We start from the raw sequence: 144,179 nt of genomic DNA, 5'->3' as shown, positions 1-144,179 counted from the left end.
GCTCTCGAGATTCGGGGAGCAGTGTCTCTTCGATTTTTGAGAAAGTAATCATGTTGGGAGTCTGGCTCTCGAGATTCGGAGGGCGGTGCCTCTTCGATTTTGGAGCAAGCAATCTTGTTGGGAGTGTTGTCTCGAATGTGAGTAAAGGTTGGGCATGTTTGCTAGTCTACCATGCCACGAAGCACAGAGGTTGACACACAGGGACTTTCCAATTATCCAGCAATGGTACTGTTCCTTTACCCTCTCTTCGATTTTTAAGAAAATAGTCATGTTGGGAGTCTGGCTCTCGAGATTCGGAGGACGGTGCCTCTTCGATTTTGGAGCAAGCAATCTTATTGGGAGTGTTTTCTCGAATGTGAGTAAAGGTTGGGCATGTTTGCTAGTCTACCTTGCCACGAAGCACAGAGGTTGACACACAGGGACTTTCCAATTATCCAGCAGTGGTACTGTTCCTTTACCCTTGTGGGTAATAATATGGTAGCTAGACCTTCAAAATTTATGGGTCTAAACTTTGTTAGTGCTGTTTCTTTGCTATTCTTTTACCCTTCTTGGTCAGAGCGATGTAGTGGGAGCTGCAAGCTTCACGTGCTCAACTTTGGCAGAGAACTTTGGCAAAGTTATCTGTGGTACCCATGAGCTATTGTTGCGTGTGGGAAGTGGGTGATTGAACAGTAAGATTCATGTGTTTTCTACTTCCCCAGAAGTCTTTGACAGAATGCCCATAATTTCCGCAAAACTGAGTGTGCGTGTGACAGGTGCTGACAAGGCTGGAAAAGGCTGGAAAAGTAGGTGCCTCTTCGATTTCTGAGATCGGCCCTCGTGGTCTCTGGGGAGCCCAGCTTTTGAGAAAGCGAGCGCCTCTTCGATTTTTGAGATCGGCCTTCGTGGTCTTTGAGCAGCCCAACTTTTGAGAAAGCAAACGCCTCTTCGATTTCTGAGATCAACCCTCGTGATCTCTAAGCAGCCCAGCTTTTGAGAAAGCAAACGCCTCTTCGATTTCTGAGCAGGCGCCTCTTCGATTTCTGAAGCTTCGTCGAGTGCAGATTTTTATAGGGGCTGGCATTAAGTTCCAAAGCACACTTGAATCTCCACCAGTAGAAGCTTCATTCTTGCACTTCTAAGATCTTGATTTGTCCGACCTCTTCTCTCTTCAACACCTTTGAAAATGTCTGGCCCCTCCGACCGTCGTTTTGACTTGAACCTTGTTGAAGAGGCAGCCCCGCCTTCTCCAGACAACATATGGCGCCCATCCTTCGTCTCCCCTACTGGTCCTCTTACCGTTGGGGATTCCGTGATGAAGAATGATATGACCGCTGCGGTGGTGGCCAGGAACCTTCTCACTCCCAAAGATAACAGACTACTTTCCAAACGGTCTGATGAGTTAGCTGTTAAGGATTCGCTGGCTCTCAGTGTTCAGTGTGCAGGTTCTGTGTCTAATATGGCCCAACGCCTATTTGCTCGAACCCGCCAAGTTGAATCATTGGCGACTGAAGTGATGAGTCTCAAACAGGAGATTAGAGGGCTCAAGCATGAGAATAAACAGTTGCACCGGCTCGCACATGACTATGCTACAAACATGAAGAGGAAGCTTGACCAGATGAAGGAAACTGATGGTCAGGTTTTACTTGATCATCAGAGATTTGTGGGTTTGTTCCAAAGGCATTTATTGCCTTCGTCTTCTGGGGCTGTACCGCGTAATGAAGCTCCAAATGATCAACCTCTGATGCCTCCTCCTTCTGGGGTTCTGTCTAGTACTGAGGCTCCAAATGATCCCCCTCCGGTGCCTTCTCTTTCTGGGGCTCTACCGACTGCTGAGACTTCTCCTAAGCAACCTTTGTGAAGGCTCCCTCTTGTGTGCTTATTTTGACTCATGTATATGTACATATTTGTAGCTTATCGGGGATATCAATAAATAAGCTTTCCTTCATTTCAACGTATTGTGTTAAATACACCAAAGCCTTCTTCGCTAAGTTCTTTGAATTTTCTTTTGTTAAAGCTTGTATGTTGAAGCTTTCTGAGTGGAGCATGTAGGTTGGGGTAGTGTTCCCTTAATTTCCCGAGTGAGGAAAACTTCTCGGTTGGAGACTTGGAAAATCCAAGTCACTGAGTGGGATCGGCTATATAAATCTTAGAACGCCATTGTGCTCGATCCTGTGTCATGTCCTTCGTTAGATCTAAGTACTCTAAGTCTTTTCTTAGAGTCTCTTCCAAAGTTTTCCTAGGTCTTCCTCTACCCCTTCGGCCCTGAACCTCTGTCCCATAGTCGCATCTTCTAATCGGAACGTCAGTAGGCCTTCTTTGCACATGTCCAAACCACCGTAACCGATTTTCTCTCATCTTTCCTTCAATTTCGGCTACTCCTACTTTACCCCGGATATCCTCATTCCTAATCTTATCCTTTCTCGTGTGCCCACACATCCAACGAAGCATTCTCATCTCCGCTACACCCATTTTGTGTACGTGTTGATGTTTCACCGCCCAACATTCTGTGCCATACAGCATCGCCGGCCTTATTGCCGTCCTATAAAATTTTCCCTTGAGCTTCAGTGGCATACGGCGGTCACACAACACGCCGGATGCACTCTTCCACTTCATCCATCCAGCTTGTATTCTATGGTTGAGATCTCCATCTAATTCTCCGTTCTTTTGCAAGATAGATCCTAGGTAACGAAAACGGTCGCTCTTTGGTATTTCTTGATCTCCGATCCTCACCCCTAACTCGTTTTGGCCTCCATTTGCACTGAACTTGCACTCCATATATTCTGTCTTTGATCGGCTTAGGCGAAGACCTTTAGATTCCAAAACTTCTCTCCAAAGGTTAAGCTTTGCATTTACCCCTTCCTGAGTTTCATCTATCAACACTATATCGTCTGCGAAAAGCATACACCAAGGAATATCATCTTGAATATATCGTGTTAACTCATCCATTACCAACGCAAAAAGGTAAGGACTTAAGGATGAGCCTTGATGTAATCCTACAGTTATGGGAAAGCTTTCGGTTTGTCCTTCATGAGTTCTTACGGCAGTCTTTGCTCCTTCATACATATCCTTTATAGCTTGGATATATGCTACTCGTACTCCTTTCTTCTCTAAAATCCTCCAAAGAATGTCTCTTGGGACCCTATCATACGCTTTTTCCAAATCTATAAAGATCATGTGTAAATCCTTTTTCCCATCTCTATATCTTTCCATCAATCTTCGTAAGAGATAGATTGCCTCCATGGTTGAGCGCCCTGGCATGAACCCGAATTGGTTGTCCGAAACCCGTGTCTCTTGCCTCAATATATGCTCAATGACTCTCTCCCAGAGCTTCATTGTATGACTCATTAGCTTAATACCCCTATAGTTCATGCAATTTTGTACGTCGCCCTTATTCTTGTAGATAGGCACCAAAGTGCTCATTCGCCACTCATTTGGCATCTTCTTCGTTTTCAAAATCCTATTGAAAATGTCAGTGAGCCATGTTATACCTGTCTCTCCCAAAAGTTTCCACACTTCGATTGGTATATCGTCTGGGCCTATTGCTTTTTTATGCTTCATCTTCTTCAAAGCTACAACCACTTCTTCCTTCCGGATTCGACGATAAAAAGAGTAGTTTCTACACTCTTCTGAGTTACTCAACTCCCCTAAAGAAGCACTCATTTCATGTCCTTCATTGAAAAGATTATGAAAATAACCTCTCAATCTGTCTTTAACCGCGTTCTCTGTAGCAAGAACCTTTCCATCCTCATCCTTGATGCACCTCACTTGGTTTAGGTCCCTTGTCTTCTTTTCCCTTGCTCTAGATAGTTTATAGATATCCAACTCTCCTTCTTTGGTATCTAGTCGTTTATACATATCGTCGTAAGCCGCTAACTTAGCTTCTCTGACAGCTTTCTTCGCCTCTTGCTTCGCTTTTCTATACCTTTCACCATTTTCATCAGTCCTCTCCTTGTATAAGGCTTTACAACATTCCTTCTTAGCCTTCACCTTTGTTTGTACCTCCTCATTCCACCACCAAGATTCCTTTTGGTGTGGGGCAAAGCCCTTGGACTCTCCTAATACCTCTTTTGCTACTTTTCGGATACAACTAGCCATGGAATCCCACATTTGGCTAGCTTCCCCCTCTCTATCCCACACACATTGGGTGATTACCTTCTCTTTGAAAATGGCTTGTTTTTCTTCTTTTAGATTCCACCATCTAGTCCTTGGGCACTTCCAAGTCTTGTTCTTTTGTCTTACTCTTTTGATATGTACATCCATCACCAACAAGCGATGTTGATTAGCCACGCTCTCTCCTGGTATAACTTTGCAATCCTTACAAGTTATACGATCCCCTTTCCTCATTAGAAGAAAATCTATTTGTGTTTTTGACGACCCACTCTTGTAGGTGATCACATGTTCTTCTCTCTTCTTAAAGAAGGTGTTGGCTAAGAAGAGATCATATGCCATTGCAAAATCCAAGATAGCTTCCCCATCCTCGTTTCTCTCCCCAAAACCATGGCCACCATGAAAACCTCCATAGTTGCCTGTCTCCCTGCCCACGTGTCCATTTAAATCTCCTCCTATAAATAACTTCTCCGTCTGAGCAATTCCTTGCACCAAGTCTCCAAGATCTTCCCAAAATTTCTCCTTCGAACTCGTATCCAACCCTACTTGAGGTGCGTACGCACTAATCACATTGATAAGTTCTTGTCCTATTACAATCTTGATTGCCATGATTCTATCTCCTACCCTCTTGACATCTACAACATCTTATACCAAGGTCTTGTCCACGATGATGCCAACACCGTTTCTCGTTCTATTTGTGCCCGAATACCAAAGTTTAAACCCTGAGTTTTCTAGATCCTTTGCCTTACTACCAACCCACTTAGTTTCTTGTAGGCACATAATATTTATCCTTCTCCTCACCATAACTTCCACTACTTCCATAGATTTTCCCGTTAAGGTTCCTATATTCCACGTTCCTAAACGCATTTTGCTCTCTTGAACTCTACCCTTCTGTCCTAGCTTCTTCACCCTCCCCCGTCTAATAGGATCAAAGTACTTCTTTTGTGTGTCCCGGGTAAAGTTGATAGGAGCATATGCTCCCAAACAACTTTGAGTGGAGTCGTTCGAAAAGAAGTTTCTATGGCCCCCTTGCTCATTTAACACTGCATCCGGGTGCCGATGGAGATACAGCGACCCTTGCTCACTTATCACTGTGCTCAGGCCACACAGCGCGCCACTTACGGGTAACGCCCTAGCTTTAGCGCGATTTTGTTCTGGATTCATTTTCATAAGGATTCGACGTGATCATGGAGTGCCGGCTGTCGACTACCTGACGCCCTCCCCCTCCTCCTTTATCCGGGCTTGGGACCGGCCATGTAAGACATAGGCGGAGTTTTACTGAGACATACAAGAGTCATTAATCAAGAGTCATTATTGAAAAACCCTAAAGAAAATGCAATCACTTAAACTCTAATCACACAGATTATGCAACACATAAAAGCTTCAAAATCCCAACGCAAACACAAAATTAAGAATTTCAAACATCAAATTATCGAAAAATAAAACCTTTCACAGGCTGAGCGCCTTCGACCAAATCCAATTGACGCGCAAGCATCTTGGCTTCGTCTTGCTGGTGTTAACAAAAGAAACAAAATGAGAGATGTAATTGAGAAAAACCTAAATTCACTCCACTTTGAGCTAACATCCCATTCCTTAAGCACCTTAGACAGGACCCTCCACAAGTCCTATAACTCATATAGCTTGGCAGCTCTTCGTTTAACTACAGTCCAATCATACAGTCAGAAGGAAATCCATATACCCCAAATCAAAATATGAAGCAACATAAGCAAGTATCATGCACTCAATCAAATACTAAATTACTAATCCCAGATCCAAGCACAAAAATCAAATACCCATAATCAAAATCTATCACATACACAAATTTGATGATACAGGTTGAGATATCAGCTTATTCTACAAATCCACCAGCTCCTAAGCCCCTAAAAACCAAAATCTCCATATCAGATTCACCTAAATATGCACACAATCATTAAAATCCCAGCATAATACACACAAATATCATTAATCCCATATCAGATTCACTTATTTATGCACAAATTCCAAAACCCATGATCAAGTTCGCCTAAATACGCACAAAATCGAAAACCCAATTATCAGATTCACTTAAAACACCCACAAAATCAGAAACCCACAGCCAAAATCGCCCACAAATAACTCTACAGTAACTAAAAAACTGAGTTAATTAGGCAGGAAACTAAGATCAGATACGAACTTACACGCTGAAAGTCCCAGAAACAGTGTCGTTAGCAGAGCGCACCGTAGATTGGAGATCGAATCCAAGTCCCAAAGAGGAGCTATTGTCAATGGATTGTGAAACAGCGTAGGAGTTCCAATTGGCTAGCAAAGAAGATGACGATGGCTTCTGCGAGTCGTCGACGCTGCTGCCGGTCTGCGAAAACCATTCATGCGCCATCTTCTGCATTATGAAGAAGCTTCGCCGTGGAATCGGGAAAGAGTAGGATTGCCAGAAACTTTCATTAAAGGGTTACTGTTCACCCTCGTTTTAGAGGTTTGCGCAGAAGCTGAAAAGCCAGTTTTTCAAAGCTGCCTTTTCTGCTTCTATTTTTTTTCTTTTTTTCATCTAAAACTGTAAAAAAAAAAAAGCTTAAGTTGGAAGTTACCAAACAACAAAAACTCTTCCAGTTTTTTTTCAGACCAGTTTTTTTTAAAATTACCTCAATCCCAAACCATACCGTAGTTTGAAAAATCATACTATCCATCACTAACAAACACAAATAAACAACCAAACACCTTTTTTTGAATCAAAACAACAAACCTTTTGGTTCTTGTATGAACAACAAGAACAAAGCAAGAACATTGAAGAACATCCATGAAAACCCATAAGAGCTCCATAAATGTTTTCACTCAATAAACAAATTTTCACTACTCAAAAGAGGGTTAACATCCTAGGGTACTTAGGGGTTCCAAAAGTCATTTTAAAACACTTTTAACAAGACAAACATGAACCCAAAAATCAACCCTTTGGATTTGGCGTAATTTCCCCATAAACATGGCACCAAATTTTTAGCTCCAAAATTCATGCTCATATGAACTACATCTACAAGATTTGAGATGGCAAATTTTCAAGAAAAATTTACATTCAAAGAAGTAAGAATAAAGCTTGTAACAATTACAACATTCAAATCAAAGACTATGAACTACAAAACCCAAAAGGATTCACCAATTCCTAGACCTAGGCTCTGATACCACTTGAAGGAAAAATTTATGAAAACTAGTTCATTTGAGCAACATCTACATATGAAATTAACAATTAAAGGCGGAATCATGCTTGTAGGCACTCAAAAATAAAACTTTACCCATGAAATTCAAGGCCTAGTAGTTGTGGTGAACCAATACTCAACTCAAATCTTAAAGAAAAGAGATTAGAAACTTTTATACCCTTGAAGCACTTCTTTGCTTAGCAAAGGATATTCACCCATGTGAAGGGTCTTCTTTCCTTAGTCTCCTTGCTCCTTGTCTCCATGGATGTGGATGGAAGAACTTTGCTTCTTAGCTCTATGACTTCTTGGATATGGATGAAGGAATTGATTCTCCAGGTTCCCAAGAAAGGGAACCTCTAAGTTTCCACACCAAGGAGAACATTGAGGAAGAGATGAGTGACCTAGGAAGAAATGGATGCTAGTGCATTTTTCCTAGGGTGGCCGGCCTCCTAAGAGAAGAGAGAGCTTTTGTATTTTTCTCTTTCTCTCTCTAGAAAACCCTTAATGAGGGAATATGTTATAATTTCCTTTCTATAGACACTTACATTGAGTGGCATAATTGAAATTAAAACCAACTCTCCCTCACACTCTCTATGGCTGGCCATGTGGGTTCATTGGGCTTTCATGCCCTTTGTGTTTTTCAAGTTGTCATACAACTTGAGTTATTGGACTTGACATTCGAAACTCATTGGGCCTTGAGGCCCAAAACTAACCCGAGGTCTAAAACGAACTTATTCGTTTAATTAATTAACATATTAATTAATCCTAGCCATAAATAATTAAACAATTTAATTATCCTTACTCATCTCCGTTGTTTCTTCAATCTCTACCTTACACGGTTTATGATCCATTAGGTTCCCTTTAGCGAGGCAGTGGGCAACTCTTCAAATCAATTGTGAATTGAAACTTATTTTCAATTCTCCCTTTAGTGATTATACACCTTTAGGGCTTCCACAAACAATGAGTGACACCTAGTAGTATGTCATGGCTACCCAAGCTAATCAGAAGTGGTGGAGAACCTATTCAGTTTGGGATTACAATGCAATACGGTCTTTCTCTACTACAATACTCTTGACCATATTGTTTTGGTTTGATAGTTTATTCATGTCTACTATACAATGTGATTCTCTTACTTATATGATTACCTTGAACGTGATTTGGAACGACTTTCTAAATCTCATTCATACTCTGGCCAAAGATTCTTAATCATATCATAGAGAATTCTCCCTCAAATGGTTTGAAGGTTAGAGATCCCTTGTTATGCATTCACTTGCCTCCATGACTAAGTGGCTTAACCCCAACTATGTCGTGGACACCCTTTGACGGAATGACTTTGACATAGTCAAAGATCAAGGACCTAACCATAAGACAACTATGATGCTCAAATGACTACTTTGCATTATCCCAACCATGAGTTCTCATGTGACATGAGTATGAGAACTCATTTTTGATCGTGTTCAATGAACCCATACTCTATTGAGCACCTACATGCTTGTCTTGGTGTCAGTCACACCAATGACTCGAGACCAATCACTCTCTCTAAAAGAAGACATATCATGTACTGATCTTAACGGACTATCAATGTCCAATTGGCAATCCTATGATCAAGAACGTTTAGGATATGTATACTAAAGAGAATAGTCTCATGAATCTAACTTCTTTAGATCACATTCTCCCAATTACATATTCCTTGGACTTATCGTTTAAGCATATAACGTTTATATGAGACGGCTTTAAACAATAATCTTTTCCCTTTATATTAAACTAGATCATCATATGATTGGCTTTAGGGCACATTTCTAACACGTATTACATTGAAAAATATTAAATGTTTATGGGGGTGCCCCCCCCCAAAAAAACTTATGCCAATTGATTTTGTACGATTCTATGAACTGATGCTACATAAACTAATATATATGATAACTATACTGCAAAAAACAAAAGGAATTTCAATGAAAACCAAAAGCAGCACAACGAAAAATCGCCTTCACCAAACACTCGATCAAATAAGCTCAAAACCAAATCAAAATCTTCAAAACTAAAAAACCGTGACTGAAAAAACAAGAACAATCCAAAAAAACTAAATGCACGAATCAAAAATTGAAAAATCAGAGACTCTTTCAAAATCAAAACCAAAACAAATTCAAAAACACACAAACACTTTGAAAATCTAAATTGGAACACATAAAATTCAGAGAGATAAACATGAGATAAACACTTACCTTCGAAGAAAGCTTGAATGATTCGAATAGAAATTATGGCGAGAGATAATTGAGGGAGATGACGAAATATAAATCAGAAGAGATAAACTTCAGAAAGAAAGAAAAACATACGAGAAAACAAAAAATATTATTCGAATGATTCGAATCACCACCAATCGCTATTTAACAAAATACGGGACTCCGTTTCTAACGGAAAAATCTGACATGACGTCATCTTACGCAGAATTTAAAAATGTCCTTTCTTGAAATGTTTAAAAAGTGTTGTCTCAATATATAATTAAGTATTGAAAGTATACTCTAAGTGTAATTTTTCCAAAAAAATATTTCTGTCTTCTATCATAAAAAAATGTTAAAGACAATAACGTAATTTTACAAAACAAAATTTTGCTGTTTTTTGTTTAAGCCTCACTTACAGGTGATTTTATCACCTCTAATTATAAAAAATTAAAAATTAAAAAACTGAACTACATATTAATGAACTGTCTTTGTTGATAAGTTATGTCCATTATTTAATAGAACCGAAGAAGATCAATGTCATCTCTTTTGTAATTGTGTTTTTCCTACTAAAGTTTGGAGCTTAACTTTTGGTAGTTTTAACAATGGTAACATAAGTTCTAATGACAAAGACGGCCTTTCTGATCTTAGTGAAGTAATTCTGAACTGCTAGCAAATCTGGATGGAAAGAAATAACTTGGTGTTTAGAAGTGTGCCCCCGGTCCTGGCGCGTTGTGTTTCTATCGCCTATAGTGTTGGTTCGACTTTTTTCAAGGCTAAGGGGAAGTGGGGGAAGTGTGACCCCAAGGAGGCTTTACTATCTCTTCCTTTATTAAATGGCATCCTCTTGATCGGCATGATGTGATTAAACTCAATTTTGATGGTTCAATTTCGAACAATCGTGCTACTGCTGCCTTTGTGCTCCGTAATAGTAATTCACAGGTGATTGGGGGGGCTCTTAACCTTGATGGCGCTACTATTTCGGTAGCAGAAGCAATGGGTTTACGAGAAGGACTCCAGTGTGCTAGGCGCAAGGGTTTCACCAAAGTGATGGTGGAGAGGGACCTAAACTCATAATTGAAGCTGTGCAGGGTCACTTGGGGATTCATTGGAGAGTTAGCTTTATAATCAATGATATTCGTATCCTGGCTCGGCCTTTTAGTCATGTTGACTGGAAGCACATTTTCAGGGAGGCAAACTTTGTTGCAGATGCTTTAGCTCACCTTGGTATCTCCCTCTCGAATCTCATTATTGGGATTTCTGTTTACCTGATGTTGCTCTTCCTGCCTTTAATTTTGATTGGATTAGAAACGGTTGTACTAAATGTTTCGTGCTTTAATGAATTTCTTTGCATAAAAAATTAAAAAAAACGTCTTTGTCAACCAAAAGAGAGTAAAAAGATGTTTTTGTCTTCTATCATAACAAAAAAGTTAATGATAGAAATGTAATTTCACAAAACAAATTTTTTATTTTATTTTAGTTTAAGTCTCACTTTTAGGTGATTTTATCACATCTAGTTGGAAAAAAAAAAAACAAACAAACAAACAAACAAACTTCTCTCACTCTATCCCCACTCTTACGTTATCTCTCTCTCTCTCTCTCTCTATTTCTTTCTCTTTCAATTTTAAAAACAAAAGTGAAAAATTTCACACACTTTGTGTGTGGGCATATAGTATACTAGTACAATATTAAGCGAAGAAACACGCTATAGTAATGTATTATTGTTATCGGGATACTGCGCTATTGGTGTAGTTGTGATATGGAAGTTGCTCTTGATGTTCTTGTGGGTAGTGAATGCTAGTATAGTTCTCTATAACTGTCTTTTAGACAATGATATTCTCCTATAATGACATATTTATTCGGTACGGCAATGAGAAAAAATGAGTATGAGATAAAAAGTTCTTTTTCATTATCATATACTTTCATTTTCCATATATTCTATACCCAGAATCCATGAGACCCACCTACTTTTAATAAAGAGCATGCTTACTTAGGGCTCATTTGGAAGTGTTTTTGAAATGACTAAAAGCGTTTTTATAGAAAATGTTTTTGGGTTCCAAAAATACTTGAAGAGCATCCTAAAAGAAACACATAACTGGTGCTTCTTGCAGGAAGCACTTCAAGTGCTTTCCAAGATTCACTTGCATTTTTATTCAGGATTGATTCCAAAGGCATTTTCACGAAAAGCGCTTTTAGTCATTTAAAAACACGTCCAAACGAACCCTTACTTGGTAGCAAGATGAGAATAAATGGGCAAGAGATTGTTGGAATAGAATTAATCACTCCAAAATCTTCTCCACAATTGTTGGTTTCCTTATATTCTTATCTATCACAATTGGGTAATGCTAGAGAGACTAAATTTATAGACAAAATTTTGTGAACTAAATGACATGAAAGTTGATGGTTGAATTATTACTTAAGTGTTGATTAACGTGCTTATTTTTTTGTTGGTAACACATCATTTAATTTACAAATTTAGTCTACCTAGCATTACTCAATCACAATTAAATTATTGTAAAAAACACTTCTTTTTACTAGGAAAATTGATGTTCAATTATGATGAATCTGAATACAGGTCTTTTCTTTATATTAGGCCTGGTAGACGGGTCGTGTCTGTCGTGTTCATGTCGTTTTCGTGTAACACTTGTTATCTTAACGAGTTGTATCGTGTCACACCCATTATTTTAACGGATCCTTAACAAGTCGAGTCACGTTACCCAACGAGTAAAGTAACCCGACCCGTTATGACCCGTTAAGAAAAAAAAAAAATTCTTAAATTTGCACATACCACACATTGCCACATAAATATTACTTCAAAACATTAAAACACATTTGTCGTTTAAGTACTACATCTACACTCGAAAATAAGAACCTAATAAACAAACATCCATACACTACTAGTCTATTACAAAATATTAAATGTGCAAGGATATGCAAAATGAAAGAGTTTTTGTTTTCAAGGTTGTGAAGCCTTTCTCAAAAGTTTAAACCTTGCCAATGGAACTCAAAGCTTGCATGTTATTCCTTTTACAAAATCCTCAATTTTCATCGATCATCATAACATAAGATTTTGTGGTATCCACTAGTGTAAATAATTTAAATTGAAGATCAAATTCATTCGTTGTATTCATATACTATCAAGTAGTGTAGCTGTAAAAAAATCATCAAAATCGGAGTTAAATTAACCATTAAATCGTGATTTTTCATTGATAACCGTCAAAACGTTTTATCCCGTTACTTGATCTCTGAATGTTTGTTTTTTTCAATTTTTGGCGTATGCGATCTCGAAGTATATACAAACATGTTTGACGGTTGGATCGTTAAAACTAGTTTCGTAGAATGCGTATCCCTTCAAAACAATAGATTCACTAACACTTAAGAGTTTATTCATACTTTCATTAAGTATAACATAAGATTTTGTGGTATCCACTAGTGTAAATATTTTAAATTGAAGATTGAGTTCATTCATTGTATTCGTATAGGGTCAAGGAGTGTAGCTGTAAAAAATCATCAAAACCGGAGTTAAATTAACCGTTAAATTGTGATTTTTCGTTAATAACTGTCGAAAAGTTTTGTCCCGTTACTTGATATATGAATGTTTTTTTTTTCAATTTTTGGCGTATGAGATCTTGAAGCATATACAAACAAGTTTGACGGTTAGATCGTTGAAATTAGTTTCGTACAACGCGTATCCCATCAAAATGATAGATTCACCGATTCACTAACACTTCGAGTTTATTTTTACTTTTATTAAGTATAACCAAGGTATTAAATATCGATGATATCGGAAATATCGGTAGTCTAAAAACACGGAAATTTCAATGGAAATATCGGGATATTATCGATATCGATAAAAATTGAATAAAAACCATGGAAATTGTAAGAAAAACTTGGAAATTTTTATTGAAACTTTGCAGGATGTTTATTTAGTCAATTATCTATTAGTTTATCACAAAAAAATTGGAAGGAAATGCATTGCATGATAGATATAACTGATTTAAGTTGATTATATAGCGAGCTGGCAAACATTGTGAGTGTAGAAAATATGTAGTAATTAATGAAAGAAGTTTAAACACACCATAATCATTTATATATAATGAATTAGTACAATATTTTACACTTTATACATTGCATGGTAAGATACATGAGTGACTTAGCAAGGTCTAAAATATCGATGATATCGGAAATATCGGAAGTCCAAAAACACGGAAATTTCGATGGAAATATCGGGATATTATGGATATTTTAGACCATGAGTATAACATAAGATTTTGTGGTATCCACTAGTGTAAATATTTTAAATTGAAGATCGAATTCATTCATTGTATTCATATAGGGTCAAGGAGTGTGTAGCTGTAAAAAAATCATCAAAATCGGAGTTAAAATAACTGTTAAATCGTGATTTTTCGTTGATAACCGTCGAAAAGTTTTGTCCCGTTACTTGATCTCTGAATGTCTGTTTTTTTCAATTTTTGGCATATACGATCTCGAAGTACATACAAACATGTTTAACGGTTGAATCGTTGAAACTAGTTTCGTAGAATGTGTATCCCATCAAAACAATATATTCATTAACACTTAAGAGTTTATTCATACTTTCATTAAGTATAACATAAGACCACTAGTGTAAATATTTTAAATTGAAGATCAAGTTCATTCATTGTATTCATATAGGGTCAAGGAGTGTAGTTCTAAAAAATCATCTAAATCAGAGTTAAAATAACTGTAAAATCGTGATTTTTCATTGACAACCGTCGAAAAGTTTTGTCCCATTGCTTGATCTCTGAATGATTATTTTTTGTGATTTTTAGCTTATGCAATCTCGAAGCATATACAAACAAGTTTGACGGTTGGATCATTGAAATTAGTTTCATAGAAAGTGTATCTCTCATCAAAATGATAGATTCGCTAACACTTAAGAGTTTATTCATACTTTCATTAAGTATAACATAAGATTTTGTGGTATCCACTAGTGTAAATATTTTAACTTGAAGATCAAGTTCATTCATTGTATTCATATAGGGTCAAGGAGTGTAGTTGTAAAAAATCATCAAAATCGGAGTTAAAATAACTGTTAAATCGTGATTTTTCGTTGATAATCGTCAAAAAGTTTTGTCCCGTTACTTGATCTCTAAATGTTTGTATTTTGCAATTTTTGGCATATGCGATACAAACATGTTTGACGGTTTGATCGCTGAAACTAGTTTCGTAGAATGCGTATCCCATCAAAACAATAGATTCACTAACACGTAAGAGTTTATTCATACTTTCATTAAGTATAACACAAGATTTTGTGGTATCCACTAGTGTAAATATTTTAAATTGAAGATCGAATTCATTCATTGTATTCATATAGGGTCAAAGAGTGTAGCTGTAAAAAAAATCATCAAAATCGGAGTTAAAATAACTATGAAATCGTGATTTTTCATTGAGAACCGTAGAAAAGTTTTGTCCCGTTGCTTTGTCACAACCCATTCCGAAATATTTTTAACGAAGGTGTGAAAAGACTAGAATGCCCATGGGCGTTGAGATGAGTCCTATGTGACATGGTTTTAGAAGTGGACCTATATAATTATTTTCCTAAATTTTTTGGGCCAATGAGAACTAAACCTTGGTTAGTTGTGATTGGTGTGTAGATTGGACCACACACACACATCCTTGAGCTCATAAAGCTGCACCTAGGGTGATTGTGAATTACCCAAAGATATGAAGTACATGCCTGTTTATTTACGTCACCTCCCGCACTATATGCTCATATTGGATCCAACTTAAGTGCACAGTCTTGTTGTACAGACCTTATTTATGGTTCTGACTCATAGGTGACTGGCGAATTATCACCCGGCTATTATGAGAGAATAGAATTGAGCATAATTATATTTCACCCAATCTTGTCGTACAGACCATTTTCAGTGGTTCCGACTTATGTGCAGTATATTGCCGTATAGGTCATAGTAGTGACTCCGGCTAGATTGAGTTTGAGCTATGAATTCAGTCGTACAGACTACTTCAGGGGTTCCGGCTAACATATCATATTTCTATGAATTTATTCTTACCTGAATTGTTTACTCTGTCATATCTTAACATGGCATATATATACTTATGATTATGTGAAATATGATTTGAATTGATATATTTTCATATTCAATAATGTATATGCTTATATCTTGATTCTGGGAAAATTATACATGTTTTACAGCGAGGGATTAGTATATTGATAAATGAAATGGTTTGTAAAACATTTGTTTTTGCCCACTCACGTTTTCTGTTTTGCGCCCCTCCAGGTTCTAAGTAAGCTTGTTGTTGGTGGCTCGGGATCGTCGGCAGTTCTGACCTATTTGATTAATAGTAGGACATTCCTAATACTGTGTAACTAGTACTTGTCCTACTGGACTGCACCTAGACTTATTATGCTCTGATTAGGAGTGTTTAATGTTGTAACTAACTCCTATCACTTCCTGTTAGTAGTGCACTCCATAAATGTGGTTTTTAATTATTCGTATGTTTGCTATCTTTATCGCTTCCGCACTGTGCACATGGCTACGTCACTCTCACGTGACAGCCAGCATGCCTTGGCCTCGGTCAGGGTGTGTCAGCTTGATCTCTGAATGTTTTTTTTTTACGATTTTTAGCTTATGCAATCTTGAAGCATATACAAACAAGTTTGACTGTTGGATCGTTGAAATTAGTTTCATAGAATGCGTATCCCATCAAAACGATAGATTCACTAACATAAAATTTTGTGGTATCCACTAGTGTAAATATTTTAACTTGAAGATCAAGTTCATTCATTGTATTCAAATAGGGTCAAGGAGTGTAGTTGTAAAAAATCATCAAAATCGGAGTTAAAATAACTGTTAAATTGTAATTTTTCGTTGATAATCGTCAAAAAGTTTTGTCCCATTACTTGATCTCTGAATGTTTGTATTTTATAATTTTTAGCGTATGCGATACAAACATATTTGACTGTTGGATTGCTAAAACTAGTTTCGTAGAATGCGTATCCCATCAAAACAATAGATTCACTAACACTTAAGAGTTTATTCATACTTTCATTAAGTATAACATAAGATATCCACTAGTGTAAATATTTTAAATTGAAGATCGAGTTCATTCATTGTATTCGTATAGGGTTAAGGAGTGTAGCTGTAAAAAATCATCAAAATCAGAGTTAAAATAACCATTAAATCGTGATTTTTCGTTGATAACCGTCAAAAAGTTTTGTCCCGTTGCTTGATCTTTAAATGTTTGTTTTTTGCGATTTTTAGCTTATGCAATCTCGAAGCATATACAAACAAGTTTGACGGTTGGATCGTTGAAATTAGTTTCGTAGAATGTGTATCCCATCAAAACAATAGATTCACTAACACTTAAGAGTTTATTCATACTTTCATTAAGTATAACATAAGAGTGTAAATATTTTAAATTGAAGATCGAATTCATTCATTGTATTCATATAGGGTCAAGAAGTGTAGCTGTAAAAAATCATCAAAATCAGAGTTAAAATAACCATTAAATCGTGATATTTCATTGATAACCGTCGAAAAATTTTGTCCTGTTACTTGATCCCTGAATGTTTTTTTTTGCGATTTTTGGCGTATGCGATCTTGAAGCATATACAAACAAGTTTGATGGTTGGATCGTTGAAATTAGTTTCGTAGAATGTGTATCCCATCAAAACGATAGATTCACTAACACTTAGAGTTTATTTATACCTTCATTAAGTATAACATAAGATTTTCTGGTATCCACTAGTGTAAATATTTTAAATTGAAGATCAAATTCATTCATTGTATTTATATAGGGTCAAGGAGTGTAGCTATAAAAAAATCATCAAAATCGAAGTTAAAATAACTGTTAAATCGTGATTTTTTGTTTATAACTGTTTTGAAAAGTTTTGTCCCGTTACTTGATCACTGAATGTTTGTTTTTTGCAATTTTTGGCGTATGCGATCTCGAAGTATATACAAACATGTTTGACGGTTAGACCGTTAAAACTAGTTTCGTAGAATGCGTATCCCATCAAAACAATAGATTCACTAACACTTAAGAGTTTATTCACACTTTCATTAAGTATAACATAAGTTTTGAGGTATCCACTAGTGTAAATATTTTAAATTGAAGATCGAGTTCATTCATTGTATTCATATAGGGTCAAGGAGTATAGCTGTAAAAAATCATCAAAATTGGAGTTAAAATAACCGTTGAAAAGTTTTGTCTCGTTACTTGATCTGTGAATGTTTGTTTTTTGCAATTTTTTGCTGATGCGATCTCGAAGCATATACAAACAAGTTTGACGGTTGGATCGTTGAAATTACTTTCGTAGAATTCGTATCCCGTCAAGTTCAATGGTGTGTATATATATATATATTTATTTTGTACGTATAACACTTAAGAAATTGAATAGTATGTATATTTAAGCCGATCCAATGGTGACACACCCCGACCTGGAAAGGTCGAACCATGATGGCCATCATCGTAAGGTGACATAACCATAAGGGTAAGTGATGCAAAAAGTGAATAAAATTAAAACTAATTAGAACTAAATAGTGAAAAAGTGCACGATCGTGAGTTGAACCGACTACAATTATTCAGAGCGTAATAGACAATGAGACTACAGAAGAGTAGTCAAAACAACCAAAGTACACTTATTACATAATAGTGATAAGTTCGTACGTCTAAACAGAAGGAAATGTCAGAACTGTCGAGATTCCTCGAGTGCCACAAAGAGTACAGCTATCTAGGTCCTGGAGGGGCGAAAAACAAAGTTGAGTGGGTCAGCAAAACAATGCTTATAAGAAAACCTTTAACTTTGAAAATACTAACCCATCGCCGTAAAACAAGTATAGTTTCCTTAAAACATGCTAGTCAGGTATATAAACAATAATTCGATAATATTATGGCAGTAATATAACCAGGAATATGCCAAGTAATGATGTATCAAATGCCATAGTAATAATCATGTGATAATCAAGTATAACTAAATGCTCATCCATCTAAGCTGACACACAAGTTCGAATAGATAGTTTCTAACACGAGCAGGACTGGGTGTAATCAATATGCTCTAGTACTACGATCACGTGAAAACTGGTGCAGAAACACATCACATACAAGTCGGATTCCCTAATGCAATCTACCCGACAGGACTGGCACCTAACTTGGATCCAAGGCGAGCGAATGGTGCGGATGTGAACATACATGTGAAGGACTGGCCCTGGCCCTGGGGCGAGTACTAACACCGAGGTGCAGCAAGATGATCATGTATATAAGTATGTATGAATGTCATGATAGTAATATCTCAGCCATATATCAGCATTTATCACAATATATATCATAATAACAATACTGGCAATATAAGCGTAAAAGTGATGGAAACTATAAATATGTATAGGTATAAAACAATTGCCCACTCACAAGTATGTTGCTGGGTCGTAGCCCCCGAGCCTAGCTTGGCCTCGTAAATCCTCGGGATAAGTTTTCCTATATGTGAAATAACTAAAATAACATTAATTAAAGCACATAACGGAAACCTAAATAAAACCCCCATAGTTTGCTCAAACCTAGGGTTTAAATATATGAAATCGATCTACTCGACGACACGAACACACACGTGTCAACCACACGCCGGCCGGAGGCCGGACGTGCTGTCACGTGCCGCCCAAAGTGGCTGCACAAAATGGTCATGCGTGCCCACGCGCCCACGAGTACAGGCGTACTCGCCTTCCTCACGATTTTCTGCAGTTTTAGTATATTTTTGGCCAACTTCCAGAGCTCCTAACGAGCTCGATTCTCAACCAAATTCACTTTTACAAAAGCCAAATTAAAGATAGGAATGTGATGTACCGATCCCAATTCACAGAAAGATCGAATACGGTCCGTGTTGTTCAGAAATTTGGCCTGAAAGTGGCCAAATGACCACGGTTGTAAATTTTCCAGAAACTGAAATTTTCTTCCCAACTTCCAGAGTTGATTTCTCACTCGTTACTTAACCAAACTCATTGATTCAAAAGCCATTTTGAAGTTAGGAATGTAGAGAACAAGTTTGCACCTAGTAGAAGCCCAGATGTGGTCAAGGTTGACCGGAAAAATGGGTTGAAAGGGACTAAATGGTCACGATCCTTGACTAAAAAACGTGCAGGTACTTCTTCTTCTTGAGTTTTATGGGTAAAACCATACGTTCAAAACACAAACAAGAGATCAATATCAACCCATAGAAGTAAAATGAAGGTTCTAAGGGTTTCTCGAGGCTTACCTAAGCCATGAATGGCCTGAAAATCGTTATGTCGAACTCGTCGAGTCGACCTTCCGAGTTAGTGAGTCAAAACTCGTCTACACCAGATTTCAAGGATATGGTTGTGATCGTGGGACTGAGATGAACACAATGGTGTAGTTGGTTTGTCACGTTTGTGAGTTTTGGTGTGTTTTTGTGAATGTTGCAGAGAGGAAGAGGGAGCTCGGCGAGGGAGAGAGAGAGAAGAGAGAGAGAGAAAGTGTGTGATGTGAGGTTGCTTTTCTGATTGGGGGACAGAAGTGAGGGAGAGATGGGATAGGTGAGGGAGTAAATAATGGAGGAGGGTGCACGGGATGGACTAGGTAGAAGCTAGGGATAGGCTTTAGACTTTTGTATAGAAAAGAATATCGAAAATCTATCCGGAATAGTATTTCGTACTGATAATATTTACGTACACCCGCAACAACGTGTACAATTAAATGCGATAGCGAGAAATAAAAAGGAAAGAGATAAGAATAAGTCCACGTCACTTGCCAATAAGGGCATAATCGTCAAATTACATATGAAAATTAGGGACGCGTCGTCACATATGGTCATCAATTTTTAATATTTAATTTAATATATATATAATTATTATAGTTTTTAGGGGTATACAATTGTTAAATTAATATATATAATTATTGTAGTATTTTTTTAGGGTTGTAAAATTATAAAATTAATAAACTGCTTATCGTGTATCGTGTTACTTACGTGTATACCCGAACCAACCAGTTATCTTAATAGGTGCTTATCAAGTTACCCGATAACGACCCGATTCATTATCGTGTCGATCCAAACACCTGTTAATTTCGTGTCGTGTCGTGTCAGGTTATCGGGTCGTGTCAAGAATTGCCAGACCTACTTTATATCTATGTTGAGACCACATGGCTTTTCTTTCTACGTAGAGGACTTGGTGTTCGATTGCCATTTTTTTGTTTTGCTTCATTGCAACAGTATCAGTGTCACTTATCTTGCTGCTACTCTTGTTTATTATGTTGTCATACGTCATATTAAACTTAATTACCACTTTGTTCAGGAGAAAATGAATCTTGGTAGTCGTCAAGCATGTTATATTGCCTATGATGATCAACTTCTTGTTGACTTGTTTACCAAAGCTCTCTACCAGCCGCTTCATGGTGTTCTTTACTCCAAACTTGTCCTGAAAAGTTAAAAAAATTATCATATAATAATCTAGAAATTGCGATAGAAAAAAAAAGGGAGGTTTGTGATGATTTTAAAATCTTTTACTAGGTAATCTAGTGTCTTTATGCATGAAGATAATCAAGCTTGCATATTCGTCCATAGGTCAAATTGGACATGTAGTTATTGGAATCATTGTTAGGGACTCAAATGGTGGATATGCAAGCATGATAACTTATATGTTGTTCTAGATCTCCATGAATCTAGGAACTTGTGCTTGCGTTGTACCATTTGTCTATGTACCAGAACTAATAACATTCGAGATTATACGGGATTATACACAAATGATTCTTTTTTGGCTCTCTCTTTAGCGCTATTTCTCTTATCCTTAGGAGGTCTTCCTCCACTAGCAGGTATTTTCAGAAAACTTCATTTATTCTGGTGTGGACTCTCGGGAAAGGGTAGAAGAATAGGAACTATATGGGACTTACAAGCATTACAGATGTATGATCATTACGCTTCAATCGAGTTATTCTATTCCACCTCTTAGAAAGAAAAAAACTTAAATCAAAATACTTAATATCATGGCGATGCAATTTATACAAAACTTCTACCCCAAGCAAACTAAATGGAGGACATTATGCACTTGTTACACAACAACCCCTTAGAGGAAGGGCCAAGCAAGGGTGACAACGGGTAGGAGAAATGAAAGTTTGGGCTCTAGAAGGATTTGGTGTTGCTCAGATTTTACAAGAGATGCTTACTTATAAAATCTGATCATAATAAAGCTAGCCAAGAAGTACTTGGTACTACAATCATTGGGAGGAACATTACCTAAACCCGAGGATGCTAATCATAATTAACCATTTTGCGTGAAGGGGGGAGGGCAATGTTAGACTGGAATTAATCACTTAGGAATCTGCTCTGTTAGTTTCCTTCTTGTAAATCAAAATTGTAATTATTGTGGACTGGAGAGGAGAAGGGGGATATTAGATCAATAAAGGGTAAATTATATTTTACCCCTTATATTTGGGTGTAATTGCAATCTCATATAATATCTTTAAAACATTTCAATTTAATACATTACTTGTACACATGAATATAAATGATATTCATTCCTTGCAATTAAACATGCCTAGAGTAAGAAGATTGAGCTAAGACATACAATCAGTCAACCATAACTATGTATTGAATTCAATACAAATATTATATGTTCTTGCCGTTCATATGAGCCAAATCTCAAACTACTCACTTGCAAATAAACAAAAATACAATAAACTCGTAGTACTAATTATTAAACAAAAATACCACTAACTAGCTAAGAATATGTTCACTTTTTTTTTCCTTCATGTTTACACATTTTAACGACCTCTAATAAAATATTTAAATTCCAGGTGTCCGACACTACACAATATCTTAATCCTCAAACTAAACTGGATAGCCTTATTAAGCCATTTAAAACATGGGCCTTAAACAAGGCTGTCTATCCAAACTAATCCTTACAATTAGTCCATGCCAATTCTATTCAACAAGCGCCAAGTACCATAAAACTTTCAAATGATGGGAATGAAGGATGGCCATAAAAATGTGGTGACTTTCGTGGTTGTGGTTAGAGCACCTCCAGCGGGGGAGGTTGCTCGGGGGCCAATCCTCCAAACAGTAGCAAATTGCTGGGGGGATGACCTCTAGTGTTGGGAAGCCCAAGAGACAGGCGAGGCCCGAGGAGCAAGCCCGTCAAGGATTACCAGCCCGAGAGCCTGAGGGCTGCGTCAGGCGCGTGCATTTCACGCATGCGTGGGCGCGAGTCTTCCGACAAAAAAACAGGGCTGGGGCCCGCGACATCAGTTGTGAAAAGTTACCGTTGGGGAAGCCACGTGGCTTCCCCATGTCCGTTCGATTGAAACGGTCCTATTTTATGGACCGTTGGATTTCCAACGGTAAAAAACATTTAAAAATCTCATTTAATTTCATCCGTTTGATCTAAGATCAACGGTCCACGTTATTAGGCTTTGTAAATTAAAAAAAACAGTTTAAAAATCTAAAATGTTACCGTTGTGACATGTGGCACAATCTAGAGGGTTGGAATTTAAATTTTTTTAAATCCAACGGCAGAGATTAATTAGGTGAATAAAAATTAAAAAAAATGTAAAAAATTCTTAAAAATCCAAAAAAAAGATTATGAAAAATTATAAAAAATTTTGATTTTACTTTTCTATAAATACCTTCTCATTATCTTCTACCCTACACCACAATTTCATATTTTCTCAACTACTTTCAACCACATTCCTATCTTTCTCTCAAAGTTTCAATCCAATTTTTTTCCAACAAAATGACTACTTAAGCAGGTACGAATTGGACGCTTCTTGAAGATGTTGCGTTGTGTACTAGTTGGGTTCAAGTTACTCATGATTCGATTACGGGTAATGAGATGCAGTTGCGAGAAATGTGGAGTCTTATTCATACCAATTATCTTGAGAAAATGGGTGGGCAAAGAACTAAAGAATCGATGTCTAGTCGTTGGAAATTACTTAGTCAATCGTTTACTACGTGGAGAGACGTCTTGGCACAAGCTAGTGGTAATCTTCGAAGTGGGGAAAATTTAGTGGATCAGGTAACAATATATTATTTATTTGTTTGTATTATTTGTTAACTACTTTCATTATATTTATTTGTTTGTATTATTTGTTAACTACTTTCATTATATTTATTTGTTTGTGTTATTTATTTGTTACCTACTTTCATTATAATTATTTGTTAGCTACTTTCATTATATTTATTTGTTTGCATTATTTGTTACCTACTTTCATTATAATTATTTGTTAGCTACTTTCATTATAATGATTTGTTTGTATTATTTATTTGTTACCTACTTTCATTATAATTATTTGTTCGTATTATTTATTTGTTACCTACTTTCGTTAAAAATCTGGTGGAAATCTATCCTCAAAGATTGTAATCGGATTGTGACATGTGGCACGGCGTGATTGGTTAAAAACCATATCAGAAATCCATCACCAATAATTGTGTTTTCAGATAATGACACGTGCCTTGACACAACAATTAAAAATCTTATCGGAAATCCATCACCAATAATTGTCTTTGCGGATAATGACACGTGGCGCAACGAAAACGATTAAAAATCTTATCTGAAATAACAAATAAAATTCTTTTGAATTATTTTATAAATACAAAAATACAAAAATTTTATTGCTATTGGCTTTTTAGATAATGACACGTGGTGCAACGAGAACGATTAAAAATCTTATCCGAAATTACAAATAAAATTATTGTATTATTTTATAAATAAAAAATAATAATATTTTATTGCCAATTACCAGGACTATTCAATGCAGAGGTGGAGATGCAAAAGACAATTGTCAGGGGAATGCACTATTCATTAAGGGCAGTTACTGTTCAATGGGTGGATTAAATAGTGAATAGCCCTAGGGGGCCTTAGGAACGGTGGAGTTGCTCTAAGAGCAACTCCACCGTTCTCCTACACTTGAGTTGCTCTTAGAGCAACTCCACCGTTCCTAAGCCCCCCCCCCCCCCCCAGGGCTATTCACTATTTAATTCACTCAGTGAACAGTAATTGCCCTTAATGAATAGTAACTGCCTTTTGCATTTTCATCCCTACATTGAATAGCCATGTCAATAGGCAATAAAATAATAGTATTTTATTTATTTATAAAATAATACAAAATAATTATTTTAAGAAAAGTAAAAATTAAAGATTAAATATTAAGGAAAACTAATGAAAAGGACTTGAAAACTTTGAGTTTTAATGATAAGGACAAAATAAAGGGTAAAGTGAATAGTACCAGGATTGACTTTTTAGTGTAAAAATGTGGTTTTTCATTAAAGTGAACAGTACCAGGTGCTTTTCGTTAAAGTTCCCTAAATATTAAAGATGCAAATTCCATTGCAAAGTTAATGCAACTTCTCACATTTTAACTAGTCAAATTTTTACTAAATCTTTCATCTTTAAAACAGTTTGCTCAAGCAATTAACTAATCAAATTATGCAATTCTAATTTCTAATTTGGAACTAAAGAATTCAGCTTTAAAGAATTTGATTTAGTTAATTAGTTAAATTACGAAATATTAGGAACTGTTAATCAATTCAAAAACTTTGAGCTGACCTCATCCTTTGCAAAGCAGTGGTACTCATACGCGAGCTTGAGGAACTCAAAGCGCCGCAGAAGCAGGAGAACGAAGTCGCAGTCTTGGCGGTCACGTGATCCATTCTCCAAGGCGAGCAATGGTCACAAGGCGGAGATCGAGGAGCTCGGCCTGCAGCGCCTTGTGGAAGCAGATGAGCAGGATGATCGGCGTGTTGGCGAGCGAGACAAGTGTCGCGGATGCGGAGGACTTCGGCTGGGCATCGTTTTGCAAAGGGAGGAGGAGGCATTGGGGTTGGGGAGAGTCATCGTCGTCGCCTTTCGCGTCGACAAGAAGCTCACCCTCCGTCTCCGGGATATCGGCGTCACCAGCGTCGAGATCGACCTCTGCGAAGAGTTGTCCAGGCCCGTCCACCACCGCATGAAGGTGTTGCCGCTCTTCGACTCTGTCCAGGCCCGTTCACCATGTGGCTGACGTCGCCCAGACGTCAGCCTTGTGTCACATGCCCTTCGGTCTCTCAAGCTAGCAACTCCTGCCGGGCCTCCCCCTCGCGCCCGCTCGGGCTTCATTGCCAGCACACGCTGGACCAAGTTGCTCGGGCTTTCTGGCCCTGTTTAAGAGCCAGTCCACCAGGCTATTGCCCATGGTGGAACTACTCTTATAGCAATGGGAAGGTTGTGGGTGGTAGTGGTGAATGTGATGATAGTGAGATGGTGGCAGCGACGGGATTGTTCTGGAGTTGAGGAGGTGGCGGTGACGATCATGGCAGCAACGGTGGCTGTGCACAGTGAGGGTGACATACATGGTGTTTTCTTCTAAAAATAAATAATAAAAATCTGCCGTGAAATTTTAGAAAATAACAACTATTTTAATGAAATTTAAAGTTAAAACTGTTGTAAACATTCCTAGAATAAGTATGATTGTGTAAATCCTAGATTAGATTTGATTCTAGTTATCCTTTCCTATTACAACTTGTATTACTTGGAGGAGAAGGAATATCTTCTCTCGCTTTACTACTATAAATAAAGGCACAATGTAGGAGGGATAACAACACACACATTCCCCTACAATTCTACAAACACACATCTCTCTTCTCTCTCCCACTGCCGCCGGCCCTCTCTATTTTGTTAGATAAAAATAGACCACAACACGTTATCAGCACGCTCCTACCGCTGCGCTTAGGAATCTGACGTTGGAGATTTTTTTTTTGCATCAAACCAGTTCATCCATATCATCACGCAATCAGGTTCTTTCCAAACAACGGCTTTTAACTCGATATTTTGCAAGCCCTAATAGCATGAACATTCACCATGATGCATGACCCAACTTTACGTTTAACGTATTTTAGATTCTACATAAATTGTGTATGCTTCATAACCAAAATTGCTACAATTATGTGAATTTGATATTTGCCATGAATTGAATCTTACATATGTACATGCATTGAAACTATTATTTGCATATGCATCAACGTAAATATGTGATTCATTAGAATTATACATGCATATAATATAATTGAATTAAAAATAAAATAAAATAAAATAAAATAAATTTTGCGATTGGGGAATTAGGGTTCTGTTCGAACCCGTGCACTTGCACCATGCAAGCCACAAGCCACCAGGCCCGCAGCCTGCGATGGCCCAACTCATCCCCCATGCTTTCTCAAGCTGAGAACCAATCCTGGAGCCACGGCTCCAGGCCCAACACCCATACCCAACGCCCAGAAGGCGTCACCACCCATGAAATCGTCAACCAACATGGCCTGCAGCCATGCCCAGTTACCCCCGAAGACCTGCAGTCGTCCCCGACGAATTTTTGTCTGAAAATTCGATTTTTTTTTTAAATTACAATCGAATTTCTAGGGTTTTACAATGAATATCAAGATTTTTTCAAATCTCCATTCACCCCCATGGTCACCATGACTCAAATCGAGTCTTAAACAACACCCCGACCGACGCCAGAAGAGCCAGGTCCGGTGTTCTTCTCCGGCGACACACACCCAGCACTCGCTGGGGTGTTTGATCCCAAAAATCCGAGCCCTAGTGAGCTCCTGTCCCTCGGCCTGCATCAGTGCCCTTTGGGCTTGCTGCTGCTCTGAGATGTCACGGCCCAGCCCGTGCGGGAAAAGCAAAAAAAAAACAAAAAAACAAAAAAAAAATTTGGCTCGCCTAAAGCGACCCGTGAGAAAAAAAAAAAGAAATTTTTTTTTGGGGCTGCACACAGCAGCCCATTCCCCTTGCCCATGTCTCCCCGTGAGCTCCATGTGCCACCTGTGGGCTTTGCCTATATTTTTAGGCCCTGAGATTTTATTATTTAATATTTTTAAATAATATGGGTTTTTATATTTTCACCCACACTTTAATTTGGCCCCGAAGACCAAATAAATTAATTCAATTATCATTATACAATATTTTTGCATATATTTGTTGCATATTTGTTTGCATATATATTTGTGTTTGCCTGCAGGAATATATGAACCTGAAGTTCATAATTACTTTGAAACCCGAAGTTTCTTATAAACATGCCTTGTTTGAAAACCTGAAGTTTTCTCTTACACATATCACCCATGAAAACCCAAAGTTTTTCATGCAAAATTAAACCAATACATGTCTATTAGAACCTGTATGTTCTACTCCTATGTGAATGGATTGATTTTTCTCCATTACACTAACCACATCTTGTCCATCTATTTGTGATAGGAACATGTCGAATTTGAACAAACTTGACTTCACCGCTTTGGAGGTCTCTGGAAGGAACTACCTCAAGTGGGTTCAAGATGTGAAGCTCCACCTCACTGCCAAGAACTTGCGTCCTGCTATTGAAGAAGCAACAACCGAACCTGTTGGCGAAGCTGAAAAAGCTACTGTTATGATCTTCATCCGAAGACATATTCATGACGCTCTGCAAACTGAGTACCTTGATGAGGAGGATCCACGTGCATTATGGGTCGCTTTGGCTGATCGTTTCGATCACCAAAAGGACATATTCTTGCCTGAAGCAAGACACGACTGGCAGCACTTGCGCTTCCAAGACTTTAAGTCTGTGAATGAATATAATTATGAAGTTTGTCGAATCCGATCACTTCTCAAGTTTTGCAATGAAACTTTGACTGAAGAGGATCTCCTGGAGAAAACCTACCCGACCTTCTCTGCTTCTAATATTGTCCTGCAGCAACAATATAGAGCTCAGAAGTTCACTAAGTTCTCGGATTTGATCTCTGTTTTACTTCTTGCTGAAAAGCAGAACCAGCTGTTGATGAAGAATCATCAAGCTCGACCTACTGGGGCTACTGTTGTGCCTGAATCACATTATAGCACTAATCAGCACCCAAAACGCCAAAAGAGGCGTGGTAAGGGCGGCCAGAAGCCATCCCACCAAGGTCAACAGAGTCAAGGCTCATCCAAGGGAGGAAACAAAGCCCAGAAGCGCCCAAACCTTGCTCCTAAGGCCCCGAACTTCAAGAATAAGGGCAAAGCACTTGCCACAATGAATGACGATATGTGCTATCGTTGTGGTTCAAAGGACCATTGGTCCCGTATTTTCCGTGCTCCCAAGAAGGTTGTAGATGAATATCATTCTCGTCGTAAGAAGTTTAAATCAAACTTCATGCAAGTGGACGAACCGGAGACTACAAAGATGGAGGTTTCTGACTTTCAGGAGGATATCACTCCTATGGAAGATTAGAATCTTAGACATAGACTTTTTTTTAGTTGAAATAAGACAATTGGGGCCGAATTCCACATAGTCGCCGCACCCCACCTTGTTTTTTGGTTGATTTTGAACAATTTTCCTTCATGTTTTGGATTATTAGTTGGCGATTTATTTTGGATATTCAGTTTTAATCCTTGAATAAATGAAATTATTTTGAATTGATACTTGTTTTAATAAACTTTTATGCATGTGACCAATTCAAATTAATTTTTCATTCTAGGTATGACTATTGGGAAAGTTAGTTGTCTGGCAGATAGTTCAATCACGCATACTGTTTTGCGTGAACGCATCTATTTCACTAACTTCGTACCTAAGAATGCACTTCTGACAACCCTCTCAGGCCCATCCAACCTGATAGAAGGATACGGTAAGGCACGTATAATGTTGTCCAATGGTACAATCTTGACCATTGCTGAGGCACTATATTCTCCACGTTCCGGAAGAACGTTACTAAGTTTCAAGGACATTAGAGATAACAATTACCACGCTGAAACCCACGTAGAAAACGGAGTTGAATTTCTGTGCGTAACTTCCTACGAATATGGCCAGAAGCGTATTCTAGAAAAGATGGAGCGTAACCCGAGTGGTCTGTATACTACGACCATACGCCCTATCGAATGCCACTATGTGGCCGGCCCTACCACAGGGACCGCGCATGAAATTACACTTTGGCATGATCGTTTGGGACATCCTGGACGAATAGCGATGCGCCGTATCCTCAAAACTTCACACGAGCATCCATTAACCCGAAGCTTAGGTTCGATCCATGAAATCGCATGTCAAACATGTTCTATGGGAAAGCTTATTACTAAGCCTTCTTATGACAAGATTCGTTCGAATCCTCCCATTTTTCTACAACGGATTCAGGGGGACATTTGTGGACCGATTCAACCTCCATGTGGACCATTTAGATATTTTATGGTTTTGGTTGACGCTTCTACACGTTGGTCACACGTGTGCTTGTTGTCCATAAGGAACGCTGCATTCTCCAAACTGTTGGCTCAGGCTATCAAGCTTAGGGCTCACCACTCTGATTATCCGATCAAATCTATTCGATTGGATAATGCTGGAGAATTCACATCTAAAACTTTTGATGACTATTGCATGTCGGTTGGGGTTGAAGTTGAACATCCTATACCCCATGTTCACACCCAGAATGGCCTGGTAGAGGCTTTCATTAAGCGTTTACAAATGATTGCTCGATCATTGGTCATACGTACCAAGCTCCCGATCGCTGCTTGGGGCCATTTAATATTGCACGCAGCAAAGTTGGTCCGCCTAAGGCCTGTTGCGACACAACCATTTAGTGCCCTTCAGTTGGTCACCGGATGCGAACCCAACATATCCATCTGCGCGTTTTTGGTTGTGCGATCTATGTGCCGATTCCGCCGCCCTTACGTACAAAAATGGGGCCTCAGCGAAGGATGGGAATCTATGTCGGATATGATTCTCCTTCGATTATTCGTTAATTAGAACCTTTGACAGGCGATCTGTTTACCGCTCGTTTCGCGGATTGTCACTTCTATGAGACAGTCTTCCCGCCGTTAGGGGGAGATAAGAACATCAACGTTCCGAATGAACGATGCGAATTATCGTGGACGACTCCCACTTTGTCTCATTTAGATCCCCGCACCGCTCAGTCTGAAGCTGAAGTGCAGCGCATATTAGATCTCCAGAGCATAGCTCAGAGCATGCCAGATGCTTTCACCGATCTAGTGCGCGTGACAAGATCACATATTCCAGCTGCGAATACGCCTACAAAGATAGATGTACCAAATGTACGACGGACTACCCCTCCTGGAAGCCCAGGACGCCAATTCTGGTGATCCACGTACATTAACGGCTAGCCAATCATCTGCCCCTACACAAAAGCGTGGCAGACCTCTTGGTTCAAAGGATTCACACCCCCGGAAGAAGAAAACCACGGCACAAGGTCCTGAAGAGCCTACCGTGAATCCGACTATCGCTTACTCATTTTACCCAACTCATGAGGAAATTTTAGATTATGGAAGCGTCATTGAAGAGACGAATCCTCCTCCCGAGAATCGTGAGATTTCGGTCTATTATGCTAGCTTAGATGATGTGTGGCGTAGAAATGAGATGATTGTCGACGATGCATTAGCATTTGCAGTAGCTACTGAGATCATGTTGAGCGATGACATTGAACCGCGTTCCGTTGATGAATGTCGACGTAGAGCTGATTAGTCAAACTGGAAACAAGCAATCCAAGTCGAACTTGATTCACTTGCGAAACGTAAGGTGTTTGGACATGTAGTTCCTAGTCTTCCACATGTGAAGCCCGTTGGCTACAAGTGGGTTTTCGTTCGGAAGCGTAATGAGAAGAACGAAATTGTACGTTACAAAGCTCATCTTGTAGCACAAGGTTTCTCACAACGCCCCGGGATTGATTATGACGAAACTTACTCACCCGTTATGGATGTGATTACTTTTCGATACCTTATCAGTTTGGTAGTTTCTGAAAAACTGGATATGCAGCTGATAGACGTAGTAACCGCGTATCTCTATGGGGATCTTGATACGGAAATTTATATGAAAGTTCCCGAAGGACTTACATTGACTGGTTCAAATATTTCCAAACCCCGGAACACGCTCTCAATTCGGCTGAGGCGTTCACTATACGGTTTGAAACAATCCGGAAGAATGTGGTATAACCGTCTGAGTGAGTATTTGACTAGTCAGGGATATGTGAACAACGAATTATGCCCTTGTGTGTTCATTAAGAAGTCACATTCTGGATTTACGATTGTTGCAGTATATGTCGATGACATGAATCTCATCGGAACTCCTGAAGAGCTCGCGATAACTGCTTCGCACCTGAAGTCGGAATTTGAGATGAAAGATCTAGGAAAGACTCGATACTGTCTCGGTCTCGAGATAAAGCATTGTTCGGATGGAATCTTAGTACATCAATCGAACTACACCCAGAAGGTGTTGCGTCGTTTTAATGAGGATAAAGCGAAGTCTTCGAGTACTTCTATGGTCGTTCGTACGCTAGATGCAAAGCGAGATCCCTTCCGTCCGAAGGAGGATGATGAAGAGATTTTGGAGCCTGAAGTTCCTTATCTAAGTGCGATAGGCGCTTTATTGTACTTAGCTCAATGCACTAGACCCGACATCTCCTTCGCTGTTAATCTTTTGGCAAGATATAGCAATGCACCAACACGCAGACATTGGACTGGCGTGAAAGACATCTTCCGTTACCTTAAGGGTACTACGGATTTGGGCTTATTCTATCCCTACGAATCCTCGAGTGATGCCGTACCCTATGCTCATCGGGTTGATTCTCGCCTTGTTGGTTATGCCGACGCTGGATACTTATCTGATCCGCACAAGGCGCGTTCTCAAACGGGTTATGTCTTTACCGTTGGAGGCACCGCAATATCTTGGAGGTCAACTAAACAGACCTTAGTTGCCACTTGGTCTAACCATGCTGAAATTCTCGCCTTACATGAAGCAACTCAGGAATGCTTTTGGTTAAGAGCAGTAATAGGCCATATTCGAAGCTCCTGTGATCTTCATCCCGCCGTTAATGCCCCGACGACGATTTTTGAAGACAACGCAGCTTGCATCGAACAGCTCAAGAAGGGTTACATCAAAGGAGACAACACCAAGCATATTGCGCCGAAGTTCTTCTTTACACATCAACAACAAGAGCATCAGAAGATTGAAGTCACGCAAATCCGATCACAAGATAATCTGGCCGACCTCTTCACCAAATCACTACCGAAGGCAACGTTTCAGAAGCTTGTTCATGGAATTGGTATGCGTAAACTTTCTGAGTTGTAACTTTGCTATTTCTCTTTAGAATTATGTCAAACTCAGGGGGAGTATCTTCTAGATACTTGCTTGATCTTAATGTACTCTTTTTCCCTACGATTAGGAGCATTTTTCCTACTGGGTTTTTGCTACCTAACTAGGTTTTAACGAGGCACCCACCTTGGGCTAGTCATATCCCTGATGACGTCCTGTAGACGTTTCTTTTGACTTTGCATTTCTCACGCATTTTTCCTTAGACTATGGATTTTGTCCCTACTTGGGTTTTTGCCATAGCCTTAGGGTTTTTTTTAGTGAGACTTACTACTTATACAAGTTCCTACCTTATTGAGAATAAGCGTTGTTCCTTGGAATCAGTGCCGACGAGTCGACTTCCTCAACTTCTGCATGATGCTAAATCTACCTTAAGTATTTGCACACTCAAGGGGGGGTGTTGTAAACATTCCTAGAATAAGTATGATTGTGTAAATCCTAGATTAGATTTGATTCTAGTTATCCTTTCCTATTACAACTTGTATTACTTGGAGGAGAAGGAATATCTTCTCTCCCTTTACTACTATAAATAAAGGCACAATGTAGGAGGAATAACAACACACACATTCCCCTACAATTCTACAAACACACATCTCTCTTCTCTCTCCCACTGCCGCCGGCCCTCTCTATTTTGTTAGATAAAAATAGACCACAACAAAAACAACATTCTTCTTGCTCGATTCTCCTTTTCCCCAATATTATTTCTATTAAAAACCAACTATTTAGATAAAATTTAAAGTTAAAACTTGTGATCTCTAAATTTCAAGGGTTATTTATTTATTTATTTTCTACACGAGGAATTTCTAGGGGCAGGCGTGGGTTGGTTTTGGGCCAAAACCGAAACCAAACCAACCTAGTTGGTTGGGCCAAAATTGCAAACTGAAACCAATCAAGCTGGGTCTAAAACCGATCAGATCGGTTAACCAACAGTAGCAGATTGGTTTGGATCAGTTTTCGGTTTGTGTGAAGACGAAAATACATAACAAATTTCTCTCCTAAAAGATACAGAATGTAGCACCAATGAGTAATTGCTCATAAAAGAACAAATGAAGCAGCTCAAGGAGAGCACCAAAGCAATAGATGCTGCCTTCTCCAAATGGTGCCCCATGTTCTTCTCCAAAGAGACTCTTAAACTAATCATGTTTTGTTTTCATGTGGTGAAAACAAGGTAACTCATAAACAACTAACCATTTATAGGGAAATTTTTTGAAATGTCATATGAACTAGTTCATATTTTTCAATTTGTCATATAAACTAAAATTTTAAGCAATTTGTCATACCAACTTTACAAAATCATCAATTTTGTCATCTCACTCCAACTCCGTTAAGTTTTCCATCCAATATATGTCATGTGCCTCGCACACGACTTGTGTTAAGGGTTATTTAGGTCATTTTAACATCTTTTCACAAGTTTTTTTTACCTTTCTTTAATACAAACACTTAATTTTTTTTTACTTTTATTTAGCACATATGCATTTACAACTAGTTTATATGAGAAATGGACAAAATGCATACAAGTTCATATGACATTTCAAAAAAAAATCCCCATTTATATTACTACACATTAATTAAGATTAAAAAATAAAATAAAATATATATGGGTCAGTTGGGCAACCACACCCTAAGAATTTTAAGAATACCTTATTTCTACCAGGAAAAACAGAAATATCTTATGTACTTACCTATACAATATCATTGCAAGTTGTAAGAATACAATCAAGCCGACTATAAAATCTCAAACTTGAGAAGCTGTCTGTCACGGTCTGAGTAAGAACAATCTAAAATCTAAATGCTGTTGCTCTCAGTTACTTTGACTGAAAGAATAAATAGCATCTGCTGTCTATGAAATTAATTCTCTTCGGTCTCTACTCAAATCCAATTGAAATTTCATTAATAATTGTTAGTATCACCTAATCATCCTGCCTCACAAATGACGGAAAATGCAGGACCTCCTACGATCAAATCTAAACATCGTCAGGTAGTAACTCCACCAGGAACGCAGCCTCGGGTGTTCCACCCGTCGTCCTCAATCGCTACAAGCAGATCACCTATAAAGATAATTAGAAACCTGCAACAAGAGAAACATTACACATGAGTATCCAGAGCATATGCCCTCCCCCTTTTATGATGAGATGGATAAAGCAAAACCAAAAGCTTTGAGATATAGAAAAACAGAACTTGGTTATGGGAATAGGCCCAACTGGGTAGTACTCTAAAATGGAGATGGGAATGCTAAAAAATGATATCTTGATACAAGATAAACAAAAAGTAACCACCGTAAGCAAAATCACTTTTGCTTAACTGAAGTCCTTGCACAAGCGTTAAATGCTCACCCTAGCACTCAACCAAACCAGAGATGTGATCGTGGGTTTGGGTGTGGGTGCGTCTGAAGAGAGAGAAATGTGATTGTGGGTGCTGGTGTGTCTCTGAAGAGAGCGACAGTTGAAAAATAAAAAAGTAAGCCATCATAAAGTGCACAGAACAAACATATAGAGATCTTGTAGCAAGAAAAAGACATTCTTTTCTATTTTGTACCACTTCGGCCTCTTTTGTTGGTTCATTTGCTCTTTGTGATGGTTCTTGATATATGGCACCACTGCCACAACTTCACCACACAGGAAAGTAACTCGCCTCACAATATTCCTCTTCACCTAACTGAAAAATCTCGAGTGGAGGATCCTGACACCCATCTGTTCTCACAACTCTGCCTTTAATAATATCAATGAAGTACCTCAACTAATAAGAATGCCTTCATGTAGAAAGAACAGATAACACACTGAAGTACCCATCTTCCAATAATGCCAAAAGTGTTCAATTGCATGTGATCTGCAAATCGTAGGTAGATAATTGGTAAGCATATCACAAACTTTGAACTACCAACGACAAATATTTTCACTACTCCGTTAACTCAAAAGTCAAAACTTCATCTTAACGACCTTTTTCATTTTCATACTAAACATAAACTTTACTTAAAAAATAAGTTGTAAGAAACCATAAGATAGATAAGGGGCCCATCAGTAACTAACCAACCTCAAAACCCAAACAGATTATAACCTCAAGTACAAACCCCTCCCAAAAAAAAGGAATAATAAGAAATAAAAGTTGCACTAGAAGGGACACCATTTAAAATCTTTGACACAGAAGAAGCTCAAAATTTAATACCAAAGAACTGGTCAATGCTTGGAGGTTAATGTTCATTATTATTATATTTTCTAAAAAAAGCCAATTCTTTACAAGAATCGCCAAGGGTTAAGCATACTGTTGACATATTAACTATTAGAGTGAAGGAAACTGAACCAATCACAATTTAATACCATATAAGCCCAAATTGACAAGAGACATAGATATTCGTTGTACGGATGCTATTGCATCAACACAACCGGCACAATTTATTTAGCCAAAGTTTGACAAGATACCTCACTTAAAGGTGGGACAGAGTTGGGTACTTCCTCAGAACAATCAACGGTACCATCAATTTGAACTTCAGCCAATTGGGGGACATCAGTTTTCACATCTTCCAAATGGGGGCAGACAGGAGGGTTCCCTTCACGACACATGTGGCACTTAAATCCAATAAGCTTACCAATGTTCTCTGAATTCAGTCCAAAAGCCTCACCGTGAAACCACACTGCATGGTACAAAAGGTAATGAAGGATATGTTAAAATATCTAAATTGAAGAGGAATTGGTAACAACCTGTGGAGATTAATAGCATTATGACATACTAAATCAGAGCAGAATAATTCAGCTAAAACTTGCTGAATTAACGATAATGACATAAAAAGAGTTGCATTTAAAACTACAGTTGCATTACTAGTCATTTACCTCCACAGATTTCACAAGAAATATAATTTAAAGAAGATGTATATCTTGCTTCACAACAAAGGTGGCATTTGGGTTGATCAAGAATGGTCGACGCACATTCTGAATGCACAAGGAGTTTCTTATCCCAAAAAAGCGTAACACGTTCATCACTTGGCTTTCTAGACAATAGCAGACCATTAAGCCAGTAACTGTGATAGACTTGCGTTCTCTTCTTCTGCCAAGTAACTGTATTTGGTTCCTTATAAGTGCCCTTATTGGATTTGCCTTTTTTCCCTTTCTTGCATTTGCTAAGTTTTTTATTTTGCACTGGTAAGCTTTTAGTTTTTCTAGGAGAACGACGTAGAGGTACAATTGCTGGAACTGTTTTGCTATTTTTCAATCTTACTTGTCGTCCTCCAGCCAAAGCTTTTTTTTTGTTTTTCAAACGCATTGATCTGCGACCTGTTTGAGAATTTGTACATTTTTGTGACTGTACTTTCCCTCCTTTCGGTTTACATTTCTGTGGCTTTACTATCGCTCCTTTTGTTTCAACTTTCCTTCTTTTTGTGTCAATCTTAGGATGCAATCCATTCTGGCATCGGTGGCATGTATATTTACACCGAGCAACCACTGCCCCAGCAGACTTTCTGGCATGCCTTTTGTGGTAAAATCCTGAAATTTATACAATAATAATCAGATACTAATGCTAAGACAACAAATGAAATCTGTATCAAGCATAAAGTTGTAGGGGCACCAATTATTCATTAGAAAGTAACAAAAAGAACATGCTGTGTGTCAATAGGTAATGCTACCTCCTAATGGGTCTAACTTGTATATACATTGTACACCAAAAGTCAAAATGAAAAATAACGGAAAGAAAAGATAGTACCACTTCAATATAGTTGCCAAAATGCAATGGAAAGAATGCGGAATGAACTGTCCCACAGAAAAACAGCTCTAACAATAAAATTCAGAACATTAACAGGAGCGTGATTGTCAACCAAATAAGGTTGCCCTAGGGTCATAAATAGTTCCCATCAATGGTACATAATACATAGTTACTTTCAAGCATGAAATATAACTACAGGGTTCAGTGTAGAAGCCTGAAGCAGGGCCAAGAGGAAAGCAAAAGACCACTAACGGAGACTTAAAAGACTGGGATATAAGGCATTCATTTGTGAGGTTAATGAGTTGATAAAATAAATAAAAGCTTCAAGACTTCACAAAATATTGATACTACGTGTTCCGCCAGCAATGTTTCAAAACCGCATACCAAAGGGAAAGGGAAAAAAACCAAGAGAGAGAGAGAGAGAGAGAGAGGAGAAGGAGGAAACCCACACCTTTGCAATACTGGCAGCTCACAGCTTCCCTGTTATATTAAAATAATATACAAGATAATCAGTAAAAACGTAAATAATACAACATTTAACACGTAGCATGACAATATCATCTCAAGAATTGGTCCCTTAACAGGACTAGGAATACACAAGAGATGCCCATCTTTTCATATCATAGAACTTAATCCTCAAACATCACAGCTATTGATGTTCCCAATCCCTCCTAATTTTTCCTTTACAGGAACCTCAATGTTTTGACAGATGAACATAAGTGAAAGGCTTACCAAATGCCATTCGTTTAATGTCCATTTCTATCCAATATCAGGAGTAATATTTCTGAAACTGACTTAAAAAAGCAACAATTCCAGAACAAGGATTTCCTCAGTTTACTTTTATCGAAAGAAAACAAGCTACTATGGGAAGTATAAGCAATGACAAGCACAAAAAAATACGAGATGGCAATTACATGCAGAAGAACAAATTTTTGTTACCTTTTCAGGACATCTTTGTTGCAGTGTGCACATTTATAATACTCAGATCTTTCAGCTTTCGAAAACAAATACATAAATCCCTTTTCTTCCCGGGGCCTCTTTGTTACTCTGGCAACCTCAAGAACTTTCCCAGATTTCACATCAGTAGACTTTCGGGCAATCCTTCTCTCTTCAAAATTTTTCAAAAGATGCAAGGGAAGATATGATTCATCCAGCCAATACTTTTTCTTCTCACTGGACAGTTCTTCAACCAGAGAACCCCATCTCTTCACAATGTCAGGGATAGCTCTTCTCTTACCAAAATCAAGAAGATACTTAACCACCCCCCCTTCAGAGCACTTCCTGCGGACAATAACTTTCTTGAACAACTTGATTGATTTTCTCGACTCTTTGTCCAACGTCGGCAGAGGGTGTGAATTCTCAATATCATCCCATTTAATGTTTGAATCAAGCTCTCTAACCTGAAACAATAACAAATTTTAGGGACCCAAATTTCTAGGCGGTAACTATTCAAGACCGTGAATTATAATGGTGACCAAAAAAATGTTAAAATCACAGTTTTGAGACCAATCAACAAAAGAGAAAAACAATTCATGTAGGACAGAGATCCAGAGTCACTCCGGCCTTGGCATCACACCAAAGGTGTAATGGAATCACTCCAATACAGAAATTAGAAAAATTCCGGCATCACAACGGCCTTCAGCTTCATACTTAAGGTGCATTGGAATCACTCTGATGTTGTGCTTCACACACAAGCAGGAAACCCAAAATTTCTTTCACTAATAATCTTATTTCAAAAGCTTACAAAGTAGCCCCTTTTATAGGCTAATTGGTAGGGTGCATTTTTGCTCACCACCCTCAAGTAGTGATAATGCTCACCACCATATTTATCACCGTTGGATGAGTTCAAATTTTGAGATTTGGGTCTATCTACTACACAGATCTCGAAATTTAAACTCGTTTAACGGTGATAAATAGGATGGTGAGCATAAACATCTCTTAAGGGTGGTGAGCAAAAATATTCCCCTAATTGGTACATGAATCTGGAAAGGTCCGCATTACTATCCTAAGGAATTCTAAAGACTAATTTATGACACCTAATGTAGAGAATGAATCCCACATTCATGGGAGGAGGGACCTTGCATGGACTTATAACTAAGTTGGGCTACTCCACATAATGCCAATTGGTTTTATGGTGAAACCTCAACTTTCTTCACCTCATACGTTAAAACTGTAACATAGTGAGACTCAAAACAATTAACTTGCAGATTACATGCATAAATTGCATTTATTACATAGGAAAGTACAAAGACTAATTTATTGAAGTTTGAACTTGGCTGCCGCATCAGCTATTATTTATACCACAGCAAGCAAGAAGCCAGTAAAACATCTGAACATCACCATTTAAATGAAAAAGGTATGGACAATACCTGTAAAGCAAGCTGTTCTGCACTAGTTGAGGCCTCAACAGCAGCTCGCCAGGCAATAGATTTGCTTCTCTTAGCATATTCTGAATTCTCAGGATATAAAATACCCAGTATCTTTGTACACCCAGCTGCAGAATATACAACTTCGAATGAATTCAGAATAATTATTCAGTTGATTTAACTGTAAAAGAACTCCACAATGTAAAATTACACATAATAAATAGTAAACAATTAGCAGACCTTGTCTGGCACCCTTGGAAGTCAAGGAACGAGGCAAAACCTTCCAACTGAAAACCTGACGAGAAAGCCTACCACCCCTCCACCAAAACATTCCCAATCCACTGGCAGCATTTAAAGAGGGGTTGGACTCACTATCTGAACACTTGAGCCTTCTTCTGCTACGTAATGAAGTCACAACATGAGAAGCTGAGCCCACGGTATTAACAGAATCTACATGTTTCAACCAGTCTGCTGAAAGTGCACGATGACGCAGATTTGCCTCCAACTGTATCATGTGTATCCACCAATGTTAAGAGATGAAATCAAAGAATAAAATCAAGATAGCCAAGCAAGTCATGGTAATACAAAAGACTCTTTGCAATAAATCAATGAGATACATTACAATAAATACACACACGTAAAAGAAATGATTTTATATGAACACGGTGCAGGCAAAGATTTCCAAATGATGGCTAAAGAGCATTTTGATAAAAAACCAGAAAAAGCAGAGCATAATTAAAACAAAAGGTTGACAAGAACACCAGCTTAAAGTTTTAGCATACGTAAACTAACCAACTCTATACAACAGACAGATTATAAATAAATAAAATCCTTACCATAAGAAGTAAATATTTAATGGAGGCAATGCTAGATGCCTGAATAAGGGTTTTACGCCACAGTTCTACGTGAAGTGGATTCAACCATGGGCCCAACAGAAGTCCCTGCAGACGATCATGAATAGATAGGATTTGACAGCTGACATCATTAAGATGACCTTTCCCACTCTTTTTCAATTGAAGGCCAACTCTATCACTATAAGAAGCATCCTGAATAGACCCCATACTCATGATAAACAAGCAATCCTTGTCATCAGCAGGAGCTTTGCAAGAAAAGCACCAACCACATTTCTCCTTCTGTGCACCTGTATTTAGGTTCTCAATATTTGGCCAGAAAAATTTGGACGATTTTTTTAAAATGGTCTTCATCTGTGCTGATATTATTTCCTCTTCTGTTATTATTTTATCTTCTTTAATTTTTTCTGATGACTTACGCGCCAACTCCTCGGCAACAGATGAAGCAATTTGGCCAAAACTGTAATAGTTCATATAACCAAATCTACAATACACTTCTGAAGTGCCCCCTTTTCTAGCGGTTATTGAAGACAAAGCATTGCCAAGATCCATATTATGTTTATTGATTCCCCTTCTAACATGTAAGCTAGTAGATGGTGAAGAAGAGTCTTCAGGCTGAGGTTTTTTCACAAAGTCAGGTCTATCTAAATCGCACGGCATGACTGACCTTTCCACTTGCATGGTTTCAGCTGGCACTTCAGAAGTTATATTTGGCATTGTTGTCACAGTCACTGAATTTTCTTGCAGTTTTTTATCTTCATCAGTCTCATTCTTAGCAGCACATGTTTCTGAAAATGCCAAAGGGTCCAGGGGCATCGAGTAACCAATGTTGCCATCTGCTCCTTCAAAACTAACAGGAATGTCCCAGTGCTTGCAGATTGCCACTAATATCCCACCATAGAAAAAACCTGAAGACCTTAGCACTTCAATAACTTTATTCAGATCATTTCTGTCATAATAGTTGAATGTGGACTCACGATCAAAAGAATCTGATCTGCAAGAGCAACAGCCATAACAGATGAAGCCAAACACATACCAAATATGATGAGAAGTGGAACATAACCTAGAGAAATAAATACAACATTTTAAATATACATTTAATCAACAAATTATTATCTCAATAAAAAAAAATTGAACATATCAATGCGCATAAGAAACTGAGAATAGCTCAATCACTAAAGGCCCATTTGGTTTTTATTTTATTTTCCTTTATCATTTTTTTATGCTAAAATATAGGCAAAGTATGTAGAAGAGAGGAGGAATAAAAAGGGGTGGAGGAACGGTATGCATGTGGAATGGCGCACAAAATGAAAACTAAAAACCAAGAATTGAAAACAATTTGAAGATGTTGAGATACCGGAAGGAAAGATTAAGGAATGATAAATAGACAACTTGTGCAGGGGAGGAATCAAAGGAGAACAGATTACCTATGCTAATTGACTAGGCAAAATGGAAATAGAACTGATTGGTCTAACAAATAATTATTTAAGATTTAAGACCTTGTTCGGTTAGATATCCGGGTATGATGCATCTTAAAATGATTGCTTATTACAAATTCACTTTGATATGAATATGGGACAACCAACATACTTCATGCTTCTTGATAGGTTTTTTAATATATATCAATGTAACTCAGCATAAGATTAATGTTTGTTTCTCATGAATAATGATTTTAAGCAAGATGCTTGTGTAGGCCAAAATTAAGAGCAAATTGACCTATGAATAACAAAACTAGTCATCTTTGCAATTTAAAAGAGTAACACCAGCAGTGATATAATACAAAGCCATGTAAAGATTAAAAAAGACAAACTTACACCAACAGGTACCCACAACTTTTAAAATATAGCCGGCCACAAGGATCAATCCCTAATATCTCTGCACCTCGGAGTGACTTCTGCAAATTCATCCAATGTCTATGCCGGTCAATCAAACACTCAGGGCAGTACCAGTCACCCTCCGGCAAAAGATCATTAGAAACTCCAACACATTTTGAATGATATGCAGCAGGACAACCATCACAGCATATTAAATTTCCATCCATCTTACAGAGGCAGCATTCATCACTATTCCAGTCGTTGGTGTCATCATCAACCTCATCATTCAAATTCGAGGTACCAGCGACCTCCACTGGAGCCTTCCTTTTCTTGCCAACCTCATAGTTCAAATTCCGGTCATTCACCATGTCAGGCTCAGCTGCCAAAGACCTTCTATTAATCTCTGACCTTACGGCTTCCACTTCTATCAAATCATCACAAAGACACCGCAGTATTTCAACTTTTACAGAAGCAGGTTGTGTGTAGTAGTCAATTTTGTATAGCTTGAAGCAACTGAGATCAAAACCCGGTTTTAGTCCCGAACCATGGATCAAGAAATACTCCACCATAAAAATTGGCCACGTAATCAAGTCAAGAAAATCCCAATTGAGACTCCTACATCGAAGATTAACACAAAATGTTCAAAATCAATAAAGGAAGTTTCAAGTAACCCAAGGGGTGACATCAGATTAATATAGTAAAAGGAGGGCAAAGAATATACCTCAGACAATTAGAAGCAGATTCGTCACCTTCATTTGCGAGCCACTCCAAGTGTTTTCTCAGTGTTTGTAAAATAGAAACATGAACATGATCGAATAACAAGCTAGGAGTCTTGCACGTTAGTGCGGCCACAAAATCCTCCAACTTGAAGGGACTCAGAAATAATAGAGTGCTAAATGATCTTAAACAAGCATAAATAGAAAAAAGGTCAAGTACGGGAATTCCATCTAGATTTAAATGTTGTGATGAAGGAGGTAATTCCAGAGACTGAGGAAGAACACTAGGCTTTTCAGTCTCTTCACAACCAGAAATCACTGGTTTTTCCTCTGTTATTGCACCCACTGCAGAAGAGGACAATGGATCACTGACAGAAACATGAGTTAGAGCAGAACCTCTACGAGCACTTCTCCTCAAAACTGTCTCTGTAGTCGTAGATTTCAAATTATCCAGTAGTTTTCTCCTCTTTCTACGGCTACTTTTTTTAATGCATGGACTTCCTGAATCGCCTAGGTTTCCATGAATCATTGGAGTGCGAGCCTCAGAGAGACTATCTTTTACCAGAACTTCCACCAATCCACTATCTTTAATGCAGCCAGTGTCAAAAATCCCAACCGAATTATCAGCTTTCAAATCTCCACTGGAACAACAATTTTTATCATCAAGTCGTTCACCAGCTGCACAGTCAATAGGGTCATCAACGTTCCTCATGGGAACATCTTCATTAATATCAATATACACTTCCTTACACATCCCATTAGAATTACCATCTTCGGTAATCTTTTCTTCACCATCTCCACTCCTCTCTTTTTCTAGACTTCCTTCAATCATCTCAAACTTGGGATTAACCTTGAATTTTTCTTCACAGTCACATTCTGTATCCTTAAACTCCTCATTAACTTCTAAATTGAGATCAAAATCGCAGCCCCTCTTCTGGGTTCCATGGGTAACCAAAGTTGAACCTCCCAAACTACTATCCCCATTCCGATTCTCAACAAAGTCGTCATTTGCATCCAAATTCAAATCAATACAATCTCTTTTCTCCACAACCCCCTCCATGCCAACATTTGAATCAACATTCAAGTCACATCCATCATTCAAATTCAAATTAAACCCAGCATTCAAATCAATCCCATTTTTCAAATTACCTACTCGATTCACATCCCCATTAGTAATCAACCCAGTTCCCTGTTCTAGGGTCTTATCCACTACATTACTAGAATCAACATTTTCATTCAAATTCCCACTAACCGCCACATTTTCCCTCAAATTCCCTCCAAACCTCTGTTCAAGTTCCAATTTTCCCTCAGACCCATCACTCAAATTACAATTTTCATTCAAATCCCCATCAAACCCAGAAGCATTTCCAAGAGCAGCATTACCTCGAATTTCTCGCTTCCTTTCAATACGCCGCCGTTTTTTGGGCTTCCGGCCCGGTTTGGCGGCGGCCTCCACGAGGTCAACCTCAGCACCGCAACCAAGGAGCAGAGAGACCTCATCGAAGCTCAACTCCTCAGTATTTCCATCTTCATAGATGACCTCGAACAACCCAGATGTGGCGGCGTACGATTTCACAGTTCCGGTGAAAAAACCGTGGCCTTTGAGCTCCTTCTTCACACTTCTTCCCACGAACTCCATTTCCTGTGATCCGCAGCCCGAACCCGGTCCAGAAATAGGAAGAAGACCCTTTGCTTTTCTCTCTTTCTCTCTCTAACTGCCTTTGTCCTTTGGGTCGGACAGAGAGAGAAGGGAGAGGGAAATTTGGTAATTTTCTCTCTCTAGAAATGCCTTCAACGTGCATAGAGATAGAGGGAGACAAAATGGATTTGGGTTCCTTTCTTCCCCCTCTCTCTAAAACTGCTTGACTCTGACTACAATTTCCAAAGAGCAGAGAGAGAGAGGAGAGAGAAAGTAAGCGCAACTACTCTCTATCTCTCTCTAGAAAAATAAGGTTGGTGAGAAACATCGGAAATTCGTCTTCTTATTTTCAGGGTGGCATTTCCCCTTTTTTTTTTTTTTTTTTTCTTTTTTGATTGGGAATTCTTAAGAATATAAAAGATTAAAACAAAAAAGTAGATGCCTTGCTCTAAAGTTTACTGTGCAATATAGTTTTAATCATGTTTGGAGACTGATTTGATGCTCTTGGTTTCGTAAAAGTTATTTATTCGAGGTTTCCACTTTATAATCTTTTTATCATTAAGTTAGAATTAAAGATGGAGATGAATGATTGAGATGGAAAATGAAGAATTAAGTCGAGACGCGATGGGCTGGACAGAAATGTCTTAAACATCATATTCAGAGTTTTCTACTTGCTTCATCTTCTTTAATAAGAGCCGTACCTAGTAGACTTAGCTCTTACATCTTATAGAAGGTTGTCAGTTGTGGGTGATTATCAAGTTTGAACTCCACAGCCTTCTACAGGAGCAGTGTATTAAGATTTATATGGATTTTTGTTAAGTTTTTTATCGATACACTTTTATAGATTTAAGTAGACTTTTCCGAACTATTATAAACTCCATCAAATTTCATAGACTTTATGATATACTGTTCTGGAAAGAAAAGAGTTAAATAATAGACTTTTACAGAATTTTAGTGAGTTTAATTGCTAGATTTTTTTAGAATTATACGGATTGTCAGACTTTTTAATAACCAATTTATTCATAAGCATTATTATTTTTAAGTCTTTACTATTGAAATTGTGATGATGTGGCACCGTTAGTTGGTGGCAGTATCATGCGGTCATTGTCAGCAAGATGATGGTAGTAAAATTAGTGTCTTTAGTGGCGGTGATAATAGTACGGGTAATGATTGTAGTGGTAGGGGTGTGGTTGGGGTGGTGGAGTAAGGATGGGGGCAATGGTGATGGGGTAGTGTCATGGTGATGACATGGTAGAGGTGGCAGTCATGGTGATGGTGGTGTCAATGGTGATCATAGTAAATTTGGAGATGATGCTCATGGCAGTGACGGTGGTGGCAGTGGTGGTTGTGGGTGGAGAAATGGTCATGGTAATACGATGTTGACGACACGATGGTGGAAGTGATAATAATAACAGTCATTACACTATGGTGGGTGGTAGAGTTTATCATTAGAGAATTGAGAAACAGTGAAATCCATCCAAATCCATGACTTACTAAAATCCTTTAAAATCAATGAAATTTTGAGTACACCTGGATTTTTGTAAACTCACAAAAAATTATAATTGAATACCACAACTGTAACATCCCACATCGCTCAAGGGAGTGGATCCTGTAAGCCTTATATGTATATTCTCATCTCTACCTAGCATGAGGTTTTTTGGGAGCTCACTGGCTTCAGGTTCCATCGGAACTCCAAAGTTAAGCGAGTTCGTGCGAAAGCAATTCCAGGATGGGTGACCCACTGGGAAGTTCTCGTGTGAGTTCCCAGAAACAAAACCGTGAGGGCGTGGTAGGGGCCCAAAGCGGACAATATCATGCTACGGTGGAGTCGACCCCAGGATGTGGTGGGGGTCTGGGCCAGGATGTGACAACAACTATTTTGTAGACTTTTTAGAAGTTATAAAAAGTCTTTATTCAATACAAGGTGACTTTTATTGACTCCTTAAAAATCTATATTAAATACACTTGGATTTTAGAATCAAACAAAGTTCATCAAACTCCATATACAATACATCTCCTAAATTTTCTTGAAACATGTAAATCATCGTTTTACTAAAATATATTCTTTCCAGCCCTGTTTTACCTTCACAACTTACATATACATGGTATCGTTTTATTAAAAGAAATAGTTGAATGAAATGATAAGAAATAGAGAGGCTTACTGACTATTGTTATGAAGATGACTTATGTAATTTCAAATCAATGAACATAAAAGAAACCAAAAGTCTAAATCAGGACAAAGACTGTTATAACTGAATTAAATGGGAGTAAATTTTCAACGTCCATATAGATAGAGATAGAAGGAGACAAAATGCCTTCAATGTGCATAGAGATAGAGGGAGACAAAATGGATTTGGAGATGATGTTCAAAATGGATTTGGAGATAGAGGGAGACAAAATGCCTTCAACGTGCATAGTGATGGTGGTGGCGGTCATAGTGATGGTGGTGTCAATGTTGATCATAGTAAATTTGGAGATGATGTTCATGGCAGTGACTATCACAGCCCGTCTCGAATTTATTTTTTTATTGATGGCGTGAAATGACTAAATTGCCCTTGGACGTTAGTTGGTGTTGTGGGTGATATGTTTTGGTTGTGGTCCAATTCATGTTAAGTCCTAATTGTTTGGACCCAATTAGAACTAACATTTTTCCTAGTTTGTGGTTGGTTGTTTTGTTGCCAACTAGGACCACACACACTCACACATACCCATACCTTTACCTGTTGACCTTTCTCTCTCCTCCCTCTCTCGGTTTTCATCCATTATCCGTACAATTGTACGATCAACTCATTAACCAATCAATTCAGGCACGGATCGAGGTTTTGGAAGCCATTTTCGTGTTCCTTGTAAGCTTAGGAACCCATCCATACCTTTCATTGGACGTGAAGCCTTCGTTTTCCCGAGAAACCAAGAACCCCGATTTTAAGCATTGTTCATGTGATCATAATTGTGGACTTTTCAAGGAGTTTTGAGGTCCTAAGAAGCTTTAGAACATCTTCACGAAGCTCGGGGAAGAAAGTTGGAGTGTTTTGGATGTCGGGAAGCTTAGTTTGACGAGTTTCAAATTTTGGCAAGATTATCAAGGTTTCTCTAGCAAGATCCCGTGGATTTCAAGGCTTGAAAGTGGTAAGAATGTGTTCTACTCACTATTTTGTAGACTTTTTAGAAGTTATAAAAAGTCTTTATTCAATACAAGGTGACTTTTATTGACTCCTTAAATGTTTATATTGAATACACTTGGATTTTAGAATCGAGCAAAGTTTATCAAACTCCATATACAATACATCCCCTAAATTTTCTTGAAACATGTAAATCATCGTTTTACTAAAATATATTATTTCCAGCCCTGTTTTCCCTGCACAACTTACATATACATGGTATCATTTTATTAAAAAAATAGTTGAATGAAATGAGAAGAAATAGAGAGGCTTACTGACTGTTGTTATGAAGATGACTTATGTAATTTCAAATCAATGAACATAAAAGAAACCAAAAATCTAAATCAGGACAAAGACTGTTATAACTGAATTAAATTGGATTAAACTTTTTTTTATCTTGAAATTATAAACATTTCATTACAAATCATGTTTTATAAAACTCAAATTTATCAAAGTATATATTTCTTCATCTCAAAAAATTCGTGTATTTTACTTTTACAATATAGAAAACCAATCAAAGTCTGTTATGTGTAAGTGTTCTTTGTTCATATAAAAAAGAGGAGCAGAGCCCAGCAACAAACAAATTAGATAACATAACTTACATAAAAAATAACACGAGAAACAAATAAAATAAGATTGAACAAACAAGGAAATAGAGAGGCTTATCAATTGGATAAAGCACGATGGTCGTTGTCTTTAAAATCGATTTTTCCCCCTTAGGTTCTCAAACTAATGCAGAATAACATTGTTAAGTTTCAAGGACATTAGAGATAACAATTACCATGCTGAAATCCACTTAGAAAACGGAGTTGAATTTCTGTGCATAACTTCATACGAATATGGCCAGAAGCGTATTCTAGACAAGATAGAGCGTATCTTGAGTGCTCTGTATACTACGACCATACGGCCCATAGAATGCCACTATGTGGCTGGCCCAACTACTGGGACTACGCACGAAATTACACTTTGGCATGATCATTTGGGACATCCTGGACAAATAGCTATGCGCTGAATCCTCAAATCATCACACGGGCATCCATTAACCCGAAGTTTAGGTTCAATCCAAGGAATCGCATGTCAAACATGTTATATGGGAAAGCTTATTACTAAGCCTTCTTATGACAATATTCGTTCGAATCTTCCCATTTTTCTACAACGGATTCAAGGGAACATTTATTGACCGATTCACCCTCCCTGAGAACCATTTAGATACTTTATGGTTTTGGTTAACCCTTCCACACGTTGGTCACACGTGTGCTTGTTGTCTACAAGGAACGCTGCATTCTCCAAATTGTTGGCTCAGGTTATCAAGCTCAGAGCTCACCACCCTGATTATCCAATCAAATCTATTCGATTAAATAATGCTGAAGAATTCATATCTAAAAATTTTGATGACTATTGCATGTCGGTTGGGGTTGAAGTCGAACATCACATACCCCATGTTCACACCCAGAACGACTTGGCAAAGGCTTTCATTAAACGTTTACAAATGATTGCTCAATCATTGGTCATATGTACCAAGCTCCCAATCGTTGCTTGGGGCCATGCAATATTGCATGCAGCAAAGTTGGTACGCCTAAAGCCTGTTGCGACACAACCATTTAGTGCCCTTTAGTTGGTTACCGGATGCGAACCTGACATATCGCATCTGCTCATTTTTTGTTGTGCAGTATATATGCCGATCTCGCCGCCCTTACGTACAAAAATTAGGCCTCAGCGAAGGATGGGAATTTATGTTGGATATGATTCTCCTTCGATTATTCGTTGCTTAGAACCTTTGACAGGCGATATGTTTACCGCTCGTTTCGCGGATTTTCATTTCTATGAGACAGTCTTCCCGTCGTTAGAGGGAGGTAAGAACGTCAACGTTCCTGAAGAACGATGCAAATTATCATGGACGACTCCCACTTTGTCTCATTTAGATCCCCGCACCGCTCAGTCTGAAATTGAAGTACAACACATATTAGATCTCCAGAGCATAGCTCAGAGCATGCCAGATGTTTTCATCGATCTAGCGCGAGCGAATACGCCTGCAAAGATGGATATACCAAATGTACGGCGAACTTCCCTGCTGGAAGCTCGGGGCCCCAATCTTGGTGACCCACGTACATTAGCGGCTAGCCAATCATCTGCCTCTACACAAAAGCGTGGTAGACCCCTTGGTTCAAAGGATTTACACCCCCATAAGAGGAAATCCAACGCCCCAGGATTGACTATGACTTAACTTATTCACCTATTATAGATGTGATTACTTTTCGCTACCTTATCAGTAGGTAGTTTTCGAAAAATTGAGTATGCAGCTGATGGACGTAGTAACTGTGTATCTCTATGGGGATCTTGATACGAAAATTTACATGAAAGTTCCCAAAGGACTTACATTGACTAGTTCAAATATTTCCAAACCCCGGAACACGCTCTCAATTCGGCTGAGGTGTTCACTCTAAGATTTGAAACAATCCGGAAGAATGTGGTATAACCGTCTGAGTAAGAATTTGACTAGTCAGAGATATGTGAACAACGAACTATGCCCTTGTGTGTTCATTAAGAAGTCACATTCCGGATGTGCGATTGTTGCAGTATATGTCAATGACATGAATCTCATCGGAACTTCTGAAGAGCTCGCAAGAACTACCGCGCACCTGAATTCAGAATTTGAGAAGAAAGATCTAGATAAGACTCAATACTGTCTCGGTCTCGAGATAGAGCATTGTTCGGATGGAATCTTAGTACATCAATCGAACTATACCTAGAAGGCGTTACGCCGTTTTAATGAAGATAAAGTGAAGTCTTCGAGTACTCCTATGGTCGTTCGATTGCTAAATGCAAAACGAGATCCCTTCCGTCCAAATGAGGATGATGAATAGATTTTGGAGCCTGAAGTTACTTATCTAAGAGAAATAGGCCCTTTATTGTACTTAGCTCAATGCACTAGACTCGACATCTCATTTGCTGTTAATCTTTTGGCAAGATACAATAATGCACCAACACACAGACACTGGACTAGCGTGAAAGACATTTTCCGTTACCTTAAAGGTACTATGGACTTGGGTTTGTTCTATCCCTACGGATCCTCAAGTAATGCTGCACCCTCTGCTTCTCGAGTCGATTCTTGTCTTGTTGGTTATGTCGACGCATGATATTTGTCTGATCCGCACAAGGCGCGTTCTCAAATGGGTTATGTCTTTACCGTTGGGGGCACTACAATCTCTTGGAGGTCAACTAAACATACCTTAGTTACCACTTCGTATAACCATGCTGAAATTCTCACCTTACATGAAGCAACTTGAGGATGCTTTTGGTTGAGAGTAGTAGTGGGCCATATTCGAAGCTTCTGCGATCTTTATCCCGTCGTTGATGTCCCGATGAAGATCTTTGAAGACAACGCAGCATGCATCGAACAACTCAATAAGGGTTATATCAAAGAGGACAACACCAAGCACATTGCATCAAAGTTCTTCTTTTCACATCAACGACAAAAGTATCAGAAGATTGAAGTCACACAAATCCATTCACAAGACAATCTGGAAAACCTATTCACCAAATCACTGCCGAAGACGACATTTCAGAAGCTTGTTCATGGAATTGGTATGCGTAAACTTTCTGAGTGGTAACATTGTTATTTCTCTTTGGAATTGTGTCAAACTCAAGGGGAGTATCCTGAATAATACTTTCTTCATCTTAATGTACTATTTTTCCCTACGATTAGGAGCATTTTTCCCACTGGGTTTTTGCTACCTAACTAGATTTTAACGAGGCACCCACCTTGGGCTGGTCATATCCCTGATGACTTCTCGTAGATGTTTCTTTTAACTTTGCATTTCTCACACATTTTTCCTTATACTATGGATTTTGTTCCTTCTCGGGTTTTTGCCATAGCCTTAGGGTTTTTTAGTGAGACTTACTATTTATGCAAGTTCCTACCTTATTGAGAATAAGCGTTGTTCCTTAGAATCAGTGTCCACGAGTCGACTTCCTCAACTTCTGCATGATGCTAAATCTACCTTGAGTATTTACACACTTAAGGGGGAGTGTTGTAAACTTTCTTAGTTTAAGTGTGATTGTGTAAATCCTAGATTAGATTCTAGTTATCCTTTCCTATTACAACTTGTATTCCTTGGGGATGAAGAAATTTTTTCTCTCCTTTTACTACTATAAATAAAGGCACTATGTAGGAGGGATAACACACATATTCCCCTACAATTCTACAAATACATCTCTCTCAATCTCTCTACCCTTGTCGCCGGCCTCCCTTAATCTTGTCAGATAAAGTAGGCTACAACACTTTGTACAAAACTATTATAAAAAAAAACCCTAAAAACTGCAAAAAGAAATCCAAAAGCCACAATACCTTACAACCCAATGTATCCGATTGAATCAACTAGCACAAAAATCAAAAAGGCCTTCCATATTTCGTTATTTACAAAGAAAGACTCCAGCATAAGACGATGGAAGTTGTGCCACCCATCACCTTCCCTTTTTTTCTCTCTGCAATTTGTATCTCTCCCTTTTTCTTGGCAATCTCAGATCAGGAAAAGGTTTTGCCTTTTGGGTTTGCGAAAATTGCGAGAGCTACCTTATGGGTTTGCAGCATGTAGGATCAAGTTTGGGTTGTAGCTTCTGGGTTTTGCATCAACAAGGGAGCTTCTGGGTTTGAGCGAGACGATACGGCGCAACTTGAGAGCTTTTGTGTTCCGTTGCTTGTAATCGATAATGTAGTAAAGAATAAAGGCAAAGAGATTTACTTACACAAATCCTTAGTTATCCACATGCCGCTCTATAGAATCATCCTCGTATTTGGAATCTTCATCTTCATTATTGATCATATGAAACTCCTTAAGTGTTGAGCCTCTAAGAGTATCCACGCTAGTAAACTAGCAACAAATAATGGAGTGATTGATTTAAATGTGCTGACTATATTTCTCACTTGGATTAATAGAATTTGGGAAACACAAATGTGTTTTCGGCCTAGAGTGTTTTTCTCTTTTTTCTATGATGGACAAAACTAATTGCATTAGAATTATGAGGGAAACACAAAGGGCTATAGACTCCTTTGCCACACCTTCTTAGAATTTGACGCTTAAGACCTTGTACCTTGCGCCAAGCCCACTTTCACTTGCCCTCTTGGGCTTGTGACTTAGACCTCTTTTAATCAAATAAATCTCAACACTTCTTTTAGTTAAAACCATGTCCAATAGGCATAAATAATTAATTCAATATAATTAACAATTAGTTATATCTTGTATCATCCATATAATCTTACTAGAATTATCATAGGCGTGTGATCTCTTAGGTTCTAACTAAAGCCGTCAGCGAAATTAATTAAATTCAGTTTACAAATTATGAGTGACACCTAACAGCTTTTCACGACTACCCAGAATAGTAGAAGTGTATGCGAACTAATCATATACTTTTTTGAACCTTGATTGTAGTAACAATACAATTAAGTTCTTCTATCATCTATATCCGAATCAAAATTTATGTGATATGAAAAAATGTCAAATCACATATAGATATCTACGTTCACCATGATGCATCTCATGTTGATGCAGTTCATATAAACACAGTTTGATCAACAGTTACTCTGACTAGAGATTTTCGAGATAGATTTTCAAGTGACTTTGAGGAATGTCTCCTTCTATTGAACAATTACCAAAAGGTGATAGATTCCCTATTGCACATTCACATATCTCTATACTCATACATATGAACCCAAGTATCACACAATTGGGACTTGCGAGAGCTTTGAGGTGAAATCAAAGTTCATATCTTTAAGCATAAGATATCAATGATGCCTCATGTCTAAGAGCTATTTGCATTCTAGAAACCAAAACTTTGTAACGTTTGACATGTGCTAAGCATCATATGTTTAAGTTTCTTGGGTGGGCAATGTTATGTGAACTTGACCAATAAACGAGCACCTGTATATCCACCATGTGTTCAACACGCGAAGCATGAGACCATGTTGACTTTAATGTGATATATATCGACCTTTCCAGATATGTCAATATCAGGATGACTTTCCAAACGACTATAACTTTTATTTAAGGACTAAATGACTATGGAATACAAGTCTTCCAACCCTAACCTCGTTTAGGACATTGCTTTCATACCTTAAATCCTATGAACTTATTCATAGTATATTATATCTATAATATTAAGTCAGACTCATGAATAAAATAAGCCATATTATTAATTAATTAATTAAAATGGAGTTCTTACAAAATGATAAATATTACTAAGTTAGCTTTTTGGACACAATTCCAATAGTCACCTCAATAAATCCTTGTATGATCTCAAATAGGCATTTCGTCAATTTGTTAAATTTACTGAGGCCATTTAGGCCGCCTGTTTTACCAATCCAAAGCAGACCACTCTCTCTCACATGCAAGTGAAGTACCCCTTTCTAATGCTCTCTTGATTTATGCAGGTGACATACTAATTGTTGGGAATGATGAGAAGGCAATTACCAATCTCAAGAACTTTCGAATCGAAAAGCTCGGGAACCTGAGATACTTCTTTGGGATTGAAGTTTCTCGTTCCAAAAAAGATAGAAAACAGTTTTATTGTAATTTGCAAAGCCAGAACACAGGGCAATGACATGTTGTGAACTCACTTGACTCCGTAGTTTGCTGCGCCTTCTCCAACTTCCACATCCAAACGATACAAAAACTTATTGTGACAACAAAGTCGCTTGAGACAATTGTTAATCCTTCTTTCACAAAAAAACCTGACGTATTCAAGAAATTTTTATTTTATCCGAGACAAAATACAGGGTAGTTTACTTGTCACGAAATATGTTCCTTATTTCCAGTTGGCCGACATGTTCCCTAAACCCCTTGGTAAAGATGTGTTCTTATCCATGTTCCGCAAGTTGGGAGATCTCAATCTTCATTCTCCGATTTCAGGGGGAGTGTTGAAAAGAAATTAGTTAATGATTTAGGAAATAGAATGAAAACGTTTATTATTTACCTTTATTTAAAAGGAAAACTAATGAAAATGACTTGAAAACTTTGAGTTTTAACCAAAAACCATGTAATAACTTTATTTAATGGTTAGGACAAAGACCAATATTAAATCAGTCTAATTAAAATGGCCCAAATATTGAGTTTACGAGTTTATCCCTAACGGCAAGCTTTTGTCCGTTAATCTCTCTTCATTATGGATCTCTCTCATATTATCTCCCCCATTTTTTCCTGACATTCAAAACCTTCCATTTTTCTTTCTAATCTCGCATAGCAACTCCATTTCTATTACTATGTAAAAACCACAGCTTCGACACCAAACCTAATTTTGAGCCGTCTCCATCTCTGTGAAAATTGGAAACGATCTCCTACAAGCAAAACGATATGATTTTGTCACTCTCTCTCTCTCCCTCCCTCCCAAAATTTCTCACTCACTCTCTCTCTCTCTCTTCTCTGTAAAGATGAGCAAGGGATCTGCACTTTCACCGACATCGGCAAAAAAGCCAAAGGTGAATTTCTGCCATTCCCTTCTCATTCATCTGATTATTAACCTTTCAATTTGATGAAGAAGAAAAGAAGAATTTGAGGTATTGTTTTTCAATTTTTCTTCTTCAGTGGAGTTCATCGTTTGTTTTTCCAGAAAATAAATTTGAGATTTGTTAGCTTTTTGTTCAGTTTTTTTTTCCAGATACAATGTTTTTTTTTTTCCAGATACAGTTTTGCCAACATTTTTTTTTCCAGAAACAGTGTTATTTTTTTTTGTTTTCCAGAAACAATATTATATTTTGCTTCTTTTTTTTCAAATACAGTGTTTGTTTGTACACAAACAAAACAAACACTGCATTAGATTATTTTTCCTGAAACAGTGTTATGTTTTGGTTTTTTGAGAAACAATGTTATTTTTTTTGTTTTCCAGAAACAATGTTATATTTTGCTTCTTTTTTTTTCAGATACAGTGTTTGTTTGTACACAAACAAAACAAACACTGTATCATATTATTTTTCTTGAAACAGTGTTATGTTTTGGTTTTTTCAGAAACAGTTTTATGTTTTGGTTCTTTTTTTTTCCAGAGACAGTGTTAGTTTTTTTCAAAAAACAATGTTATTTTTTCGTTTTTCCCGAAACAGTTTTATGTTTTAGTTTTTTTTTTTCAAAGACAGTGTTAGTTTTTTCTAGAAACAATGTTATTTTTTTGTTTTTCCAAAAACTGTTTTATATTTTTGGTTTTTTTTTCCAGAGACAGTGTTAGTTTTTTTTTTTCCAGAAACAGTGTTAGTTTTTTTTTTCTAGAAACAGTGTTAGTTTTTCGCCGGTTTGTTGCGACGGTTGTTCTGATTTTTTTTCATAAACAGTTTTAGTTTTTCAGAAACAGTGTTAGGTTTTACACATTGTATCTGATTTTTTCCAGAAACAGTGTTTTTTTTTTGTTTCCAGAAACAATGTTATGTTTTGGGTTTTTTTTTTTTTTTTTTTCCAGAGACTATTAGTTTTTTTCCAGAAACAGTGTTAGTTTTTCTTTGATTTGTTTCGACGATGGTTCTAGTGCGTTTTGCACTTCTTTTTCTCAAGTTTGTTCACATGAAGGTTCTAGTATGTTTTCCACATCTTTTTCGTCGATCTGTTCCGACGGAGGTTTTGGTACGTTTTGCACCACTTTTTTGCCGGATTGTTTCAACAGAGTTTCTGCCATTGAACTTCTTTGAACTTGTTTCGGTGGCTTTATTCTGATGAATGCTTCATTTTTCAACTTTGATTTGGTGGTTTTTGAAATTGGGGAATTTGATTTGATAGGAAGATAGAGAGTTATTATGGCAGTTTCGTGCTGGTTTGATGTTGGTGAAGAGTCAGGACAATATCGAATCATTTACGGGTATTTACGGAAGTGTAGATTTGTAGTGGGTTGGGCATGTAATTTTGGATCGTGGACAATAGTTTTGAATGGTTTTTTATTAAACTTTGAGCCCTTTTGGTTAAATAACATTTTTGGATGGTTTTTAGTTAAATATTTGTTGATCCAAGCCATTTTCATTAAAGCTCCCGTCATACCAAGTTCAATGATATGTATACAGCCATATTCTATTTTACCAGTCACTTCACTTATTAATACTACTCTAGCAAATAGCAATGCCCTATGTTCTTAACCAACATTTAGTATTTTATTTTATTGCAGATGAGATTCAAGCATTAAAGGAGAGAGGTGAGAATTCAATCCAAAATCGTTTGTCTGTTTAATTATCACTATGAAATTTCAATGTTTCCTAGAAAACAAAGTGTTCATTAATTTCTTTAAACTCAATTAAATACCTCAAATATTTCTGATTTGATTAATATTTTACAAGGGGAGAAGCCTTCCCATTTTTATTTTAAAAAAAAGGGGGAACTCTTCCTTTTAAGGGCCAAAAGTGGGTTTTTGGGAAAGTTTCAGTCAACTCTGAAATTTGATGTATTTTACATAAACCTTGGTGGTAGGCTTGCAACTAATACTCACAAAAGACTAAAGACTAGCGTGGGACGTTTTTGGTCAATACGACACTTTTTACACCGTCGGAACTACGATTCTAAGCACCAACACTTAACGCAGTACGATACGTCCAACAAAATGGTGCCGTTCCCATTCCTTGGCAACGAAAACAACCAACACATCGACATACCGAGCGGGAAATTATCGGAGGCAACGACAGTCCATTTCATACATGCAAAACCCCAAAACAATGCGAGAAGCAGCTGAATTGTAACAAAGTGCTCCCATCCATAAGAATTTTCACAATACTAAGCCTCTAATTAGTTGATTTGGTTACACATATGCAACCAGCCAAAGAAATCACCTAACACTCGTTATACATGCTGTAGCTAGTCTCATCTCCTTCAAATCTATAAGGTCCCTCATCGACGTTAACATGCATTGTTGCTTGCTTGGAAAAAAAAAAAAAAACAGGGGAACGGGTGCGGGGATAAGTTAGAAGTTTCATTACCCATCAGTTGCTCGACGAAGACCACAATAAACTGATTTACGAATAAGAGGATGCACGTCTTCGGTTAGAACCTCTGCATCCAACTTCTCCATGTGAGGCCAAATCTGCCAGGTACATATACAAGGTCAGAGATTCAGTAGCAAAGAATATTAAGCATGTCTATAAAACTTCACCCAAAAATCTGGAGAAAACAGTAAATTATACCAAAAAAAAGGGCGGGGGAGGGCGGAAAGGAAAACAAACAAAAAAGGGAAGTCGCAAAAAGAACGAGAAGCAACACTCTATTTACCTCAGAAGCATATTGCCTCGAGAAGGCCTTGAGGTAGCCTAAAGTCGATAGACACCACTGCTCTTTTTCACCTACATTATAAACATTACTCGTCTTCCCACCATTCAGTTCACTGCAAAAGTTGAGAAAACAAGTTAAATACACTTGGACATCTTGTCACACGATGTCAAAACAATTTATTAATTTATGATAAATAAAAAAACAAAATATCTTATGAAAATAAAGGAGACTACACAAAAATAAAGCTAGTCAACTACGAAGGATTATGATACATAATCCATATCCCAATCTCTCCCCTCCATAACATCCTCATCCGCTCTAACCTTCTAGTCAACATGTTTTTCATTTACATTACATGTAATACATAATTTTCTATTTTAGTGAGGCGAAAGAATAGCCGACCCCACTTAGTGGGAAAAGGCTTTGTTGTTGTTGTTGTAGTGAGGCGAAAGAAATACCTTTTCTTGGGTATTCTATTCTCATTGTCGACATCCATTGCGGATGATTCCTCATGGTCAACGGCCATAGAATCTGCATGAATCCCCTTTAATCCCTGCAATGTAACACATTTGGATGCTTCTGGCAGCCGTTCAGTCAACGCATTGAGGAAGTTTTTGTACAAGGAGAAGAATAATGCCTGCATGTGAGCATCATGGTTAATACAAGGAAATGATGAGGAGTGCCAACAGCCTGATTAATTAAAAGTTCAGATTATAACATGTGCCTACAAGACCGAAATATATACATAATTTTTATATATATATTGTGGGAAAACGATTCAACAGATGAAAAGGACTATTCCGTACCTCAAATTCATCAAGGGATCGGGCTAGAAGAGCCTCCTTAGCCTCTAAAGATTCACGTACAGACACGGCATCCTCCTTAGCCTTTTCAGCACGTGACTTCAAACGCTTCAGCCCCACAGGATTTTCCCCCATAACAGGTTCACCATCCATGAGTGAAAGCTTTGATTCAGAAGCTTCTAACTCTGCTTTCACCGTTGCTGCAGCTTCTTCAGCTGATACGACACTCTTTTTCATAGATGAAATCTCCTTCCTTAGATCACACACACGGTTATATGTCTTACTAACTGCATTTCTTAGTATCTGTTGGGAGGATAGGGACAAAAATGTATAAGCAATCAAGAAAAACACGTATGAAGATATAAGCATAGAAAGGATAGTCTATATGGCAACAGCTCCAGGTCAAAAAGAATAAATACATTAGCAAACAACTAATATAAAAAATTAATTTCACATTCTTATGAAAGGGGAAGATGGGAAATTGGGAATGCAGCAGAGTATATGAAGAGTGTTCAACTGACAGCAAGCCATGTTAGCAGTACAATATTGAAGTGATACATCCCCAGTTAATATATACAAAACAATTTTTACAATACAAGAGTGGACAAGAAGTCTGCAAAAGCGCAAACAAAGCCAGGATAAATAGCAATATCACCCTGACACTTAGACACTACGATAACACCAGAAAACTAACTAATAGCAGCATTCCAACTACGCCAAACTTCTGAAAAAGAAAAATATCTAGATTCTGAAGTAAAAGATGCCCATAGAGATGACAATAACCGAGTTTTATCCCAAAGATCCTCCCTTCTACTGACCGCGTAGTCCTAAAAAATCAGCCTGTTTCTTTCCATCCAAATGGCCCAGAAGATAGCTGAAACTATACAACCCCCACAAGACCTTGGCTTTCTTCCACTTTCCTGGTACTTTATGCTTCTCTACCATAAAAGGATAACAATCCATGGGTAAAACCCAGCTGATGCCAAACTTCCTAAACAACTTTAAGCATATATTTAAGGTTACCGAGCAGTGAAGAAAACAAATGATCAATACACAACAAATATGTACGTGTGTTTCAACGATCGGAACCATATATTTTATTTTGTAGACGGTTCAGTGAAATTATTGGCATCTCAACTATCAAACTTGACCGATCTGAGAAACAAACCCCATTTGAAAACCTTAGAAGAAAATTTATGTGACAAAATGTTCTCTTACCAAATATCTTGCATGTCATGTTGCCATTCTGTCAACCATTAATCATGGGGAATCGTGTTGCGTCAAGTGTCAAAGAACATTTCATAAATTTGGTAAAAGAACACTACCCTATATTAGTATTCTAAAAAAAAAAAAAAACTAAATGTTTACCAGTAATTTTGTTTTAAAAGAAAACAAATTGAATTACCATAAACAAGTAATTTACACGGACACAAGATGGCCACAACTAGTAAATCTTTAATTTGTTCAAGTTTGTTTAAATGTTAACCAGTAAATGTAGGTTGGTTTTGAGTTCTAACTGATGCCAGGAACATTCACAATTATTCTTGAAGCCAAGTTGAAGAACACGTATGTTCATTTATCTGACCCTTAGCAGGGTAAATTCCCGTTATGGAAACAAAGGCCATGTATATAATAAAAATGGTAAGAAAGGTGAAATTTGGAAATATATCAAAGATGATTTCAATCTGGTTGACTAAATCCTTTACACAAATCAAGAAGGCCACAATAAGAGAAAACAATTGCAGTGTATTAGTTATAATATCAACCATACCAACATCATGCAAGCAAGAATCTGGAAAGCTCTAAAATTTGGAAGATCTCACACAAAGTAAATTTACAACAGAAAAACATTCGAGAATATAAGAATGCAGGCCAAAACTAGAGAAAACCTGCAAAGGCGCTATTTCCTTTTCTTTCTTTTTTCATTTTGATTAGTCTCATGTTTTAACAATCATCCACATTTGCCACTAGAGTGGCATTATCTTGAATTGCCTATCTTAGCATAATGATTTTGATTTAGACCAAATTTAAAGCTTATACTAATTCAGTTTCCATTTGTTTGAGCAAGGTAGATGCCATATTAACTTTACTATCTCACGTTAGAAGCAGCTATATAGATTTGTACCACTCTGAAGTGTTCTGTTCATGTTGTTTTCAAGGTAGATGCCAATAAGGAAAAATATGACCTTACAACTACCATATACACCAAAACTCAATCATGCGTTCATAACGCAAATAGTTATAACAGCAGAAAGACAAGTTTAAGTTTAATGCAATAGAAATGCTGTAAGCATACCTCCCATGGACGATCTGATATATGAAATTGCTCAATGTTTGCAGGTAAAAAGACCCATCTGACAATGGCCAGATTAGACAAAAGTCGATATCCCATCATCCTATCTATTGCAATAGCAGTCATTTGAGAATTATTCCTCCAGTAAGAATCAACCTCATTTATCAGCATGACCTGCTTATCCTGGTCAGCACATAGTTTTGCAATGACTTGGCCATATCTCTCCAATACAGTAATCAAATGAGTGAAACTTTTAGATCCAATGTCAAGGAGAGTTTGCACAACCACATTGAGGGTAACTTCCATCCCATGAACAGGAAACACACTTTCCTCTATCCATACTATCATTTCACGGGCAGATGCCCTAGCTTTCACCATGTTTCTGAGGTCAGAAGAAAGTGCATTTAGCTCATTTCCTTCGCTGGTTTCTTCAACGCTAAATTTGAAATTCGGTGCTCCCTTGGGAGGAAGCAAATCTTCTAGACCAGGGGCATGCTCAATACTCTAAAGGGAATATAATTAAAGAACTATATTAGAAAAAGAATAACCAAGGAACAAATAGTGCTCGCATGATATCCTATAAACCAAGAGTTTATTTAGTTCAAGGTGTCAAGCCTTGTGCTGTAAAAACCTCAATTCTAGTTATCAATATCCTTAAGAATGGTTAAGTACCTGCTTCACTTTATCCCAGTAAGATAAACGGACTTCTCTCTCCAGCACCTCCTGAACAAAAACACGCTGTGGGGCCCATTTTGGAAGGTCTAAGACATGAGCCCACTCTTCCCATGGCCAGATGAACTGAAAGTTTGATCTGCATGGTCAGGAAGGCATAGTATATTAGGAATTATGCATGTTAACAAATTCAGTATATTAACTAAAATCCAGATTCTATCCATGTCTACAGAGCTAGATAGCTCGGCAGCTACGTTGCATGGATACGGTTATGGGTAATGGGACATGATACGTCAGGATACAGAGACACGGAAAATCTCCAAAAGCTAGGATATGGACAAAACATGAATAAAACAGTAATAAAATGAGTTTATAGCATTCATATCTTTCTTACAGCTCTTCTTCTCTTTCTCTATGTTGCAAAATATAGTCCTAGCCCCTTAATTTGTTCTGTCACACCAGAGCAAAAAAGATCTTCTTCTTTCATTTCCAGTTATACATCACTTATCACTTCCAAAAAATACAATAGCCCAAACTTCTTTTAAAATAAATGCAAATAATCATTATGTTGAATTTAGCATGTGTGTCCGTCATGTGGATACAGGTATCCAAAAGTCAAAGTTGCCAAAAAGTCGATGGATACAGACTTGAAGTACCATCTATGTATTCTATCTCAGAATTATCCAGCAAGCACCATATACAATAGGGAAAAAAAATATCTATAATTTTTGGAGTATCCGTGCTTCATAGCTTGGTAGTAATTCCCCTACCAAAATTTCAGTAATGTCCTTGGCAGTTATGGGACATAGGATAGAATTCCACCTTCACATGAGATAGGAGTTTACAAAAAAGATGCTATTTCTGTAGAGCAAGGTCCAAACATGAGTAAAGCAATGAGGCTAGTAACTTTTCAAGCAGTCTATCCCCTTAAAGTAATATACTTTACAAGGTAATGTAGCAAGGTTGCAAAATGGCAAGTTAGAAAGGATATTTGAAATATTCATCACTTAAAAATGGTACTGCTTATGCTGGAACTTACAAGTGGTGTGAAAACCAAAGGATGAGTCGTGTTTGACATTCCATATCTAAATCAGCTATTTTGTCAAAAAGAGCTCGTACAGCACCAGCAACTACTGCAGGAAAGGCTCCGGGAAGAGCCTAAGAATTAAACTTCATTGTCAGATTGCTTTAAATTGACGTCTACTTCAATTCAATCAGACAAAAGACCAAGACAGAGACAAAATAATCGCATTCATATTACCTTACAGAGGTCGATAATAACTAGTGTGTAATATATTGGCCTGAAAGGGGGTTGTGGTAGCATAAGCAACTGCGCAAATATAAAACACATCATTTTGCTTTACAAAAGAAAGTTTAAACTATACAATTTTATAATGATATAGTCAAGGAACAAATCTGTTAAAAAAAATAATGTCCAAGAAAGCAGGGAAAATATGGATCTAATCCTATCTTATTCCGTTAAGCTTGCTCAGTGGAGTTAAAGTTATTGAAATCTGTACTGAAAGGGAAAATTTATAAACTTTTTCTACTTTGGGAAGTTCATTTGTTACTCTACTCAATGAAAAATATACTCACTAAAATTATATTGAATTCTAATATGAATCTCATTATCAAACTCCATGTTAGACTATTATTTACTTTGTGACAAAAATCCGTAATTAACATATAATTGTAAAAGAATAATTTGCATTTTAAGCTATTTCATCATCAATAAATTCATTTACAATCTTTATAACCCTATAACATGGTATTTCCCCCTAAAATATCCTTAAAGATTTGAACAATAAATCAAGATGAATTTAAACAAAAGGCACCCATATTAATTTAGAAAACGATTCCATAACCTTAAATGAAAAAAATCTTCCAAGAGTTATTAATCAGCTAGCAAATTGGGATTGAAAATTAAATTCAGACTGCCAATGTTTTATGTCCATATGGATGTATACAGATTATTTCTCCAAATAAAAGAAAAAACTCTCCTTGAAATATTTCCATTGAAATGAAGATAAACCGATTGTTCCAAAACCTAAAACCTAGGCAAACTATATGCAGCTTTGGAGAATCACCCTACAAAAGGATTACTTGCAAATAACACTGGAAAAACTGTAGCAACCAAACTGAAGAAACAACTCCACCCATACAGCCCATTTAACTCTTGGCTCATAACTAAGCCACCAAATATTGCTACAATGTGTTAAACTCATACGATTAACAAATCATATATATTTCACGTATGGATAAAGTATGACGGGAAAGAGAATAAAATACCTCATCAAAATATGAACTAAAAGACAGCAAAAATGCAAAGGTTAACAACTTACCTGGGAGAAAATTGTCTCTGCCATAAGATACTCATATCTAAAGGGCACAGGTAGGCCAGCCATATATGAAGCACATTCTTTTCGACTAGCTTTGCATGAAAGAAGAACAAATAGAATAAATGTTAAGGGCAAAAATCAAATAAAAACAGAAATAACAAAGAATTCTAAGTACAAGGAATCAGAAAGTAAAACTGCAGTGTTTAATATCAATTCACCTGCATACACATTAATGAATACAAGATGGTAAGATAACACCAAGTAATCCAGATTTCAAAACACCAGTAAAATTTCAACTAGGTATCTGCTTGTTTTTCTCTTCCACGCATCTAGCTAGTTTAAAAAATCTTACAACTAAAACCGCTAAAAGGGAACACCCAAATTATGCTTCTCTGCCCCCAATCAATGCTTTGGTACCATTAGCAGGACATGACTTAAAAGCAACAAACTTATTTGTTCACATGAACAAACAAACACAACAAATATATCGCTGCAAGCCTCCAACAGAATATCCAAAATCACAACCTCTCCTCAACCCGCACTTATACATTATTTTGCAAAGACAGACACAAATTAAGCAATACGACATGCATCAAAATTTGACTATTAGGTTTGAATGTTTAAATGCCTCAAACAAGTTTGATTTTACATAGTATCTGACTAAATTATCTAACATTTTAAAATGAAGTTCATCCTTTCCAATAAATGCATAAACTAAGCAGTTAGCCATCACACAATTCTGCTATCATATACATTATAAAACCCTTTCGCAACAATAAAAACACAAGACACCTAACAGTATCTTTTCAAGAGAAAAATGAGTTGGTCTATTGGTTTGAACTGGTAGCATATACTCAATTCCAAAAAGAAAAAGAAAAAAGCAGAATACAAAGTGATACTACTCATCAGAAAGTCAACAAACTAATTAAAGTGAGCAAGCTACAAGAAATTTAGTTATGTCTTCTATTAGGAGGTCATTGAGAGGTACAAACCAGCCATTTAAGTAAAATAGCACATCTAGCAGATACTCTTCCACGATGAAGCGATCCATGGGTTGCACATCCTGTCATCAACAAAAACAAAAGATTTTCATGTCATCAATAACTAAAAGAACATATTTGACAACCAGTCACCAATAAAATCGATGTGCAAAATTTATTGCAGAAATACGTTCAAACAAGCAGAAAAAAGTATGCAATGAACATGATATAAGCTAGTAACTCAAAATAATAAAGTAAAAATGACAACATATGACAGAATCCATTAAGTTTATATTGAAATCAGAACTGTGGAAAACGGTACCAGTACCAGATGCAACCAAATTCTTCTGTTGCCTATAGAGGATCCATATTTATTAATTTATCCCATATTATCGTTCTCTTCTTAACTGTGCACTGTTCAAAAACTTCTTGACATAATTGGACTACATACTGAACAGAAACTATTGTAAAAACTCTTAAGAATAAAATTTACTTTTTGCCTTTGTAGTTTGTATAAGTTAACATAAAGTATACATCATGTAAATGTGTTACAAAATAGTTTTACAAAAACCAACTTGAACTGGAGCTTCATTCTATAAAAAATTCAAGAGTGATTGCACGAAGAAATTTCTTTTCACTCTTTACCAATACAATTCCATAAATAATCCCAGAAGGATTAAAATCCTAGAAATATACTGCTTTGAATTGAAAATCAAATCTAGAAGCAGATACCTGAACAAAGAGAAGCTTTTAAATCTGGGCCACTGGTTTAATCTCAAGGCCATAAACAACAATCACAACATATATGAATTCTTTTTAGGCTTAGGAGAGAAAAACAGCCTAAAAATTAGCAAATATTTGATCCAACAAACTTCAAGAATTATGATTTTATGGATGCTTCTTAATAAAAAATAACAAAATTCCCTGGTTGGACACCTAGGGACAGGACACTCTTGTCCACCCAATGCTGAATATCATTTGATAATAAAAAAAACTCATCTTCATATGGCTAAGTGCAGACCTTACAGAAAAGATCTACACTATTGTCAAAAAAATACTACGGCTTGTTTCACTGTAACAATACAACCCACTGCAAACATACACTTAACCATACGACATACACAATAGAGGAGGGAACATCTTTTATCCTTTTTGTGCCGAATTGAGAGTTACGAAACAAAAAATTTAAACTTTGGATATTTTAAGCTGGTCACAGCAGTGTGGCACTCAAGTCATACAGAAAACATTAAAAGAAAGAAGGAAAAAAAAGAGGGAAAATGTAATAAGAAATCAGTAGCGAGCTTAAAATTAACAAACATTAAGAATGAGAAAGTTGGTTTAGACATAGGAATTTAGTTCTCAGATAGCAAACTACCTCAGTTTTGCTTTCAGGAAATATATTCAGCCTTCGTATCCTTTGCGGATAGATAAACTCTGCATCATGCTTTTGTTTACCATAAGTTATATTAGACATTGTTGAAGGCATAGCAGGTTGGTCAGGACAGCTGATGGGTCCAAACTCGTGAGACTTTCCTGCAACTAGCTGTGCTTCAAATGATAGGTGAGGTCTAGGAACTGCCAAGTGAGTGCATAGAATTTGATCAAACAGTGAAATAAAAATCTTGAGAAAATATAGAATAAAGAAGACTGACAATCAAAATATAATGTTTAAGTTTAAATGAAATCTGGGAAACTTGATCATTACCACTATCAAGTTTCCATCCATTGCTAGATAAAACTTGTATTCGGCCCCACAAATCTTCCAAGAAATCCTACCAAAGTTGAAAAAAAAAAAAAAAAAAAGAGTGGTTAGGATAAAATTACAAGGCAGTGTAAAACAATGAATAGGATAACAGTCTGACTAGATAATAGAGATATGAAGCAAGTTAAATGTATAGGAAAAGATAAAAATATTGGGATGATATGCTCAATCCACAGAAGTAGGGAAGTTAATTAAAAGAGAGGAAAATATAAAGTTCTAGGACCGCATAAAATAGCTGTATTAGTGTAAAAAACTCTTGAATACTCAAGAATTTAGTGGCTAACAAAATCATTTAACAAGACTTAATTCAAGGTGCAATGGTGAATGAGACCAGTTGAGGAAATTACAAAGGAATTAAATTGATGAGTCACATTATGGAAGTATAGGATTAGGTCATAGAACTAGTAAGAATAGAAACAGTGTCAAATATCCATTCCACATTTTGCAAGGCAAACCCAATATGTAGACAATCAACTCACTAGGACAATTCAAGGCGAGCATGTTATTGACAAAGACAATTCAAGGCGAGCATGATATTCAATAACTTAGAAGATGCCTCTGATAAAAGATCAAGGGATATACTTAAGGGGGCCTACAAAGAAAATGTTTTCCAGTTCATTACAATAAAGTGATTTGAGATATATAATAACAGAGTTCATTGCATGTGGAGAACCCAGAGACTTAAAAAGGATCATTCCAAGCATCAATACTAAGTCCTAATCTGTTAAGAGTAAAGTTGTAAGATGAAATATCATGGTTAAGAAAGAAGAAATTCTTGGTGTATGCTATTTCTAGACGACAGTTTTGATGGACACTAATAAAATGTCACTTGCAGAAAAAACTGGAAACAGGGGGCAACACAGAGAAGCAACAATAACTAAACCAGCTACCACCTCTAACAATCAATATAATCTACGAAATTAAAAGGCCAATATTTATGGTAGACTACAATATATGTGAATCACCTAATGAAATTTTAATCTAAAGGGAAAAGCAAATATGATGTTCAAATAACTTATACCTTATCACTAGGTTCTCTCGCATTCTCATCATCATCCTCAAAAAAGGACAACCCAGTGTCAGAAGAATGTTTTCTTATGCTCAAATAAGCTTCAACACCGACCATAACTCTCTCGATTTCCTCAGGGACTTGCTGCAGTGAGACAATAACAAATCATGATTGAAGCATTTAAACTCATAATGAAACAGAAAACTGGAAATGTAAGCCATAGTTGAGTCAAACAGTAAACAACAACAACAAAGCCTTATCCCACTACGTGGGTTCGGCTGTTGAATCCTACACCACTGCGCTCGGTTTTGCACTAAGTCTTCCGTTAGCTCCAAGTACTCCATGTCTCTTCTTACTGTCTCTTTTCAAGTCTTCCTAGGTCTTACTCTATCCCCTTTGCCCTGGGCCTCTATCTTGTAATCACATTTTACTGGAGCATCTGTAGGTCTTTATTTTACATGTCCAAACCACCTAATGGGAAAATACAATGATCCGTGCCATCAACCATACTCCCATGAAGCTTCACAACCAAAAGGGCCACTACATCTGTGCCAGACACAGAAGCCCTCGAACATAGCTACAACATGTGATAGCGTGCATCCATTAAACTTTTCAGGTCAGACGTGGAACAGAAACATCTAGGAGACGCCACTTAAAGCCAGGCAATAAATTTTTTATTTTTAAATAGTTAGTGGCCGGAACAAAAGTGAGACACAAATTCTGGAGGTCTAAATTGCTTATAGTAAGAATGCAACAAACTCTGCCTTTTATGTAATGAGTTCTCAACAAAAAACCTAGACTCCATAGGAACAGTTAGTATCATACTTTTAGTTTAAACAGACCGAAGACTAAAAGTTTTATGAGGTTCATAACCAGACATAGAATATAGGAATATTTTGAAAACAATAAACAAACGAATTAAATATTGATACCATAAAAGAGAAACTTTTTCTTTTTATCAAGCACCATTATAAAAGTACCTCAATGAGTTCCGCTCCTCCCCAAGGGAGACAAGATAAAATGCATGTTATGTAAAAGTCAGCTCGTGATTGCCAGGATGGATTGCCTTTCTCCTCATCAACTGTTGTTGCAGCTGATGATAACAATGTTTCGAACACAACTACAAGAGAACTGGGATGGATAACTTTACTGCACATCTATAGAAGAAGAAAGTTACCATAAGGAAAAAAAAAATTATACCTTGGTAAAATGCACGCACTCATGTAATAGATATGTATATAGTAGATAAATATAGGGCGATGTTCTTTTGCCAAGACTGGGAATCTGAAACATTGATCAAGTTGGATTTTATAAAAAATGTATACTCCAGATTCACAGTCTTGAAACTGATGCATTCGTCTGGCAACATAAGTTGGACAAAAGAACATTACCCTATGCATACACACACACATACACATGTAGATGGATTAGAAAACTTGTTTCCATGAATATTGAAGTCTATTTTGCGATATTAGCCTATGGTACTAAGAGGAAGGGGAAAACCAAAAGTTAATATGGGTACAGACAACAAAAGATATGAATAGTGTTTTGGATAACATAATTTGGGTAGTAGTAATAGGACTGCTTTTTGTTGTATATTAAACCTGGGTAGAAGTCCAATGTCATCATTGGTAAATGTGAAAGTAAATACTTCTTATATTTGTTCTTTATATTAATGACATGCATTTCCTTTAAATTGTACTCTAGTCAGTAGGAGATGAAACTTTAGAACTTTGTACCTTGTACATGGTCTAAATAAAAAGCTTCTAGAAATTGCTGCAGATATACAAAATGTATTCATATGAACAGCCAAATGTGGTAAGATATTGCCTAAAGTTTAAGTTGATAGCATATGGATGACAACATTACATTCCCAGACTCCATTAACTAAAAGATTTCCTTGGTAAATTTGAGCGAACTAAGGCGTATAATGAATAACATATATCTGATTGTATTCTTGTGTTCTCAATCTGTTCCTGAATTTCATCCGTCACCAATAGCAACATGATACATACCATAACAGTCAGGAACCTCATCAAAATACGAATCTTGTTACAATTTCCGGAAGCTAAAGCATCCTGAAAATCAAACACAAACAAAGAAAAAGAAAGTGTCAATTTTAAATCCTCACTAAAAAGAATAAAGGATATATCAAAAGGAGATGAATAATCGTCCAATAGTTTTAATCTTTCAAACATAGCCTTATAAAATCTAAACTACATATTAATAGAACCCTCTTTGTCAACCAAAAGAGGGTGAAAAGACTATTTAGTCTTCTATCACAACAAAAAAGTTAAGGGCAGTAACGTACCACAAAACAAAATTTTACTGCTTTTGATTAAGCATCACCTTCAGCTTATTTTAACATCTCTAAGGTCGTACCCAATGCACAAGGCTCCCGCTTTACGCAGGGTCTGGGAGAGGTGAATGTCGGCTAGCCTTACCCCCATTTATGCAGAGGCTGCTCCCAAGTCTCGAACCCGAGACCTACCGCTCATGGACGAAGGCACTTGCCATCGCACCAAGTGCGACCTCTTATTTTAACATCTCTAATTTTAAAAAATAAAAATAAGGATAAAAATACCTCTATCCCTCTCTTCCCACTCCCATGTTCCCTCTTACTCTCTTCTTCTCTCCTTCAATTTTAAAAACAAAAATAAAAATTTTCACACACTATAATAAAAAAATCAACCTTGATCACATTACTTGCATGCACCAGATAATTAAACATCAAATACTCACTGTCGGACATCCCACGATTAACCTAAAAAGTAAATGGGCAGCTAAAATCCCACAATTCCAGTTCACTCATTCATCTCTCTCTTTCTATTTTTATTTATAAGATGTCTCTTTTTATTAATAAAAACCCGAAGTACAACTTGCGAGGACAAGATGTCCACAATATGTTCACTTGTTCTTATCCATTATTCCAGTTCACTTTTCTAATATTTTATATATATATGTGTGTGTGTGTGTGTATTTATATAACTCAAGAACACATTCATGAACTAGGAATGTCATTTCATTCACACTACCATTTAATCGAACACTGGCATGCCTGACTGTTTTTATCAGAGTCAAAATTCAAAGTAATTAAACCCTTTTGGCAATCTGTCAAGAGACAAAAGAATCAAGCCTTCTGAAATCATCAGCCATGGCAGCAGCAATAATAAAATCCAAATGAATATCAAACAGAAAATGAAAAATATGCAAGGTGTAGGGCATTCCAAGTTGTAGAGCATCAATTAGAAACTACTAGTCTCTTGGTACATGCTCCAATTTGCTTTTTTATTTTAAAAAATGGCTTTCTTCTTTTATTATAAATTATAATGCAGCAGCCCATATTTGGTAATTATGATAGGCAAACATATACAAAGCTCATCTCAACCACAGGATCACTCACCTGAAAATTAGTTTGAGTGTTCTCAACTACTTTCCTAATAAATTCTTCGTTCTCCAAATTTAACAAGCCAATCTGGAGAGAGAGAGATAGAGTGAGTAAACGATCCCAAAGAGTCTGAAGCAGTACACAGGAAAAATGGATGTTCAAGAAATTATAGCTCAAGAAGTAAGAAAATATGCATACAGTAGACTCTAGGAATATTATTAATAGAAAGAAAAAAAAACACCTTGTAACACATGTGGTACGTACTATGATACTCATAAGTAATGTATGAATCCACCATGTACGGTGCATTGCACCATCCAACAAATATACATCTGATGGAGCTAAACCCCTTCATTTAGACTTGTGCGGCTACATGTAATGGTTAAGCTTTCCTTCTCTTCTTTTTTTTTTCTCCCAAACATAACTGAATACAATGCAATTAATAAAAAATCTTCAAAATGCACCTCATAAGATTCTAAATTAATTATGAAACACAAAAGACTTTAAAATCAACTTGTTATTCAACAAGCAGCAATTTCAAATACTCCATCACCAAATTCCAAAGCATTTTTTTTATATAATTGGTTTGTTTCCCTTTATACTAACATTGTGATTGTGCAAATCTAATTCATGGTCTGAAAAATGTGTGAACCCTAAAGGTGCCCTAGATGAGCATTTCCAGTGACTAAATATGTGATCCTCACTTAATCAGAAGAGAAACATTTTAGTTTAGGTCAATATTCAGTCAGTCTGAAGAAAATGGAACCTTTTAGCTTAGGCATAGTAAGTCTGAAGGTTTATAGTTATACACTTCAAAGTTCAGCAACGCATTCATATGCATGCTATACATAGGGATGAAAGGAGAAACACTGGAAGAACTGAAGAATCGAAAAAACTAAATAAATAAAGTCAGCAATGTATTTATACACCCTACCACTGTTCCATATAAAGGACTCTTGTGAGGCAACTGTTCAGCACACTGGATAAGGAACTGTCAGAAGAAAAAGTACAAAGTTAGTCAGAAGAAAAAATACAAAGTTAATGTGTATTACAGCAGAGCAAGTATCTATGAGTATGGAATTCTTTTTCTTCCCAAATTTCTATATTAAAGAGAGAGTTTTGGTGTGTTTGAAGGGAACATCTAAAGTAATCGTCCCCATGTCTCTCTACTCTCCTTGTCTTTTCCGATCCATTATCGTAAGTGAAAATGATGAAAGCCAAGAGAATTTAAAATTCTTCCCTTATTTTATCTTCCCTGGTGGTACCAGTTATCAAGTGCTTTAGACTTTTAGTTTTTGGTCGGAGATACTTAGATTTCGTATAAAAAGACATCCAGCAACCTCGACCCAAAACATACCCTAGCTTATAATGTCAATTTTCACGAACTAAATTTAATAACTTTTTATTTCTTTGCCTTTTCATCAAGGCCACTAAACGAAATTAACCTAAAAGTGGGGGCTGGAGCTTGTACAATGTACATAATGCATATACAATTGTAAGTATAAAAAATTAGCTTTACTTGCGAAACGTCGTCGGGAGAGTGCTCCAATTCTCGGCGAAGCACGCCATAGCACGTTTCCTGCAAATCCAAGAGAATCAATCAATAAAACAGACTACACAGAAATTGAAAAGGTTGAGAAGACGAAGCAAATTAGGGTTTTGAAAATCACAACAAAGAGAGCGAGAGAGAGAGGGAGAGGGAGGTACGAACAATGTGTTCTTTGACGTCGTCGGAGGTGCCATAGTCGGAAGACTTTTCGCCAATTCGAAGAAGAAGACTCTTCCAACTGCTCATTCTCCCTCTCTCTTCTTCTCTTACTTCTTGAGAGACAAAGAACAAAATTGAACGCAGATAGAGAGACAGACTGCTTTAGCTACCAACTGAACAAGCGAAGCGAACTGGAGCTTCGCCGAGAGAGAGACCTGGCGGGCTTATATGCGTGGCTTGAACCCTACTAATTCTTAATCCCCCTCGATGACCTGACCGGCCCAGATTGCCTTGTGCCGTGTCGGGTCAAGTGTTTAAACGGATAAAAGATTGTTTTTATAGCGCGTTTACTAATCCGTAATCAAATTGAGAGGAATTGAATTGAGAAGGAATTGGATTGAGGAGGAATTGAAATGAGGTGGAATCAGAATCAGATTCCTGTTGAAGTTGTTTACTAAAACTGTCTGAAATCGGAATACAATTCTATAAATCTGTTTACTAATTTGAAGAATCGGAATATAAACCAGTATGATTACTAAAATGCGCTCGTCTCAAATCAAATATTATATATATTTTTTTAATAAAATTTGATATAGTATATAATAATAAGAAAAAATTAAATTGTAATTGTATTTCTTAGACATACTAAAATGATTTTGTTTATTTTTTTTTATAAATTTAAGTATTGACTTTAATATCTAAATTTTCTCGCTCAAATTGTAGTTTTTTCTCTTAGGCATATGTATAGTTGTGCACAGTAGCGGATCCACAGTGGGGTCAATGGGGTCGCACGACCCCTTGGAAGCCATGGAAACAATTTTAGAGACCCCTTAGAGCTGCTGGTGCGACCCCTTGGCTGCACACCAAGTGTTCGACGAAAGGTCCAAAAGAACTCTCGGCTGGGCTGGGAAGACGAAGACGAAGGCGCAGGCGCGCGCCTGTTTTTTTTTTTTTAAACCTGGGCCAAACGACGTCGTTTTGGCCCAGGATTTTTTTTAAATGATCTGAACAAAAAAAAAATGCCCAACGTGTCCTGGGCAGGTCTGAACAAAAAAAAATACCGACCGTGTCCTTTTCAGCCTTATTTCACACAGATTCGAAGCCTTTCATTCCAAAACCCCCAAATTTCTTTTGTTTCTCCTCCTCCAACCCTAAGTTCCAAACTCAATCCCCCCCCCCCCCCAAACCCTTAACTCCATCTCCTCCCTTGATGCCGCCATTAAGGTGCCTCCAACTCCATCTCCTCCCTTGCTCTACCAGCTTTGCTCTTTGTATTTGCTCATTGTTATTGTGAAATTTCACAATTCAAGTAAGTTTTTATTTTCATTATTTTGTATATGTAGAATGCAAGATGAGATATTTAATTTAATTGAAATCCAATTCATACTTATTTTGATTATGTTGATGGTTTGTTTATATTGTGAGTATTTATTTTGAATATTTTGTATATGTAGAATATATTTAATTTAATTGAAATTCAATTCATATTTATTTTGATTATATTGATGGTTTGTTTATATTGTGAGTATTTATTTTCATTATTTTGTATATGTAGAATTATTATGGAACGGTTTTTTAAGAGAAAGTCATCATCGGGTTCGGGTAGTTCGAATAATGTTGATAGTTCAAATACTGTTGGTAGTTCAAGAACTCCAAGTTCAAGGCAAAGTCAGTTAGATGATGTTTTGGGTAATCTTGAAGCGGATCCTGGATTGAGAACTCGAATAATAGATTATGATGCTAATATGAGAGATGAGGTCCGAAGATCATATCTACAAAAAGGACCTTGTCAACCTAGAGGTCATAATTTCCCAATAACTAATATGTCGGGAATTAATCGACGCTTCATTCCCCAATGGTTTGATGGTTTGATGAGTTTGATTGGTTGAAGTAATTGGGTCGACTGATAAATAAAATGGGTCGACTGATAAATAGAATGGGTCGACTGATAAAGGCAACAGTCAGCCCTTTTACACAGAATCAGTTCAATACATAAGCCGACTGAAGTAATTGGGTCGACTGAAAAATAAAATGGGTCGACTGATAAATAGAATTGGTCGACTGATAAATAGAATGGGTCGACTGATAAAGGCAACAGTCAGCCCTTTTACACAGAATCAGTTTAAGTAAAGCATTAACTTTAACATTTCCATCCTAAATTTTTTTTCTGGACTTTTACACTACGACCCCTTGTGGTAAGATTCTTGGCTCCACCACTGGTTGTGCATAATGTGAATGAGCATAGAATTATGCTTAATGAGCAAGAAGGACATGGAAAGAAATTGTTAGGAGCATTTTCAGTCTTAACTCTTCAAGAATATATTTTGCTACATAATGTCAAGGAGTAGAAGAAATTTTGTTTTACCATTTCAAATAAAAAAACTTGATTCCCCTTGAACTAAAGTGATCTTCAAGAGGTGGATTTTGTATAATAGTAAATAAATGAAGAAAAAAATATTAGTAACAAACAAAGAGTAGGAAATAACTTCATTAAAGTTAATATTTTACATTAAAGTACATCTATCTAACCACCATAACCAACCTAAGCAAACTTGTCATACGCTGTGTATGCATCATATTATCAAATATTCATAACCTGCCTACACATCAGATTGTCAACAAAATATTCTTAACTTGCCTAAACATCATAATATCAACAAAAAGTAGTTCTTCACCATTATGGTGTCATCTAATAAGTCATTAGATTTACAAAACATTCACAATTTTCCCTGATATGTCATCATGGCAGTAAGCACGTCATAGCAAAAAACTAGCATTCACATTATTTGGACCATCACTTAGATGTCGTTATGCATCCAAGTCTGCAACAAAGTAGTCACATATGCACTCTTCCTTTCATCAGACATGTTGAAAAACACCCTCAAAAGGTCATGTTCTTTGGCCAAGAAGTTAGTGACTTTAAATAAATCCATGGGAGACAAAAACTCCATTTTGGTCAACTCACTGTCAAGTTTTTGTTGCATTTCGGTCAGATTTATATCGGTTGACAGTGCATGAACTAGACCATCAAGCTTAGGTCCCACATCGGCTATAGCTTTAGCCATAATAGAGAATTGCTTGGCCATTTCATCCGCTACTCTTGCCCTTTTGCGACTAATGTTTGATGTGTTACTTTCTGCATTCCTTTGTTGTTGGGTATTTGGTACTGAGAAAGAAGTATCAAAGTCATTTCCACTTTCATCCTCACCTTCATGTTGATTGACATTGACATCTTCAAGTCTAACTTATTCTTCATCGTCATCAGCGTTACCAGCATTTGCACCCACAGCACGATTTTGCATAAATCTCTCCCAAACTGTGGTAGTGCGGAAAAGGCTTATCGTACAATCCACTTGCATCCTTTTTACCCTACAAAAAAAAAACACAAAACACAAGGCGTGTAATACAATATATTAATTCTTGGTCTATTACAGGATGAAGAGGGCAGCGTAAAGAGGAAGAAGTGAAAAATCGATCTTTGAAGAAAGGACAAGAGGCAGAACAATTAATAATGGACAGGGCAGGATGTTTTGACGTGTGCTAGCTATGGAAAACAAAAAAACAATGTTAAGTTTTTCCTTTTTTCAGAGGGATGATGGGTGAACCTTTCCGAAAAGATATACATATATATATATATATATATATACTCTTTTATGTTGCCACACAAGCTGGCAGATCAACAGATCATCTATAAGTTTGTCATAACTTTTTTTTCTTTACAGTATGAAAGAGCTGGTATTTAAAAAGCTATGTCTTTCATACAAGTCTCAATTTTTGTTTATGTGCACTGTAATCCTTCTAATATCTAGCTTTAAGTGGTTTCTGAGTGTATGGTGATGGTGTCAGTAAAGAACTTGGAATTACCTCCCATGGAGGTTTTTCTTTTTCTATGTATGTTGTTAGTGCATTATCATGATTCGTAATTAAGAAGATGATGATATTAACTCTGAGATTTTGAACTCAGTGTAATTAATCAAGGAACTGAGATTCTAAAAACAAAACACAATCAGATAAAACACAAAATACAATCAGATTTATGCAAACCTTCGTAGCCTCGTCATACGCACTTTTCTCACAAGCCAACATCATTTTCTCTTCATTCCACTCAAACCCACTGAGAGCTAGCAATTCAGTTAAGGCAAAATATTTTGCCTTCAAAGTCTTGATGCGTGATTCAATGTGGGGAGACGCCTTTAATCCGCATCTTAGGAGTTTGGCTTCCATCATAACTTATATCTTCCCCAAATAACCATTCTTAAAACCAGTGTTAGCTCGCCAAGTCGGGTCACCATGCAACTCAAGCAATGATTCAACCAATATTGTATCCTCAGTAGTTGTCCAATAGTGTTTTTGTTGTCCCCTTCGTCGTTTCACAGATGAAACAGAAGCCATTCTACATAACAATATTAGAAATCATAAGCATTTCAAATGATTTCAATTACAAATAGGATGTCTTTCTTAACTTAGAAACAAATACAACATTCCAAAGGTTATTACACAAACAGTATTAGACATAAGCATTCCAAATGATTATGATTACAAACACATCAAACACCGACTCAATGAACCGCCCTATTGTTCCACATTTCTTGGGCAAGGTTATCCCTCCATGTAGTCCACTCATCTGATGACTCAACAGTGGTAATATAGTTATTTGCATCTGAATTCCCATCTTGAAATTGGCCATCCGCATCGGCTTCTATAGGATCTACAACCATCTCCCTCCTTATAAAATTATGGAGCATACAACACACTGAAATTATGCGACGATGTGTCTTAATGTCGTAATAGGATGGGCTCCTAAGGATTCCCCAACGCATTTTCAATAGCCCAAAACACCTTTCAATGACATTCCGAGCACTTGAGTGTTTCATATTAAAAAACTCAGCCGGTGTTGTAGGACGATAACCATCTCTCCACTCATTCAAATGATAACGAGTTCGCCTATAAGGTGCAAGAAAACCTTTTTCGTTTGTGTAGCCACCATCAACCAAATAGTAACAACTTATTGTACAAAGAATTAAATTGTCAAACTTACAACTTTATATCACTTGCAATTCAAAAGCTAAGAATTTTAATTACTAAAAAAAGTTGTGAGTGTTACCATTAGGGACTTTCAATCCATTTCTCCTAGTCACAGCATCTCTAAGAACTCGACCATCATGTGCGGACCCTTCCCATCCAGGTAAAACATATATAAACTGCATGTCCGGAGTGCAGACTCCTAAAACATTCGTTGCTATTTCATTTTTCCTTGTTCTGTGATGCGTAAAATAAGTTAACACACAAATTAACCCTCTTTTTGACAATTGTAGTATAGATGTAAGTAGGGTATCGTTCTAGGCCGGGGATTATGAGGGATTGCTAATTTATTCTAAATTAATTTAAAAATATTAAACAAGACTCAAGGACACAAAACTAGGCTAAAAACTCTAATAACTCGAAACACACTTAGAATGACTCAAAATAATGAAAACAATCAAATTAGACACTAGGAACTGAAATGGACGGAAATTGAATTAAAAGACTAACAACAATGAAAACTAACTAAATAATATAATTTAATAATGGGGGGGTTTGGTTTTGACGAGAAGTAAATTAAACTTAAATAAATTATAGAATTGACAAAAGCATGAAATTAAGGTGAAAGGATAGGTGACGGACTAGCTAGAGGGTTCTTCTCCACACATGACACATATGCAACCTAAATTGATTTTCAGTTGTTCTTTCAATAAATTGTAAATCTCAACGCCCCAAATAAACCATGAATTGCACTAATTAACCCTCAGTTTTTCCACAAGTTATTGGGTTGGATGATTGCATACGACAACCCAAAACATTCCCTACAAGTTCCCTACATGAATTGCATAATAGAGATACAAGCAAGAATCATTAAGTTCTATGAAAAATATAAGCATTGACGAGGCACTCGTTACTATGATTTGCATGAAACTTATGTCAAGAATTTACTTAACGTGATTGTGACTAGCAACCTTCACTACTTGTGAATATAAGTTCATAACGATTAGGTGAAACTCCCTTATATTCTAGCGTCAAATTCATGCATGTAAATTAAGTATGCATTCTTAATCAACATACAAAAATAAGCTATCAATCAAGCAGTTAAGCAAATTAAATCACAACTCAGAAATCACAACTGAAGGTAATCAATTCATATTACAAATATATTCATGGCTTTGAATTAACCTCTAGCCAAAATAAATTTAGTTACACATTATTAAAACAGAAATGAAATATAAGTTTGGAAAGATTTAACCGAGAGAGAAGGCAGCTGTGTTGCTTCTGTGCTGGCGCTCATGTAAGGCAACTTTGCTGCTTCATTTTCTTTACCCCGCACGCTGCCAAGCTGCAGCTTTCTGATCTCTCGCTGCACAAGGCAGCAAAGCAAGCTTTTGTTTCTCCCCAGCTACCCACGGCCTGCTCTCCTCTCCCTCTGCTTCTGTCGGTACCATGTGCTTCTGTTTTCCGCACAGTTTTCTCTGCATCCTGCTTCTCTCTCCGCAAGGCAGCTCAGCTGCTTCTCTCCTCGCCCCTCGTCAGTCTCTCTCACTAAATTTTCTGCCTTTCTCCCCGCACTTCTCTCTGCATCTCTATCTTATTTCGCCCTATCTCCCTTTTTCTGCGCCTCTGTGTCCTTCCACCCCCCATGCCCCCATCTACTTGCTGTTTTTATTTATTTCTTTATTTGACTTTTCTTCCATTGCCAACCTGTGCTTTGCTGTATTTGTTGCCTTTCAGACAAAACCAAAGGGCAGCCTTAATCATTCATCATGATTATTCATCATGATTTTATGCTTTATGCTCTTCTTTGTCATCTTTGTCTGCTTTTCAATTCCAATCTGCAAGTTGTCGTCAGCTAGACCTTCCCTTACTCAAATGCCCATAACTTCTTCTAGAAAAATAATATTAACAATCCGCGAAGTGTTCTAGAAAATAGACATCTGTAGCTTTCCAAGCATATAAGGCTCATTCTCTAATTCATTCTGAACTGCTCGCAACTTACTCCCAAAGTCAGCTGATCTACACAGGCAGTTTTGACGAATTTATTACATAAAATTTCACTTGTTCTATTTTTATTTTCTTTGCATAACAAATCCTATAAACACAAAAATAACGTAAATAGCTCAAAAATATAAGGAACTAACTAAGAAAAGACGAGTGAATTCGAAGTAAAAATATATATAAATATGATCCGATCAAATACCCCCAGACTTAACTTTTGCTAGTCCTCGAGCAAAACAAAGAAAACAAGAACAAGAAGTAACAAGAAAAACATTAGCTTCCCCCTATGTGACCCTCTTAGAATTTCATTCGAGAACACAAATCAACAAGAACCATAGCTGGCACCAAACAAGCTAATCCAAGTTCATCTTTCTTATTCAAATATTAGCAGTAATCTTTAAATCATCCTTGAAGTGTAGTGTGTGAGATAGCCGTGCTAATGCAATTTCAAGTTTTTTATTTTTAAAATCATCATATGCAAACTAGCGACCTTCTCACGGGATATACACTCAATCACACATGTGTTTAGTTTTAATGTGTTTCGCTCAAAGAATCAAATGTGAAATTTCTACCATAAGCTTGCATAAAGATCACTTCTCCACAGTCATAATTGCAAAACTTAAATCAAGAGGACTTTTATTGGATGTAATGAGGTTTAGGGATAGGGTTATTGAAACGATAGAATAGGAAAACACAAGTTCCAAGCTACATTGCAAGCAATTCTTTTCTTTAGATTTATAAGAACTCAAGCTCTCCAGCAATTCTTCTAGCACCTCCAACCACACCCTTAAACTGAAACTTTAAAAACTTTTTATTTCATTTGTATACAATCTTTCTTTTTCTTTTTCTTTTCTTCTCTTTTCTCTTTTTTTTTTAAATACAAACATGAAATACCCCCACACTTATTCTTTTGCCAAACACCTTCAAAGTACTTCACAAACGTTTCTCAAAAGACAATCTCGCATTGCTCGCTTGGAAAGGGTAAGGAAAAAAGTTTCAGGTATAAGGGTAGACATATCTGGTGATAAGAAATAAAAGGCTCAACATACACGGCTCAAATTGGCAATCTAATGATATCATTTTTCTTTGGGAAACATGGTTATTTGGGCCATAGTGGTAAACCTAATGCCTCTATCATTTCCAAATTCATGCAATCAATGACAAACATTTCGAAAGATCGTTACGCAAGTTCTAGAGATGTATCTCACATAAGTTCATCACATATGAAAAAAAATAGGAGTGTATGAAAAATGCACACACTTTCAATAGGCTCAAAAACTCACATAGGATGTATATGGTCACTAAATTCACATATGAAGCTTTAAGTCATGCTTTAGTTTCACATCAACAAGGCTATGTGCATTTGGTTTTTCAAAGATGATCAAACATGTACAAAACTAACAAGAGAATTAGGAATTTCACAAAACACATGCTAACTAAGTTCTTGATGATCATGGTTCAAATTTGATCCAATTATATCATTGGGTCGGGAAACTAACAAAAATCTAATAAGGAAAACAAGACAATATTTTTGGATTTTTAAATTTTCCCAATTTTTTTTTTAAAATTTGTTTTTTAATTTTTTTTAAAGAAAACAAAACTAATAGAGAAAACAAAAAGCAACAACATGGAAACAAATGAAACTCGTTCGTAGTTGAAGGTACAAAAAAATTTCAATTTGGTCATTTTTTATACTCTTTACCCCCAAACTTAAACTGGACATTGTCCCCAATGTCAGAAAACACTATAATGCAAATAAAAATAAAATAAATAAATAATAAGAAACAAAATAAAGCAATTGGACTGAAAACTTCCCTAGTTTGTAGTAAAACCAAGCGATGACCCCCCCAAGCTAAAATTCTGCAATCAACTTCAAGGGTGGAAATAACCAAAAATTCCTGCAAAGAAAAGAAATAATTCAGTTAAGTAACGCAAGAAAATGTAAAAAAATTGCAAACGAAAAATTGAAAATCACGATAAAAGACAATGAATAGAACTAATAAGTGATCATTGGTCGTGCTTGTTGACTTTCCACAGCTTTCCTCTTGAACTGGGTGACACTTAGCTTTTTACTTGCAAGTGATGATTTGATGATATTGTACGGCGAAGCTTTGCTCTTTGGTGATGTTGCAGTTCCTTATTTGTTCTCCAAGCAGATGTGGCAGCTTCTCTAGTTCTTCAACTCAGACTCCTTATGCTGGGTTGATTGTGCAAGCTGCATTCTTCTCTGCTTGTTTCTTCTGCACGTTGTCTCCACATGCTGCTGGTATCATTTTCGCTTGCCTTATCTGTTCTTCAGGTAGATGTGGCAGCTTCTTTGGAAGTACATCAGCAGTGGAAGACGAGTACTCGAGAGCAATTTCTCCATGTCCTGCAGGTTAGAACAAAGACAAGGAAAATGACATGGAGAATGCATGATATGAGATACTCTTGCTTTCAACCTTCATGATATGAAATACTTTTGCTTTGGATAGGTTGTTTGTAGAGGTACCCCAAGGAATAAGGAACACTGAGTGACTCGAGAGGGTGTGTTGGAAATACATTCTCGGAGATGAAGAAGTGCAGAGAGGGTGTGCCTTTGCTGTGGAAGGCGAAGGTAGATACTTATAGGATTTTTCTTCACAACCGGAACTATTCCCTCACTCATTGTCGGCAGCCGGTGGATGGATGAATAGTACAAATTACGCGCTTTCTGACAAAGCTGCCCGTAATTTCCGCAAAGCTGCCAGTTGCATGTGACGAGTGACGACACGTCTGGACAAATTGATCTTTTGAAATCCGGGGTTCGGCTCGTGGTTTATGAGTAAGCCCAACTTTTAAGAAATGAAACACCTCTTTTGAGAAAAGAATCCGACTTTTGAGAAAGGAGCCCCGACTCTTCGATTTGCGAGAGGACGCTTCTTCGATTTCTGAGGAGCGCCTCTTTGATTTCTTCTTTTTATAGAGGCGTTAATTTTGTTCCACAACACACTTGAGCTCCCTCCTGTAAACACTCACTTCTTGCACTTCCAAAATCTTAATCTGTCCGATCTCTTTTTTCTTTACCATTCTGAAAAATGTCTGGCCCTTCCGATCGTCGTTTTGACTTGAACATTGGTGAAGAGGCAGCTCCGCCTTCACCAGACAACATATGGCGCCCATCTTTCATATCCCCTACCGGTCCCCTCACCGTTGGGGATTCGGTGATGAAAAATGACATGACCGCTGCGGTGGTGGCCCGGAACCTTGTCACCCCCAGAGATAACAGACTGCTCGCTAGACGGTCTGATGAATTGGCGGTTAAGGAGTCTCTGGCTCTTAGCGTGCAGTGTGCGGGTTCTGTGTCCAACATGGCCCAATGCCTATTTGCTCGAACCCGTCACGTTGAATCGTTGGTGGCTGAAATACAGAGTCTCAAAGAGGAGATTAGAGGACTCAAGCATGAAAATAAACAATTGCACAAGCTTGCACACAATTATGCCACAAACATGAAGAGGAAAATTGACCAGCTGCAGGAAAATGATGGTCAGATTTTACTTGATCACCGGAGGTTTGTGGGTTTGTTCCAACCGCATCTGCCTTCGTCTTCTGGGGCGGCACCGCGTAGTGAAGCTCCAACTGATCAACCTCCGATACCTCCTCCTTCCGTGGCCCCGCCGACTGCTGAAGCTCCGCCGACTACTGAAGCACCACCTGACCAATGAATGCTATTAGTTTACACATCATTGTAAAATATTTTTACTTTTATGTTTTTTTTTTTTTTTTTTAAATATGTAAATTAATGTAAAAAGACTTTGTTTAACCTTCCCCCACACTTAAACTAAATAACACAAACTCACAGAAATCAACCAAATAACACAACTAACTAAACAAAACAAAATGAAAGCAGTAAAGATAAGGGTGTAAGTTGAATGCTTGGGTTGCCTCCCAAGAAGCGCTTGCTTTAACGTCCGCAGTCAGACGAATCTTTCCTTTAAACTCCCCTCGGCTCCAAAGCATGGAATTTATCTTTTAATGGGAGGTGATACTTGAAATGATTCGGCAATGGTTTAAATTCAAGAGTGGGTGCCTGAATCATCAAAATTAGAAACATGTTAGTATAAATTAAAATTAAAATTGGAGAAGATGGCTTACTTTCTTTTTCCGACACAAACTCAATGACAAACACCACATCTTTGAACATTTCCGGGACTTTGAACTTGGCCAGGTTTACTATGATGGTTGTGGCTTGTCCCGTGTCATCAAACTCAACTGCTTTGGGCTTGATTGTCTCATGCACAGCCTCTTGGATGTATTCTTGATATGCTTCAACCACTTCATTTTCTTGAATCCCTTTTCTTGGTGTGCAAGGTTCTTTGAACGTTTCAATACCATCGGGAACTTGTTTTGGTGCACCAAGAATTGGGATATCACTTTGCACCTTTGGAAGAGCTTCCACAATGTCTTTTTCACTCTCTTTGATATTTGGAATAAAAAACCTACAAGGACAAAGGACATTCGGTGGAATAATGTTAGAATGAGGTGAATTTAGAACTTCCTCACCTGAGTTGGATGACATAGGGATTTGAGGAGCTTGCAGCAAGAATTCTTCTAAACTGCCCAGGTCGTCCTCCTCCTCTTCTGCTTGCAGCAGCAATTCATCCATGTTCGGGCTGTGTTTGGATGGTTCTGGGACAGCTTCATCCTTCATGTCACCTTCCAAAGTGATGGCTTCATCGATTTCACTTTCTGCCTTTGAATTTGCAATGTTTGAGTTGGAAAGTTCACTTTGATCTCGAATCTGTGCCATGAATTCCACAATCTGCCCAACTTGCATATCCAATTCGTCCACTCTTTTGACTCGGTCTTGCATCTCCTGGTTTTGATTTTCTACTCCCTGATTCAAAGAGGTGAGTAACTTATTAAGTGTATCATTATCCAAGGACGTACCTGAATTGAATTGGGTTGATTGTTGTGGTGGCTGTGACGATTCATATGGCCACTGATAGAACTCTTCTGATGGCGGCAATTGTTCTTCTTTTTGTGAACCCTGCGTCAAAGAAATTAGTCATTCAAGAATTTCATTATAATTCACGGGCATACTTTGATTTGATTGGAATTGTTGTGGGGGATGATGTGGTGGCTGCATAGGTCTTGAATAGAACTCGTCTTGCTGCCAATATCCACCTTGTTGAAATTGTTGAGGTTCATCCCACATATAATCTGAATTACCTCTCCAATCTGAATTGCAAGCGTTGGAAAACATGTTGCCCCTTGATTGGTTATGGCCTTGATATCCCCAAACATCTTCATTTGCAGAAAATTGAGGACTTTGATATCCTTGCCCATAGGGCACATCAAGTGTAGGGACACTTGGCATTGTGGTCCGTTCGGCATTATGAGTCAATTGAGTAGTGAGCTGTGCCAATTGAGCTTGAACGGTCGCAAGTGCCATGTCTTGCTCCATTTGTACCTAAAATCAAAGAAAGAAAAATAAATCAAATATCAAAAGTAAAATACACAAACACCAATATAAACATAAACAAAAACAAAAATAAAGGGATTAGCAAAGTTGCTAATCCCCGGCAACGGCGCCAAAATTTGATGCGTAAAATAAGTTAACACACAAATTAACCCTCTTTTTGACAATTGTAGTATAGATGTAAGTAGGGTATCGTTCTAGGCCGGGGATTAGGAGGGATTGCTAATCTATTCTAAATTAATTTAAAAATATTAAACAAGACTCAAGGACACAAAACTAGGCTAAAAACTCTAATAACTCGAAACACACTTAGAATGACTCAAAATAATGAAAACAATCAAATTAGACACTAGGAACTGAAATGGACGGAAATTGAATTAAAAGACTAACAACAATGAAAACTAACTAAATAATATAATTTAATAATGGGGGGGTTTGGTTTTGACGAGAAGTAAATTAAACTTAAATAAATTATAGAATTGACAAAAGCATGAAATTAAGGTGAAAGGATAGGTGACGGACTAGCTAGAGGGTTCTTCTCCACACATGACACATATGCAACCTAAATTGATTTTCAGTTGTTCTTTCAATAAATTGTAAATCTCAACGCCCCAAATTAACCGTGAATTGCACTAATTAACCCTCAGTTTTTCCACAAGTTATTGGGTTGGATGATTGCATACGACAACCCAAAACATTCCCTACAAGTTCCCTACATGAATTGCATAATAGAGATACAAGCAAGAATCATTAAGTTCTATGAAAAACATAAGCATTGACGAGGCACTCGTTACTATGATTTGCATGAAACTTATGTCAAGAATTTACTTAACGTGATTGTGACTAGCAACCTTCACTACTTGTGAATATAAGTTCATAACGATTAGGTGAAACTCCCTTATATTCTAGCGTCAAATTCATGCATGTAAATTAAGTATGCATTCTTAATCAACATACAAAAATAAGCTATCAATCAAGCAGTTAAGCAAATTAAATCACAACTCAGAAATCACAACTGAAGGTAATCAATTCATATTACAAATATATTCATGGCTTTGAATTAACCTCTAGCCAAAATAAATTTAGTTACACATTATTAAAACAGAAATGAAATATAAGTTTGGAAAGATTTAACCGAGAGAGAAGGCAGCTGTGTTGCTTCTGTGCTGGCGCTCATGTAAGGCAACTTTGCTGCTTCATTTTCTTTACCCCGCACGCTGCCAAGCTGCAGCTTTCTGATCTCTCGCTGCACAAGGCAGCAAAGCAAGCTTTTGTTTCTCCCCAGCTACCCACGGCCTGCTCTCCTCTCCCTCTGCTTCTGTCGGTACCATGTGCTTCTGTTTTCCGCACAGTTTTCTCTGCATCCTGCTTCTCTCTCCGCAAGGCAGCTCAGCTGCTTCTCTCCTCGCCCCTCGTCAGTCTCTCTCACTAAATTTTCTGCCTTTCTCCCCGCACTTCTCTCTGCATCTCTATCTTATCTCGCCCTATCTCCCCTTTTTCTGCGCCTCTGTGTCCTTCCACCCCCCATGCCCCCATCTACTTGCTGTTTTTATTTATTTCTTTATTTGACTTTTCTTCCATTGCCAACCTGTGCTTTGCTGTATTTGTTGCCTTTCAGACAAAACCAAAGGGCAGCCTTAATCATTCATCATGATTATTCATCATGATTTTATGCTTTATGCTCTTCTTTGTCATCTTTGTCTGCTTTTCAATTCCAATCTGCAAGTTGTCGTCAGCTAGACCTTCCCTTACTCAAATGCCCATAACTTCTTCTAGAAAAATAATATTAACAATCCGCGAAGTGTTCTAGAAAATAGACATCTGTAGCTTTCCAAGCATATAAGGCTCATTCTCTAATTCATTCGGAACTGCTCGCAACTTACTCCCAAAGTCAGCTGATCTACACAGGCAGTTTTGACGAATTTATTACATAAAATTTCACTTGTTCTATTTTTATTTTCTTTGCATAACAAATCCTATAAACACAAAAATAACGTAAATAGCTCAAAAATATAAGGAACTAACTAAGAAAAGACGAGTGAATTCGAAGTAAAAATATATATAAATATGATCCGATCATTCTGTACTTTGGTTTATCACATTCTGGTACATGCACCTTAACAGGTGTTCCATCTAGTGCACCTAAACAATTCTACAGTATATAGGACACTAAATTAACAAACTAAACTATGAAATAAAAAGCTAGTAATTACTGAGTAGTGTAGGCATGTAGATACTACATACCTTAAACCATTTCCACTTTGTGTCAGTTGAGTTCTCAGGGATAGGCTCAGGTGTTTGCCAGAAATCCTTTTGGCATCGAATCATTGCTTTAATACACTCATGGAAATACTGCCTAATTGTTCGACCAGACCTTCTAAAGTGGTGGTTGATTGTGCGATTCTTAAGATGGTGTGCAAGAATGTATAGAAAAAATGCAAACATCTCCTCTATAGACACATTTCGAGTAGCTCGTAGATGTCCTCTAGTCACAAGAACTTGACATAATCTATGAAAGGATCGTCTATCCATTCGTAGTTCAGCAATACATGTCACATCACTCTCATAAATTAAACCATGTAAGTATTCTAATTGCTTGTAAACTCTTATAACTGTTTGACAAGGTGAGGGACTTCTAAGGCGCTTTTGGAAACGATACCAAGAATAGAAACAAGAAGTAGCACATGCAACAAATATAGTTCGAAGATAGACAATCAACACATTCAACGCATCATGTACTTTCTTCTTTGTGGACAAACTTAGACGAGCCATTAGTCTACACAAAATAATGAAGAAAAAAAATGTCATGAAGGACTTCAATTAATAAGTTAATAAACATATCTGCAAACTGAAATAAACTAACATTACATAACACAATTAGTCACAAAAATTTACATACAGAGAGCATGAAAAAAAAAAAAGAGAAGAAAATCGATAGCATGAACAATGCCCTGAATTCAAAACAGATTTGTTCAAATATTTTCATACAGGTAGCATGTTGCCTATGAGGAGTAAGTACAAACTTTTTTTTCCCTTTACTCCTGCATTAACAAATATATGTTGTGACATTTATAAACCACTCCATGTTTACTTACTGGTTATCTTATTTCCCTTGGATTAATAGGTTATTTGCTAATACTAAGATTGAGGACTTTCTTCACACTTTTGAGCACACCCAAATCGAAATCTAAAAGAACCCAATTTAAGGAATCCATCATTTTCTCCCAATCTTTGCAAATATCATCGCATTCACCTAACCAAATCCCTAAAAACAGATCATCAGTTTCCCATAAACGCCAGAAACTCAAAACTATTTAAAAAAATATTTCTGCAAGAACATTACTTTGGCAAACTTTGTCTTCTACAATTGAGCAAACCAGCTAATTATTCCTCCCATTTCAAATTTAATGGGAAAACAAAATACAACCCACTACAGAACAAGCAATGCAAATATGTGATTCAAGCACAAAACACTGAAAAACCATTCCAAAAGTACAGAATGAGAGAATGGAGCAGCTAGAAGAAGCATACCTAATGCACAAGCAAGAAATCTGAGCAAAACCCAACTCACAGTCTGAGTTGTGCTTCCTCTAGTCCTCCTCCTCCACTCCCATTTTCTGGAAAAAAAAATAAAAAATGATTCTTTGATTCATCAGACGATAAGCTCAAAAGAAAACAAACAAAAACTCCTCTTTCACCCTCAATCTTTCACTCTCTCAGTCTTTCACTCTTTCATCCTCTCTCTCTCTCTCTCTCTTTCTCTCTCTCTCTCTCTCTCAAGTTTTTCGCACACCAAAAAATAAAATAAAAAGAAGAAAATCAGGAAAAAAAATTGAACGAATCCTGGAAAGAAAATCCATCGCGGAGAAGAAAGAAACGCACAAGAAACGAGCAGCCAAATGCTGATATTCATCGAGCACAGAGATAAAAAAAGCAGAAGAAGGAATTTACCTAGCCGTATGTGTGATGAGAGCTCCGGTTGAGAGAAGACAGGCGGCTGAGAGAAGATAGAAATGAGCTGGGTGAAAGAAAAATAAGTCTAGGTTAAAAAAGGATAATCTTGAAAATAATGAAAGTAAGTGAGGGCATAAAGGGAAAAAAATTATCAAGTGGATTGCCCAAGCCACCCGGAATCCCAATACCTTCTATATCTTAGGAATCCAAATCAGCCACATTTTGGAATTGGATTCCAAAATTTGTGTTGGACCCACTACATTTTGATTCCCCCAAATTTGGTAAACACCGGAGTATGCCGTAATCGGAATTCAATTCCGTTTCTTGATTCCGATTACCCTTACGTAAACGCGCTATTAGGGTTGCAAGTACACCTGCCATTTTGAACCAAAGTATTAAATATCGATGATATCGGAAATATCGGAAGTCCAAAAATACGGAAATATCGATGGAAATATCGGGATATTATCGATATCGATAAAAATAATATGGAAACCATGGAAATTGTAAGAAAAACTTGGAAATTTTTATTGAAACTTTGCAGGATGTTTATTTAATCAATTATCTATTAGTTTATCACAAAAAATTGGAAAGAAATGCATTGCATGATGGATTTAACTGATTTAAGTTGATTATATAGTGAGCTGGCAAACATGATGGATTTAAAGGATATTTATTTAACTGATTTGAGATGGCCCAACCACACACACAGAGACACGCCATCACACACGCATACATGTTCTGATTAGATTACACACGCACACAACACACGCACGCAGACAGAGACTCCTCAGTCTCTCTCTCTCGATCCTTCTTCTCTCTTCTCTCCCTTCTCCCTAGATTACACACGCACACAACACACGCACCCAGACAGAGACTCCTCAGTCTCTCTCTCTCGATCCTTCTTTTTTCTTCTCTCCCTTCTCCCACACACACGCACAGAGATATGTCGATCTCTCTTCTCTCTTAGCCTCGTCGGCGCCGTCTCTCGAAACTCTCCTTTCTCTCTGCACCGAGTCCGAGACCCACATACACACACGCACACCATCGCACCTGCTTCAGGAAGACACCCATCGTCATCAGCAACCTCGTCTTTCTCCCTCTCCTTCTCGTCTCTGCAACTCGGCGAATGCAGGAACTCCGGTGAGTTTCTTGAATTTATCCGATTAGGTAAGCTTCGGTTTACCTATTTCTGTTCCACATTGAAGCTTATATGTGAAATTTAAGTTCAAAATCGTGTTTTTGCAAGGTTTTTGGGACGAAATCGGCTCGGGTTCACACAGATCCATCTCCGGCGTTCTTCTCCGATTGGCATAGATCCAAGATATCGAGATAATTTCATAAATATCGCGATATTATCGATAATATCGTGATATTTTGACGAAATCTTATTGGATAAGCATTAAAATATCATTAACCCGAAAAACCGATATTATCGGCGAAATATCGTCGATAATATCGGCATTTGAGACCATGTTTGAACCCAACCCAACCCAACAATCCGATCCAATCCATCCGTTGAAATTAACATTTGGATAGATGCTTAACGGATTGGACCATTAACAATGGATGAACCTGTTAATCATCCGTTAGTTTATGAGTCATTTCAGGCTTCCAACGAACCTTTTAATATCTGTTAATTGAGAATATTTATGTAATTTCAATAAAAGAAAAATCTAACCCTACTTTCCATTTATACCCTTGGTGATGGGACTTTGAATTTGAATGGGGTTACTATTGTTGTGGGTAAGGCGATGGCTTTGAAGGAGGGTACGAAGTATGCCATAAGAAATTCTTGGCTCATTATCCAAGTGGTCCAATGTCGATGTGGTGTTCCTTGGAACCTGTTTTTCATCATTAAAGACATCAGGTGGTTGACTACAATAATTTACTAGTATCAAGTGAAACCATATCGAGTGACAAAAAACAATTATATTTATGCATTATGGTATAGGTTCATTCTCCACTGATTCCTCTCTCCCTAACTATTTAACACCAACGCTATGATTCAATCCCCGTTGTTTCTCTCCCTCTAACTAACTATTTAACACTAATGCTATCGCTCTACTAAAAAAAAAAATATGATGAAAATTAACTAATTAACATTTTGTGTGTCAATGTTGAGTGGACTTACAAATAATGGACTGACTGATGTCAAAGTTTGGCCTAATATAAAAGGACTTCCCTGCAACTTGTTTTGTATTACAATCTTCTTACATCTCTCATCACGCAAATAAAGAGATATTAGGTCTATTAGAGATGTAGAGAGGGGACAACAAATTCAACTCAAATACTTTAGAAAACACATTTCTAACTTATCGAAGTTGAACCTAAAAACAAAAAAAAAAAAGGAATCTTCAATGGAGGGTACAAAAAAGAAGCTTTACGCACAAAGAATTAATTAGAACCTGACAAGTGACTATGTGATGAAGTTTTTTCCTCCTAATTGGGTTCTTTTGAGGGGTTTTGTATATGTTTAAATTCAAAACTCTATAAACATGTACTTACTTAAGACTCTAGATGTCTGATTTCTGCTCAATTTGTTCGTTATTTTATCTATTTATTTATTTTTGAACAAACAATATTATCTACACTAAAGAGGAGGGGTGTGAGCTTAGCCTCACAATGGGCTAGCAATAATGTGTTCAAATTCACCTATGGCGATAATCAAACCTAAAACATTTCACTTACAAATGAAGAGGAATACCACTAGACTGTTAATTTGATTGCTTAGTTAAACTTGTTTGTGACTTGTGCACTTTTGACCAACAATGAATATTTGTTTTACAAGTATTATATATTTTTTTATATATTGTATATAATTATACAATATAATATACTAAAATTTTTAGCTCTCGTGAGGCTTCGTCTTGCCATCCATGAAACGACTTGCCCAAGCCTTCGTCTTGGTTAAAAAAACAAAAAGAAAAAAAAGGATTTTGCATAACACTTAATAGTTGCTAGGGTGTCTTTTTAAATTGGCCCATTTGCAAATATCAGCACCACCTGTGTGATAAATTAGATACATAGGAAAAGAAAACCAAAACACAAGAAACTCCATCAACAACTTACGCATATATAGATACAAACACCAAACACCAAACACCAAACGTCAGTATCGGTATTCGTTCAATTAGATCTAAAACGAAAATTTAAAAATAAACAAATGAAATGCAAGACAGATTCAGTGGGACAAAATTCTTCATGACTAGACGAGAAACTCGAACATCATTGAGATGATCAGTATCAATACTCATGTTTTACTTCCTGCATCTCCAAGCTGACACCGAAAACAGCGGTCGATCTTGCCAGGAAACCAACACGCAACCGTTCTCTTCCCTCATTCTATACCCGTTGCAACCATAGCCCTGCAGCATCCTCTTTGCCTGCAGCATTCCGTAATAGCTCAAGGGCACATTCCCAAAGCCAGCTAAGTCAAGCCTTTGAATCCATTTCCCAAGCTTTTCGTGTCTTTCGATCCTCTCAGATCCCTCGCAAGCTATAATGTTTTTTATCTCCTCCCCGAACAGCATTTTCTCTACCTTCAGTCTCTCCAACGAGGTTCTCGGCATCGTAGACTCCAAGCAATCAAACAATGTAGCATACGAGTACAGAGCTTCCAGTAGTCTCTCCATCAGAGTGGATCCGTTATGGTTAGAATCTTGCTCCGTTATTACCATGACTTTCGGTGTCAAATCCCAAAATGCATTAAGAAAGCTATCCAATTTCGCCCAAGGAGTTAAAGAGAGCGGTGATGACGAGGTTGAATCAGGACTCGGGCTATACCTGTTGCCCATCTCTTTCTCTAGCAACTCACCCAATGTGCCATGGCTCATTTGCAATGCTCTTGGCAAGTGATTTCCATTTGAACCCCTTGATGCTAATGGGGATTTCCTTTTCAGGAGTTCATCATCCGACGCCAAAAGTGAGTGCAACTGGAGAACCGAGCTGATAGCTAGAGCCTCGCCAGTTTTGACGCGAAGTTTTTCCATATCGAGATTTTCCAATTTGCTGACTATGGGACAGAATTGAAATGGGATATCCAATTTTTCGGCCACCTCAGTCAATCTATGAGCCATTTGATCAAGTACCTCTTTCTGTTGATGAACACCGGTGATTCTCAAATGCGGCGGACCTTCAGGCCTCGCACTTAGAACCTGAAGAAGAGCAATCCACTGTGCAGGTTCAGCTGCATTTAGATCAATTATATGCACCATCTTTTCCCCTTCCATGGCTTCCAAAATAGCTTGGTTTGTGAGCACAACAGCCACCTTTAGGAAGGGAAGCATCTCGAAAAACACTTTCCGAACTAGAATTTCCTCCGAAACCAAAGATATTTTAGTGGAATTCAGGGCCGTGTGAAGACCGGGCCAAGCTTTGAGGATTCGATCAGCAAGAGCCTCGGCGAAGTAGGCAGCAATCCGCTGCATGGTATCACCGTCAGCAGAGGCGAGTTGGGAGATTTGCTCAAGGGCGGCATTTGCATTTTCAAGGCTTCCGGTGGCAACATGGTTTGCACAAGTGAGCAACAATTGGATCAAATACAAACCGCGCTCCTCGGATTTTAGCTCCTTAAGCCAAGGGTACGGTGAGCCTAAACTAGGCGAAAGCGACATCGTGGAAAAGAATTGGAGAGGAGATGAAGGTGCAGACGATGACCCTTCGTCTTGAAACATAGGTGTCATATGTATAGCAACCAAGAATGATTTGGTAATGAATTCGATAACAAAGTTAGCCGAATAATTCAGGGGATTTCTAAACAAGTATCCTATTCCAAGTGTTCATGCAAGAACCAAATTTGCATGAATTCCCAAGTTGAGAAAAATGTGTACTCTCAAACAAGCATTCACAGCAACTAACAAAAGCACGTATAACCAAAGTGCTTTCTGAACAAAATCAGGCCTTAGCAATACCACCTAATTAGCAGATTAAATTCAGAAAGAAAACTAATGAAATTCAGGAAAGAAGTCGCCGGAGAAGTGACAAATAGAACAACATAAGCAGCTGAAGAAAGAAACTAGTTGCAGAAGAACTAGCCAAGCGAAGAAAGAAGAAGGAAATCCTTACTGGGTTTTGTAATTGATCAAAAACGCAAGTGGAAGTTCGAAGCCCGTGAGAATTCAAGGAAAGCAGCCTCTTCAAATTCAATCTCTCTCTCTCTCTCTCTCTCTCTTTGGAGCACAGAGCTGATATTCCTCTTCTGGGATTTTTTTTTGCTCTGTTTTTATCAGAGTTGAAGGTTAATAAAACTAAAAGTTGGGGGCTTTGGAGGACGGACGGAACTTCATGGCTACGTTGTCGACAATGCGTGGCGGAGTCCTTTTGTCCTTACCGTTTTGTTGTCCTGCGTTCCCAAGTGGAACACGAAATTTGTGAGAAGATCAGCCTTTTCTTGCACTTTCAAATTTTTATTTATTTTTTATTGTCACTCTATTGTTTAATGATATTAGGTGGAAGATTTTATATTTGATTTTTATAGATAGCGAAGTTCGAATCAAACTTTTTTTTTTTTTTTTTTTTATCAAACTATTATGGTTAGCTTATGTTTATCTTGTGATTTGGGTCAATCTCTCATCCTCTTATCGTAAATATATTATCGTATAAAAAAATTATATTTACTCATTTTTGTTGAGATTGCGAAGCTAATAGAGAGAAAGAGATTTTTGTAGGGGTGTGATATCCACACACCTATTTTTACTTCTCCCACACATTTTTGGTTTTCGGCCGTCGGATTGGATGAATTGAAGAAGATCAACGGACAGAAAGTAAAAAGGGTGTGTGGATAACACATCCCTTTTTGTATGTGCCAATAAGAGGTTTGGTTATTTCTTAGCTAGTTGATTTTAGAATAGAACTTTAATTTTTTTCATGGTATCAGATTAGGTTACCTACTGTTGAGCCCAACGATATGCCCACATTAGAAATTTAACTTGTCATCTCTTTATAAAAGTTGAGCCATTTCACATATTAATTCTATGATAAAAGCCGAATTCCCTTCTATCAAAGAGCTCCTCATTGTAATAGAATAAGTACACAGTACATATCAAACTCAACACAAATATATACACATATAAATAGATGGCATTGTCTCTCAAAACTCAAACTAACCTAGTTTATTTGATTCTGTCTTGAGCGAAGGTGGATAAGGAAAATCAGCGCTGGGCCAATGACTTGTTATTATGCGCGAAGGTTGGAAGAATCCAAACGCGCCCTAACAAAGACAAACAGCAAGAAAGCTCTTTGGGTGCTGCCAAAAACAAACAAGGACTTGTTCTTAGTTATTTTGTTTTGCTTTGAAATATGGCCTTTTATGATAGCATGATGACCATACAATTGGTATTTACGTTGCTAATATTAAGACAAAGAGACAAGGAGGTTAGGCGACCCTTCATAAAGTAGATGCCCACATTTCTTTCTCTCTCTTTGACTGACTTAATTAACAAATTGTGTTTGAAATTTATAGTGCAAAATTTATGACTAAACTATTGTGCTCATTTTTCGTCAAAAACGAATTTGAACCACATTATTGCTAATTTAGTGTGAGGTTAGTACACTCCCCACTGCCTTAGTATAGATAATATCGTTTCTTAAAAAATAAAAAAAAATAACCACGTGCTCCTTTTTGGACTGAATTTTCATGACTTAACTTTCGAAGTACACAATTGACACCGCATCATATTGGATCAGCTAAAGAACTGTAGCAGAAGGTTTCCTACAGTTGTTGAAAGTTAAGCCTTCCACCATTAACATAGGGGTCTTTCATAACTGGAATGTTACTGCTTCTTCATCTCTAAGTTGTTTGTTACGTTCCCTGCGTGGCTTAGGCTTTGGTTTTTAGGTTTTCCTTTTGTTTGCTGGTGCTTTGAATTTTCTTCTTTGCCCAGTTCTCCTTTGTTGTTCTATTTGGGCTTTTGTAATATAGTATTTATTTAATAAAAAAGAAAAAAAGAAAAAAGAAGCTTTTATGACTTTTCCGGATCCCTTTCTCCAAATCTTCCCTATCAATCAATCCGAGCCCTTGAAACTTGATCCAACGGCTAAAGTTATTATAACTTTTAAAATGAGCCCCTACTTGTAGTCGTTAGATCAAATTTCAAAAATCTGGATTAGTTGATGAAGAGGACTTAGTGAAAGAGATCCGGAGATGACCTCTTTCCAAGACAGGTGATAAGATATGATGGGTTTCGTTAGGTGTATCCAAGATTTTGAAAAAATCGCGACCGCAAAATAAAAAACATTCACTCAAAGGTGAAGGTGAAGATGAGGGGTTGGTAGTAATCCCTTTATATATTGCTGGAATATTTTCAACGACAAGGGATAGGACGGCTTTGCTTGTTTATTGCAAACGATAGTTTACACTATTTTATATTAAGAGGGGATGAGAATTTAAACTCCAAACATAGACAATTTCACTATTTTATAGGCAAGTTTCACACTTCTTTGTTGTGGTCTAATACTATCTTTATTTACAACCGGATAGTCTTAGGCTCAACTCCTAATGAATGACAGATTTCAAATATCAAATTATTGCTAGTTATTATGTGAGTAATTGCATTTATTTATTTATTTATGGTAAAGCATTAGTGTTAGTGGGTTAAACGGTAACTTGTAAGGGAGAGGAGAATTAGTGGAATTGAACCCGCACATAGTGCATAGACATAATTGTTTTCCGCCATTACGGTACGTAGGCATCTGTTTTTGTTTATGTTTACTTGTCTTGAACGAAAAACTTGAGGTATAAGAAATTTCAAAGTAATCGAAATTAAATTGACAAGTGGACAAATGGGGAATATTAGAAATGCATAGCAGAAGTGTTTAGAATGGGGACACCTGATTTCTCTGCGAAATTTGTAGTTTATTACAGAACAATAAGCACATTATTCACTCTTTCAGCAGCGTCCATCTCCTATAAAATGTAAGCGAACAAGACTCCCAAGAAAATATGCACATAAATTAACCATAAATGAATTTAGTGTATAGATTATTTTATCGTTTGCAAAAATAAATTGTTTTAGTTTTATTTTGTTCTTGTTTTTCGGTAGTCGAAAGGCGCTGTATTGTGTAAATACTGACATTAAAGCTTACGTAAGTACTATGGCAGTAATGTACACTAGAGCAGTATTGTACACTAGAAACTCGCTGCTTTGCCTTTTCAACATTGCCACATTTATCATCGCATAGTGAAAGTAATAAACGAATCGCCATGAAGGAAGATTAACTCAACTGGTCATAATGATCGGTTTCCAGATCCCGTTGAAAACATTTTGAGTCCTATAACGCCGACTCTGCACCACCTGTAAAAAATAAATCCGGTTTTTGTTACTGACGGCAGCTCAGTCGCATCAGTTTAGTGAAATAATCTCGTGTGTGCACAAGACACCTTAGCTGTATCATTCGAATTATGTATAACTTGAGTGTTCAGTACAATTCTCCATGTAATTCTCGACTGACTGCTTTTAAATGGAACTACTACTGGAATACCAATAACTTGGGCACACATTTTAGTGCTTGTAGCTTATACATTATCAGGAAACACCAGCAACCGATTATCCTCTCAAAAAGTACACACAGTTGATAATCAGAATGATAATAGAGTTTCTTGACTAGTTGAAAATTGAAGGCTTTTCGTTAAAAAGTTTCCAAGAGGATGTCATCCCGTGTACACAGTACATGATACAATGACTTAAAAAGGCAACAACAACAACAACAACAAAGCCTTTTCCCACTAAGTGGGGTCGGCTATATGAATCCTAGAACGCCATTGCGCTCATTTGTGTCATGTCCTCCGTTAGATCCAAGTACTCAAGTCTTTTCTTAGGGTCTCTTCTAAAGTTTTCCTAGGTCTTCCTCTACTCCTTCGGCCCCGAACCTCTGTCCCGTAGTCACATTTTCGAACCGGAGCGTCAGTAGGCCTTCTTTGCACATGTCCAAACCACCGGAACCGATTTTCTCTCATATTTCCTTCAATTTTGGCTACTCCTACTTTACCTCGGATATCCTAATTCCCAATCTTATCCTTTCTCGTGTGCCCATACATTCCACGAAGCATCCTCATCTCCGCTACACCCATTTTGTGTACGTTGATGCTTCACCGCCCAACATTCTGTGCCATACAACATCGCTGGCCTTATTGCCGTCCTATAAAATTTTCCCTTGAGCTTTAGTGGCCTACGACGGTCACACAACACGCCGGATGCACTCTTACACTTCATCCATCCAGCTTGTATTCTATGGTTGAGATCTCCATCTAATTCTCCGTTCTCTTGCAAGATAGATCCTAGGTAGCGAAAACGGTCACTTTTTGTGATCTTCGCTAGATTGCTCCGGTCATTAGTGTGGATAAGTATATAAATGGATATAGATAGGAAAGCAAACACAAGATGTACGTGGTTCACCCAGATTGGCTACGTCCACGGAATAGAGGAGTTCTCATTAATTGTGAAGGGTTTACACAAGTACATAGGTTCAAGCTCTCCTTTAGTGAGTACAAGTGAATGATTTAGTACAAATGACATTAGGAAATATTGTGGGAGAATGATCTCGTAGCCACGAAACTTCTAAGTACCGGAGTGTGGTATCGTCTTGACTTGCCTTTATCTGTCTCATAGGTAGATGTGGCATCTTCTCTGGAAGTACTCTTCCTCCATCCAGGGGTGGTATCTGTAACTGGTGGAGATGCACAAGGTAATGTATCAATTTCACTTGAAGCTTACTTGTAGTTTCATGCTTGGTCAAGCGAGATACAAACCATGTAGTAGGAGTCCCCCAAGTCGCCGAGCTGGGGGATCTGCTGAAAGAGGTGACAGACAAGGTAAGCAATCAGAGCTCCGGCTGATTGTTCACATTCTCCCTATCTTGCAGGCAGCATGAAGGATAAAGAGAAGAAAAATGAGGAGAGATGATATGGGATACTTTTGCTTTTGAAGAAGTAACTTTCCACAGGCTTATTCTTGAACTGGGCTGGAGGGTTTTTTGGTTTCCTCCAGAGTATAAGGCCGACTGAAGAATTTGAGGGTCAAAACAAGTCCATCCAATCTAGAGTACGTTCGACCCTGCTGATATGGAATACTTTTGCTTTTGATAGAGTAGTGGATGTATCGGCACGTTTGCTGTTACGCTTGTCTCCACATGCTTCCTTGTATCCTTCTCACTTGCCCTATCTGTTCCTCAGGCAGATGCGGTATCTTCCCTGGAAGCATAAGATGTTGAAGATGAGTACTCGAGAGCAATGCCAGGTAAGTAATCAGGTAAGGGGTTCCTGGCTGGAAGCTTGATTCCAAGTGCTGACTGATTGCTCTCTTTCTCCTTGTCTTGCAGGTAAGAACAAGGCCAAAGGAAAAGACAGGGAAAAAGCATGATATGGGATACTCTTGCTTTTAACCCTGATGATATGAGATATTCTTGCTCTAGTATAGCTTGTTTACAGAGGTATTATCGGGGGGGGAAAGAAAGCTGAATATTTCGAAAGGCTTTGTTGGGAGTGCCCTCTCAGATAAGAGAAAGGGTTGAGCATTTTTGCAGGTCTGCCTGTCCGTTAGGGATGGAAGTCGACATATATAGGAGTCTCCCTAACATCAAGTAATAATGCTATTCCTTTACCCTGCTTGGTTATAGCACGGTAGTGGGAGCTGCCAGCTTCACATGTTTTAACTCTGTCAGAGCACTTTGAAAAGGTGGTTTGTGGTATCTGGAAAGCTGATGTTGCGTGTGAAGATTACAGACCTGTCGGGGGTCTGGCTCTCGAGATTCGGAGAACGATGCCTCTTCGATTTTTGAGAAAGCAATCCTGCTGGGGGTCTGGCTCTCGAGATTCGGAGAGCGGTGTCTCTTCGATTTTTGAGAAAGTAATCATGTTGGGAGTCTGGCTCTCGAGATTCGGAGGGCCGTGCCTCTTCGATTTTGGAGCAAGCAATCTTGTTGGGAGTGTTTTCTCGAATGTGAGTAAAGGTTGGGCATGTTTGCTAGTCTACCTTGCCACGAAGCACAGAGGTTGACACACAGGGACTTTCCAATTATCCAGCAGTGGTACTGTTCCTTTACCCTCTCTTCGATTTTGAGAAAGTAATCATGTTGGGAGTCTGGCTCTCGAGATTCGGAGGGCGGTGCCTCTTCGATTTTGGAGCAAGCAATCTTGTTGGGAGTGTTTTCTCGAATGTGAGTAAAGGTTGGGCATGTTTGCTAGTCTACCTTGCCACGAAGCACAAAGGTTGACACACCGGGACTTTCCAATTATCCAGCAGTGGTACTGTTCCTTTACCCTCTCTTCGATTTTTGAGAAAGTAATCATGTTGGGAGTCTGGCTCTCGAGATTCGGAGGGCGGTGCCTCTTCGATTTTGGAGCAAGCAATCTTGTTAGGAGTGTTTTCTCGAATGTGAGTAAAGGTTGGGCATGTTTGCTAGTCTACCTTGCCACGAAGCACAGAGGTTGACACACCGGGACTTTCCAATTATCCAGCAGTGGTACTGTTCCTTTACCCTTGTGGGTAATAATATGGTAGCTAGACCTTCAAAATTTATGTGTCTAAACTTTGTTAGTGTTGTTTCTTTGCAATTCTTTTACCCTTCTTGGTCAGAGCGATGTAGTGGGAGCTTCAAGCTTCACGTGTCTCAACTTTGTCAGAGAACTTTGGCAAAGTTATCTGTGGTACCCATGAGCTACTGTTGCGTGTGGGAAGTGGGTGATTGAACAGTACGATTCATGTGCTTTCTACTTCGCCAGAAATCTTCGACAGAATGCCCATAATTTCCACAAAGCTGAGTGTGCGTGTGACAGGTGCTGACAAGGCTGGAAAAGTAGGTGCCTCTTCGATTTCTGAAATCGGCCCTCGTGGTCTCTGATCAGCCCAGCTTTTGAGAAAGCAAGCCTCTTCGATTTCTGAGATAGGCCTTTGTGGTCTTTGAGCAGCCCAGCTTTTGAGAAAGCAAACACCTCTTCGATTTCTGAGATCGACCCTCGTGGTCTTTGAGCAGCCCAACTTTTGAGAAAGCAAACGCCTCTTCGATTTCTGAGCAGGCGCCTCTTCGATTTCTGAAGCTTCGTCGAGTGCAGATTTTTATAGGGGCTGACATTAAGTTCCAAAGCACACTTGAATATCCACCAGTAGAAGCTCCATTCTTGCACTTCTAAGATCTTGATTTGTCCGACCTTTTCTCTCTTCAACACATTTGAAAATGTCTGGCCCCTCCGACCGTCGTTTTGACTTGAACCTTGTTGAAGAGGCAGCCCCGCCTTCTCCAGACAACATATGGCGCCCATCCTTCGTCTCCCCTACTGGTCCTCTTACCGTTGGGGATTCCGTGATGAAGAATGATATGACCGCTGCGGTAGTGGCCAGGAACCTTCTCACTCCCAAAGATAACAGACTACTTTCCAAACGGTCTGATGAGTTGTCTGTTAAGGATTCTCTGGCTCTCAGTGTTCAGTGTGCAGGTTCTGTGTCTAATATGGCCCAACGCCTATTTGCTCGAACCCGCCAAGTTGAATCATTGGCGGCTGAAGTGATGAGTCTCAAACAGGAGATTAGAGGGCTCAAGCATGAGAATAAACAGTTGCATCGGCTCGCACATGACTATGCTACAAACATGAAGAGGAAGCTTGACCAGATGAAGGAATCTGATGGTCAAGTTTTACTTGATCATCAGAGATTTGTGGGTTTGTTCCAAAGGCATTTATTGCCTTCGTCTTCTGGGGCTGTACCGCGTAATGAAGCTCCAAATGATCAATCTCTGATGCCTCCTCCTTCTAAGGTTTTGTCCAGTACTGAGGCTCCGAATGATCCCCCTCCGGTGCCTTCTCTTTCTGGGGCTCTACCGACTGCTGAGACTTCTCCTAAGCAACCCTTGTGAAGGCTCCCTCTTGTTTGTTTATTTTGACTCAAGTATATGTACATATTTGTAACTTATCGGGGATATCAATAAATAAGCTTTCCTTCATTTCAACGTATTGTGTTAAATACACCAAAGCCTTCTTCGCTAAGTTCTTTGAATTTTCTTTTGTTGAAGCTTGTATGTTGAAGCTTTGTGAGTGGAGCATATAGGTTGAGGTAGTGTTCCCTTAATTTCCCGAGTGAGGAAAACTTCTCGGTTGGAGACTTGGAAAATCCAAGTCACTGAGTGGGATCGGCTATATGAATCTTAGAACGCCATTGTGTTCTATCCTGTGTCATGTCCTCCGTTAGATCCAAGTACTCTTAAGTCTTTTCTTAGGGTCTCTTCCAAAGTTTTCCTAGGTCTTCCTCTGCCCCTTCGGCCCTGAACCTCTGTCCCATAGTCGCATATTCTAATCGGAGCGTCAGTAGGCCTTCTTTGCACATGTCCAAACCACCGTAACCGATTTTCTCTCATCTTTCCTTCAATTTCGGCTACTCCTACTTTACCCCGGATATCCTCATTCCTAATCTTATCCTTTCTCGTGTGCCCACACATCCAACGAAGCATCCTCATCTCCGCTACACCTATTTTGTGTACGTGTTGATGCTTCACCGCCCAACATTTTGTGCCATACAGCATCGCCGGCCTTATTGCCGTCCTATAAAATTTTCCCTTGAGCTTCAGTGGCATACGGCGGTCACACAACACGCCGGATGCACTCTTCCACTTCATCCATCCAGCTTGTATTCTATGGTTGAGATCTCCATCTAATTCTCCGTTCTTTTGCAAGATAGATCCTAGGTAACGAAAACGGTCGCTCTTTGGTATTTCTTGATCTCCGATCCTCACTCCTAACTCGTTTTGACCTCCATTTGCACTGAACTTGCACTCCATATATTCTGTCTTTGATTGGCTTAGGCGAAGACCTTTAGATTCCAACACTTCTCTCCAAAGGTTAAGCTTTGCATTTACCCCTTCCTGAGTTTCATCTATCAACACTATATCGTCTGCGAAAAGCATACACCAAGGAATATCACCTTGAATATGTCCTGTTAACTCATCCATTACCAACGCAAAAAGGTAAGGACTTAAGGATGAGCCTTGATGTAATCCTACAGTTGAAAAATAGTATAAGACAGAAATCTAAAGGGTTCTAGTCTTTATGTCCAAGGAGGAGTGTTTCAATCTAAACATTGACACCAAAAGATACCAAAGAGGTTTACTTTCATTAATTTTTAAACAATCTACCTTGCTATCATGTCTTTAACCGATCTGCCCAAAAATACCACAAATTTCAAATCTAGCACCAAACTTCCCAAACTGGACAATGAATAAGTAAAAAAACCTTCTTCAGCTTTCTTGTACATGTAACATTTCCACTCACAAACCCTCCCCCTAACATATGGCATTAACACCTAAAGTACGGTGCTACTTTTTGGATGCTTCTGATAACAACCATTAACAGGCTGCGCTGCTCTTTTAACCAATCTCCAGCCACACTCAGCACTGCTAGGTGGCTTCCCTTTCTGACTATTAAGTGAGGTCAATGCTTACATACGTTGAAAAATATTTTTCTTCTATAATAAACACATGGATGTATCCTCATTATTATCGCAGAACAACAGAACATTACCTACCTTTATTTTTGCGTTCTCTAGTCTTCGCAAGTGCTACAGCAACTTTAGCTCCAACAAGTGCATTGTTCTTCACCAGTGCAATGTCTATGTTGGTTAAGAAACTGAGTTGATAAATCAAACAACAACAACAACAACAACAAAGCCTTTTCCCACTAAGTGGGGTCGGCTATATGAATCCTAGAACGCCATTGCGCTCGGTTTTGTGTCATGTCCTCCGTTACATCCAAGTACTCTAAGTCTTTTCTTAGAGTCTCTTCCAAAGTTGTCCTAGGTCTTCCTCTACCCCTTCGGCCCTAAACCTCTGTCCCGTAGTCACATCTTCGAACCGGAGCGTCAGTCGGCCTTCTTTGCACATGTTCAAAATCACCGGAGCCGATTTTCTCTCATCTTTCCTACAATTTCGGCTACTCCTACTTTACCTCGGATATCCTCATTCCCAATCTTATCCTTTCTCGTGTGCCCACACATCCCACGAAGCATCCTCATCTCCGCTACACCCATTTTGTGTACGTGTTGATGCTTCACCACCCAACATTCTGTGCCATACAACATCGCTAGCCTTATTGCCGTCCTATAAAATTTTCCCTTGAGCTTCAGTGGCCTACGACGGTCACACAACACGCCGGACGCACTCTTTCCATCCAGCTCGTATTCTATGGTTGAGATCTCCATCTAATTCTCCGTTCTCTTGCAAGATAGATCCTAGGTAGCGAAAACGATCGCTTTTTGTGATCTTCGCTAGATTGCTCCGGTCATTAGTGTGGATAAGTATATAAATGGATGGAGATAGGAAAGCAAACACAAGATGTACGTGGTTCACCCAGATTGGCTACGTCCACGGAATAGAAGAGTTCTCATTAATTGTGAAGGGTTTACACAAGTACATAGGTTCAAGCTCTCATTTAGTGAGTACAAGTGAATGATTTAGTACAAATGACATTAGGAAATATTGTGGGAGAATGATCTCGTAATCACGAAACTTCTAAGTATCGGAGTGTGGTGTCGTCTTGACTTGCCTTATCTGTCTCATAGGTAGATGTGGCATCTTCTCTGGAAGTACTCTTCCTCCATCCAGGGGTGGTATCTTTAACTGGTGGAGATGCACAAGGTAATGTATCAATTTCACTTGAAGCTTACTTGTAGTTTCAGGCTTGGTCAAGCGCGATACAAACCATGTAGTAGGAGTCCCCCAAGTCGCCGAGCTAGGGGGTTTGCTGAAAGAGGTGACAGACAAGGTAAGCAATCAGAGCTCCGACTGATTGTTCACCTTCTCCCCATCTTGCAGCAGCATGAAGGATAAAGAGAAGAAAAATGAGAAGAGATGATATGAGATACTTTTGCTTTTGAAGAAGTAACTTTCCACAGGCTTATTCTTGAACTGAGCTGGAGGGTTTTCTGGTTTCCTCCAGAGTATAAGGCCGACTGAAGAATTTGAGGGTCAAAACAAGTCCATCAAATCTAGAGTACGTTCCACCCTGCTGATATGGGATACTTTTGCTTTTGACAGAGTAATGAATGTATCGGCACGTGTGCTGTTACGCTTGTCTCCACATGCTTCCTTGTATCCTTCGCACTTGCCCTATCTGTTCCTCAAGCAGATGCGGAATCTTCCCTGGAAACATAAGATGTTGAAGATGAGTACTCGAGAGCAATGCCAGGTAAGTAATCAGGTAAGGGGTTCCAGGCAGTCAGTTCCTGGCTGGAAGCTTGATTCCAAGTGCTGACTGATTGCTCTCTTTCTCCTTGTCTTGCAGGTAAAAACAAGGCCAAAAGAAAAGACAGGAAAAAAGCATGATATGGGATACTCTTGCTTTTAACCCTGATGATATGAGATATTCTTGCTCTAGTATAGCTTGTTTGCAGAGGTATTATCGGGGGGAAAGAAAGCTGAATATTTCGAAAGGCTTCGTTGGGAGTGCCCTCTCAGATATGATGAAGGGTTGAGCATTTTTGCAGGTCTGCCTGTCCGTTGGGGATGGAGGTCGACATATATAGGAGTCTCCCTAACAACAAGTAGTAATGCTATTCCTTTACCCTGCTTGGTCATAGCACGGTAGTGGGAGCTGCCAGTTTCACATGTTTTAACTCTGTCAGAGCACTTTGAAAAAGTGGTCTGTGGTATCTGGCTCTCGAGATTCGGAGAACGATGCCTCTTCGATTTTTGAGAAAGCAATCATGCTGGGGGTATGACTCTCGAGATTCGGAGAGCAGTGTCTCTTCGATTTTTGAGGAAGTAATCATGTTGGGAGTCTGGCTCTCGAGATTCGGAGGGTGGTGCCTCTTCGATTTTGGAGCAAGCAATCTTGTTGGGAGTGTTGTCTCGAATGTGAGTATAGGTTGGGCATGTTTGCTAGTCTACCTTGCCACGAAGCACAAAGGTTGACACACAGGGACTTTCCAATTATCCAGCAATGGTACTGTTCCTTTACCCTCTCTTCGATTTTGAGAAAGTAGTCATGTTGGGAGTCTGGCTCTCGAGATTCGGAGGACGGTGCCTCTTCGATTTTGGAGCAAGCAATCTTATTGGGAGTGTTTTCTCGAATGTGAGTAAAGGTTGGGCATGTTTGCTAGTCTACCTTGCCACGAAGCACAGAGGTTGACACACAGGGACTTTCCAATTATCCAGCAGTGGTACTGTTCCTTTACAGTTGTGGGTAATAATATGGTAGCTAGACCTTCAAAATTTATGTGTCTAAACTTTTGTTAGTGCTGTTTCTTTGCTATTCTTTTACCTTTCTTGGTCAGAGCGATGTAGTGGGAGCTGCAAGCTTCACGTGCTCAACTTTGGCAGAGAACTTTGGCAAAGTTATTTGTGGTACCCATGAGCTATTGTTGCGTGTGGGAAGTGGGTGATTGAACAGTAAGATTCATGTGCTTTCTACTTCACCAGAAGTCTTCGACAGAATGCCCATAATTTCTGCAAAGCTGAGTGTGCGTGTGACAGGTGTTGACAAGGCTAGAAAAGTAGGTGCCTCTTCGATTTCTGAGATCGGCCCTCGTGGTCTCTGAGCAGCCCAGCTTTTGAGAAAGCGAGCGCCTCTTCGATTGATTCAGAGAACGATGCCTCATCGATTTTTGAGAAAGCAATCATGCTGGGGGTCTGGCTCTCGAGATTCGGGGAGCAGTGTCTCTTCGATTTTTGAGAAAGTAATCATGTTGGGAGTCTGGCTCTCGAGATTCGGAGGGCCGTGCCTCTTCGATTTTGGAGCAAGCAATCTTGTTGGGAGTGTTTTCTCGAATGTGAGTAAAGGTTGGGCATGTTTGCTAGTCTACCTTGTCACGAAGCACAGAGGTTGACACACAGGAACTTTCCAATTATCCAGCAATGGTACTGTTCCTTTACCCTCTCTTCGATTTTTAAGAAAGTAGTCATGTTGGGAGTCTGGCTCTCGAGATTCGGAGGACGGTGCCTCTTCGATTTTGGAGCAAGCAATCTTATTGGGAGTGTTTTCTCGAATGTGAGTAAAGGTTGGGCATGTTTGCTAGTCTACCTTGCCACGAAGCACAGAGGTTGACACACAGGGACTTTCCAATTATCCAGCAGTGGTACTGTTCCTTTACCCTTGTGGGTAATAATATGGTAGCTAGACCTTCAAAATTTATGGGTCTAAACTTTGTTAGTGCTGTTTCTTTGCTATTCTTTTACCCTTCTTGGTCAGAGCGATGTAGTGGGAGCTGCAAGCTTCACGTGCTCAACTTTGGCAGAGAACTTTGGCAAAGTTATCTGTGGTACCCATGAGCTATTGTTGCGTGTGGGAAGTGGGTGATTGAACAGTAAGATTCATGTGTTTTCTACTTCCCCAGAAGTCTTTGACAGAATGCCCATAATTTCCGCAAAACTGAGTGTGCGTGTGACAGGTGCTGACAAGGCTGGAAAAGGCTGGAAAAGTAGGTGCCTCTTCGATTTCTGATACCGGCCCTCGTGGTCTCTGGGGAGCCCAGCTTTTGAGAAAGCGAGCGCCTCTTCGATTTTTGAGATCGGCCTTCGTGGTCTTTGAGCAGCCCAACTTTTGAGAAAGCAAACGCCTCTTCGATTTCTGAGATCAACCCTCGTGATCTCTAAGCAGCCCAGCTTTTTAGAAAGCAAACGCCTCTTCGATTTCTGAGCAGGCGCCTCTTCGATTTCTGAAGCTTCGTCGAGTGCAGATTTTTATAGGGGCTGGCATTAAGTTCCAAAGCACACTTGAATCTCCACCAGTAGAAGCTTCATTCTTGCACTTCTAAGATCTTGATTTGTCCGACCTCTTCTCTCTTCAACACCTTTGAAAATGTCTGGCCCCTCCGACCGTCGTTTTGACTTGAACCTTGTTGAAGAGGCAGCCCCGCCTTCTCCAGACAACATATGGCGCCCATCCATCGTCTCCCCTACTGGTCCTCTTACCGTTGGGGATTCCGTGATGAAGAATGATATGACCGCTGCGGTGGTGGCCAGGAACCTTCTCACTCCCAAAGATAACAGACTACTTTCCAAACGGTCTGATGAGTTAGCTGTTAAGGATTCGCTGGCTCTCAGTGTTCAGTGTGCAGGTTCTGTGTCTAATATGGCCCAACGCCTATTTGCTCGAACCCGCCAAGTTGAATCATTGGCGGCTGAAGTGATGAGTCTCAAACAGGAGATTAGAGGGCTCAAGCATGAGAATAAACAGTTGCACCGGCTCGCACATGACTATGCTACAAACATGAAGAGGAAGCTTGACCAGATGAAGGAAACTGATGGTCAGGTTTTACTTGATCATCAGAGATTTGTGGGTTTGTTCCAAAGGCATTTATTGCCTTCGTCTTCTGGGGCTGTACCGCGTAATGAAGCTCCAAATGATCAACCTCTTATGCCTCCTCCTTCTAGGGTTCTGTCCAGTACTGAGGCTCCAAATGATCCCCCTCCGGTGCCTTCTCTTTCTGGGGCTCTACCGACTGCTGAGACTTCTCCTAAGCAACCTTTGTGAAGGCTCCCTCTTGTGTGCTTATTTTGACTCATGTATATGTACATATTTGTAGCTTATAGGGGATATCAATAAATAAGTTTTCCTTCATTTCAACGTATTGTGTTAAATACACCAAAGCCTTCTTCGCTAAGTTCTTTGAATTTTCTTTTGTTAAAGCTTGTATGTTGAAGCTTTCTGAGTGGAGCATGTAGGTTGGGGTAGTGTTCTCTTAATTTCCCGAATGAGGAAAACTTCTCGGTTGGAGACTTGGAAAATCCAAGTCACTGAGTGGGATCGGCTATATGAATCTTAGAACGCCATTGTGCTCGATCCTGTGTCATGTCCTTCGTTAGATCCAAGTACTCTAAGTCTTTTCTTAGAGTCTCTTCCAAAGTTTTCCTAGGTCTTCCTCTACCCCTTCGGCCCTGCACCTCTGTCCCATAGTCGCATCTTTTAATCGGAACGTCAGTAGGCCTTCTTTGCACATGTCCAAACCACCGTAACCGATTTTCTCTCATCTTTCCTTCAATTTCGGCTACTCCTACTTTACCCCGGATATCCTCATTCCTAATCTTATCCTTTCTCGTGTGCCCACACATCCAACGAAGCATCCTCATCTCCGCTACACCCATTTTGTGTACGTGTTGATGTTTCACCGCCCAACATTCTGTGCCATACAGCATCGCCGGCCTTATTGCCGTCCTATAAAATTTTCCCTTGAGCTTCAGTGGCATACGGCGGTCACACAACACGTCGGATGCACTCTTCCACTTCATCCATCCAGCTTGTATTCTATGGTTGAGATCTCCATCTAATTCTCCGTTCTTTTGCAAGATAGATCCTAGGTAACGAAAACGGTCGCTCTTTGGTATTTCTTGATCTCCGATCCTCACCCCTAACTCGTTTTGGCCTCCATTTGCACTGAACTTGCACTCCATATATTCTGTCTTTGATCGGCTTAGGCGAAGACCTTTAGATTCCAACACTTCTCTCCAAAGGTTAAGCTTTGCATTTACCCCTTCCTGAGTTTCATCTATCAACACTATATCGTCTGCGAAAAGCATACACCAAGGAATATCATCTTGAATATGTCGTGTTAACTCATCCATTACCAACGCAAAAAGGTAAGGACTTAAGGATGAGCCTTGATGTAATCCTACAGTTATGGGAAAGCTTTCGGTTTGTCCTTCATGAGTTCTTACGGCAGTCTTTGCTCCTTCATACATATCCTTTATAGCTTGGATATATGCTACTCGTACTCCTTTCTTCTCTAAAATCCTCCAAAGAATGTCTCTTGGGACCCTATCATACGCTTTTTCCAAAGCTATAAAGACCATGTGTAAATCCTTTTCCCCATCTCTATATCTTTCCATCAATCTTCGTAAGAGATAGATTGCCTCCATGGTTGAGCGCCCTGGCATGAACCCGAATTGGTTGTCCGAAACCCGTGTCTCTTGCCTTAATCTATGCTCAATGACTCTCTCCCAGAGCTTCATTGTATGACTCATTAGCTTAATACCCCTATAGTTCATGCAATTTTGTACGTCGCCCTTATTCTTGTAGATAGGCACCAAAGTGCTCATTCGCCACTCATTTGGCATCTTCTTCGTTTTCAAAATCCTATTGAAAAGGTCAGTGAGCCATGTTATACCTGTCTCTCCCAAAAGTTTCCACACTTCGATTGGTATATCGTCTGGGCCTATTGCTTTTTTATGCTTCATCTTCTTCAAAGCTACAACCACTTCTTCCTTCCGGATTCGACGATAAAAAGAGTAGTTTCTACACTCTTCTGAGTTACTCAACTCCCCTAAAGAAGCACTCATTTCATGTCCTTCATTGAAAAGATTATGAAAATAACCTCTCCATCTGTCTTTAACCGCGTTCTCTGTAGCAAGAACCTTTCCATCCTCATCCTTGATGCACCTCACTTGGTTTAGGTCCCTTGTCTTCTTTTCCCTTGCTCTAGATAGTTTATAGATATCAAACTCTCCTTCTTTGGTATCTAGTCGTTTATACATATCGTCGTAAGCCGCTAACTTAGCTTCTCTGACAGCTTTCTTCGCCTCTTGCTTCGCTTTTCTATACCTTTCACCATTTTCATCAGTCCTCTCCTTGTATAAGGCTTTACAACATTCCTTCTTAGCCTTCACCTTTGTTTGTACCTCCTCATTCCACCACCAAGATTCCTTTTGGTGTGGGGCAAAGCCCTTGGACTCTCCTAATACCTCTTTTGCTACTTTTCGGATACAACTAGCCATGGAATCCCACATTTGGCTAGCTTCCCCCTCTCTATCCCACACACATTGGGTGATTACCTTCTCTTTGAAAATGGCTTGTTTTTCTTCTTTTAGATTCCACCATCTAGTCCTTGGGCACTTCCAAGTCTTGTTCTTTTGTCTTACTCTTTTGATATGTACATCCATCACCAACAAGCGATGTTGATTAGCCACGCTCTCTCCTGGTATAACTTTGCAATCCTTACAAGTTATACGATCCCCTTTCCTCATTAGAAGAAAATCTATTTGTGTTTTTGACGACCCACTCTTGTAGGTGATCACATGTTCTTCTCTCTTCTTAAAGAAGGTGTTGGCTAAGAAGAGATCATATGCCATTGCAAAATCCAAGATAGCTTCCCCATCCTCGTTTCTCTCCCCAAAACCATGGCCACCATGAAAACCTCCATAGTTGCCTGTCTCCCTGCCCACGTGTCCATTTAAATCTCCTCCTATAAATAACTTCTCCGTCTGAGCAATTCCTTGCACCAAGTCTCCAAGATCTTCCCAAAATTTCTCCTTCGAACTCGTATCCAACCCTACTTGAGGTGCGTACGCACTAATCACATTGATAAGTTCTTGTCCTATTACAATCTTGATTGTCATGATTCTATCTCCTACCCTCTTGACATCTACAACATCTTGTACCAAGGTCTTGTCCACGATGATGCCAACACCGTTTCTCGTTCTATTTGTGCCCGAATACCAAAGTTTAAACCCTGAGTTTTCTAGATCCTTTGCCTTACTACCAACCCACTTAGTTTCTTGTAGGCACATAATATTTATCCTTCTCCTCACCATAACTTCCACTACTTCCATAGATTTTCCCGTTAAGGTTCCTATATTCCACGTTCCTAAACGCATTTTGCTCTCTTGAACTCTACCCTTCTGTCCTAGCTTCTTCACCCTCCCCCGTCTAATAGGATCAAAGTACTTCTTTTGTGTGTCCCGGGTAAAGTTGATAGGAGCATATGCTCCCAAACAACTTTGAGTGGAGTCGTTCGAAAAGAAGTTTCTATGGCCCCCTTGCTCATTTAACACTGCATCCGGGTGCCGATGGAGATACAGCGACCCTTGCTCACTTATCACTGTGCTCAGGCCACACAGCGCGCCACTTACGGGTGACGCCCTAGCTTTAGCGCGATTTTGTTCTGGATTCATTTTCATAAGGATTCGACGTGATCATGGAGTGCCGGCTGTCGACTACCTGACGCCCTCCCCCTCCTCCTTTATCCGGGCTTGGGACCGGCCATGTAAGACATAGGCGGAGTTAGTTGATAAATCAAACATATGCAAAAAAATTTAAATGACATTTTATGAGAGTTTCACTTTAAGAAACACTCCAATGTTCCTTAGGATTGGATGAGTCAACGCCATATGTTAGGAGTTAGAAAATGAATATATCATTGTTGTGCAAAGAAGAATATATAAAGGATACTTGAAGCCAATGAAGCTCCTCCCGTTAGCTCATTCACTCTCTTGAGCAAGAATGGAGTTGCATCATTTCCTATTATGTTCTTATCCCTGAGAACACAACTTCAATTAGTACTGATTAAAGATAACATTTCACTGAAGATTACTCATGGCAAGAAAACAACATTTTACCTAGCTTCGTCAAGGGCTCTCTGTATTGCAGACTCAATTAAACTTCCAGAAGCTGAGTGCTCTTTAGGAATTGGAACAGCAATCAAAATCCCACCTCCAAGCTCAAGTTTCAGATTTGCATCTATAAAGAAAATATATGTGTGAGAACTGAGAAAGGAGTATTAATGTAAGTTTTACATATAATTACAAGGAAGAAAGATAACTTGATTTGTAACTTGCCTATAAGCTGAGCACAGTCTTCTGGGGTATCTAAACGGCAAGGCACCTAGATTACAGGTAATGATTGAATAAAAGAAATAACAAAAAAATTAGTCAAATACATATTTGAACTAAATTATGTTACCTTACGAACCTGTAGACATAATTGGTGCAACCCTTTAAAGCTGTTTTTGCACACGTACTTCTTACATACCATGTGTTATCACCACAAAGTTTTCTATATTTGACACTTAGTTTAACAAAGTAAAATGATGATTCTCTAGTTCTAACAGTGGCCCATTTTTCTATAAGTAGAGGATTGAATCTATCCTCATCCCATCCCTCCCATGCCAAATGGATTAAGGTTCGTGAGCCTACAGTTTGACCATTTTGATCGCACTGATAGAGAGGCTGACACCCATTTTAATTGAGGGACAACTTTGCATCCTACTAAGGAATATGGTAATAGGGATGATTCGATACATCTAGCTTATCATTTTCCAGCCATCAAGTGATAAAATGAAATCAACACTACGTGGATGGCCTTCATTCCACAATTAGTTGAAGCACCATTTTTGAACATGAATTTGATTAAACAGATAAAAGAAAAGAGCAAGAACATTGGACACACCATTGTTGTTATAAGGAGAAAAATAACACTTTCAAAGAGTTGACGATCAATACCTTACAACCACTCGTTTCTGTAAAAAATGCTGGAAATTCGTTGGTCCTATAAGCAGCAACGCAAACTCCCTGAGTCTCCTACCTCAGAACAAGGTTAAAAAAAACAATTATTTATAGCTCATAATCTGTATGACTTACTTCTAATGATATAAATGAGATACTTAGTGCTAACCAAATATTCAAGGGTCCTTGGGATATCCAATATCGATTTTACACCAGCAGAGATGACAGCTACTGGTGTCCTTCCAAGCTCAGTAAGATCAGAAGATATGTCCATTGCTGCAAAAAGGAAGAAATAAAATTTTATATCATTTCATCCCATTATCACCGTAACTTTTTGTAAGTCAGCGGTGCCAACATGTTTGTGCATGTTAAGTTGTGCAAGAATTATTTTCATTTCTACATGAGCCAAATATGCGACTTACATGACAATAAAAGAGTCTTAGTTTCAAAGATTATGCTTTCAACAGTATAGGGCTAGTTCAATTTTTAATTAAGCTCTTACAGGTGGCTGTAACTGCAGGGGCAGTAGTTGAGTTTCACAAAACTTAGTCATACTTTTATATTCTCCCTTAGTTAACTCTGCACTGGGGTTTTATCTAAATTTTAGTACTTGTGATATTTCCTTGGGAATCAAGTTACTAACTTAGTACTGACCTTGTAGCCCTAATAGGAAAAGGTAGTTTAATGTTAAAATATGCTTCTTTATACCTAAAGACTTATCATTGTGATAAATGGATATTCACTATGCTGAGTGTGCAACATATGTGAATGGAGTCGGTATACTTTCATAAATTTGTTAATGTTCACAGCCCTACAGCCCTTAAAACTCATAAATTGCCACCTTCCCGCACAAGCCGTAAATACAGATAACTAGAAAACCATAACCCTAAACCTCTCAACCATCTGTATAAGACCTAACTATCCCAAAAGCAAGACACATAGGTTCCTAATCTCTCCTACATTAGTTCTTTTGCCTACTGCACTGCTTACTGTGCTCCAGTATAGATCATTTGGTGGACCATAAACCCATGTAAAGCAGAAGCTATATGATTTGGCTTGCAATAAGAAGAAAAAATTGCTAGTGTACACATTAGGAATATGCTGTGTGTAGTCATGACTACTAATATCCAAAAGCACTGGTGGACATATGGACAAATTCAATTTCTCTCATGAACTGTCAGTAATTCTATGCAGTGTTAAACTTACTATGCTCGCCATGTCTATGTACTCCTCCAATTCCTCCAGTAACAAACAATGGGATGCCAACCTTCAAGACATCCAGGTATTAAGTATTAACAAAACATACATTAATATTACAACACGAAGTAAACAACAACATAGTCCTTCAGGAAAGCTTATAAGCGACTAATTACCATGGAAGCAAAAAACATGGTTGCAGAAACAGTAGTTGCTCCAGTCCCTCTGGTTGCCACCTAGACAAGAGTCAGCACATCCTCTTGTTAAATTTAGCATTAGAAATTACCATGAAAAAACAATGACGATGGTTGTGGAATTCCATTTGTCAGAAATTTCTTGAATGTACATGATAACAGAGTAGGGAACCCCTTAACTATGTGGCTATGAAGGCTATTTTATGGATACACCAGCATAATAATAAAAGATGGCTAGCAAACACTTTTCCAGAAGCAAGTGCAATGCCACTGATTGAAGCCTACCAAAATGAATATTTTCCGCACAGTCTAGTCACTAAAAGCATAAAGGTAAAGTTAGAGAGCCAGATTTGAAAAAACAGCATTCTTTTCTCTCTTTAATAAATGGCGGTTAGGTATTGAGGCATCTTTTCATGAATTATGCCGGTGTAAATTTGCCACTTCAGGTATGTGTTCTAATATCCCCATATATTGGTTCCAGCACAAATGAAAATATGAAACTAAGAGCAGTCAACATGATGAATTGACTAGATTTGCTAAAACTAACAGATACAGTAAGTGCCATGCATCAATTACTCACAACATGTGCAATATCCCTTCGAGCTGTCTTCTGAGCTTTATGACCCAGATTGGCAAGCTTCTCCAATTCTTCCATACTCAGACCTACAAAAAGAAATCAAAAGAAAAGGCGGAATCAAGTCAACAAGAATCCCCTACAGTAGCATTGTCTAACAAGAATTTTCTTAGCAGATGAGTCTTAACCATAGCATTAGAATACCCTATACTTTTTTCTCAATTCAAAAGGCTGAAGCATTGATAAAAGCTTTCAATGAATTGGGGGACCTATTTTAACTTGGTTGTGTGCTAAAACTTGACAAACAGGGTAGCTTGTCAAGTTACAACTACCTTATTGGACAATATCTGTGCAAGTAAATTTGTAATCTTATTTGTTTGGAGGGTGTCACCAACCGACGCAGTTAAGATCAGTGCACCAAAACTCACTTGGTAGAATTATTTTTCGATTCAGTGAGAGAAAACATAGCACAATCATAAGAAGGCGTATAATTAACATAAGCCACCGCTCCAAGCCTATAAGTTCATCTAGAAAGCAGAAGAACAAAGTTGAATATAAACACCTATGCAAGGTATGCCATCCAAAATAGCAACAGTGGCAGGAACAGCTCCATTTTCCCTCACAACTGCCTCAACCTCCTTTGCTGTTTCCAAGTTCTTAGGATACGGCATCCCTGAACACCAGAAGAAAAACAAAAAATTCACAGTGGCAGTTCCTCACATACACACAAAAACACCATCCTTCAACATATCACACACATTCAGCTATCAATACATGGCCAATCTCCTGTTTCCGCCACTCAAAACCGCAACCATATATTTGGAGTATTGCAAACTGCCGTGTACGATGTATCGAAGATAAAATGAATTATGATACCGTATGCAAAAACCCAATTGGGTTTCGTTCAGAATGTTACTACAAACTCAATAGCAGAGGACAGTAGATCAAAAAAATATTTAACTGACAGTACAATGGATTACGCAATTACCATTAATTTTAATACAAGCGAAATTACTGCTTTAACTCAGACTAGGGTAGGGGGAGGATTTGAACCAGGGACACAGTGGGTTGAAGAAGAAGAAGGAAGGCCCCGGCACTAGGGCAATCCACCACTTGCATTACGCAATTAGTTTCTGTGTGTGTGTGTGTGTGTGTGTAGAGAAAGAGACAGAGAGAGATTACCATGGGAAATAATGGTGGATTCGAGAGCGACAACAGCACGGCCATTGGACAAAGCGTCAGAAACCTCTGGAGAAATCTTGATTGATCCGATGCCACCCTTAAGGAAGAAAAGGAACAAAACTCTGACTGTGAAATTTGGAAGACAATCTAAATAGAGAGAGAGAGAGAGAGAGAGAGAGAGAGAGAGAGAGAGAGAGGAAGAAGAAGCAGAAGAGGAAGGAAGTTGGAATGTTACCTTGTCCAAATGCGAGGGATGGAGGTGTTTGCGGAGATTAGAGAGTCTTGAGATAGCAGCTGATGAAGAAGAAGAGGACGACGCCATACCCTGCTCCCCTTGCTGTGATGGTTTTCCCTACCGCACCACTTTGATTCCTACTACCCAAAAACCTTTTTTTTTTTTTTTTTTTTTTTTTCTGAAAAGGATTTGAAAATTTGAGTTTTAATGATAATGATAAAATAAATTGTAAAATGAATAGTACTAGATTGATTTTTTAGTGTAAAAATATGATTTTTTGTTAAAGTGAACAGTACTGGGAGCTTTTCGTTGAAGTTCCTTTTTTTTTTCCCAACTTATTAAGGACTGGTTTGGTATTGCTGTGCTTTGAAAAAAAACTGATTCTGCTGTGCTGTGAGAATAAGCAGCTGTGAAATAAAGCAGCAAAGTGTTTGGTAAATTTTTTTGTAAAAGTGCTTTTGAAAAAAAAAAAACAGTATTATAGTGTTTGGTAAACTTTTATGTAAAACAACTGTGACGGTGTGAAATGACCAAAAAGAATATAATATTATATGTGCTATTAATTTAATTTTCTTAACAAACAAAGGTGAATTACTAAATATACTTTATTTTTAAAAGAAAAATAGTCATAAACTTTATGTTAAACATATAATCCAACGTATAACAAGAAATTATAATCTAACATTCAACATATAATCCAACATTTATGCTGCTTCACATTTTCAGCTTTTTTTCAAAACTTATTTTGTTGCTTCAAGTTTTCAGCTTTTTTTTTCACTCAAAACTGTGAAAATAAGCTGCTTTTAAATGTTTACCAAACATCATTTTGAGCTCAGCTTTTTTTTATACCCACTTTTCATAAAAGTCAAACCAGTACTAGTAGTCGATCACCACCCGCTATTGGATTTCCAAATTTTCATCCGTTTTTTTGTTCAAATCTATCACGTGGCAAAACACACCCTCCATGGATAACGGTGCTTCTTTCTCCTCCTCCAATCATCTGACAACCCCTTCTGTAGGGACATCTGCCTCGGCCCTTTTTTGTGTGAATATCTTGTGAAATGATGGTGCTTCGGAGCGGTCAAGATTGGATTTTGGGATTTGGTTGTGTGACTTGTTTGAGGTGGGTGTGGCTTCTAGTGGAGGAGACAATTGCAAGAAGGATTGTGGGTGACCTCCTAACTTTCTCTAGAGATGGTGGATGCTATAAACTGTTTTACCCTAATTCGTGTAGCATGTGCTTGGCACTGTGAATAATTCTAACAGAAAAATGACAATTTTGAAAATGTAAAGGTAGGGTGGTAATCAAGTGTTAGTAAAAGTTTAAGGGCGTAGTTGACTAAAATAAAAGTTTAGAAAGTTAATTGGCAGTGGAATACAAGTTTAGGGAGAATCGACAAATACCTCTTGTCAAATTAATAAGAGGTTTCTAAAGTAAAAAGTCTTATTACTATTCAATAAGGCTTATTTTTAGCTACACCATATGGAACTCTATTTTTATCTCACTTTGCCCACTATAACTCAAAAGTCATCACTTTATTCCTTGAAACTCAAAATTCGTTTTACTTTGACTTGCGAACTCTCTCATCTCCCTGAAACTTTTATGCCGCCTAAACATATGTTGGACTATCCAAGAAGATTATGTCACATGTGCAATAAATTTGATTAAAAATTTCCATTATGTGTTAGTATTCAACAATTAGAGAATATTGGGTTTAAAAGAAATTGAAGAGATGAAAAAAAATAAAAAAGAAATTGATTAGCCTAACTCACCCAAATCAAACCCACATAAGAAATTAATAAATCTAAAGCAATGTGGAGTGAATTTTAAGAGACAACTTTCAAGTTTCAAGGGGCAAACTAGGAAAATAATCTAGTTCGAGGGGTAAAGTGAAGCAAATTTTGAGTTTCAGGAAGAAAAGTGGGGACTTTTGAGTTACACGGAGCAAAGTGAGATTAAAAGAGTTCCAGAAGGCGTAGCTAAAAATAAGTCATTCAATAATTATAAGGATATTTTTGGTGAAAAGTCTATAAAGGGTTAAACATTTTTCTTGATTTCTCTTATGTCATTATTCCATTCATCATGACGAGGTCCACAATTACAAACATTTTTATTCTTAAGCTTGAATTATTATATGTCATTTTGCATGATGCTACAGTGAAATATACTTATGTTACTTTTCATATTTTGCTTATTTGATGCCATCACTTTTATGCTTCCATCACGTTGTTGATGTTATGCAGTTCTTCTGTCAAATATGCAAATATTGTTCATTTCCTTCTAATTCTGCCTCCATTTCTCTATCTTATTTTATCTTGTTATAAGTATTTGATGTTTTTCATTTGCAATTTTGAGGCTTCTAGTAGAGCTGATGAGGGACATTTGTCTTGATGTAGATATACATTTCTCCTTCTTCTGCTACTAATATCATATCATACTTAAAAATCTTCAAACTCGTCTATAACTAACATAAGGATTTCTCGATATCTAAGAATATTTTGATGTGAATGAGTTTCATCTATATTGTGATATAGAGGACTGTCTAAAAGATTATTCATTAATCATGGCTATACGCCTAACTTTTTCCTTATAAATATGGATACACCAATCTAGTAGACTGCTAATAAAGCTTGTACAAATTTCTTACCAAACTTCTAAGTATACTTCTACTACTTTTAAAGCTTAATATGGAATAATTCTAATTGAGAACTATGGTTAATAAATATTTTATCAAGATAACCAAACTCTAATAGTAAGGCTTGAGTAACTAACTTCTACTATATTATGCTTTTCTTTATGTTCATAACTAAAATACTATGATCAATCCTGGCCAAAGTTATATTAAATTTGGTCTACAAGAACAACTATAGTATCACAAAGACATGGTGAATATATCTTTGTAGTAATATCCATCTCTGGTTTTGGATGAAAGATTGGAACTAATATGAAGCACATTGTAGTTGTAATTGTAGTTCTTGCATAGACTGTGATGCTTTGTTCAGGATCTCAAATTGCATATCCATTGACAATATTCTTAATTTTGCTTTTGATATTTTTTTTAATAAGATATCATCGTCTATTATTTCTAATGATACAGTTCTAATAAATTTGTCAGACTTTTGTTTGATGTTGCTTCATCTTATTATCTTTTTTCTTCTTAAGTTTGATGTTGCTTCATCTTATTATCTTTTTTCTAAAAGCTCAATCCTAACTTCTCTATCTTCAATGGGCTCAGTAGCCTCTTTTTCTTTATTGGTGGGTTAAATAACCTCTTTTTCTTTACTGGTGGGTTCAATAACCTCTTTATTCTTATGTTGATCAGTTTCTAGGCTAATTTTCAATTCTCTTTTAGGGTGTTTCTTGCCTTCTACTACAATCTAAGAGGTTGAAGTTCTTGGTTCATCTTAGTGAATTGGTTAATCAATGCCTCATAATCTCCAGAAAGGGCTTTGAGGTTGTGTTCAAGGGTATGAATATGATACTGGCTTCGATGAAAATTAAAATTAAAACTATTAAACTCTTGTTCTAAAGCTCTAATTATTTTCTCATGTCCTAGCCTTATGCTCAACTGTTTAATTTGAACATTCCAAAAGTTATCTAAGAGAACCTGTTGCCTATCAGTGAGACTTAGTACTCTTGTCATGTACCTTAGAGTGAGATTTTTTATTCCTCCAACTATAGTGCTATTAAAGTTAAAGGTGGATACTGGCGATGATGCTATACTACTGAAAGGTACTATTTTCCTTGTGGTCTTGTACTGTTTAAGGATGATGGTCCATGATATTGTACTCATGTTTAATGAATAAGTATTGATAAGATATCAACTAAAGTATTATCACTACTTTTGATATGTTCAAAAATTGGTTTAAAATCATTCCCCTATAATTGAAAATGAAGTTGACTCATCTTCGGATTGTCTGTTTGTTAGTATTATCTTATTGTAATGAGATACTATAATTTGACAATATGTTCTTATTGTAAATACTTCATTATGTAAAATAAAGAAAATGTTTCAATTGAATTCAGAATTCCTAAAATTTCCAAATCTGTTGCTGGTAATCTTGACTGTATATCCCTAAACTTCCTAACAAATATCCACAAACTTGTTCATCTGACTTTGGTGATTACTTATGTTTTTCTCTGGTATACTATTTAAGGCCATCCTAATGATGAAGCATCTGTTTCAACTATCTTCTAACTATCATCTAATGACAATATTAACGACTTAAATATCATCTACTGTGTTTCCTATGTTCATTTCTATTTTTACTATATCTAAGTGTTTCCTATGTTCATTTCTATTTTTACTATGACTAAAATATCATCTACATAAACACTAAAAAATTATCATATATCTTGAAAATTTGGTTCATCATTCTTTGGAAGATCGATGGAGCATTTTTTAATCCAAATGGCATAACTAACCACTTAAAATATCATTTTGGACAAGTAAAAGTTGTCTATTCAATTTATAATAACCCCAAACTTAAAACTAACTAAAAAAAAAAATACCACAAATTTAAAATTTGACACCACTATTCTCCAAATTGGTCATGGGACTAAGCAATATATCTAGACCTGGCATTCGTGTCGTGTTTTTCGTGTTCGTGTCGTTTTCGTGTCATATCCGATATTTTAACGGGTCGTGTCGTGTAACACCCGTTAAAATAAACGAGTAAAATGACCTAACCCGAAATCTACCCCATAATATTAACAGGTAATATGACCCGACCCGTTATCCGTTAAGGAAAATATATTCTAAACCAATAAATAATCAAATGAAAAACATAATACTAAATAAGTATATACATACCATATTATCACATCCAAAACATAAAACACATTTTTCTTTTAAGTATATTTTCACTTACTTAAAGTTTTTAATAGTTTTTTAATTAATGTAGAAGTGTAAAAAAATATAGAAAAAATATATAAACGCTCATTATGACAAGCTTTACAACTTTCATGAAGAGCTTAACTTCGAAATTTGCCACTATAATCATATAAATCATAAATCAAAATTTAACCGTTGATTGTTGTTTACATTTACGCTTCATTGTTCTCATCAAATTTTGTTTTTTTTTCAGATTTTCTTTTTTGAAAACTTGATCTATTAGTGGACACACCCCGACCGAGATTGAGGCATGCTGGTCGTCATATGAGGTGACGTAACCATGTGCACAGTGCAAAACCAATAATGATAATAGAGAATACGAAAAAATGAAAACCAACTCATAAGAGTACTAGTTAAGACAAGTGTTGGAATATGTGTGAATACACAATCAGAGAGTAAGTAGCCTAAGTTCAGTCTAGAAAACAAGTACTAATTAAACGACACCCAAAGATGCCCTACATTTGTGATAGTCTGTCAGAACCTCCACTAATCCTGGTGAGCCACCAATGAACAAGCTTATCTAAAATATGGAGGGGCGCAAAACAGAAAGTATGAGTGGGCAAAAATAAGGCTTTTCAAAACAATTTCATTATCAAATGCTCTAACCCCTCGCCGTAAAACATGTATAATTTTCCCAGAAATAAAATATAAATATATATAAATATACAAATCATGCTTCATATATCCATATTCATAAGTATGCCATGCCAAAATATAAAACAGAATAAGTAACTCAGGTGAAAATAAATTCATGGATAATTAACATATTAGCCGGAACCCCTACAGAAGTTTGTATGGCTGAATTCATAGCTCATTAGTCAATCTAGCCAGAGTCACTGCAAGTGACCTATACGGCACTACACTGCACACGAGTCCGAACCACTATAAAGGTCTGTATGACAAGACTGGGTGTAATATAATTATGCTCAATGCTACGCTCTAATGATAGCTGTGCGATAAATCGCTATTCACCTACGAGTTGGAATCACCTATGATGGTCTGTACGACAAGACTGTGCACCTAAATTGGATCCAATGTGAGCATATGGTGCGGGAGGTGACATTATAAACAGACATGTGCTATATCTTTGGCTAAATCACTAACAATGGGGTGCAGGTTTATGAGCTCAATATTTCTCAATTAATCATAATTGTTATTCAAATTCACAATTCATAAACTCACCTGTGGCTTACCTGAGCGTCCACTGCACCACAATGATATATATATGCAAACATTATATGCATATTCTAAATGTAAAACATTTGGCATGGCAATTTAAATCATAACTCATTTAAATGCATTTTCTGGGAAAGATATCAAGCATATACATATATACTTAAAACCAAAAGCCCACTTACTGGTATGTCAAAGGGTCGTAGCCCCCGAGCCTCCCTTGACTGCGCTCGTCCTCGGGATATGTCTCACCTATATGCGAAATAACTGAATAAACGTTATTTAAAGCACATAGACAAAACTAGTTAATAACTTCTTATACATTACTCAAATGGGAGGTTTGAATATACCAAAGTGATCTACACAACCTCACGAATAGACCCATATTTTTAGAAAATTTTTCCGACCACCCACGCGCCGGCCAAGGCACGGCCAGATGCGTCGCCCACGCGCGGGTAACCCTGATGGAATCCTAACTACCGTTAGGAATATTCTGTTAAAAAGCAACAGAAACCGTTAAGTCTACCTGACGGTGTTAGAATATTCCATCAAGTTTGACGAAATATTCTCTGTCTTCTTCCTTCGAACTCCAGCGTCCAAAAATCACGGAATCACGCCAGAAAATTCATCGATAATCCTGCCAAATTGCAACTCGTCGAAACTAGGTCTCCGGACGTCCAAATTGCTTGGTTTTTCTTCTTCGAGCTTCATAAGGACGTTCTAAAGCTTTCTATAAGCTTAAAATCTCCTGAAACATCCATAATTACGACCACATGAACAATACTCAAATCGGGGATGATGGTTTCTCAGGGTTTTGAGGGTTTCATGATCTAAAAATGGTATATAAGAACTCAAAGACTTGTAAGGAGTTCGAATCTTACCTTCTTGACGTTGATCCGTGCGTGTATGGTTGGTTCCAAAGTTCGTCCGAACAATTGTACGGATTTTCAGAAAAAATCCAAGAGGGAGGAGAGAGAGAGAGCATATGTGTGGTGTGTGGTTGTGTTATGTGGTCCTCATTTGTCCCCAACAAACCAAAACAAAACACTTAAGTCCTAAGTATTCTAAAAATTAGGAAAAATTAAGAACGAAACCGCAACTAACATATCACACACCATATGGTTCAAGGGTATAATTGTAATTTCATGTCGTCGAAAATAATACTCCGAGACGGGTTGTGACAATCTACCCACCTTAATAAAATTTCGTCCTCGAAATTTATACAATCATTACAATACACTAATAAACATAAAATAGGCGTGGATACATCTCTTTCATTCGGTCCTCTGTCTCCCAAGTAGCTTATTCCATTGAATGATTTCTCCACAAAACTTTCACCAAATGCACTGTCTTATTCCTCAACTCCTTATCTTTCCAATCCAAAATAGTCACTGGCTCCTCATCGTAAGTAAAATCTGGATTAATTTCCAATGGTTGAGGAGGTATTACATGTGAAGGATCTGAGATATAATGACGAAGCATAGAGACATGAAAAACATCGTGCACTCTTGATAACTCTGGAGGCAACTTAAGTCTATAAGCAACCTCACTGACTCGCTCGGTGATCATATACGGTCCAATGTACCTAGGACTCAGCTTACCTTTCTTTCCAAACCGCATAACACCTTTCCATGGTGATATCTTTAGAAATACCCAATCACCTACATTATACATCCGGTCAGTGGCATGTCTATTTGTTAGATTCTTTTGTCGATCCTGGGCCGCTTTCAGGTTAGACTTAATCACCTGAATATTCTGAATAGTCTCCTCCACTATCTCAGGACCCACTAAAACTCTTTCACCTACCTCTGACCAACACAAGGGTGTGCGACAAGATTTACCATAAAGAGCCTCGAAAGGTGACATACGAATACTGGAGTGAAAGCTGTTGTTGTAGGCGAACTCCATCAAATCCAAACAATTATGCCAACCATCATTAAATTGCAGCACTGAAGATCTCAGCATATCCTCTAATGTCTGAATAGTCCTCTCAGACTGCCCATCTGTCTGAGAATGATATGCCGTACTATAAAGTAATCTCGTACCAAGAGCTTCCTGGAACGCTACCCAAAATTACCACTATCATCTGTGAGTGCTAAAGCAGGTGTATGAGTGAGATAATACTTCAACTACTGAAAACTTTGCTCACAATTATCATCCCACTCAAACTTAACATCATTCCTGGTGAATCTCGTCAATGGTAAAGCAATAACTGAAAAATCCTTAACAAATCATCTATAATAGCCTGCTAGGCCAAGAAAACTCCGTACCTCAATGACGGTTCGAGGTTGGTCCTAATTCTCCACAGATGCCACTTTTTGAGAATCCATTCGAATACCTTGAGCTGATATAACATGTCCCAAAAGCGCCACTTGATCTAACCAGAATTGGCATTTGCTAAACTTAGCATATAACTGGTGTTCCCTCAAACTTTTCAACACCAATTTAAGATGTCTAGCATGCCCTGCTCTAGACTTAGAGTATACCAGAATATCATCAATGAAGACAATGACAAACCTGTCCAAATATGGCTGGAATACTCGATTCATTAAATTCATAAAAGTTATTGGTGCAATAGTTAACCCGAATGACATCACAAGAAACTCATAATGACCATATCGAGTCTTAAAAGATGTTTTAAGGACATCCTCACTTTTAATCTTCAATTGGTAGTAACCAGACCTCAAGTCAATCTTAGAGAACACATAGGCACCTCGGAGTTGATCAAACAAATCATCTATACGAGGCAATGGATAACGGTTCTTAATTGTTACCCGATTCAATTGCCTGTAATCAATGCATAGCCTCAAGGTTCCGTCTTTCTTCTTCACAAATAAAACTGGAGCTTTCCAAGGTGAAGTACTAGGTTGAATAAATCCCTTATCAACCAATTCCTGCAACTGAACTTTCAATTCCCTTAATTCAGCAGGAGCCATTCTATATGGAGTCAAAGATATAGGATCCGTACCTGGAAGTAAATCAATAGTAAACTCTACATCTCTATTTGGCGGCAATCTAGGCAAATCATCAGGGAACACATCTAGAAAATGCCTGACCACACGTACATTTTCTACACTATTAAGAGCATTATCATTCAACACCACATGAGCCAAATATCCCTAACAACCTTTTGACAACAATCTTTTAGCTTTCATGGCAGAAATAACACCATGCCTCACCCTGCTAGGCTCTCCTATAAATGTAACTTCGCGTAATCCAGGACGATGGAAAGTAACTATCCTTCCATAGCAATCTATCTTGGCACGATTGTAGTGTAACCAATCAGTGCCCAGAATCACATCAAAATCAACAATGTCTAATGGAATAAGGTTAGCTGGCATGACGACATCCTCCACCATCACTGGACATCCTGGATATACCCGATAACATTTCTCCCCTCTAGGCATAGAAAACTCTAAATCATATCCTAGAGGTGTAGGATGAGGTTGTGTCACTTGAGCAAAGGTAAGAGAAACAACAGAATGCGTAGCAACATAATCAATTAATACTCTAACAAAGTGACCAAGAATATTTAACGTACCCATGATTAAATCAGGATTGTTCTGAGCATCCTGCAAAGTCATATTGTGGATACGTCCCTAAGCATGCTGTCATCCACCACGACCTCTGTTAGCATGAATACCTCGTCCTTGTCTTGGCTAACCCGATTGTCTCGAAGATCCTACACTGCTAGTAGCAATCTCTACCTGATGGGGTTGTCCCCTTGGTACCACTGGGATCCACCTGCTGAATGTGGCTGATATGGCATAGAACCTCCCTGGTACTGAGGGTAACCACCCTGATAATGAGGATCCCGCGAGTACTGATACTGCCCTGAAGTATAAGGAGTGGCGTCGCCCTGATAATGATAAGTATTTCCACGACCAGATCATATCGAGACAAATCAGTGAACCTCCTGTAATACTGATTCGCTGTCATATTTCCTTGTCTCAGATGTATAAATTCTTATTTCTTGCGATCAATATACTCAGGGGGAATAAATCTTTTTTTAAACAACTGTTTAAACACTTCCCAATCATCTGCTACCTTTGGTGGCATCTGATAAGACTCTTGTCTCCACCAGGAAGCAGGCTTCGGACCCAGAAACCAGGTAGTCGTCTCGACCCACCTATCAGGAGGAAGATTCCCTTGACTCTGCATCACAAGGAAAGTCTTCTCGACATGATTAAGCTACTTCTCCGCTCCCTCATGTCCTTCATTACCCATGAAATGATTCAGCTTCAGATTATACATAGTCTCAAGAGGTGTCCTTTAAGGAAGACGAAGCGAAGACTGAATGGCATTAGCTATAGTTTCCCCAACTAAGTAATATCAAGGAAACTAGACTCAGCTGAGTGACGTGACTCTCTACGAGGTCGCATAGTTCTGATAGGAGACATCACAATGATTAGATTATTCACAAAATATGCAGAACTGCTAAACCTAGGCTTTGATACCAAACTGACACACCCCGACCGAGATCATGTTGGCCGTCACGTGAGGGTGACATAACCATGTGCACAGTGCAAAAGCAATAATGATAATAGAGAATACGAATAAATGAAAACCAACTCATAAGAGTACTAGTTAAGACAAGTGTTGGAATATGTGTGAATACACAATCAGAGCGTAAGTAGCCTAAATTCAGTCAAGAAAACAAGTACTACTCAAATGACACCCAAAGATGCCCTACATTTGTGATAGTCTGTCAAAACCTCCACTAATCCTCGTTAGCTACCAACGAACAAGCTTATCTAAAACCTGGAGAGGCGCAAAACAGAAAGTGTGAGTGGGCAAAAATAAGGCTTTTCAAAACCATTTCATTATCAAATGCTCTAACCCCTCGCCATAAAACATGCATAATTTTCCCAGAAATAGAATATAAATATATGTATATAGATATACAAATCATGCTTCGCATATCCATATTCATAAGTATGCCATGCCAAAATATAAAACAGAATAAGCAACTCAGGTGAAAATAAATTCATGGATAATTAACATATTAGCCGGAATCCCTGCATAAGTCTGTACGGTTGAATTCATAGCTCATTAGTCAATCTAACCGGAGTCACTGTAAGTGACCTATACGGCATTACAATGCACACGAGTCGGAACCACTATAAAGGTCTATACGACAAGACTGGGTGTAATATAATTATGCTCAATGCTACTCTCTAATGATAACTGTGTGATAAATCGCTAGTCACCTATGAGTCGGAACCACCTATGATAGTCTGTACGACAAGACTGTGCACCTAAATTGGATCCAATGTGAGCATATGGTGCGGGAGGTGACATTATATACAGGCATGTGTTATATCTCTGGCTAAATCACTAATACTGGGGTGCAGGTTTATGAGCTCAATGTTTCTCAATTAATCACAACTGTTATTCATATTCACAATTCATAAACTCACCTGGGGCTTACCTGAGCATCAACAACACCACAATGATATATATATATATATATATATATATATATATATATATATATGCAAACATCATATGCATATTCTAAATGTAAAACATTTGGCATGGCAATTTAAATCATAACTCATTTAAATGCATTTTCTAGGAAAGATACAAAGCATATACATATATACTTAAAACCAAAAGCCCACTCACTGGTATGTCGAAGGGTCGTAGCCCCCGAGCTGCCCTTGACTGTGCTTGTCCTCGGGATAGGTCTCACCTATATGCGAAACAACTGAATAAACGCTATTTAAAGCACATAGACAAAAATAGTTAATAACTTCTCATACATTGCTCAAATGGGAGGTTTGAATATACCAATGTGATCTACATAACCTCACGAACATCCCCATATTTTAAGAAAAAATTTTCGACCACCCACACGCCGGCCAAGGCACGGCCACATGTGCTACCCATGCGCGGGAAACCCTGACGGAATCCTAACTGCCGTTAGGAATATTCCATTAAGTCTACCTGACGGCGTTAGAATATTCCGTCAAGTTTGACGGAATATTCTCTGTCTTCTTCCTTGGAACTCCGACGACCATCACCGTTGCCGGAAACTGGAAAACCTTAAAATCTTTATAACTTCTTCATTTTTGCACCAAAACTCATGAAACTTATACCAAATTGAAGCTTATGACGAGTAGAATACATTCTTACTAGTTTCAAGCTCTAAAAATCACGGAATCACGTTGGAAAATTCCTCGATAATCCTGCCAAATTGCAACTCGTCGAAACTAGGTCTCCCGACGTCCAAATTGCTTAGTTTTTCTTCTTCGAGCTTCGTAAGGACGTTCTAAAGCTTCCTATAAGCTTAAAATCTCCTGAAACATCCATAATTACGACCACATGAACATTACTCAAATCGGGGTGATGGTTTCTCAGGGTTTTGAGGGTTTCACAATCTAAAAATGGCATATATGAACTCAGAGACTTGCAAGGAGTTCAAATCTTACCTTCTTGAAGTCGATCTTTGCGTGTATGGTTGGTTCCAAAGTTCATCCATACAATTGTATGGATTTTCAGAAAAAATCCGAGAGGGAGGAGAGAAAGAGAGATCACGGGTGTGGTGTCTGGGTGTGTTATGTGGTCCTCGTTAGTCCCCAACAAACCAAAACAAAACACTTAAGTCCTAAGTATTCCAAAACTTAGGAAAAATTAAGAATGAAACTGCAACCAACATATCACACACCATAAGGTTCAAGGGTATAATTGTAATTTCATGTTGTAAAAAATAATACTCCGGGACGGGCTGTGACATTAGAGGATGTAAGAAGATGAACGGTTTGGATCGTTGATATTATATTCAGAGTTTTACGGTTAGTGAAAATATTGCTTGATGTTTATAAAGTTTCTACAAACTATGACATCGACTCATATTTCAGTTAACCGTAAATATCGAAACGTGATATCAAATATCTGAACCGTTCATCTTCTTACATCCGCCTTATGATCATGTTTTCAAAAAAGAAAATTTAAAAAATGAAATTCAGTAAGAAGAATAAAGCGTAAATGGCAATCGATGGTTAAATATAAATTTAAGGTTTATGAATTATAGTGTTGAATTTCGAAGTTGACCCATTCATGAAAGTTGTAAAGTTTGTCACTATGAGTGATTGTATATTTTTTTTACATTTTTTACACTTCTACAATAATTATTATTAATTTTTCCCTCAAATAAAAAACATTATTCATGAAGGTTTGGAGGATTTTAAAAATCTAAACGATAATGTAAGTGTAACCATTATCTACTCGTGGAGGAATAATGATGAATCATGAGTATTTATATATTCTTTCACATTTTTCATACTTGTATGTATATCTTCTTAGTTCTTGCCTATACAAATATTATATTAGTTTATTTTAATTTTGGACAACAACATGTTAAGTAAAATTTATCCTAGTAATGATAATAAGGAACTCTCATAATAAAAATAAATAATGACTAAAACTTTTTTTTTTAAACTTATATAGAATAATAATACAAAACTATATATTTAATATAGAATATATTGTATATATTAATATGGCTATTGTATTTTATAATAAATCTTTTAGTAATTAAACTTTAAAATTATCAAAATAAAATTTTCTTAACAGGTCGAAACGGGTTACTCACGTGTTACCCGCGTGTATACTTGTTAAGAACCCGTTATTAATGGGTTCTTAAGGGGTCACCCGATAATGACCCGATAAGTTATCGTGTTGACCCAAAACCCGATAAGTTATCGTGTTGACCCGAAACCCGTTATTTTTGTATCGTGTCACCGTGTCGTGTTAGAAACTGCCAGGTCTAGATATATCTTATATGAGCTCGTACTCAAGATTATTTTAGAGATTGAGTTAGAGTTAATTATTTCTTTACCTTTAGGACACAAACAACCAAATTACCCATAGAAGTTTTTTGAACTATGTATTTATCTACACCTTAAATACTTGACGCTAATCTATTAGACGTTATCAATGACGTTAATTATAGGAATAAGAAGAATTAGGTTGAAAGGAAAGATGCAATCAAATAGCTTATTTAGTCATACAAATGATGTGCATAATTCATGAAAGATTTCAATTTTTTTGTTCATTTCAAAGTATTAAGATAAAGGGACTAAAACTGTCACATTCTGGCCTGGGGCCCCACCACATTCCGGGCTTGACTCCATCGTAGCACGATATTGTTCGCTTTAGGCCCCGACCACGCCCTCACAATTTTGTTTCTAGGAACTCACACGAGAACTTCCTAGTGGGTCACCCATCCTAGGATTGCTCTTGTGCAGACTCACTTAACTTTGGAGTTCCTACGGGATCCGAAGCCAGTGAACTCTAAAAAAGCCTCGTGCTATAGGGAGGGGAGCATGTACATATAAGGCTTAGAGGATCCACTCCCTTGGGCAATGTGAGATGTTACAATCCACCCCCTTAGGGGCCCGACGTCCTCGTTGGCACACTTCCGGCCAAGGATTGGCTCTGATACCAAATTGTCACATCCCAGCCCGGGCCCCCACCACATCTCGAGCTCGACTCCACCGTAGCATAATATTGTCTGCTTTGGGCCCCGACCACGCCCACACGGTTTTGTTTATGTGAACCCACACCCTCACGATTTTGTTTATGGGAACTCACACGAGAACTTTCTAATGGGTCCCCATCTTGGGATTTCTCTCGCTCAAACTCGCTTAACTTCGGAGTTCCTACGGAATCCTAAGCTAATGAGCTCCCAAAAGGCCTCATGCTATAGGGAAGGGAGCATGTACATATAAGGCTTAGAGGATCCACTCCCCTGGACAATGTGGGATGTTACAAAAACAACTCTTAATTCTAGAAAAATATCATAGCCAAAACTTAGAAAAGTATCCAAGTTTAAGTTTTGAGCCATTTGAGTTATCAATTTCTATTCACAAGCTGATTTTTGTGGCTGAAAAATGTCCATCTATTTCACCCTTTAACATAGCAAGCCTAGGTTGTTAGCTTGGAAGACTTTTGTGTACAACATTTATTAAGGTAGTTGGAGAAACAATCTACAATAAATGGTAGGCCCTCTAAAACTCTCTTATAAAAGAATACACATATAAGGTACTATTGCACACACACAAAACTATACAACAAATTTATAAAACAAAGATGATAGGATAAGCAGAAAAGGGAGCAAACAATTTGTCAACTTCTTGTCTCTACAACTATCACTTTCAAGCTTCAAATGCTCTATTTACTTATCTTTCACTACAAGTACAATAAATCTATCTTATACTTCTTTGCCTAAAAGAATGATCATGTTGTTAAAACTAACTTAACAATAATGAAAGCTCGTCGCTTTTATAACTTTGAGAATACTGTATTGAATCAATGGATGTAGATTAATGAAATGTATAATCTCAACAACACATGCCAAAAGCACGGGGAAGACCTTGTGACTTTTGTCAAGCATTGCAGGGATCTCGCCCTTGACTGCTATGACCAATAGAAGGAGGAAGCACTTATAGAGATTTGTATCAACAACATTATCCCTGACTACATGATATACTTGGAGAACAATTGTAGTGCCCAATTCTTAAGACTTCTGGAAGCAGTGGGAGAAACCAGCATGTGAGTCAAGCCTTCCACAGAGAGGTCCTGGAAAACCAACAAGAAGAAAGCTCATCATGCCATAGCCGTGGACAACAGATTTGACCACAATCCCTAGAAAAAGAAAGAAAACGATAGAGATAGGAAAACTTATCCTCCCCTAGCATGCAGTGATGCAGAATAACAGGCCACCCTAGATACCATGTTTGTAAGCGGAGCTATCAAACCACCCAGGCCATACAAAGTCTCTTCTAGGGAAGATAAGAAGGATCCTATGTACTGTCATTATCACTAGTGTGTGGGACACCCTTTTATAGCTTTCCAAACTCTAAGAAAGATTCTCCATGTAAAGATTCGTGAAAGAACTTCAAAGCGGCCAAGCGAAACGCAGGCTATCGACATCGACCCTTTACCAAAATGCTGAGGGAAAGAGACGATAGTTATCGTAACATGCTTTGGAGACGACGACATATACCACAAATGAAGCAAAGGCCCAAACCACAAGAGGTAGTTTGTGATCCTTCCAGAAGCATGGAAAAAGCTTTATGGTGCAAATACTCAAAGCCACAAAACTATGACACACTAGGGCCCTAAGTCGAAGGATGAGGAGATGAGAGTGAAGACATCATGGATTTTGCCCTAAGCTACGATAACAAGGTCTTCACCATCGAAATGTCGAAAGAATACAACTCGATGACCCTAGAAAGACAGCAAATCAACCAGGAAATGAAGGCTGTGACTTTGCATAACCTTTTCGACATGGAAGCTGATGCAGTAGAGCGCTACCTTTCCCAAGGCAAAGACCTATTACAACACAGGTTTTCTAGGGAAATATGAAATTCAAATGTCTTTTCGATTAGCTTAGATATGGCCTATAGTCAATGGCCACTGTTGCTGAAACACTCATGCATGTTTCCAAGGGCTATGGCCCTTAATGCTACACTACCCAACCATGGAAGGCTTTCCTGGAGAACAACTACGCCATTATCTTCACTGATAAAAAAAATAAAATTAAAGGTGGTTATCCCTGATCATCGAAAACCACTGTGCTTAGAAGGACAAATCACCGATGCCTTCTTTAGGCAAGCCTTGGTTAATACTATAGTCTACCGTTTATAACAGGTCAGGGGACTTAACCACATTGTGTGGGAAAGCCCCGAGTATGTAAGTACGGCGTGCCACTCAAGTGAAGCCTTTGAGGAAACTGAAGGTATACCTACACCCACTAGCAAAGATGAATCAACAGCAGCGATAAAGAAACTTGAAGAGAAAGAGTTAGTCATCCTACTAAAGGAGCATTAAAGAATGAAGAAGTTACACAAGCAATTGCTGAGCTTGGGGTATTACTATCCTACCATAAGGGAAGATATCCACAACATGGTTAAAAGATGTCATGCATGCCAAGTTCATGAGAGCTTGACCCACATGCCTCTAGCATTACTGCAAGATGTGCACACTCTATGGTTGTTCTATACTTGGGGGTTCAACTTGGTCGGAACAATCAACCTGGCTTCCGAAGGCAACATATGGATCTCGGTCGCCACTATGTAGTTCACGAAGTAGGTGGAAGCAATCTCTCTCTAGAAAGCAACAGAAGTTGCAGTACCCAACTTCATCAGGAAAAACAAGTAGATAAGTATCACACTCAATGGTTAAGGGATCAAGTATCGCTGTTCTATGTCATACTACCCTAGAAACACAGTCAAGTCGAAACCACAAATAAGGCACTATGAAGGATTCTAAGCGACGACATTGTGCACAATCACTCTGGGGGCTGGAGCACACATCTCCCAGATGTTCTGTGGGTTTATCGCACGTCTCTAGGGAATACCATAGCCTACGGAGAACGAAGATGTAGAGATCTCAAGTCATTCGAGGAAAGAAGAGTGGAAATAGCTAGGAAAACAACTCTACACCACCAGCAGGTTATTAGAGCCTATCACATAGTCAAGCCGTGCGACTTCAAAGAAAGAGGTCTTATCCTCAGACATTCAAAGTTTTCCCCACCTTGGGAAAGATCTTTTGCAATCAAGGAATCATACGGAAGTAAGTGCTACTATTTGGACTTCGATCAGCGATGTCATACTAACATAACATGCTGATAAGAAGTGGCTTAAGCCTTATTACTGGTAAGACTCTTCTATTATTTCCTTACACTCATTAAGAAGAACAAACTTCTTCTACGCAATGATCATTTTTATTTACTCTATGAATCTTTGTAAAGCCTTGCACCAATTGATGTACCTAGAATTTTAATGAAATGAATGGAGCATTTTGTCAAAATTCATGGTACATTTATCTTTTTACATTGACAAGAGTAAATGGAAGGACTTATTCTAATGAACATTCAAAATCAATGCAAGCCTAACAATGCGAATCAATGCCAAGCTAAACAATGCAAATCAATGCCAAAATTAATAATAAAAAAAATCAATGCAAGCCTAACAATGAAAAATCAATGCCAAGCCTAACAATGCAAATCAATGCCAAGCTTAACAATGCAAAATCAATGCCAAGCCTAATAATGCAAAATTGAGCCAGGTGAGGAAAGCTTTTAAAACAATCAAGCCAATCAATGCTAAGCAAGTCAAGCCTTCCAAGCATGGTCTGTTTCCCTAGGGAAACTGGCCTAAGTGTTCCCACTTTCCCCAAGGAAACTCACCAACAGAATGCAAAGTGCCAGAATCAGCCATTTTTGCCCAAGAAACAAGCAAACACTTAAGCTTGTATCCTAAAGCTTAACAAGGTTTTACTTAACAAAATCCCATACATTCAAAGTAAATACCAATGTCATTCCAAGAGAAAAACATCTCAAACATCATGCCAAGTTCAAAGCTGAAGCAAGTGGAGAAATAAAAGTAAGACAAAATGTAGAAAAGGGAAAAAAAGATACTGCAAAAGATCATGCTCCGCCAAGAAAAGGGAAGTGAGGGTCGAGCAAGGCAAACATCCAAGTTACATGCATTGTTTGGGAAAAGCAAAATATTGACCACAGTAGGCTAACTTTCCAAATAAACACTAGAAGCATCAGCCTGCATTTGATCTACCATAAGCTGAAGGTAATTCGCTATCTCTTTTGAACTCTCATGGCATTTCTTCTTCAACTTGGACCTTTTATGCTTTAACTCCTTACGCTTAAGCTCGAAGGCACGCTTTATTTCCCTTACTTTGGCAAATTGCCTCAAGATGCCTTTATCATTCTGGAGGCGAAGGCCAAACATTGTGTTGTGAAGCTTCTCTAATCTCTCAGCCAATGAGAATATAGGCATGCCCAAGGTCGCCAGATCACTAATCATATCACACCAGCATTACATCTTATAATCTATAAGCTTTGAGCAGGGCACACGCTCCATGTCTAACAGCAGGATTCTTAGTGTCTCAAGCACCATGCTCTGTAGATAAGGTGACATGTACCTCAAGTTTCCATCAGCGTCCCTCACCTTCTCAAAGAACATGCCTAAGACGTTGAGCAACCCTGAGCGAACCATCACAGCCTTGAAGTCAACGTAAGAGATGAATGTCTCGTTCTGAAGAAGCAATTCTTCAATCAAATTTAGCACCTGCACACCATTTTAGAATTCATCCTTGAGAGTACCAAAAGCTTTGTGCCATGGTGCCTACTCCTCAATTGAAGTCTGCTCTTTCAAGGGAAGAGTCTTTGAAGAAAGTACAACAGTTGAAGCCTATGCATGACTAGGAAAAACTCCAACATCTGCTGCCATTTCCTTGAGGAAAGCCATAGGTTTGGAAGGAACACCATTAGGGCTTGAGGACCCAAAGAAGCCAATGTAGTGCTAGAATTGGCAGGAGAGACATTCGCCCCAACACTATCTACATGTATGAATAAGGGAATCACCACATCTGGACCATCAACATTCACCTGTGAGGAATGCACAAAATGTGCATCATGAATGGATAGATTAACAAGCAGAAACATGAAATATCAAGGTAAAGCCTCAACAAGCTAACATGCCTATACATGCACGTATGCAACACGAAGTAAGACATGCTGATGCTCAACGGAGATTAGCCACATCATGATGCACAACCAACTAGGACCACACACACTCACACACACCCATACACTTACCCGTTGACCCCTCTCTCTTCTTCATTTCTCAGATTTTCTTGCCATTTCCTCACAACCGATACGAACAACCCTCAAAACCCTTTCAAACATCATCAATCAAGGTTGTGAATGGTGTTTTTAGACTCCTTGCAAGCTTAGGAGTCGAATGGTGGTGGTGGTGGGACGTGAAAACCTCGGAAACCTTGGAAACCAGAATTCCCAATTTGGATTACTATTCATACAGTCATGATCATGGACTTTTCTTCGAGTTTTAAGGTTTTATGAAGTTTTAGGATGTCTTCACGAAGCTCAGGGAGTAATTTTAAAGTGTTTTGGACGTCAGGAAGCTCGAGTTCATCGAGTTGCAGAGGTTGCCGAAGTGTTTGAGGTTTCTCCAGTTAGATTTCGTGGATTTCAAGGCTTGAAAGTGGTAAGAATGTGTTCTACTCACCCTAGGCTTCATTTTGAGACAAATTTCATGAATTTTGGTTAAGAAACGAAGAAGATATGAAGTTTTAAAGTTTTTCCAGAAACCGACGATCGCAGCAGCGCTGACGAACCAAGGAAGATGAAGGAGAATTTTTCATCAAGTCTAACGAAATATTCTAATGGCATCAGGTAACGCCATTAACTTTTATTAAGGTTTTAACGGAATATTCCTAACGGCCGTTAGGCTCAGTTAGGGTTTGGCTGTGCGTGGGGGCGCATCTGGCCGTGCCTTGCCGATGTGTGGCGGCGCATGGGTGGTCCAAAAATTATTTTAAAAATATGGGGATGTTCATGAGGTTGAGTAGATCACGTTGGTATTTTCAAACTCCCCATTTGAGCATTGTATGAGAAGTTATTTCCTAGTTTTGTGTATGTGCTTTAATTAACGTTTATTTAGTTATTTCGCATATAGGTGTGACCTATCCAGAGGATGAGTGCCATCAATCGAGGCTTAGGGGCTATGACCCTTTGACATATCAGTGAGTGGGTTTTTGGTTTTCCCGTATATACCTATATACTTGAGATTTTTCCCAGAAAATGAATTTAAATGATTATACATTTTGAAATGCCATGCAAAGTATCTACCTATTTTATTTATGCATTAGTAGTTGCATATATTTATGATTGGTGCTGCGGACGCACAGGTAAGTACCAGGTAAGTTCATAAATTAAAGATATGAGATTGCTTTAGTTATGCGAGATATGATGTGATGCATTGAGAGATCATAAACCTGCACCCTAGTGTTAGTGCTCCCGCCCAGAGTTAGGGCACAGTCCTTCATGTGATGTTCACATCCCGTACCATATGCTCACCTTGGATCCAAGTTAGGTGCACAGGCTTGTCGTACATACCATTATAAGAGGTTCCAACTCGTAGGTGACCCGCGATCATTCGCACAGTCTTCACGTGATCGTAGTACTAGAGCATATTTATTTTACACCTAGTCTTATCGTACAGACCACTTTAGGTGGTTCCGACTCGTGTGCAGGATTTGATATGATTGAGATTGGTTATGAGTTATACACTCAGCCAGGCAAGTCACGTTAGGTGGATCCGGCTGATATGATATCTGACATTGATATATTTTAACTGGATTACTTATAGCATTTCATTGAGATACTTTGGCAGGTATATTTCTATGGATTTTAATCCTGAGCATGATTTCTGATATAGCATATATTATATTTTCTGGGAAATTATACAGGTTTTACGGCGAGGGTTTAGAACTTTTGAAAAATGAAATGATTTCGAAAAGCTTTGTTTTTGCCAACTCACACTTTCCGTTTTGTGCCCCTCCAGGTTTTAGGTCGAAGTGCTTTGGTGGCTCATGGAGATTTCGATGGAGGTTCTGACAAAACATCACAAATGTAGTATCACCTTTGGGTGTTGTATAATTAGTACTTATCCAGTCGAACTACACTTAGGCTACTTATGCTCTGATGGTGTATTTCACCCTTTATCTCGCACTTGCACCTTATCTTATTTAGTGCTCTAGTTGGTTTGGTTTTTAGTTATTCGTATTTTCTTATATCTCTATTGCTTCCGCACTGTGCACATGGCTATGTCACCCTCATGTGACGGCCATCATGCCTCGATCTAGGTCGGGGTGTGTCAGTTTGGTATCAGAGCCTAGGCTTGCAGTCCTGCATATCTTGTGAATTTTCTAATTATTTTGGTGTCTTATGTCAGAACTATGCCACCTCGTAGAGATGCACGTCCCTCAGTTGAGCCTAGTTTCCCTGATATCGCTCAGAGAGGAGAAGTTATTGCTAATGCTATTCAGTCTTCTCTTTGTCCTCCCCAAAAGATACCTCTTGAGACTATTTGTAATTTAATGTTGAATCATTTCATGGGTAATGAAGGGTCTGAAGGAGCAAAGAAATGGATTAATCATCTTGAGAAGACTTTCCGCTTGATGCATAAGCAGGGGAATTTTCCGGAGGATATGAGGGTTGAGACGACTACTTGGTTTTTAGGTGAGCAACCTGCATCATGGTGGAGATAGGAGTCTTAACAGTTGTCACCAGAGGAAGCTGCTGACTGGGAAGTTTTTAAGCAGTTAATTCATAAGAGATTCATTCCTCCAGAGTATATGGATCATAAGAAACAAGAGTTTACAAATCTGAATCGGGGGAAAATGACGGCTAATGAGTACTACATGAGGTTTATTGATTTATCTCGCTATCACCCAGAGGTTGCTGCTAATTCGGTTGAGATGTTTCATCACTTCAGATTGGGCACTAAAACGAAATGATGTTCTATGGTAACCACAGCTTCCTATGCTACTTATCAAGAGTTTTATGAGGTTCTGCTGCGAATTGAAGATTCGGAGAATATGCCCAGCGATAGTAAGGAGGAAGAAAATGATGGGAATCAAATGAGAGATGATAAAGGTAAAGGTCAGTCTTCTCAAGGACCTCGTAAGACTCAGAGCTTTAAGAGAAGTGGAACTAGTTCCAGTTCTTCCAGCGGAGGTTTTAGTGCCACTGGTCAGATGATAGGTGGTAGATTTTCAGAAGGTCCTACATTCCAGAGGCATGGAGATTCTGGAAGAGGAAGTGCTCATTTGTGCCGCATATGTAATAATAGGCATTTTGGAGAGTGTAAACGGGGTAGCAGTGGATGTTTTACTTATGGGTGAACAAAATTATGTGAAAAACATGTTCATTTAAGCAACATCTATATCATGCAATTAACAATTAAAAGGCGGAATCATGCTTGTATGCACTTAAAAACAAAACATTAACCATGAAATTCAAAGCCTAGTAGATTGGTGAACCTTAACTCAACTTAAAACAACATTTGTTAGTTGAGAAATTATACCTTTGTAGATTCCTCTTTGCATAAGCAAAGGCTAACACCCAAAGAGAGGGCCTTCATTCCTTGCATCTTAGATATATGGATTTGGATGGATGAAATGGTTCTCCAAGTTCCCAAAATTGAGAACCTCTCATTCTCTTCACCAAGGTTAGATTGGAGAAGAAATGAGTGACCTTGGAGTAGTAGGATTGCTAGCTAAACCCTCCAAGGAGGCCGGCCACTTTAGAGAGAAATGAGAGATTATGTTCTCATCCTTTCCCCAAAAGAAAACCCTAAATGAATTTTGGCTATAAAGTCATATTTATACCTTAATTCATTGGAGTGGCAAACTTGTAAATAAGTCCAAAACTCACTCCATCTCTAAATGGCCGGCCTTAGGGTATTATTGGGCTAATTGGGCCTTTGTGAATCATTATTCATTAAGTTGTCATACAACTTAAGTCAATGGGCTTGACGTTCGAAGCCCATTGGGCCTTAAAGTCCAAAACTATCCCGAGGTCTTTAACGAACTTATTTGTTTGATTAATTAACATATTAATTAATCCTTGCCATAAATAATTAAACCATTTAATTATTCTTACTCATCTCCATTGTTTCTTCAATCTCCACCTTACACGGTGTACGATCCATTAGGTTCCTTTTAGCGAGGCAGTGGGCGATTAAAACCATTTCAAATCGATTGTGAATTGAAACTTACTTTCAATTCTCCCTTTAGTGATTATACACGTTTAGAGCTTCCACAAACCATGGGTGACACCTAGCAGCATATCATGGTTACCCAAGCTAATCAGAAGAGGTGGAGAACCTATTCAGTTTAGGATTACAAATGCAATACGGTCTTTCTCTAATACAATACTCTTGACCACATTGTTTGGTTTGATAGTTTATTCATGTCTACTATCCAATGTGATTCGTGTGCTTATATGATTACCTTGAATATGATTTGGAACGACTTCCTAAATCTCATTCATACTCTGGCCAGAGATTCTTAATCATATCATAGAGTATTCTCCCCCAAACGGTTTGAAGGTTAGAGATCCCTTGTTGCACATTCACTTGCCTCCATGGCTAAGTGGCTTAACCCCGACGATGCCGTGGACACCCGCGAATGAGATGACTTTGATATAATCAAAGATCAAGTACCTAACCACAAGACAACTATGATGCCTCAGGTCAAAAGACTACTTTGCATTATCCCAACCATGAGTTCTCATGTGACATGAATATGAGAACTCTTCATTGATCGTGTTCAGTGAACTCATTCTCTATTGAGCACCTACATGCTTGTCTTGGTGTCAATCACACCAATGACTCGAGACTAGTCACTCTCCCTAAGAGAAGACATAGCATGTACTGATCTTAACGGACTGTCAATGCCCAATTGGCAATCCTATGATCAGGAACGTTTAGGATATGTATACGAAAGAGAATGGTCTCATTAATCTAACTTGTTTAAATTACATTCTCCTAATTACATATTCCTTGGACTTATCGTTTAAGCATATAACATTTATATGAGACAGCTTAAAACAATAATCTTTGCCCTTGATATTAAACTAGATTAGTTTAACATGTGAAATGTCCGTAAAGTATCATCATATGATTGGTTTTAGGGCACATTTCCAACAATGGGTAGATGGGACATAGAGCTATGAATTATCCCTAGAATTAGCAGAGGCCCTAGCAACCTTCTATGCCACCACCAGTGTCGATCTAGCAAGTTTCAAGGTCTAGTAGTTATGGTCAGATGGGTCGAGGTGGTGCTTACCATTATCAGGGCGATGCCCCTCCTTATGGTCCATGACCATATAAGTATTCGCATGATCCTTATTACCAGAGTGGGTATTCTCAATATCTTGGAGGGTATACGCCGTATCCTTCTATTCCAACTAGTGGATCTCAGTGATACCAAGGAGGACAGTCCCAGCAAGTAGAGATTGCTTCCAGTAGTGTAGGATCTTCAAGTTAATCTGGTCAGCTAGGTCAGGGGTGAGGTGTGCAGGGGCGAGGTAATCAAGCTAATAGAGGTCGTGAGGGACCACAATAAGCCTAGGGACGTATTAACAATATCTCTCTGCATGATGCTCAGAATCATCCAGACTTGATCATGGGTACATTGAACATTCTTGGTCACTTTGCTAGAGCTTTAATTGATTGTGGTGTTACGCATTCTGTCATTTCTCATACATTTGCTCAAGTGACGCAACCTTATCCTACACCTCTAGGGTATGATTTAGAGTTTGCTATGCTTGGAGGGGAGAGATGTTATGTTGATTATGTATATCCAGGATGTCCAGTGATGGTGAAGGAGGTAGTTATGCCAACTAATCTTATTGGTTGCATTATAATCTTATTGATGTGATTTTAGGCACATATTGGTTGCATTATAATCATGCCAATTTAGATTGCTACGGGAAAACAGTTATTTTCCATCGTCCGAGATTACCTGAAGTTACTTTTGTGGGTGAACATAGTGGGGTGAGGTGGTGTTATTTCTGCTATAAGAGCAAAAAGGTTGTTATCAAAAGGTTGCCAAGGATATTTAGCTCATGCAGTGCTGAATGATGTTGCTTCTAGTAGTGTGGATGATGTTCGAGTAGTCAGGCATTTTCCTGATGTATTCCCTGATGATTTACCTGGATTGCGCTAGACCGAGATGTGGAGTTCACTATTGATTTGCTTCCAGGTACGGATCCTATATCTTTAACTCCATATAGAATGGCTCCTATTGAATTGAGGGAATTGAAGATTCAATTGCAGGAATTTGAGTAACAATTAAAAACCGTTATCCGTTGCCGCGTATAGATGATTTGTTTGATCAGCTTCGAGGTGCCTGTGTGTTTTCTAAGATTGATTTGAGGTTTAGTTATTACCAGTTGAAGATCAGCAGTCAGGATGTCTCTAAGACTGCTTTCACGACTCGTTATGGTCATTATGTGTTTCTTGTGATGCCATTTGGATTAATGAATGCACCATCAGCTTTCATGGATTTAATGAATTGAGTATTCCAGCCATATATCGACAGGTTTATTATTGTTTTCATTGACGATATTCTGGTATACTCTAAGTCTAAATCAGAGCTTGTTCGACATCTTACTTTGGTGTTGAAGAAATTAAGGGAACATCAGTTGTATGCTAAGTTTAGCAAATGCCCATTTTGGTTGAATCAAGTGGCATTTTTGGGACATGTCATTTCTGCTCAAGGTATTCAGGTGGATTCTCAGAAAGTGGCAATTGTGGGAAATTGGGAACAATCATGAATCGTCACTGAGGTACGGAGTTTTCTTGGCCTAGCAGGCTATTATAGACGGTTTGTTAAGGATTTTTCAGTCATTGCTTTGCCATTAACGAGGTTGACTAGAAAAGAAGTTAAGTTTGAGTGTGATGATAATTGTGAGCAAAGTTTTCAACAGTTGAAGTATTATCTCACTCATGCACCTGTTTTGGCATTCCCAGATGATAGTGATAATTTTGAGGTCCACTGGAGTGAAGTTAGGAGTGGAAGATTGAGAGGAAGCCTTACTTGTTAATTTTCAAGTCAGGCCAATTTTAATTGATCAAGTGCTCGAGGCTCAAATGAATGATAAAGAGACCCAGGAAATAATTCAAGCAAGGAATCGGGGGAAGAAGAAAGACTTCAAAATTTGAAAAACTGATGGCATGCTTATGCAGGATAGTAAAATGTATCTACTGAATAATATGGAATTAAAGAAAGCAATTCTTGATGAAGCACATATTTCAGCTTATGCAATGCATCCAGGAGGTACAAAAATGTATCATACCATTTGACCATTTTATTATTGGTCGGGGTATGAAAAGAGAAATTGTTGAATATGTGAGTAGGTGTGTCATTTGTCAGCAAGTCAAAGCAGAAAGAAAGAAGCTTTTTGGATTGATGCAGCCACTTCTCGTTCCACGGTGGAAATGGGAAAATATTACTATGGATTTTGTGTACAAGCTTCTTCGCACACAGAATGGTTATGATGGCATTTGGGTGATAGTTGATCGGCTTACTAAGTAAGCACATTTTATTCTTGTGAGGGAGAAATATCCTTTAAGCCGATTAGCTGAATTGTTCATATGGAAGATTGTGAAGTACCATGGGATTCCAGTTAGTATTATCTTGGATCGGGATCCTAGATTCACTTATAAGTTCTAGATAGCATTCTAGGAAGCTCTTGGTTCGAGATTACTTTATAGTACAACATATCATCCTCAAACAGATGGACAATCAGAA

The 144,179-nt window shown here is 38.1% G+C and overlaps 7 protein-coding genes, 1 long non-coding RNA gene and 1 pseudogene across 8 annotated transcripts; 1 reads left to right on the top strand and 8 right to left on the bottom strand.

Moving 5' to 3' along the window:
* Positions 1–34,122: 34,122 nt before the first annotated feature.
* On the bottom strand, positions 34,123–44,974 carry LOC126589562 (DDT domain-containing protein PTM-like). Its single transcript, XM_050254888.1, has 11 exons — positions 42,999–44,974; positions 42,278–42,892; positions 40,449–41,457; positions 39,853–40,117; positions 39,616–39,740; positions 38,186–38,646; positions 37,698–37,726; positions 36,379–37,029; positions 35,971–36,182; positions 35,090–35,380; positions 34,123–34,622 (listed from the first exon to the last, which is right to left on the bottom strand). Exons 1-10 carry the CDS (start codon positions 44,630–44,632, stop codon positions 35,366–35,368), a joined length of 5,016 nt encoding a protein of 1,671 aa, XP_050110845.1. The 5' UTR covers positions 44,633–44,974; the 3' UTR covers positions 34,123–34,622; positions 35,090–35,365.
* A 12,440-nt stretch (positions 44,975–57,414) lies between these two features.
* On the bottom strand, positions 57,415–73,268 carry LOC126589729 (nuclear cap-binding protein subunit 1-like). The gene is made up of 19 exons (XM_050255112.1): positions 72,971–73,268; positions 72,779–72,838; positions 72,194–72,250; positions 71,275–71,346; positions 69,887–69,949; positions 68,852–69,028; positions 67,884–68,015; positions 66,806–66,872; positions 66,476–66,675; positions 65,113–65,183; positions 64,124–64,208; positions 63,043–63,111; positions 62,821–62,939; positions 61,782–61,920; positions 61,113–61,613; positions 58,820–59,119; positions 58,472–58,650; positions 58,014–58,125; positions 57,415–57,828 (listed from the first exon to the last, which is right to left on the bottom strand). Exons 1-19 carry the CDS (start codon positions 73,052–73,054, stop codon positions 57,721–57,723), a joined length of 2,595 nt encoding a protein of 864 aa, XP_050111069.1. The 5' UTR covers positions 73,055–73,268; the 3' UTR covers positions 57,415–57,720.
* Positions 73,269–75,660: 2,392 nt separating this feature from the next.
* LOC126588337 (uncharacterized) lies at positions 75,661–77,416 on the bottom strand (annotated as a pseudogene).
* A 6,534-nt stretch (positions 77,417–83,950) lies between these two features.
* On the bottom strand, positions 83,951–84,931 carry LOC126588338 (uncharacterized). Its single transcript, XM_050253416.1, has 2 exons — positions 84,512–84,931; positions 83,951–84,447 (listed from the first exon to the last, which is right to left on the bottom strand). The coding sequence occupies exons 1-2, from the start codon at positions 84,819–84,821 to the stop codon at positions 84,182–84,184; spliced, it is 576 nt and encodes a 191-aa protein (XP_050109373.1). The 5' UTR covers positions 84,822–84,931; the 3' UTR covers positions 83,951–84,181.
* A 2,390-nt stretch (positions 84,932–87,321) lies between these two features.
* On the bottom strand, positions 87,322–89,297 carry LOC126590321 (uncharacterized). The gene is made up of 4 exons (XM_050255805.1): positions 88,962–89,297; positions 87,675–88,206; positions 87,518–87,582; positions 87,322–87,325 (listed from the first exon to the last, which is right to left on the bottom strand). Exons 2-4 carry the CDS (start codon positions 88,200–88,202, stop codon positions 87,322–87,324), a joined length of 597 nt encoding a protein of 198 aa, XP_050111762.1. The 5' UTR covers positions 88,203–88,206; positions 88,962–89,297.
* Positions 89,298–92,440: 3,143 nt separating this feature from the next.
* LOC126590882 (scarecrow-like protein 3) lies at positions 92,441–94,750 on the bottom strand. The gene has a single exon (XM_050256401.1). It carries the CDS (start codon positions 94,067–94,069, stop codon positions 92,645–92,647), a length of 1,425 nt encoding a protein of 474 aa, XP_050112358.1. The 5' UTR covers positions 94,070–94,750; the 3' UTR covers positions 92,441–92,644.
* Positions 94,751–97,337: 2,587 nt separating this feature from the next.
* Positions 97,338–117,120, bottom strand: LOC126590885 (pseudouridine-5'-phosphate glycosidase). Its single transcript, XM_050256404.1, has 13 exons — positions 116,959–117,120; positions 116,724–116,820; positions 116,104–116,214; positions 115,548–115,630; positions 114,950–115,009; positions 114,783–114,843; positions 113,746–113,852; positions 113,574–113,651; positions 112,911–112,956; positions 112,692–112,812; positions 112,525–112,610; positions 103,892–103,975; positions 97,338–97,678 (listed from the first exon to the last, which is right to left on the bottom strand). The coding sequence occupies exons 1-13, from the start codon at positions 117,043–117,045 to the stop codon at positions 97,656–97,658; spliced, it is 1,044 nt and encodes a 347-aa protein (XP_050112361.1). The 5' UTR covers positions 117,046–117,120; the 3' UTR covers positions 97,338–97,655.
* On the top strand, positions 100,570–107,322 carry LOC126590889 (uncharacterized). The gene is made up of 3 exons (XR_007612186.1): positions 100,570–100,808; positions 106,270–106,486; positions 107,184–107,322. It is a non-coding gene; the product is annotated as an uncharacterized LOC126590889 (long non-coding RNA).
* Positions 102,294–103,885, bottom strand: LOC126590887 (uncharacterized). The gene is made up of 2 exons (XM_050256406.1): positions 103,635–103,885; positions 102,294–103,602 (listed from the first exon to the last, which is right to left on the bottom strand). The coding sequence occupies exon 2, from the start codon at positions 103,317–103,319 to the stop codon at positions 102,537–102,539; it is 783 nt and encodes a 260-aa protein (XP_050112363.1). The 5' UTR covers positions 103,320–103,602; positions 103,635–103,885; the 3' UTR covers positions 102,294–102,536.
* Positions 117,121–144,179: the final 27,059 nt, after the last annotated feature.

This window comes from Malus sylvestris, chromosome 11 (assembly GCF_916048215.2).
Source record: "Malus sylvestris chromosome 11, drMalSylv7.2, whole genome shotgun sequence".
Taxonomy (NCBI): domain Eukaryota; kingdom Viridiplantae; phylum Streptophyta; class Magnoliopsida; order Rosales; family Rosaceae; genus Malus; species Malus sylvestris.
Note: the sequence above shows the minus strand (reverse complement) of the source record. Positions and strands in the feature narration are given on the sequence as shown.

Bases quoted from the DNA above. Each gene is read 5' to 3' on its own strand.
- LOC126590882 (XM_050256401.1), bottom strand. From the start codon at position 94,069: ATGACACCTATGTTTCAAGACGAAGGGTCATCGTCTGCACCTTCATCT.
- LOC126590321 (XM_050255805.1), bottom strand. From the start codon at position 88,202: ATGGCTCGTCTAAGTTTGTCCACAAAGAAGAAAGTACATGATGCGTTG. The intron at 87,583-87,674 runs GTATGTAGTATC...TATATACTGTAG, and splicing joins CAAAGTGGAAATGGTTTAAG to AATTGTTTAGGTGCACTAGA.
- LOC126589562 (XM_050254888.1), bottom strand. From the start codon at position 44,632: ATGGAGTTCGTGGGAAGAAGTGTGAAGAAGGAGCTCAAAGGCCACGGT. The intron at 38,647-39,615 runs GTATTGTCCATA...TTATTGTTTCAG, and splicing joins CAGAACAGCTTGCTTTACAG to GTTAGAGAGCTTGATTCAAA. The intron at 36,183-36,378 runs GTAAATGACTAG...TGTACCATGCAG, and splicing joins TTCTTGTGAAATCTGTGGAG to TGTGGTTTCACGGTGAGGCT.
- LOC126589729 (XM_050255112.1), bottom strand. From the start codon at position 73,054: ATGAGCAGTTGGAAGAGTCTTCTTCTTCGAATTGGCGAAAAGTCTTCC. The intron at 69,029-69,886 runs GTATGTATCATG...CTTCTTCTATAG, and splicing joins TGAGGTTCCTGACTGTTATG to ATGTGCAGTAAAGTTATCCA. The intron at 66,676-66,805 runs GTAATGATCAAG...CTCACTTGGCAG, and splicing joins TGGATGGAAACTTGATAGTG to TTCCTAGACCTCACCTATCA.
- LOC126588338 (XM_050253416.1), bottom strand. From the start codon at position 84,821: ATGCAAGACCGAGTCAAAAGAGTGGACGAATTGGATATGCAAGTTGGG. The intron at 84,448-84,511 runs GTGAGGAAGTTC...TTGTCCTTGTAG, and splicing joins CCCTATGTCATCCAACTCAG to GTTTTTTATTCCAAATATCA.
- LOC126590885 (XM_050256404.1), bottom strand. From the start codon at position 117,045: ATGGCGTCGTCCTCTTCTTCTTCATCAGCTGCTATCTCAAGACTCTCT. The intron at 103,976-112,524 runs GTATCCTTTATA...TAACCAACATAG, and splicing joins AGGAGCTTCATTGGCTTCAA to ACATTGCACTGGTGAAGAAC. The intron at 97,679-103,891 runs GTAGGTAATGTT...TATTTTTTACAG, and splicing joins TAGAGAACGCAAAAATAAAG to GTGGTGCAGAGTCGGCGTTA.
- LOC126590887 (XM_050256406.1), bottom strand. From the start codon at position 103,319: ATGGATGAGTTAACAGGACATATTCAAGGTGATATTCCTTGGTGTATG.